At 43.9% G+C, this 144,179-nt stretch overlaps 1 protein-coding gene across 2 annotated transcripts; it reads right to left on the bottom strand.

Moving 5' to 3' along the window:
* Positions 1–26,635: 26,635 nt before the first annotated feature.
* Positions 26,636–138,497, bottom strand: HTR2C (5-hydroxytryptamine receptor 2C). Of its 2 annotated transcripts, XM_036739776.1 has the most exons (8): positions 138,441–138,497; positions 127,160–127,221; positions 82,033–82,075; positions 49,109–49,170; positions 40,497–40,608; positions 34,686–35,008; positions 32,939–33,139; positions 26,636–30,296 (listed from the first exon to the last, which is right to left on the bottom strand). In XM_036739776.1, exons 5-8 carry the CDS (start codon positions 40,532–40,534, stop codon positions 29,392–29,394), a joined length of 1,467 nt encoding a protein of 488 aa, XP_036595671.1. In that variant the 5' UTR covers positions 40,535–40,608; positions 49,109–49,170; positions 82,033–82,075; positions 127,160–127,221; positions 138,441–138,497; the 3' UTR covers positions 26,636–29,391. The 2 variants fall into 2 exon arrangements, with proteins under 2 accessions (XP_036595671.1, XP_036595672.1); XM_036739777.1 differs by lacking the exons at positions 82,033–82,075; positions 127,160–127,221; positions 138,441–138,497 and having other exon boundaries at positions 40,497–40,604; positions 49,109–49,153.
* Positions 138,498–144,179: the final 5,682 nt, after the last annotated feature.

Raw genomic sequence — 144,179 nt, 5'->3', positions numbered from 1 at the left:
AGTCATTCATTCTTGCATGTGAGGCACAGCCTTCGAATTGCTTTCTTTTTTGTTCTAGTTATTAGGTGAATTTTCTGTTACACATATGTCCTTGGTGTCGTCTTATTTTTTCCTTACCTTGGAAAAAAATCTAATTTTATAAAGAAAACTTATTTCTGTCTCCTGCTCTTAAATAGAGGATGCCCAAGGTCTTAGAGCACTTTTAAGCTTTAGCAGCACTAACATTTTGGGACATCAAATATGCATTGGGGAATAGTGTCATCTTTACAATATTAATGCGATCTGCCCTTCAATATTGAGTTTCTCCAGTTGTTTTGATCTTCCTTGATCATTATGCCTTTGTTCTTAATAGCTCTCCCATAGTTCTTGCATATTCTTAAGTGTGTTAAAACAGGTAACTGAGGATTTTTTTGGTTATAAATCAGGTTTTCCTTTTTTATGTGGTACTCATATCTATTACTAACACAAATGTGAAAATCTGGGTAAACCTTCTATTCTATGACTTTGATGGCCTCATGGCTTCCCTGAATCATTTTGAAAGACATAGTTGGCTTTTCAAGATATGTCAATGTCATCTACTTTGATTTTATTTGCTTGAATTCCTCTAGTATCTAGTCTTACTGAAATGACCAGAATTCTGATATTCTGAATAGGAATCCCTGATTTGAAAAACCAGAATTAGCTGTTTAGCAGAAATGCATTTGAGGATTTTCCCATCACTTTCCATGTTATACTATGTTGGCTCTTGGTTCCAGATAAATGTCCTTTGCTTATTTTTAGGGAAATCTCTTTGTTCATATTCTTCTTGTTATATTTATCAAGAATGAATGCTTAACACAAGGGCACCCCATCTTTCTTCTCCTCCAAAAAAAACAACCAGGAACATTTTTACTAAGAGCTCCGTAACAGACCAAAACAGCCCAACCTATCAACCAAAAACAAAACCAAAAGAACCCATGGAAAGGAGCTGGAAAGCCCTAAGACAAAGATCTTCTATGATAAATGGGGCTAAATATGAAGGAACATCAAGGGATTTAATAGTCCAAAGAATAGAAGTATAGCATTTAGCTTGTTAGCCTAAGAATTAGAGAAGATCAGGATAGACAACCCCAAGGAAAATATCAGCAATGGTCTTAATGGTCTAGTGATTCTATTGAACTTGCTGAGTAGATAAGAAACACAACCTGTGACTATGTTGCTTGTAGGAAACTTGTCTGTTGTAAAAAGAGGTGTACATCCATGTAAGCTTTTTTAAGCACTTGCTATGTGCCAAGCACTGTGTGCTAAGTATGGCAGGCTAAAACGTTCTGTAACTGCAACATCAAAAAAACGTAGGGACAGTGGTAATGAAAGAATTCAGAAAAGGAAAAAAAAATCAGTGATAAATGAGGGCAGCAGGTAATGGGGAAAGGAAAAGGAACAGATAGAAAACCTCAATGCATACATAGATGCCAAGCAGCTTGAAAGCAGAGAATTTTAACTGTAAATCCTTAATTCATATGGTCCAGGCATTTTGACCATTCAATGATACAATAAGAAACGTACAAAAGCATAATAGGAGACTTAAGTCTTACTTTAAAAGCATGTGACGAAGCAAATAAAATCTAATAATCATGTTTGAACTTTGCAGCTAATTGTTAATTAGATATATGGGAAGGAGTAAAGCGCAGAATAAGGGATAATATACAAGGAACACTTATACATTGGTCCCATATGATGTCACAGAGGAGCCCAATAAGAAAAAAGGTTCTAATTGTTAGACTATTACTCAGTAAAGCTGATGAACACAAGCCTTAGTTATGTCTACATGGGCATGGCAAAACATCACTCAATATCTTTTGGGGTAATTTTTTTTACCCAGTCTTAATTGATATCATAATCAATATTAGGCCCAGTTCATTGCCTCCCACCTCTGGAATGTGCTCCCTCCTCTTCCTGCCTCCTTTAGTCCCAGCTAAAATCCCACCTTCTACAGGAACCCTGCCCAAGCCCTCTTCATTCTAGGGCCTCCCCCCTGTTGATTTTTCCCTATTTATTCTGTATGTAGCTTGTTTGGACATAGTTGTTTGCATGTTATCTCCCCCATTTAGATTGTGAGCTCCTTGAGGGATCATGTTTGTACCTCTTTTTGCATCTCCAGTGCTTAGTACATAGCACTTAATACCTAGTACATAGCCACTTAATAAATGCTTGTTGACTGACTAACACTCAAAACTACAGACCTCTCTGGCTAATAGAGAAGCAAAAATTGGAAACAAAATATTAGCCGGTAGAATATCAGGGGGAGAGGGGGAAGGGGAGAGGGAAGGAGACAAAATTTCATGACCAAGTGGGTATTGTACCAGATGTGCAAGGCTGGTTCATCATCCACTGTCAACATAATGAAATGTATAAATGTATAAACTGTAAAACTCGCACCCCATCAAAGTCATGTGGTGATGTGCAGAAATATGTGAAAAGCTCTTAGGAAAAGTTAACATTAATTCATGAGAAAAACAATGATTTTTTTTGGGGGGGGAGTGTGTCTAATGTTGGTATGAGTGCCTCCTGCATTGAAACCCAATTCAGTGATGAAACCTAAGCAAACCTGGTAATTCCCTAGTTTGTTCTAATATTGTCTTTGGATCTTTAACTTCACAGTTCATCTTTTATTCTCATTTTCCCCACCCATGTCTCTGGGTAATCCTCTCTGGTCTTGCCAGACTATCAGAAACAGCAAAATCCCTCCTCTCCTTTCTTCCTGGCTCATTGCCTGCTTTTATTTTGGCTGTATTTTAGTTTGGGCTTTTTGGATCAGCCCTAGTGTGTTTCTGTTCCCTCACTGGCTTAGATGGTGGTTTCCAGTAGTTACCGGAATCCTCCCTCCTCCCTCCTCCCTCTCCCTACTTCCTCCTCCCTCCTCCTTCCTCCTTCCCTGTTTGTTAAATAGTAAGTCTTTACCCTAGTGGCTAGAGTTTTAGTGTTTATCAAACACTGTGCTACTGTATTCCTTTGCTTCTGAATGTCATATATCTAATTTTTTTCATTTTGAAGATCACTACTTTGTAGTACAGTTTGAGAGCTAGTACTGCCTGGTCTCCTTCCTTCGCACTTTTTTTTTATTATTTCCCTTAAGATTGTTGACCTTTTGTTGATCCACAAGAATTTTTATCCATTTATTTTTAGTTCTATAAAATAATCCTTTGGTAGTTGGGTTGCAATGTCACTGAATAAGTAAGTAAATTAAAGTAGTATTATCATTTTAATTATGTTGTCCAACCCTACACATAAACAGTTAACATTTCTCCACCTATTTATGTCTATCTTTATTTCCGCGAAGAATGTTTTGTAGTTGTATAAATATAATGCCTGGGCGTATCTTGGTAGATATATTTCCCAGGCATTTTGTATGTTCTATAATCATTTTGAATGACATTTCTCTTTGAAGCTCTTCCTGCTGAGTTTTAGTAATAAACAGAAATGAAAATGATTTCCACAGATTTATTTTGTATCTTGCAATTTTGTTAAATTGTTTCATTTAATTTTTTTACTTGTCTCCTTAGGATTCTCTAGATCAGGCCTGCACAACCTGCCCGTGGGCTGCTTGTAGCATGCCAAAGGATTTCGGGCCATCTGTGAAAAATGTAGAGGAAAACGTCCTCTACATTTTTCACAGGCCACAGGTTGTGCAGGCATGCTGTAGATAGAGCATGATATCTTCAAAAAGCAGTAGTTTTCCCCTCTTTTCCTCCATTTGTTCCTTCAGTTTATTTTTCTCATCTTATTTCTATAGCTAGCCTTTCTAACCCTATATTAAATAGTAGTGATAATAAGGGGCACCCTTGCTTTACTCCAGATATTATTGGAAAGGCCTCCAACCTTTCTCCAAATGTTTGCTCTTGGTTTTAGATAGATACAAAGATAGATGTTAGGGATCGGTGTTCTGTTTATTCTTAAGCTTTGTAGTTCTTTTAAATGACTTGGATTTTTGTAATAAAACTTTTCAACATCTATTGATATAGTCACTTTATCATTTTGTTTTTAATAACATCTGTGATGCTTATAGTTTTGTTTATATTGAGCAAACCCTAATGTCATACTGTGTAATCTTCTAAGAATATCATGGTAGCCTGTTTGCTAATATTATATTTAATATTTTTATTCAGTGCTCATTAGGGATATTGATGTATAGCTTTTTTCTCTGTTTTGTCTCTCCCTGGTTTAATTATCAACAGCATGTTTGAATCCTAGAACAGAGAAGGAGTGCCTTCTTTTGCTGTTTTTGTAGACAGTTAACATAATATTGGAATTAGCTGTATTTTTTGAATGTTAGCTAGAATTTACTTATTAATCTGTCTGGTCTTGGTTTTTTTTCTTTGGGCCATGATGGCTCATTGGAATTATGGCTGTTACATTTTTTTTCTGATTTGGGTTATTTAAAGAATAACCAAATGATGTAAAGAATTTAAAGAGCTCCTTGAATACAGGGGCTCTCTATTGCTTCTTCTGTTAATCCAGGTGTTCTGTACTTTTGCAAGCATGCATCCTTTTTCTCTAAGTTATTGGTTTTGTTGGCATGTATTCAGGGAAATTTATTCTTGCTTTCCTTTATTTCCTCTTAGTTTGTGAATTTTCCTTTAAAAATTTTGATATAAACAATTTGGTTTTTTTAAAAAAAATTAGACCAGCTCCAGGCTCTTATCTATTTTAGTTGCTCCCCACCAAAAGCCCCAACAACTAGCTCCTAGATTTTATTTCAACTAAGTAGTTTTTAATTTGAAAGTATTTGCTTTCAGTTTTATGAATAGCTTCTTTGCTTTTCAGAATGTCTACTTTGGCATTTAGATTGCATTTCAAAACTTTGTTGCTTTTCCATTTTTTAGTTATATACCTAATTCATTGATTTTTTCTTTTGTTAATGAAAAAATTGCAAGTATGAATTTCCCCCCAAGTATTGCTTTACCTACATCCCTTATGTTCTGCTGTGATGTTTCACTGTTATTTTCCTTAAGAACACATTCAAGAAGCAAATCGAAATTTCATCAGTTTCCTTTTGCTTCTTGAATGTGTCCTTTGACCCATTAATTCCTTAGGATCAAATTACTTAATTTCCACTTAATTTTTAATTCTTTCTCCAAAAGCTCTTTATAGGCAAAAACATGGAAATTGAAGGCATGCCTTTTGCTATTTTGAATACTCACTTGCTAAGCCATCCTTTCATTTTCTGTCCTTTTTGGTTAGAATTCCTTTACTCCTATTGATGACATATGGATTCTTTTGATTTTCTTCCCTAATTCTATTTTTAAATCTTTGTACTTCTTGCAGTAGGGTATTCAGACCATCTGATTTGTTGCTGTTTATTTTTGTTTTCAGTGAGACCAATTCCATTGGTTCTTTTAGTGTCACTTTCCATGTTAGGACATTGATTTGTTTATTGTATCATAACTTCGATAATTTTCCTACTCAATTTACTTGCATCTCGCACTGATTCTCCCCCCTGCCTGTTCTGTTTGGGCCATGGGGTTATTTCCAATCGATTCTCCAATTGTTTGATTGCCATCTGTCCTTTGTTTTCTATGCCAATTTTTTATTCTTTCTCTTGGCCCTCACTGGGGTAGTCTTCTCCCATGCAAATTTTCAAGGCTTCATGGTTCTAGATGCCATCTTGTGTTATAGGGGTATGGGTGCCTGCCAACTGTATGGAGTAATGACTAAAGTTGAGCTCATGTTTATCCCATGGGAGGTGTTGGCAGGGCTGGCGAAGTTAAAGACTTTCCCTGCTAAGTAGTGGAAGGGAGTTAGGCCAAAAGGTCAGTGAAAGTTCAGAATGGGCTTATGCCAAGAGTGGATTGGTAGGAATACTCATAGTTAAGGCTTGAAAATCAGGCCTGTTAAAGCTCATCATGCAGTGATGGGGTTTAATAAATCTTGTGGGGGGAAGAGCTTCCCATCTGTGCTTCTTGATGAAACGTTACTTGCTACATGTTTGGCAAAATATTTGTTGACCAGAAGTTGTTATACTGGGGAGTTAGCGTGAGCACCAGCTGACCCTACCATATTACAGGTTGCCTCTCTGTTCATGGTTTCTAAGCTCTCACAATTAACAATTCTCTAGGCTTCTTCTCTTAAATAGAAAAGACTCCTAAACTCCCAAGTACAAATAGTACCTTGGTCATCTGTTGGGGTCAGAACATGTTCTAGTCTAGTACAAAAAAGAAGGCATTTGGGCCAAAGATAAGTCCCAAGGCTTTTTTCTCACTCCCTTAAACAGGCCTATGGAACATACCTGCCCATAGCCGTGGGTACACAGCTCAGTTTCCTATGCTGTTTGGAGTCATCACCACCTGACATGTACCTACTCACATTGGGAAGTTTATTGATGACCTTTCCTAAATTTGGCATGGAAGACCTAGCTAATACATGGAAGCTACTGAAGGCTTTCCTTTGAGTTTTCTAATATTCCAAAGAAATGAGAATAGCATTGGCCTACCTCCCTTTCTGCTCTTCTGTATCCTTACTGTAGTATATACTATTTACATCAAATAAATCATTATGGGTTATATCTTCCATCAAATTGATACCTGCCATGTATCCTTTTGCTACCTTGTAGGTTGCCTGACAATTAGACTCTTGTAGTTGGAGTGTGTTCCATGATAACCAGTCATTCATTGTTGGTGTTAGTAAAGATGATGGCATTTGGTTCCTCCCCACCTTTGGTTGTGAATGTTTCTTATCTTTGATAGTGCTGTGGATTTCCCATGACACAATCCTGTCTTGTCTCTTCTTGTCTGATCTGGCGCCTTTCTCACTGTCGTTGGCCGGTGGTTTTTCTGAAGTCTGTAGTGTAGACTCATTCATAGGGCTATCATTCTAATTGTACATTAGAACATAGAAAACTAATGTTTCTTATCCTGATGTTATTTCCACTTCTGTATGAAGACCGTCCTAAGCTTGATGAGGCTTGTCAAGAGTTCGGCTGTCAAAGGATGGATTTGTTTTCTGCCTATGGTATTGCACGGTTGCCACATGCTAAGTTGTAGAGGGATCATAATCAGGATCAGAGAGTACCATTAGAATTAGCATCTTAAAGTATTATGTCTGTAAGTATATACTTGTATATACTTCTTATATACATCTTAAAGTATATACAGGATGCTGCACAATTCTTAGTGCAGTTTTAAGCTGTTAATAATTAGAAAATCATTAAACAAAAATTTTTTATTCTATCATTAACCTATACATGGGAGATGCCATATTGGAAGAGAACCTTTTAAAGCTGCTATTTTACTTTCTGGGGTCAAATGGTTTTTCCAGCTCATAAACAGTAGTTATAGTTGGGTTTTATTCTCAAACTAAGAGTCTGCTGTATGATCAAAGACATGGTCTGCCACAGAAAGCAATCCACAAAGTCATCCGACTTGGAATCAGACTCAATTGTTGCTGTTTTGGTTTTAGTTGCCTCTGTTTTTCAGTATATTCTTTAAGATCCAGTGACTTGTCTACCTTGTTGCTGGTCCTGATGGATTTAAAGTAGAATTCTATCAAATGTTTAAAGAAAAACCTATACGAATATTACACAGATTATTCCCTCAAATTGAGAAAGTACTCTACCAGACTTTTTTATGGGACAAATGATTTATAGTTCTAAAACCTAAACCAGAAAAAGGGAAATCAAAGAAAATGTATAGGGTGATATCATTAATAAATATTGATTAAAAATTTTAAATAAAACCCCATTAGCCTACAGCAATTTATTCAAGAAATAATCAGGACCAAGTTGGAGTTTTACTGGAGATGCAATGATGGTTCACTATCAGGAAAACAATCAACAAAATTAATCACTTCAAAATAAATATCTAAACTACACAATTTTATCGATAGATGCAAAAAAGCCTTTGACAATGTACATTTATTTAGATTAAAAACTGCATAAAATATAAGAATTAGAAAACCTTTTAAAATATTATCAAAGTATCTACATCCCCAAATTAACATCAAATGGAGTGAAGATACACTAGAAGACTTCCCAGTAAATGCAAGAGTAGAGGGAGGTGAGCTGGCTCTCTGCTATTATTTGAAATAGTTCCAGAGATGCTAACAACAGTAGTAAGGTAAGAGAAAGAAATTGAAAACTTGAAGTTGGACAAACATGAGGTAAAATTATTCCTATTTGTTGATGACATGATGGTTTACATAGAAATCCTAGAAAATCAGTAAAGAAACTGAGACAACGAATGGTTTCAGAAAAGTTGCAGTCTACAAAATAAACCCACAAAAGTCCGCAGTATTTCTTTATAATAACAAGGTACTCTTAAGACGTGATGATCCAGATATCCCATTAAAAATAACTGCAAAACATATAAAATATTTGGAAGTCAGTCTGCCAAAGCACCATAAATACTTAAATACATTCAATTATACGTTCTTCCCTAAAAGACAAAAAATAACTTAAGTCATGTAGAAATAGGAAGCTGGGCCATGCATATGTAACAAAATGGTAGTACTACTGATGATTCTATACCAATCAAACTACCAGAGGGATACCTTAATGTCAAATAAATTGCTGCCAAAGTTCATTTGATACACAGTGGATGTAGAACATGATGAAAAGAGGTAGGAATGATGGGAAATAGCACTTTGAAACCTCAAACTAATACTAGAAAACACTCATCAAAATTATTAAAAAATACAGAAGTAGATGCATGGAAAAACTTAGGCCAGAGAGTGTCAGAAAATAATGCAATTCAGCAACCTAAAAATGGGAGAGAGCGCATAAGGATCCCCATGGGCTGCACGTTGACTTAGCTTTAAAATGTAATGGTATGTGTTTCATTGTATTTTCATGTATTTTGTTAAATATTTTCCAATTACATTTTTTGGTATTTATTTAGTATTTTATTTTTCCCCAGTTACATGTAAAAACACTTTTTAACATTTATTTTTAAAACTTTGAGTTCCAAATTCTCTCCCTTCCTCCCTTCCCACCCCTCCAATTACATTTGAATTTGGTTTGGCCAGGAGCATTACATGTTTGACACCTCTGCTCTAAATTGATAAGAACTGCTGGGTAAATTGGAAAGCAGTCCGCCAGAAATTAGACTTTGACCAATACCACATTCCATGATAAATTCAATATGGGGATGTGACCTGAATATGAAAGATCATATCATAAAAATGAGAAGAGAAGCAAATTGTATGATTTTTACCATGGGTAGGAGATGAGTAGTTTCCCAAAGGATAGAGTCAATTGAAAAGATAAAATAGATCCTTTTTATGAAGTGAAATTGAAAATCTTTGCACAGCCATTTTAGTTCATCTAGTATAAGAAGGGAAGTGGTTGACTGGCGGAGAAAAGCAGCTCTGTACCAAATATTCTTGATACAGTTTTGGCATCCATGTTATAGATAACTAAGAGAAATATATCAGACCAAAACCCATTCCTGAATAGATAATTGGTCAAAGGAAATGAAAGAATACTCCAAGTCACTAATGACAAAAGAAATGTAAATGTAAAGCAACCCTGACTCAGAAATTTAGTAAGTGACAAAAGATGGGAATACTCCATGTTGGAGGGGTTAGGGAAAGGCAGGCACATGAATGAATTGTTAATGTTGAATTTATTATTTCAATTACTTTTGGTTAGCTCTTTAGGTTAATTGGAAGTGTCAGACATGTGGCCTACAGGCAGCATGTGGCCCACAAGACTCCCAAGTGTGGCTGAATCAGGTTAAAATGTAACTGAGAAATATTTAACAAAATAAAATATAAAACAGAGATAACATTAAATCTTAAACATAGCCCACAGGGATCCTTACGTATGGTTTTGTGGCTCTCATTTCTCTGAGCTTGACATCACTGCTGTCAATAGATAGTCATATCATCTGTAGAAGAAATAGTTTGTATAGTCTTCTTTGACTATATTTATTCCTCCAATTTATTTTTCTTATCTTATTGCTATAGTTTGTATTTCTAACACTGAGTAGTAGTGATCATAATGGACATCATTGCTCTAACCTGGCTGTGAATGGAAAGTTCTCCAATCATTATCTATTACAAGTAATAACAAAATATAATGCTTTCTCTATGTTTTAGAAAGCCATTTACCATGTTAAGGAAAAGGCCATTTATTCCTAAACTTTCTATTTTTTTAAAAAAGAGGAACAGATGCTGTGTTTTGCCAAAAGCCTTTTCAGTTCCTATTGATATAATCATGTACTTTTTGGCCGTTAATATTGTTTATTATGCAAGTTTCCTTACAGAAGGTATTTAAAAAGACTTAGTGCAGTTTTAAACTATTAAACCCTGGCTTTTTGTTTAAATTCAACCTGGTCATATGGTTTGATCTTTTTGTTATGTTTCTAGATTCCTTTTGCTGATGTTTTATTTAATACCTTTATGTCAATGTTCACAAAGGTTCTTGGTGGGAACATACTGCTGTCAGCTTCTACGGACTTGTGGGGGTCAATTGTTAAATTTTCGCTGTGAGGTCAATTGTAAAATTTTCACTGTGAGCTTTACACCTAGGAAATCAGTAAATGCTAGAAATCAGGACTTGATTTGTTGTTTTGTCGATTATCTAGACTCATTAAGGAAGTAATGAAGAAAATATTAATAATAAAGATTCAACTTAAAAATTTGTCATGTACACATTTTTTTGAAGAATCAGTGTTTAAACATTTACCAGTACACTCCTGGATAGTGGTCTATAGTTTTCTTTACTGGTGTTTTTCTTCTTCTTTAAGTATTAAGATTATACTTGTATCATAGGAAAAAATATGCAACGATCCCTTTAAATTTTTTTTTGAAAATAGGCTGTGTAATATTGTAATTGTTTGAAGGTCTGATAGAATTTACCTGCAAATATATCTAGTCCTAGAGTTTTTTCCCCTTTGGGAGTTTACTGATAGCTTGCTCAGTTTTTTCTCATACTGAGTTATTTACATAATCTCTTCATTTATTCTGGATATTTTATATTTTTGTAAATATTCATCCATTTCATCTGAGTTATTGTTTTTGTTGTCATATAAGTGGGCAAAATACTTTTTTGATTGCTTCCTATTCATCGGTTGTTGTGGCTTTTCCTCTTTTGTTTTTGATATGAACATTTTTATTTTAATCTTTTTAAAAATCATACTAGACAGCTATTTATTTTAAGATTTTTTCTTCTAATAACCAAATATTATTTTTAATTATCATTTCAGTAGGAGTTTTTTTCCTTTCCTTTTTGTTAACCTCTTCTTTTAGTTTCATAATTCCTACTTTGGCATTTATTTTGGAGGTGCATGATTTGTCGCTTTTCTAATTTTTAAAATTGCATTTCCAATTCATTTACTTATTTTTCTTTTGGTAATGTAAGCATTTAGAGACATAAAATTTCCCCTACAGAATACTTCACTTACATCTCATTATTTTTGTTATATTATCTCATTATTGGCATTTTTCCATCATGAAATTTTAATACTTGTTCTTTGGACCACTAATTCTTTAGGGAAGCTATTTAGATTCTTATTTTTAGTTTTGTAAAAGGATCCTTTAATATACTGCTTATTGCATTTTGCTCACTAAAGGTGTGTTTAGTGTTTCTGTTCTTTTACCCTTTAGGTTAGGTTTTTATGCACCTCCTATACATGCTTAAGTCTTATGAAGGTGCCATACCCAGATGAGAAATATCTAAACTCCTTTCTGTTCCCATTCTGTAATCACCAGAGAGCCATCGTCTCTAATTTTTAAAAGTTATATTCAGATCCTTAACTTCTTTCTTATCTTATTAGATTTCTCTTGACTTGAAAGAGTTATTTTTAGGTCTTCCATGTGTTGGTAAGCAAAATGGGCTCTTAGCATGCAGTTCAACCAAGTGCCCTTGAAGAGTTTGGCTTTTGTTTCCTTTGATTAATTCAGTTTGTTTCATTGAGTCTTACTAGGTGCTAAGCCCCAGGCCCAAACCCCTATTAGGTGCTAAGCCTATGTGGGTGTGAAGTTCCCAGGGTACTAAGGGGAGGTGCTAACTCAAGAGCCAATCATAGGAGCCTAAGTTCTGGTCATTCAGATGAGGTGACGTCTGAACCGAAGAAGAGAAGGCAGAGCTATTTGTACAGGGCTCTCATTCTTGGTGGTGTGGAGACTCTGGGCAGCTGTAGCTAAGAGCCCTCTAGCTCGTAAACCTGGATGCTGGGACTTTGTTAAACTCTGGTAACTATGTATTGGGATTTGAATCAGACAAGATCTGTCTGTCGATGTTTGTACTTTGTTTGTATTTTGCTCTGAAGTTCAGGGTGCTGATTTTTTCCCCTGAACTAAGTGAATGATATTTGTATGCTGAATTAAAGCAAGCTTGTCAACCCCTTGTAGTGTGCTTGTTGTTGGGCTTGTGTTGGTCTTTCACTCCCACAACAGCTGCTAGCCAGATTGTTGAAACACTCCATTTGTCTAGTTTTATTCTCTATTTCTGCCATTTGATCAACTTTTCCTTAAAGTATTTAAATACTACGCCTTTTGTTGCATATGTATTAAATATTGATATTAATTTGTTATTGAGGATACCTTTGATGTAGAGGGTACTTTTAATGTAGTTTCTATATTTTTTGAGGGGAAAAGGCAGGGCAATTGGCATAAAGTGACTTGCCCAGGTCACATAGCTATGTGTGTCATGTGCCTGAGGCCAGATTTGAATCTATATTTATTTTTACTGTAATTTTGTCAGAAATCACGGTTGCAACTCCTGATTTTTTACATTATCCCAAAGTGTAATAGCCCCTCATTTTAATACTTGTTAGATGTTTCAAGTGTGTTTCTTATAAAGGACCTTGTTGGATTTTGCTTTCTAATCCATTCTGCCATCCTCCGCCATTTTATGGCTTAGTTCATCTGTCCATATTCTTGGTTGTTGATGGGTATGATAGTTAATTTTGTGTTTCCATGCATTTTGTCCGCTCTCTGCCCTTTGCCCCCTTTCTGAAGAAGGTGGTAAAAGAGGAGTTTGCCTAACACTTCGATCCCTGAATGATTCAGTCTATTTCTACTTTGTTGTTTCTCTTTTTTTCTCCTTGCTTTATCCCTAATCCCTAATCCCTAAGTTTTTGTCCTTCATTGATTTCCATTTCATTTCTCTATCACGTTGCCCCCTCTGTTGTTGTACTTTGTTTTGCTAATTACTACAGCTTCATCTATCCTGCCCTCCCTCTTAAATCTCCTTCTTCTTATCTTCTGTCTCCCCCTCTTTCCCTAGTGGTTTTAATGTATTTCTGCACTGCATTGTGAACGTGTTTTCATCCTTCCTTTAGTGCACATGAAAGTACAGTTCCTGGGATGCCTGTTGCTTCCACTGTTTCTTATCTTTGTATACTCTTAAGCTCACTTAGGACTCTTAAGTGAAGTGGTGAATTCTTCATCTTTTGTCCCTTTTCTAATCCTGTGTCTTCCCATGTACATCTTTTTCTAAGAGCATTAAAACAGAATGAAACCACTCCTAGGCCCTCCGCTTGTTTTATTGAACATTATTAAACAATTTACATAAAGTACATTGAAAATCTTGGGCTTAGTAGAGTATACTTTTTTCTTTTTCCCATATTACCATCTAAAGACTCTCTCCCAGTTCATTAAATGTATGTACTTTTTCTACGTTCTCTTCTCTCATGTTTCCATCTCAAAGTGTCTACTCACTTTCAGTCTTTTCTTCAGGAATAGTTGGAAATCCTCTATTTCATTAAAAGCCTATTTTTCTCCTTTTTGGATTATACTCAGGATTGCTGGATATTTTATTCCTAATCTCTATCTTTTGCCTGTTATGATATCATATTTCATCATCCTTACCTCAACTCCCACTCTCAGATGAATCTTGGGTCCCTATGCTTCTGCCTCCAGATTCTCGCAATACTTCTGAGGAGGCCAAGGTTATTTCATAAAGCCCTCTGCTTGAAACCCCAGAGGTGTTCTTTACCCCAATATTATCAGTCGAGACTCACTATCATCGGTCATCCTTAAATAGCTTTTCCAAAGGGGTATTTACTAAGGCTGCACATGAAGAACTGTTGGTATAAAATTCCCCACCCCTGATTATCAGTAACATGTTCTCCTACATATAGTGTCCAGGGGAAAGTGGGCTCAATCTTAGTGAGCATATTCGATAAAGGGCTTCCTAGAAGTTCTTTTCTCCCATTTGTGCAGTTTCTTTAGAGCCTTGAGTCTAGTCTGTCTGGGGTCCTGACACAGACACTGATGCTAGTCTCTGTTGTCCCAGGGGGATGATGCTAGGATGCTGATAAGAAGATGGGAATCCACCATTCTCCAGACCGATCAAAGTTCTCTTCTGGCCAAAGAGGGGATGGAGCAGGGAAGGAGACCCAGTCAAGGCCAAAGCCAGTGTATTTACTCCATCCTCACCCAGGTAGTTCCTACTCAGGGATTTCAATGGAAAATTGTAGTTGCTCAGGAAGACCCCAGTTCTAATCCTACCTCGTATAGTTACTGAATGCAAATCACTTAATCTCTTTGTCAGTTTAAAGTCACTTTCCCTGCTTGTTAAATGTGGATGATGATAGCATCTACCTCACAAGGTTTTTTGAGAATCAAACGGGTCAGCTTTAGCATATGCTCTTTGAAAACCTTAAAGTGCTACCTGAATGCTAATATTGGGATGATGATAATGATGCCAGCGTCTCTTAGTGTTAATTCTCTGCAGACAATAATAGCAGCAGTTAGCATTTCCATCAAGGTTTAAGGTTTGACTTGCCCGGCTAGATCGGAAATAGACATGTAGGCTGGTAGAGTGGAGCCAGAGAAGCTCGGACCAAATCCCTTCTGTGCTTGAAACCTGTGTGACCTTGGGTGAGTCACTTAAAGTGCTTGGGACTCCATTCCCTTGTTAAGAGATTGGACCAGATGGCCTCTGCCTTTCCTTTCAGCTCTTGATGTAGGATCCCATGTACATAAATGGAAATGATAGTTCTATGATCCCAAGATCGGGAAACTGCAAATTCACCAAAAAGCAGTGGTGGGAGTAATTGTATCAGAAAGGGAAATTTGGCAGAGAAAAAGTAGCATTCTCTCATGGCAAAAGGAAAAATAAATTACCAACAGGGAACGATTCCTATTTTTTAGGCACAGAAACATTTGGCGGTTAAGATCATTGCATTAACCATGGTCCGAAAAGAAAAAGACGTAATAGTAGGTGAACGACACCCTCATCTGAAGGTGACAAATGAAATCCAAGGAGCTGTGTACATGAGACACAGATGAGAACCGACTATTAAACTGGAATAAGCAGATACATGGCGAGAATGAAATTGGAGACATGTAGAATGTACACTTGAAGGCCTTACGACAATTGTTCATATCCTCTGCCAGAAAAAAGCTCTATAGAAACTCCAGTTGGCAGAAAGCAACATCATACCAGAAGTTATGAAAAGCCACCGAAATGAAAGTCCACTCAACCATGAAATCAGCACATCTAAAAAGTATGTAAGAAAATGACAATAACACGTATTGAAAGCTCGTTATGGAAAGTCAATACAGTGATCTAGAGTTGAATGATTGACGAGCCAGTTTAAATGAAGGAGAGGAAATAAAAAATGTCAGCTGGGATATAAAGCCATTAGAAATGGAACAAAGCAACAGACCAAAGGAGAGCCCGAAATGGAACAGGTAATGGAAAACCAGGAGTCATTTCTCAAAGGAGATGAATCATTCAGGAGAGGGGAGGGGGAGAATAATGCAAATTGGCAAAGGCAGCAGTGGAAAATGAGAGGTTGTGACAAATACCAAGGAAAGAAAATATTAGTAGGGAATCTATTCTTTCTCTTGTCTGAGAAATGATGGGAAGATCATTGTCTATACAAGTATAAATTACTCGAACAGACATAACAGGAAAGTCGTAATTGCTTAGGCCTATCTCGGAGGAAGGAATAAGACAAGGAATGAAAGCATCGGGCTGCCAAAAAAACCTACATCGTCCAGATGGCCTCACAGCAAACCTTCCAAACTTGCCAAAATCAAGAAGCCTTATGTTTTTTTCTTTGCGTGTAGCAGCGATATACATTATAGTATCCATGAGCACCTATGAAGTGATTTGAAAACCAGAGGGTAATGGTCAATGATCCCACCTCTGAATCTCCCTTGTGTGATTTGAGACAACTTATGTCTCCTTCTTTTGCTTCAGTTTCCTTGGATGACCTCTGAGGTCCCTTCTGCTCTAGAGCTATGGTCCTAGGTCAGGATATGGATGTCCCAGCCCACAAGGGTGAGAACAACCTATGAACAACTTCCCATTTCATGGAACTTCCATCTATGGTCTCCCTTAGGTCCCCATTGTAAGTGGCAAATCCAATTCTTTTGCTTAAGCATTTCTAAGATATGCTTTACCCTGATTCTTCATAGTTCCTGATCTGCGCTATATCTCAGTTCTGCTCATTATGCACCTCTCTGTTGCTGTCTGAATGACACTCCACTTAAATCCATCATAGATTATAGTGTTCTGTGACTTACTACCAAACAAGTGGTTAAATAATGGTATTAACAAATAATGAGTATTCAGAGGATAGGAGCAGGGAGGGGCAGGAAATTTGAGGCACCATTAAAGGAGCTCTATAGCTTCTCTAGGCTATCCAGCCTACCCTGTCCTCCTTTGGGTTAACTTTGGGCCAAACCCATTATCCATTTTCAATTCATTAAACAAAATCAACAGCAGCATGGGATCCTGTATCCATAGCTTTTTGGGTCAACTGCATGATGGTAAGGATGTGGTCTAGTGTAGAATAGAAGGTAGGGAAGCCTCTCTTTCCCCTATGTAGGCCGTCAACTGACAGACCCTTGGTGTATGTGTATTTACTGATTGTAAGCATTTTGTAGATGAGGAAATTAGGCATATTGGTTGCTAGGTCCCTGTGTTTTTAGTATAGGGATTCCCAAGCTTGAGGACATATGCCCTTGGCGGGGGTGGGGGGATAAGAAACTTGACAAGGGGCTAACAGGGATATTTGACTCTCTTTTGAAATATTTAACAATTTTATAACACTAAAGTATTTTATGTAATGTTTGAAGATTTTTTTAAGGAAAAATTAATTTCTTATGTGTCAATTCATGGTAAACTCTGGAATGTATTTCTATTCATATTGAATAAAGTTCTTTTCACATTGAATAGAAAAGGCTAGGGAACCCTGTTCTGGTCATTGCCAATTTTTAAAAAATAAGTTTTTAATGACATTTTCTGTTTATTAGGTCATTATAGTTATCCCATGTGTCCCTCTTCTCTCCCTCCCAGATAGCCATCCAGTATGACAAATAGTATTTTATTAGAGAGGGGAAAAAAGTCAGAACAACTGATCCATACATTGATAAAGTCTGAAAACATGGGCAATATGTAATAGCTGTGGACTTCCTACCTTGGTGAAGGAGAGGTTGGGGGTATCTTCTCATATTCTTTCACTTGAGTCCTGTTTTATTTTTATAATTTGGTTACATTTAGTTTTGATCTTTTTGATGTGTCATTCGTTCCAGTTACTATATATATTATTTTCATGGCTCTGTATCAGTTCATGCTGCTCTTTCCACGCTTTTCTATATTCACCATAATATTTCTTATGGCACAGTGATATTCTGTTATATTCGTGTACCACAATTTGTTTAGCCATTCACCGATGGATGGGCATCTATTTTATTTCCAATTCTTAATGATCACAAGAAGTGCTGCTATAAATGTCCATAGTATATTGGGACTCTTTTTCTCTTGTTGACGTCTCTCTTAGAGTAGAAGCATTGTTGCTTCTTGTGTTTTCTTATTATTATATAGAGATTTGGTTGATTTTTGAGGATTTATTTTGAAGCCGGTGACTCTGCTAAAGCTATGGTTTCAATTAGTATCTTCGCTGATTCCTTAGAATTTCCCAAGTAAAATATTATAGGACCAGCAAACAGTTCAGTCATTTCAGTCATGTCCCATTTTTTGTGGCCCCATTTGGGGTTTTCTTGGTAAAGATACTGGAGTTGTTTGCCATCTCCTTTTCCAGCTCATTTTACGGATGAGAAACTGAGACATACAGGAGTAAGTGACTTGCTCAGAGTCATACGGCTGCTAAGCATCTGCGGCCAGATTTGAACTTGGGAAGATGAGTCTTCCTGACTTCAGGCCCGGCACTCTGTCCACTGCAGCATCACCTAGCACCACCCTCCTCTTTATCTTTATTCCTGTAATTCTTTTCTCTTGTCTTACTGCTATTGCTAGCATTTCCAGAACTAAATCAAATCATAGTGTGGAGAGTGGGCATCCTTTCTTCACTCCTCTATTCATTAGAAAAGCTTCTGGCATGTCTGATGCTTGCTTTTGGTTTTAGACAGGTGCTTTTTATGATACTCAAAAGGTCCCTCTCTGCCTATACTTTGGAGAGTTTTTAGGATAAAAGAGTGTTGTGTTTTGTCAAAGGCTTTTTACGCATCTATTGAGATGATCACGCGGTTTTGGTTTTTAAAATGTTGATTTATGTTGCTTGTTTTCTTAATGTTGTATCCTGATATAAATCCTATTTGATCATAATAAATGATTTCTTGGATAAAGTTCTGTAGTCTGATGGAATTTTATTTACAATTTTTGAGTCATTGTTCATTAACGATATGAGCGTTTAGTTTTCTTTCTGTGTTTTATCTTTCCCTGATAAGATTATATTTGTCTTATGAAAGGATTCTGGTTGGGTGTTTTCTTTCAGTTTTTGAGAATAATTTGTGAAGTCTGTGTGTGTGTGTGAGGCAATAGAGGTCAAGTGACTTGCATAGGGTCACACAGCTAGTAAGTATCATATGTCTGAGGCTAGATTTAAACTCCGGTCCTCCTGACTCCAGGGCCCGTGCTCTATCCACTGTGCCACCTAGTGGTCTCAGGTAGTAACTGTTGTAAAGTGTTTGAATTCTCCAGTGAATCAATGAGGTTTCTTTAGCAGATCTTGTACAGCTAGATTTATTTCTTTTTCTGAAATTGGGTTAAGATCTCTTTGCGGACTTCTGAGAGTTATATATTTCTAAAGATGTTTCTACGTGTGTGTGTGTGTGTGTGTGTGTGTGTGTGTGTTCTTGGTTTTGTTAGCATTTAACTGTGCAAAACATGTTTTCATTATTCTTTTTATTTTTTCTCATTTTGCTGAGATTTCACCTTGCTAATTTACTCTTTTATTGATTTGATTTTCTATTTTTTAAATGAGAATAGCTAAGGGTTTGTCACTTTTATCAGCTTTTTCAAAGAACCAGCTTTTAGTTTTATTTATCTTTTCTATGGTTTTGTTTCAAATGAACATTTTTCCTTGAATTTTTAACATCTCTTTTTGTTCTTATTTTAGTTTTATTTGTTGATTTTCTGATATTCAGTTAATTAATTCTCCCTTTTTATATTTTGTTAATATATGTAAATATATGACTTTTCTGAAGACTGCTTTAGCTGTATCACCTTTTTATGTATTGCTTCATTACTATCATTTTTCTTTTTCTATTCTAATCCCAAAGTTCTTTCTGTTGTTTTTGCCTAATTGAATTTAAGTGGCAGGGGGGATACTCTGGGTGTGCTTGATTGTCCCACTCCAATTTTGCATAGTAGTTGGTAATAAGCACTAAGGATTCACAATTCTGTCTGATCCTGTTTTTGGTGAAATGATGTCATAGTGACATACTGACCAAGGGGGCCCAGAGCTATATCATAACTATGGCTGACCCTATACCGGTATGATGAGTAATAATATGTATCACACATCACACAGATAGACATTTTTAATCCCAAGAGAGTAAGTGCACAATACAACTGAAGCTTGTGGAGTGATTTTGCCTGCTAAGTCATTGGACTGCTTAGTCTCATTGGTGCATGCCATAGCATAGTTAGCATATCATACAGCAAGAGCTTATTGTAAGGTATACGCTCCTGTGGTGGGATCTGGGACCAGTAGCCTTCAAGTTGTTGAGTCTGCTCTAGTTCTCTAGTTAACTTTAGTTTAACTCTAGTTAACTTTTAGTTAACTCTAGTTAACAATGGGAGAGCCATTGGTATTGGCTGTTCAGTCCCATCACTGGCAGTTGTGTCTGCTTCTAGCTACCTTCCGCATTTTTATGAAATATCAAAAGTTTAATTGGTATCTTGTCTAATTTATGCTATATGTTCTTATCAAATTCCCCCATGTGATAGAGAGATCTAAGGGAAGTTGAGTACAAAAGTATCCCTTTGGTTAATTTTCATTTGGTAGCAGATGGAAACGTCATCTCTTCTCTAGAATTATGATCATTCATAATCAATTAGAGGTCAATTGCCTTTTTGTTTTGTTTTCATTAACACTGGTGGTGTGTGTGTGTGTGTGTGTGCGCGCGCGCGTGCATGCGCGTGTGTGTGTGTATGTGTGTCTGTTTTCTTTCTATGGGTCTGCCTTACTTGGTTGCTATCCAGGCTTGTCCCATAATTCGCTTAATTTCTAATTTGTTGTGTTACATTTGTAGGAGGATTCCACATACCATACTGGTTGTTCAGTCTTCCCAAATACAAGGGCTTCTCTTTGGGTTCCCACTGTTTGTTACCACTGAGTATTCCTATGAACTACTAGTCAAAACTGTGACTATTCTGTCTGTGACTGCCCTTCTTGGGTTATGCTTTTAGAAGTGTGATTGCTGGGTGGTGGACAGGTTTGCAAAGACTAGTAGGTATTCAGACCTGAAACTGAAGTTTTATTAGCAAAGCAATAGGACAAATTCATGGTTCCACCAAGTAACAGTTGCATACCTCTTTCCCACAGTTCATTCTGTGACTTTAGTTTATCTCTCATCAATGCTATTATGTGTAGTAAGTAGTGAAATTTGGTTTAAGTTGGTTTGCTCACCTAATAATTAAGAATACTCTTTTCATATTATTGCCAATAGGTTGTAGTTGTTTCTTGTGAAACTTGTGTTTGGCTAGCACTAATGGGACAGTATAGAATCTATATGTGAACAAAGTGGAATGAAGTTGCTCTGGATCCCCTCTGGCTTAGCTATTAGGACTGTAATTGTGTAGGTAAAGGAGTCTGAGAGCGTGCTTTCTTTCTCAGTTTTTGAGAATAATTTTTCTCTAAAACTTTGCTACATTTCTCCTATGAAGCCATCAGGACCAGGAGTTTTTTCTTTGGTACTTCCTTGATAGTTCTATTTGCATTTCTAAGATTGCATATTTTGCAGTTAGACATCTTTGGCCTTCACTTAACATCTGTTTGCCTCTGTGTGAGGGCAGCTTGGTGGTTGTTCAATGGAGAGAGCCTTGGACCTGGAGTCAGGAAGATCTGAGCTCAAATCTGCCCTCAGATACCAGCTGTGTGATCCTGGGCAAGTCACATCCCCTCTCTTTGCCTTAATTCCCTGAAGAAGAAAATGGCAAACTCTCTTTGCTAAGAAAGCCTCATCCAGGGTCACAAAGAGTCAGACACAACTGAACAATCACAACACATTCAGGGTTTCCCACCACCTTCTTGAAGGTTTTTTCCTTGTTATTCTTGCTCCTTATGGATTCCATTTAAAATTTCTTGCTTAATTATTCCAAGTCATCTTACAGTCCTTTGGAACAGGACATTCTTTCCTCTGAGGCTTTTTTCTCTTCTCTTGGTATCAATACTATCTCCATTCTACAGATGAGAAAATTGCTGTAGACGGAGGTTAAGGAACTTGCTTAGGGTCACACAACTAATAAATGCCTGAGACAGGATTGGAACTCAGGTCTTTCTTATTCCAGTCCTAACACTCTATTCACTGTGGTGCCACCTAGCTGCCTAAGAAAAAGGCTTGCCTATGTGAAAGGAAGGCCCTTTATGCTCTGTTGGCACTGTCAGTGTCTCTAGGTCTGAGAGTCATCATACCCTCTCCTGAAGAGCAAACAGATTTGCATATGGAGTAAATTGGGTATCTCCCTGCATATCCCCAGGAATCCTTTCGATGCTCTGGTTATGTAAACCTCCTGTTGGCAACTGTTGAATGACTTAGAAATGACTTAGAGCCAAGCCAGCAGGCCTGATGCAGTCCTAGCCCATTACACCTGGAATGCATCCATTTTCATCATGGGAGAAAAGCTTCCAGTTATATTGTTGAACTCCCAGGCCTTAGAGAGATGAAGCCCAGCTTTTCCTTTAAGAACTGCTGTTTGATACCAACAGGAAGTCATATTATGTCACAGTCTGTGGTACTTCTAAGTAGCTCTGGGTCCTGAATTTCTATGGCTCTCTTACCTAGAGTTGTGAGAATACAGGCTTCATGGATGGGAACTCTTCTGAAAAGAGCTGATTGGTGGACTGTCTATATTCCCTTCTTAGCAGTGCTGGGGTCTTTTGTCTAACTCACAGCCATTATACATTCTTTCATGCCTCTCTGTGTTCTGGAGACAGTGCAGGGTTTTTGGAAAACAAAGAGCCTGTTCCCCCCTCTCTCAAAGTGGTTGAGTAGAATGAATGTGTGAATTACCCACCCTTGCTTTCTCCATCTCTGTCCTTCTTCCTTTGAGGGTACACCTTGTTGAAATAGCGATGGCCGTATGAGATTATCAAAGATGACATGTATTTGGTCTTGGGATGGAGCCCTGATTTATTGGCTTACATTTCAAGTCAGCAATCCTACCTTTAGCCCATGTGTCTTCTCCGTCTACCTATGCTCCATGCGTGATGCCTCTGTGTGGGAGTTAGGGAAGGCTCACAAGAAGCATGCGTCACCCTTGTCTGGAGGAGGTTTCCCTGCTTCCATGGAATATGCCTTGATGATCCAGAGGGCTTCTTTCACCTGATGGGGCCTGATTCTTTCTTCCTGGGTAGATTATTTCCACAGTGTCCAGGCAGGGTAAGAAATGGAAGGGAAAACTTCACATGCCAGGCATGGCTGTTCTATTTTTTCCCTAGCCTCTCATTGCCTAAAGAGGTGGCTTTCTTGACCCTGATGCCAAGAAATCCTGGGAAATGGTGTACCCTTTTGGGGCTGGTATCCCTCCTCTTTGGGCAGGTATCAGGACTAAGTCAAAATTCTCTAGGCTAAAGGACCTCAAAATCTCTGAGCTGGAGAGGACTTGTAGGCATCATTTAAAAGTAGTGGGACTTACATACTTAGAAAAGCGACGGGACAGGGTCTAGAATTGAATTTTTAACAATACTGTCCTACTGTGGCCTTCTTCTGTCCTTTTTGGCTATGCTACATAATGAGGCTTTTATTTCTTGGGGTTGGCAGTGCTGTTGAAGTGGGGCCACTTCATCAAAATGATGAGGCCATTAATGGTGTTGGGGAAAGAGGTGGCCTGGGAGGCTTCCTATCTCCCAACCTCCAAGCTCTGTCTGTTTAACTGAGGGTGAGTTCCTGAATGTCTCTGGACTCCTTTCTTGAGCTATTCTTATTCTTCCCCTGCCCATCCTGTGGTGGGTCTTCTATGTAGCCCAGCTCTACTTTCATAACCATGACCTTATTATTATGTCTTCTGAGGCAAGTAGTTGAAAGAGAGTATTGGAAGAGAGGTAGAGTCACTGACTTAATCTATTAATTTATACACTCTCCAAGGTGGCAGAGATTGACTTGTCCCCTCTCCTCTAGCCAGAAGTGGTCTCTACCATTGAGCTTCCTCATATGTTTTCTCTGATGTGCCCTTCCCCCTCCCCAGAATTCAGGCCTTCTCCTAAGGGTGCCTTAGTAAAGCGACTAGATTGAGGCCCAAAGTGGGATGATGCACAGTGCAGTCAATGCTTGTAAAGCTGTTTTGAATGGGTCCATGGTGTGCTTGCCTGTTGGCATATAATTGACATAAAGTGGGCTAGCCAGATGTGATATAAGAAGAGTAAGGCTTGAGCCTCTGCAGAAAGTAATATGGGCCCTTCCTATCTGGAATAGCATCTGTTCGTAGCTGTCACAGTCAGTTGTCAGCCAATATATGGGGACATAGGTAGCAACCATTGCCAATATGATTCTGACTACCTGTGAGCACCTTGGCAGGAGCCTATGTGGGATTTAGAGCACTGTGTAGGTAAAGAGACTTCTCTTGGGGGTGAGGCTTCTCAAAAGTCATGGAGAGTGTTTGCTTCTGCCTTTTGGGGATATGGGCAAAGGTAGCAGAAATTGGGGCCAAAGAATTCTGCTGGGGGCATAACTCTGTGGGAGACTCCAGGGAGGAGGGTGGAAGCCCAGAATACCAGGCAGTTTGCTGTTCTACTGTTGAGGCTAGTTGAGGCTGAGATGGGGGCCCATGATCTGGGTGGCTTGGTTAGCCCTTGCCTTGATGAAAAGGCAGCCCACTCTGTTGTCAAAGTTCAGGATGAGGCTGGCTTGCACTGTTGTGGAAACCTCCAGCCAAACCAAGGATATATCTGTCTAGGACAGAACAACTTGGGGGGGGGATATAAATGGAGTAAAGACGGTCCCTGAAGAGGCTTGAGGAGTGAGTCATTGGTCTAGTGAACTGTTTCCTAGAGTATAGAACACACATGATTCAAACGTGGGCCCTCCCTGGCTGTGGGACAGAATGGGGGCAGTTTCCTCTAAGGTCAAGTCAGATTGTGGCCAAGGCTCGTGGACTCCTTGAGTGGTCCCTCCATGGCACCTGTAAGAGGGAGCGAGGCATGGCAGGTTACCCTTTGCACCATTGGCTCCATCTGAATCTACCAGATTCAGGATCCAAGGCAATGCCTACTAGAACTCTTGTTCTCCGTGGCACTTTTACATTTCCCTCCCAACGCATGGAGAAATGCAGCACAGGCAGACCCATCTCCCCAAGTCTTTGGCTCTGGGCTACTGGGCTGGTGCTTCATACTGGAGACAAGCCCACTCACTGTTGAGGGGCTACAGTGGTAGCCCAGGAGTGCCCTTGCACTTTTCTTTCCACCTTTTTGTCTGAGGAATGATGGGGTTGTATGCTTCTACTCTGAAGATTGGCTACACCAAGGGCTTGGCTTTCTGTGGGGCTGGGTCCCTTCAGAGAGAGGCTGGTGAACAGGCATAGTGAATCTATAACTGGGCATTGACCACCCAAGGCATACACCAAATCTTCTTCCCTCTATTGGTAGCAATCATGTTTATCTTGGACTTCCATAGGGTGTAGCTCTGAAAGCTATTTCCAGTCTACAAAATAAACTCACATTTCCCTTAAAATGGACCAAGAAGACTCATCTGGAGATGAGGGGGTGTGTTTCCCCTTCCATAAGAGTATGTTTCTTCCCGTACCTGGGCCCAATCTATGGCCTTTACCTTAAAGTGAAGACATCTCCGATGTGCCATTGTGGGCTCAGGGCTTACAATCAGAGGACAGGTAGGAAAAGGTGAGAAGGGGCTCATCTCTCAGGTTCCCTTCTCCCCAATGTCCAAGCTGAGCCCCATGGCTGGTTAGCTCTTACTGGGCAGGACTAGCTGAATTTGTACCTCTGTGTCCCTAGTGCTTAGCACTGTGCTGGCCTATGGTTGGAGCTAAATCTATGGTTGTGGAATGGATGGTGGACTGGGAGGGCCAGGGGTTAGCCTATCTGCAGCCCATTGAATTTCACAGTCCTGAGCATCATGTGTCACACTGTGGGGCTTAGTTGAGAGAATGAAGCTGCCTGAGTTGCCCTGTAGTTTCGTGGGAATCCATTGGTCCAGCTTCCCTGGATACTTCTAGAGTGTAGCAGTCTGCAAGGGATAGGGATTCTACCTTCTTCCTAAGTGACTAAAAGCAAGTCTTAGGGGAGTGGGGCCCACTCAAGGGCCTCTTCTGGTAATAGCCCTTTTCCAGATATCCTCATGGTGCCACCTAATTTTCTTCTCATTGCCCCTGAGAGTTCACAGGTGTCAAAGGGTGGCATGGGCTGCTGTGGTCCTCAGATTCTAGTCATCCTCACTGAAAACCTAGAATGGTAACCAACACATTTCCTGGTGTTTGGGTCTCTGCTACTTTATGTTCGGACAAGATGGCTCATACTACCATATATTCCTTTTGGTTGGTGATAGGAGTTGTGAGAAAGGTCACTGAGCCTGATGGTAGGGATGCAACTGTGCCATTGGCAGAAGGACAGCTTTCTGAGGTGACAATCTGGAGCTATGGGTATCTAGTATAGGTAATTAAATTGTAGCAATAACGGTTGTTACCCAAGGAACTAGTGATGAAGATTATTTTGTTACAAGGTTCTGAGCTTATGCTTGGGGGCTGTTGTTAATACGAGGTATCCCAAAAGGCTTAGTGTAATTGAAATCTATTAAAGACTTTAGGACCCCCTGTACAACCAAGGAATACTTGGGGGGATACCCCCAGCCCTGGTCCCCTATATGGGATCTCTTCGGAGATCAGGTAGGGGAGTCTGGCCAAAGATGTACTAGGGAAGGCTTATGTCATTGTTCTGAATATAATAGACAGTCTGCTTTGATCAGGGCAAGTGGTGGTTGTTGGAGCCAATGAGAAGCTCACCAGTGTTTTCATGTTGTCCTTGCGTTTTAGTTAGGGGACCTGAGAGGGGCATTATGGGGACAACACTGTAATCTGCTGGGAATAGAGAGAGTGGGGCTGGGGCATTCTTTCTGGTAGCCTCTCACTGACCCTAAGTGTTCTCACTCCTTAGGTGTTGAGGTCTTTTCTTATTTTGTAAGGGCCAACCCCCTGGGGGCAAATTCTGCTCACTCCCCCCACAGTCTGCTTGGGCAAATGTTGGATGCATTCCGGTGTCGAAAGAATAGACTACAGAAGCCAGCGTGATTGAACACTTACTATTTAATAAATTAAGAGAGATCTCACAAAGATCTGGTGCAAGTGATATATCTAGGCACCAGGGATCTTGACAGCAAGCTACTTAGAGATCATTCACAAAAGATTACCTTCGGACAAGGGGTCAGGGAGAGAGGGGGCACACGAGGCAATCCTTAACTCTTATCCTTAATCTAGAGATTATAATCCTACATCAATATAGAGATTCCATTGAACATTAAGGTTGCAATTAATAATCTAACAGGCAAGATTTTTTTTTTGTTTTTAACATCCAGGATAGTTAATAGACATTAAGATAACTTGTAGATAATACTGAACACAGAAAATTGGTGATTGGCACAGGAGTTGGAGAACCATGACCATGTGAGATTTACTTGATGTTACTGTGTGACAATATGGAGACTGGCCACAAATGTGTTCTAAGCTAGTTATCGTTGGAGTTTATTGCTAGTGCAATTGAAAGTCTGTGGGTTTTTCAAAGGATCTCTGTTAGCATGTGCTAAGAGCTTGCCCTTTATATTTGACAGAAGAAATAAGATGTTTCCCATTTTCTCCGATGCTCACTACTTCAGATCTGAATGGGGGTGGGGTGGGGGGAGGGACGGGGGAACGTGGTCTTGAATCAGCTTGAGGGCTGCGAAAGGCGCTGTCCCTTGTAGTTTCAGCTACTCTGCGATACAGAAATACACAGAGATGGAATTGTGCGACACACGTGGTTCGCATGTGGGGTTTCTTTAGACGGTGTCATTTTGGGACGGACGAGCTGGATCTCGTCCGGCTGGTCGTAAGAACGCTTAGACGTGGTTCGACAGAGCAGACGGGCAAGTTGACTTGGACCTTCTTGTGACGCTTTTTTTTGGGGGGAGGGTAAAAGGAGAAATCCATGCTCGAAGAAATGACCGACACCTGGCAGTGTTGCGAAGCAGGTTGAGGCCACCCTGGTTTTGCCCAGAGTGGTGGCTCTCCCACCGCCCCTCGGTTTTCATCTTCTAACTAGCTAGGTGATATCACATTGGACTTTTCACGAGCACGGACTGCTGCTTGCGTCAAAGCTGGCCATCAAAGATTGGGGCCATGGGTGCTGGATATTCAGATTCTGCCACCTCCAGTTTCCAGAGTTTGGAACGTACACTCGGAGGCCTGCAAATAATGTCGGGCATAAGCTAGCATCATGGAATCCTCCGGGAAAGCCACAGATCTGTGTGAAATGGACACACGCACAGAAACACAATCACTGGGAACACTTGTCTACTCTGCACACAGCACAGACTGGATGACCAGACATGAGTAATTCTCAGGCCCCATTGATGGTGCTCTGAGTGAGGATGGTCATGGAACTGAAATGGAATCCTTAAGAGAGCGGCAGACCCGCGAAGAACACACAAATTAGAACACAACACAAATTTGTCACAAGGCTTAACTTCTTGTACATGATTGTAATATGATGACAAGCTTGCCACTTGCACAAATCAACTGCAGCCTTTGCTTGTACTAGCTAAATGTGACGAAGGATCCAAACAGGAGATAACTTTAGCTTTGAAAAATCCAATGGAAACTCTGTATTTCTTTTTATTCCCAGAGTCAGATAAGCATTTTGATAGATTGACATTCCAAGGGCCTACTTCTGTAGTACTGAATCAAGTTAAGACTTGTAAAGTCTCCTTCTCTTGACTCCCCAGGTGTTACCCTTTAAGCTCCACTATAAGCTTTGCTTGAGAAAGTACTACGGCAGTTTGCCCTAAAGAGGAGGTACTTGATTCTTTCTTTTAGTTTACTTTTTTGTCCTAAAATCTCTGTCCACATAAGGCTAGAAGGTATTATAAGTCTGCCTTTTGATTTTTTTGCTTGCTTGATTATTCTCTAAAGCAATTAGAAATTCTAGGATCAAGGGTTTGACCTCCCAGGGAATCTCAAATCCCAGAATGGGTAAATAGCTCCACCATGGGACTAGGTTTTTTGACCGAGGACCACTAAGAGAATGCTAATTTCCAATCATTTGGTGCCGAAATCCAAATTTGAAATGTGGTCCTCGGGAGGTGATAAACTAGTGGTGTATGTATCTCTTATTGTCCTTCCACTCCACAGTTCCGGTTACCTAGTTGCTATGGTAGCATATCACTATGTTTGGGGGATGGACATCATCGTCAAATGCCAATAAAATTAGCTCAAGCTTTCAGACAATGTCTTCCTTCACCCCAGCATCTAACAAGGCTTGATTCTACCCCAATGGAGAACCCCTCAGTAGCTGGATAGCACCGGTGAGTTTCCGAGGCCAGAACCCCATCTCATCATGATAATGTGTGTATATGAAGAGAGCAAGAATATAAAGCATATATTTACGTGCTTCCAAATTGGTAGATTTTAGAGTGGCCTGGGGCCATGGCTGCGTGCACCTTCTTGGGTTTCTAGGAAAGCGCCACCCAAGAGAGACAGCCCTTTTCTTCCTCCGATATTTAAAAAGAGGTTGCCTTTTTTAGTCCGCCAATAGAACAGATTCAGGTAATTGGTCTTTTAGAAATCTCTTGTGCACAGTAAATATAAAACTTTAAACCTCACTCATAGGCATGAATCAAAGTACAAGATTGCAAAGCCATACTCAAACACCTTTGCTCAGAATGTTGTATTTACAGGGATCTCTACACGGCACAGGAAATTCTTTCGAGTCAATCTCCTGTGCTAATTCACTCGACTGGATTTCCTATGCCGGATCTTCGTGGTGAGCCAAAGCTCGGGGCGAGACCTCCTTAAACAGAACTAACCTTCTCATTGACCATAGTACAGGTATCCTCAACTCTTGCTTCCACCGGCTGGGGAGAGCAAGGTTCCATCTCAATCACTACTTCAACTACCTCGGTGTTGGGTCTCTCCTCAAGGGGGACAATCTGGGGCACATCCTCATCGTGGCTGGGGCTGTATTCCCTTGGGACATATCCCCTTGGGGCAAAATCCCGGCCGGTATATTCCGGCCCAGTGTATTCCCTGGGGTACAGGTTAGTAGCACTGACTGGGATCTGCCTGGGAGGGCTCTTGGTTTTCCCCAACCATCCAAAGCTAAGGTACTTGAGGAAGGCCCGGCGGTAGGTCTTGTTGAAAAGGGTGTATACCAGGGGGTTGACGCCGGAGCACACATATCCAACCCAAACGAACACACTCAGGAGCTCATCAAGAGTTGACTTGCGACAAGACTGAGTGCAAATAACCGCCATGATATTAGTGATAAAGAATGGGCACCACATGAGCAGGAAGAGAAAGAAGACAATACCAAGCACCTTGGAGGCCCTACGCTCATTAGCAATGGCCTGCATGGTCCCCTTACGATAGCCCTCCCTATGGCCCGGAGAAATAAGACGAACTGGCCCCCCAGTAGTGGGATTGTGAATCACGGCGATGTTGTGGGCACTCCTCTCCCTCCGCAGGCAACCAAACTTGGAACGCCTCCTACGCCTCTCCCCAGGCCCAAACACATTGCTCTGGCCCTGCAAGACCTGAATGGTCAGGCAGTAAGTGATCACCATAATGAACAGAGGAATGAAAAACGCCACAAAGGAGCCAATGAGCACAAAGTTGGGTTCGTTCAGGCTGCAGCTTCCGTTCACAAAGACCTTGCTCTCATCCCTCAGGCCGATGATTGGGATGGGCACGGACACAGCTAGAGAAAAGACAACAAAAGGATTATTGTGAGTAGAGCCAAGAGCATATGCCATCTGGGCCACTGATGTACCAGCCCCAGTTGCTGTCACTGAAGATGATCCATCATGATCGTCCTTTGGAACTATGAGTGAGACTGATTCTGAACCTCAACAGTCGGAGCCTGGTGGGTGATAAATACCAGTTGGAAGTTGAGGAACTTTAGTTCCTCAAGGTAGTTTCAGGGGTAGGGTATGGGTCAAACTGGTTTGAGGAGTTATGGTCTTTCAACTGGCATAGTAGGGAAAAGACAGCCTGGATGTGTCTTCCATTTTGGAAAGAACCAATTTTGGGGTATATGGACTTTCCAGTCAGTTCCCATTTTCAAGACAAACAGCATTAGGTCAATCAACAGCCCAGTGCCTCACTGAAGCCTTGGGCCTGGTACCATGCTATTGTTATACCCTCAATGAGATATCAAGCACCCATGCCACAGATCTGTGAATCCAATATGGAAGGCATTTGGATTCCCTTCTTTCCTGATGCACCCATTCCCCTTTGCTTATGGTAGTGGATGGCAGTCAGGTTTCTGAATGCCGTTGGGGATTTCTGCTGTAGACTCTTGAGTAGACGCCTTGGGTCCCTATCAGACATGCTTGAATGTAGGTACTATTGATCTGTTAGCAATCTATAACTGGAGAATAGTTTGCTATGACCTATTATGAACTGTGATACCAGATGCAAGGTGATCCAGAGAAAGATAATACGTTGTTTCTGTTTGCCAACATTAGCTCTAAGGCCCAAACTGTTGCCTTGACGGCTGGGCTTCCTGTGAATCGTTGTCTATTACAGGGGAAGAGGATAAGCATTTCTATGGCACCTACTAAGTGCTTCACAATGATCTCCTTTGATCCTCCCAACAACTCGAGGAGGTAGTTCTCCAAGGGACTCACCTACCTAGTGTCACACAGCTAGGAACTGTCTGAGGTTGGATTTGAAGTGGTGCCCCTGTGAGTGTCATTCCAAAGGTGACAACTGGCCGGGTAGGGGAGCAGGAGGGTTCTCTGTATAGAACCAGATGTACCTAAGTGTTGTGCAGTCAAAGACTGATGGAGTTGGCCAGGGAAGATGGACTAAAGTATGCTCATGTAGAGTTTACATTATTCACTTACTTTTGTATTAGGGTTTTTAATATTCTCTGTATTAGAAAGTATGAAATGGGAAAGATAACCCCCTTATGTCTCCTCAGACAAGTCACTGGGGGCAGCAAGGTGGTACAGGAAGTCCAGAGTTAGGAAGACCTGAGTTCAAATGGGGATCATGAGATAAGGAGATAATCATGATACAGTGCTTAGCACGGTGCCTGGAGCATAGTAGGTGCTGAATAAAATCTTCACTGCATTGTGTCTGCACTATCCCTTATTAATGAGAGTACTGCGCTCTGAGTGGCTGAGGCTTGGCCCATGGTCCTGCCAGAGATATCTGAGGCTCAGCTGAATCAAGGTTTGGCATTCAGGGGGCCCTACTCACTGTACTCCGGCCAGGGACTGTGGGGTACTTCACTGAAGCACCAGGTAGGTGGTCCATAGAAGATGATCTATACTCACTTGGCCGATACATGGGGGGTGGACTAGCTGTCTTGTAGCCAGGGGGAGCAGATTAGATCTCAGAACTGTTCATGGTGAGAACTAGTTTGTATTTTGTATTCTCCTTGAAATCATCGTTGCCAAGTTGATTCTCTTTCTGAATATTCCAGCATAGGCTTCTGGGGAACCTAGTGGACTGCTAGTTACTGGGTGTCTTAGCTATAGCTGTCTCTTTTTCCCCTCTTTGATCTTTCTCAAGAAATCTAGTCTGCCCTATGAACTAATTAGGGGAAGGTCCCCAGAGGAAGTTATTATACTTGCCACCAGCTGGGGAGTGTTACTATCTTTTATATTTAACCCCTTCGTTGGACTGGTCACCCACCATTGTCGATTTCACGTATGGCATCTCTTGTATATATTAACTTCATGCTCTCTCTGCTCCTGTGCTTGGCACCACATGGTCTGTGCCACTGGCTAAAGTAGTATTCCTGATGACCTTGATCTGTGTCCCTTGACTACCTAGAAATCCTAATTGGCTCACTTCAAAACATAGACTATTGGTGGGATAGCCTAGCATAGAGGTTCCTATGTCTCCTTTGGATCTTTCTTCTTGATGTGTCCTCTATTCCTGTCCTGGCTGCCTGTGAGCGGTTTCCTACATGTGATGTACCATCTGCTATCCCCATGGGAGAGAAATTACCTGTGTGATCCTCTGGGATCCTATGACAGAGCCATCAATTTAATTAATCGGATGGTTGTGGACCCATGTGCAGTAGAAGAGGGTTGGGACTTAGGGCTATCTTTGAATATAGTTGTGCATTAGAGGCTAGGTTTGGGGTTGGACCTTTGGCCCAACCTCTTCCCTCTCCAACATCCCTTGACATTCTAGTCAGCAGGCAGAAGACAACTACACTAACACATAATCAGAAAGTTGTCATAGGATCTTACCTGTCCGCCCCCCCCACCCCCAATAGCTTTTTAGAGCTGGCGTGTGAACAAATGCTGGTCACTGCTTATGGGGTCCCTGTGACAGTTGGCAAGATGTAACCATTTTAGGGGCAAGGACAGACCAACTTACCCATCGAGATGGTCCAGACAATGGCAATTTTCAGAAGGGCCTTGGTGCGAGAGTTGAAGCGGCTGTGCTCAATTGGGTTCCGGATGGCAATGTAGCGATCCAGGGAGATAGCGCAGAGGTGCATGATGGACGCAGTTGAGAACAGCACATCGAGGGAGATCCACATCGGGCAGAGTTGTTTTGGAAGAGGCCAGGTGTATTCTGGGAAACCAAGGAAGATGAAAAAGAACAGGGTAAGTCGGAGTTGGAATAAGAAGCTACCTGAGCTGTCCAGAAGTGCAATCCCATTAGGTTTTAGGAAGGACAGACTCTTTGTCAGAGTGGATGAGCTAGCTTTTGGTGGGAAGTGATATATGTTGTCTCCAGGGGCATTGGCTACTGCAAGGTGGTGCTTGGATTGGCATCTGAGGCTTTAAGTCTGGGACTTCATAGAGTATGGATTCTTAACTTGGAGTCTGGGAAAATTTTAAAGAAAATATTTTGGTAACTATGTTTCAGTCTAGTTGGTTTCCCTTGTAATTCCACGTATTTTGTGTATCAAAAATACTATTCTGATCACGGGGCCATGCCACCAAAAACTGCTGAGCCCTTGTTTGAACTTATCCTGTTGTGTGTGGCAGGGAGAATCTAGTTCCAGGATGATCTTGAGGGGTCACAGACCCCTATCTTTGGTATGGGTTGGAAGTCTCAATCCAGTGTTGTGGCTATCAGACAAGGCAGTGCATCTCCCAAAGTGTCTCTTCCAGTATCTGGTTCTGGGTCTTCACTCAGGGATCCTGGAAAGAAGGCTTTGTTGTGATCCTGCTGGTTAATGTTTGGTCCAGTTTGGGAGCCTGGCTGGGGCAGGACGCCAGGTACTCTTCTTGAGGGCTTTATAGTCTGGCTCATCCTTTGGTGTTGGAAGGGCACAGTTTTGGGGGGCACTGACCTTACCGTTAATGGATAACTTCAAGGTTGGGGTGGAGGTTCAGACTTCCAGGCACACCTCTGGTGTCTTCTGTTCCAGGCTTCAGTCTTCCTCGGAGGACAGCTGGCAGTGAAGAGTGCAGCTAGGTAGATCCTTCCCTGGCATCAGACACACGGCCATTGGCATGGCTATGTTTCCAGTGGGCTCGTGGTGTCCAATCCAGGGCCAGATTCTGACTGGAGGATGTCTCTTTTTTGGGGGTGGTCCTAGGCCAGAGGGCTACCTGGAACTGTTGGCTTTCTTCTTCATTTCTGATTGCTTTTCAGGTTAGTCAGGTGACAATGTTGTCTAGGAAAGTTTCTTTGTGGGTATCCAGGTGAGTGTGTTAGGACCCAGGTGGCTCCAGAGCATAGTTCTTTGGACATGAGCCAGCATGTTTCCCTGAAGGCCTGGGAAATGTGGCCACTATGAGCTCAAGGTCACCCTGAAACCAGCTGAGGAGCTAGAGGGAGACTCCCCAGGAATGTTCCCTCCTGCATTCTCTGGAGACCTTGTAATCTCCAATGAACTGGACTCCTGCCAAGGAGCTTGGGGAGGAAAACTGAGGCACATTGACATGCATGACTTTTTCATTAAGGTGAGACATGGGCTTGGGGGCACCCACCCTGTGATTCTATTACTAAGAGGAAGGGAGTGCAGGACAGGAATATCCTATGGAAGGTAGCAGATGGCAGCCAAGTGATACTCTAGGGACATTTTAAGGCATGGCATCTCATTCCACCCATTTATTGATAGTAAGTAGCCTGCTTTGGGGTGGCCAGAGAACATCTTCAGACTCACCGTAGAGGATGGTGAGGACAGACACCGGCATCACTAATAACCCGACTAACATGTCCGCCACGGCCAGAGACATCAAGAAGAAGTTGGTTGCAGTCTGCAGTTTCTTCTCCAGTGCCACGGCCAGGATCACCAGGATATTCCCAGCGACAGTGATGATGATGACGATGAAGATCAGGAGGGCAGGCCAGTTCTTGCGGATGGGTCCGGGAGCCGAGGTCGGTGCCGGGGTGGTCGAATTGTCGGTGCCATTCACGTACTCATTCAGGCCAGTGTCGGTCAGGTTGCGGCTTAGTTGTAAAGCCATGATGCCGTTTTGTATGACACTAGAAAAGGGGACACCATAGAACAGTTAGCTTAGTCAGGGCTTCTTGCCATGAATCCAGGGGCTTGGGCTGGGTTTGGGGTTTGACATTTCAATCGAATCAGTTTCCTTTGTAATCCTTTGGATTTGAAAAAATGTATTCAACATTATTTTGAGAAGGGGCCCCTCGGCTTAGCCAGAATACCAATAGGGTCCTGATAACTGCTAGTTCACTGGGTTTGAGAGACTGCTACCCTGTCACCACTTCCTTAAGGTCAGAGCATGGTACGGGTTAAGGGATTTCCCAGGATCATCACTCGATCCCCCACAACCCTAGGTCTTAGGGGGAGGTATAGAGGCTGCTCCTCCGACTCAAGGCTAGGGCTCCTCCTTCTTTACAAGCCCTATTTGGCATTCAAAGCTTACAGGAAGACCCGGTGCCATGACCATCGCTGTGCTTGACATCTCAGGGGAAGAGGTTTTAAAGAAAGACCCTTCCTACTCCCCATGACACCCATGATCACAGACCACTTTGGGTTTTACTATCATCTATTCCTCAAAGCAACATACATCTGTCTTTTCTGCAATGAGCCTGGGATCCAGGTTATTTTCAGAACCTGGGACTTCTCTCAGGATTTGGGCCTTTTCTCTCTAGGGGTTCCAGGGTGTAGGATGAGCTTCCTTGGTCTGATTATAGTTGAATGCTCAAGGATGACAAGCTGGCCCCCAGGAAGGAAAGGACTTCCCTCCCCCATCCCCAGTCACTCAGGGAGGATGAGGCCAAGTCAGGACTTGGACCCAGTCCCTCTATTTCCTAATACTGTGCTTTCCCCACAGGGTGGGTTTAATTGTTCTTATGAGGAGTCTCCATACCCAGATGGTGGGCCATTAAAATGACTAATGGCAGGTTTGAGACCTCTCACCTGTGAGCTGAGAGAACCAGAGTCCTATTGTTCACCTGAGCCAGGGAGCTAGCAAGCTACCCTTCTGAGGACCTCTCTGTAACTGCCCTAGCATAGGGAGCATCCACACTTCCAGAATCTGGGATGCTGCCTCATCCAGGCTACCAAGAATTCTGGGGTCCATTGAGCTTTGTGGTCTGGGGAGACAGAGTGATAGGATTCCATTTCCCATTTCGATATCATCTCTAGTTAGTCTGATAAAATTTCCTTTGGGGGAATTGGTTATCTGCCAAATTGCCATAGTCCCAGGCCCTTGGCAATCTGAGATTGCTTTAGAGTCCTCAAGCCGACTTTTAGATTGGCACAGCTAGAGAGTTAAACAAGAGGAAACGGTTGACATCTCCTTTTGTTCTGCACAGGTGGAGGGCTGTTGGTGCATATTTCAAAGTGTTATCTCTCCTGGGCCATTACAGATTTTTTGGCCCATTGGGTCTAAAGCTTTAAAAGGACCTCAGAGGCCAGCCCCATCATTTGATGGGTGAGGAATCGGCCCCTCTAGACCACAAGCCAACCCCCAACTTGCCCAAATTTTCCACAGTGAGTGGCAAAGGCAGAATTGCAACCTCAGTTTAAGCCTCTGACTCCTAATGTAGTCAGAGTGCCTTTCTCCATACCAGCCCATCTAGAGGTGGAGGGGGCTGGTTTTTTTTTTTTAGAAATTCCCAATAAGGCTATCTGTCCTAGAGAATTCTATGGAGGCCTGATGCCAAGTCACCTTCTGGGCTGTTTGTTTCTTTTTCCAGAAAGCTCCCAAGACAAAATCTTGCCATGCATCTAGGTATCTTTAATCTTTTGTCTGCATTCGTTTGCAGGGATACCAGAAAACCTGGTGAGCAGGGACAGAGGCAGAGCTCACATTTGCCTTGGAAATCTCCCAAGCTGTTGTTGGCCATCTGCTCCCTGAGCCCAGGGATTCCTTGGGGGCAGTGCTTCTCCTGAGAGGTGAGTGCTAGCCTAACAACGAGCGCTAGCCCACGAGTCATCGGACGCACAGTGAGTACCCCAGGGGCTTGCTACTCTGTCATACTGGCTCCAGCTAGGGTTTGCCAAGCCCACTGCCATATTTCCCACTTCTGAGGCTGGCTCACTCACTTCAGGAGAAAACTCCTGTTTGCAGTGATGGAGACAGACTCATCAAAGATGACTGAACAGTGGTGACTGCATGGAGAAAGAGATTTTTGTGTTCTCCAGGAGGTTCTTCTCTCCTTGTGGGCTGGGAATCTGAACTGGGAGTGCCCAGGAGGGCATTGTCCCTGAATAATCTCAAAGTTCTGAGATACTAGTTCCAGCCCTGCTAGGTATTCTCCCAAGTGAAATAAGCATACCAGATTAGAGGACCCCTAGATACTTAAAAAAGAACTGAAATTCCAGTTTGAGGAATTGATGGGGTTGGTTACTTGACACCTTGGGTAGGCCAAAAGCCGTCCAAGAATTTGTGAGGGGCCACTGACTGCTCTCTCAGGCCAAGGTCATTTGGATGCCCCCTTCTGCTTATTACCTCCTGTTATCCTATAGAAGACACTTGTCGGGGGAGGGCTGCTCTTTGATCCTGACATTTGCCTTCCTTGGATATTTGTGTTCTGTTCAGCCCCTGAACTATCTCTAAGCACCCTGACTGTCTTACCAAAGACCACGGAGGCAGCACCTCTACGAAGAGGGAGAGGAGTCATTGTACCTCCCCAGGCATCAGCTAAGGGGGGGTGACCTCTGAGGCACCTTGCAGTGCTACAGCTGCAGTCCTCTTTGGGCAGGCTAGGTTTGATCTGGCTTATTCTACCCATAGAATGGGTATGAGACATCTGTGAGCAGAATCTGCCCAACTCAGCCATTTAGAACCACATTGGTGGAGGGAAAATGTAGGGTCTACCCAGACCCTACAAAGAAGGCAGCTACACCATTCCCACCAAGTAAGCAATGGGGCTGGTTCCTTGCATGGTGAAACAGGCAGGCCATCTTCCCTTCTGAAAGTAGCAGACAGGAAATGCTTCCAGGACCCTAGTGAGACTCTAGTGACATGGACCCCCAAGGGAAGCCTCTTCCACAGCCTCAACCTCCATCTATGATCTCTTACCTCTACTTTCTCAGGTTCAAATCACCACTGTGTCTTGTTCCTTCTCATTATACCAATGGAAACGCCAACAGAAATGCCTGAGGGACGATGCCCAGTGGGAAGGGATCCTGGTTGTTTCCTGCCACAGATCTCCAAGTTCTTCTGAGACAAGGGCCTTACTCTAACCCAGCCTCAAAGAGTCGCATTAAATATCCACCCCCATGGCCTTGGACAAAGGGCCAAGAGTTTCTGCATAGCTGCTATGCTTTTAATGAAAAGGGGATTAAAGGCTTTCAGAGTTACCTAGACCAAGCTCTCCTTGGGAGGGAGGACCAGACTGCCCGGGAGCCTCAGGTCAGGGTGCCAGTTACCTAGCCTTTGGCTAGGCCTGCTGGCTCATGTCTCCCACTGAACGACACTACCCCCTCACCTCCACCCCGTGCTCAGACATCACACAATCTGTCCAAAGGATGGATGGGCCTCAGGATTGGGCTCCTAAGTTTGGATGCTGAGCGTTCTCCTACCCTTTCTTTGTTGTAGGGCTTTGCTCTGGGACAGAGCAGTCTGGGCCTCCTGGTAGTAGCCTGCTACCAAATGTAAGACCCAGAGGAGATGCTTCTGGCCCACCAGGAGCCTGGCCATCACATCTATCCTTGGGCCTGGTCTTTCCTCTGATCTAAGTTAAATGATAGAGGAAGCAAAATATGCTAAGAAAAAAAGACACCTTTGTATGACAAGTTAGTTGGGGAAATGGTGATGTGCCCAAAACCTAGGAAAGAAACACATGGGATCCAAAGGCTGGGCTCATTCACACTCAAAGCTGTGTCTAAGTTCATGATGCAGTATAGCCTGGTCACTCTAGGGAGAGGGTCTTTGGAGATGCCGTGGGATGAACTTGGTAGTTTGGCATGAGAATCTGCTTTCCTTCAGAGTGCCTCTGAGACCCTGAAGGAACCCGTCTGATCACTTGGAATCCTATCCTGGGGCCACATTCCCTTTAGAGATTGACAGAGCTTCTCTCACCTGGCATGCTTATGATTCTACCCTCATGTAAAGAGATAGATACACTGAGGTACTGGGCTCAGAAGCCAGAAGTTTGGACACAAATGCCTCTCCTTTCTATATATCTTAAATGGGTACCCAGATGGAGTCCTTGTCACTACTGGGTTTTTCCCTGTCTCTCTCTCTCCAGCTATATGCCACAGATTGGTACTATGGGTGGAATAAGCCAGATCAAACCAAAGGCTTTCCATGCTGGGAACTGGGAGAAGACAGGTCATTCCCAGAGTGTGCTCATGTCCCGAAAACTGCTGAGGCAGCTCTGTTTTGCAGGCCATGAGGGCCTGTTGGAGATTTGTTCTGACATGTTGTAACACAAATCATTTGTGAATAAGTCTATTCATGATTATATGAGCTTTGTGCAAAAACTCGTTACTTTCTAATTGCGGGCGCTGTAGAACATCTGTTCAAGATCTGCAGTGCAGAATGACAATGCTTTTGCTGAATGAATGAACACACCCCTCCCCCATCAGGTGTTTTCCATGGTGACCTCAGTTAATGAATCGGCCCCATAAGGAGGCTGATGTAGTGTTTATCAATCTCTAAGTCTTTCCTTCAATCACCCCCCAAGAGACAAGGAAAAGCCCCTTTCACACTTTGTAGCCTATTTCTAAGTCATGATTTTCCACACTGCAGTCCTAGGATGTGAAAAACATTGTGGGCACAGAGGAGATTTTAATCACAAGTTTGCTCTTATACACATGATCTGGAAAGGGAGAAGAAACCAAGAGGAGGCTCATGCCCTCAGAGCAAACATCTTTAGGCAGGCCCACACTATGTTTTTCCATCTGGATTAGTGATGGGATGCCCCAAAGATGTTGGGCTGGTCCATTCACTTTGTGCCTTGGTGAGGCCTATGGGGACCATGGAGAAGAGTTGATAAGTGTCTCTCAGGTCAGCTGTTATGCACATGTCATCTGATTCTCACTATTCTAGCAGATGGAGAGAAGAAAAGTGTCATCGCCACCCTTTTGGGGTGCCATTCTTATCCTCTCGTTGACCATGAAAGGTAAGAGAGTGCTATGCTAACCTTGGCTACTATGTCATTCATTCTCTCTCTCCCACCTCCATCTCAATTTCCTTGTGGAGTCAGCCTGGATCCTGAAAGACATCTAGGCTGAAACTGGACTATTTTATTTTTTCTCTTCCCTCCCCACGGGGATCCTATTCCTGGGATAGCTAGCTTTCGCTCCTAGACAAAACAGACCACCAGGGAAAAGAAACCTATAATCTCCACAAAGATCGTATTTCATTGTTTGATTTCGGGATTTCAAAAATTAGGGAAAGGGTTGAGTGGCACTCCATTTCTTCAATGAGCACCATGGATCAATTTCTGTCTAGCAGCAGATGGTGCTTACCTAGGAGGGTTCACTTTGCTCTGAAGGTCTTTTCCACACTGGAAGGAAATAAGCATCAGACTGCCTCTTTGCTATTCTTACCTGGAGAGTGTCCTAAGTCTGGGCAACAAAGCACTCATGGTTGCACGGTGCTTCCACTCGGGCGCCTAGGGAACATTATCAGTTGGCTGTTCAGTTGAGAGTCCTGGTCTTCCTTGGAAGGGAAGAAAAAACCTGCCATGAGAAATTCCTGAAATTTATCTCAGCAGTTTAAATCCAGGTCAGATCAAATAAACCCCACATTTTTCCAAGTCTGTTGAGGAGAACATGAAAGGGTCACTGGACACCTTCAGAAAAGTGACTGAGCTATCTCTCCAAAATTCCCAGTGTCATTGACGCCCTCAGGGTCATGTTTTTACCTAATCTCATTCATTATACCTCCTTGTCCTTTTCCTTTCTTGGCTGGGGATTTCTTGGAAAAGGGGACAGATGCCTGGGTCATTTATCCAGGGCTTCTCAGAAACTCTTCCTCTTGTTTTGTCAACGCTATTTGGGGGTGGGAAGCTCATGGGTTTCTGATCTCATGAACTCTGGGCAGGAGGCCCATAGGCCAGGAAGAGATCAGAAATACTCAGAGTGGAGGTGGGGCTGTTGAGGATGGGCACCCCTCCCCAATCTCTAGCTGATCCTTCCCAAAGCCATGGACTCCTCATCCCCACACAAGGCTTTTACGCATCTCTAGTTCATTTTCTTCTCATAGGTCCTAAAGGACCTTGCCAAACAACTCAGCACTCATGGAGCTGAGGAGTGGAAGGAAGGAAATGCTGCTCCTGAGTTTGGGGAGGAAGCTTGCCTCACAGTAAGTTGCGCTCAAGCAAGTGCTAATGGTGTCTGAAGCTGGAAGACAAGTACAAGATGAGTTAGGATACAATTCTGAGCTGGCCAGTAGACCTCCAAGGAGGACTACCAATTGGCATACCTAGATCCCAGGTAGCATTTGGTTTGCTGAAAGCAAACCAAAGGAGATTATGACCACCATAAATGCCTTTGGCTAGGAATCACACTGAATGTTTAGACTGGTTCTGTGAGTAGGCTATGCTGGAGATCTGCCTAGTGGAGGCCAGACATATGGGGTGTCGTTTTTTAGTGAATCAACCACCTCCTCCTTTTTTGGGTCCCATAGTCTGTTCTCTAGAGCTATATCTTTGGAAGGGTCAAGCGAGCTGGAGGCATTCATCTCTGCTCACCCTGCTCGCCTGGGGTTCAAAATCGCCCAATGAGTATTTGCACTTTCCGTCATGGGTGAGTTCTGGAGAATCCCTGAGAAGGGGCTCATATTGGGTGAGGCCAAATCAATCTTGCATTTCCATGATGTTCCCTTTATCCCAGGAGGGAGTGGCTCAGACTCAGAGTAGGAGTCTTGTCAGTTTGCCAGGCAGGAAGAGGTACCAGCAGTGAGCTGATGCTAGAGATAGAAATTTGCTGAGAGTCTGGCCATTAAGAGAGCCCTCTTTTCTACCTGGAAAGGTCCCTCTGCCTGAAGCACTAATAAGAACCTCTGAATGAGAAGATAAAATAGACCCAAGTTGTAATGACAAGGCCTGGTCCTCCTCCCCTCTCCTGCTTCCAGGATCCATAAAGGGTAGGTATAGAACCTGGGAGCCCTCCCCACACCCATTCTTCTAGGAGATCTGAGAATCCAAGCACCCATACTTTAGGTCTGGAGGGCTTATACTTACCTGCACTTCCTTGTGAAGAGGAAAAATTCTACTCAGGGTTGGCTGAGATGGCTAGTCATTGTAAAGTGACAGGGATGTTGTTTTATTGTTGCTGTATTGTTCAAAGAATATAGGTTTGTCATCAAAATGTGGAGCCCTCAAAGGGTCCATTAACAGAATGGAAAAGGCCAGAGAAATTACATTCCTACAAGTGTAGATTTGGAATGTCCGTCCCCTACATAGGCAGAGACACATCTCACAACCACACCCACATGTGTACACAGTAAAACCATGAACTACAACCCTCAGAAGACGGGTTCCATGCCTGATTGAAATTCTAGGGAGCTACTCAGGGAGTGCCAGTTCTTCAGTCCCCCCTTCTCCCACAGAGAAACTGAGGTTAGGGGCCTGGTCCACACGGCTCCCTGGCCAGTATTCAGAATCAAGTGATGAAGTTCCAATTCTCAGTGGGAAATCTGATGGAACCTGCCCTCCATCTGGGGTTTTCACCTCCCTTGCCCAAATCCTCATGCCTCCACGGGACCAGGATCTATTGGCAAAGCCCTGTGCCATTGTTGTTTGGCTTAGTGATTTACTACCAGGTCCTTACCCTTTGGGGTTTCTGATGCCCAGAGGTCTTGGGCCCAAAGAGTTCTGGCCCATAGGCTGTTTATAGGCATATCACTGGGCAAAGGAGGCATATTCTGGAATTCAAACAGAGCCACATTTCTCTTGGCTAGAGGACTTTTTTCCCTTATGGTTAGACATCATTTCAGAGCTACACTTGCCCAGAGGACAATGTCTAAAGAAGACATCACCCGGCAGAAAGTCCAAATCCTTGTGAAATCACGTTTAGCAAAGACATTTCCAACACTCAAACATTGGTGGTAGCATGTGATAAGTCAAATAGGGCACCATACATACCAGGAACTGTGGTGATTGCCATGGAGATGCATGAAGGGAAGCCTCATCTTGAAAGGGCAGCACTCGGGGCTTTTTGGGAAAAAGAATCCTCTGTAAAGGGCTGAGGGAGTCCTTAGTGCGGAATCTCTCTCTTCCTAGCTCTGGGCAGATATCTTTACTGTCAGTGTAGGTATGCTGGCAGTAAAGGTGTGTGTAATATCTGCAAGTGAGAGCTGAAGGGAGGGGAGACTTTGGCAGAAGTCAGAGGTGGCCAATCTCAGGCTTTGAGGGGAGTACGGTCCAGCAAGAGCTGCAAGACAGACTTCTTGCAGTACCTGCTTTGATACAAATTCATGTCTCTGATTTCCTACCAGGCAGGTTTAGACAGCTGTTTGCTTTGTCTTCCATCCATCCCGTGGCTGGAGCGCACTGTGTCTCAGGGTTTGGTTGCCTGCTTAGTAGAACAGCAGGAGAAAAGGCAAGACAATGAAGGCAAGGCAAAGCAGAGGAAAGACAGACAGGACCCAAGCAAAAATGACAAGAAAGGAAAATCTGAATAGCATGATCCACAGAAGACAGCTTATTTTAGCAACATGGTGACTGAGAAGGAGCATTTACTCAAGCAACGTGGCAACGGCAAAGGCTGTTCATCTAATGAGTAAGCCGAGTCATAGGTTGCACCCCAGCTCCTGTGCCAAAACAAATTTGCAAAGCATAAGCGTACTGCAGAGGGCCAGCTTGGAAAGTGACTGACTTAGCTCTGGGGACCTGCAGGGGCCAGCTGCAAGGAAGCCAACGTGCCTGCCTACAGTGGGAGGACCCATTTCTTTCTCTCTCTCCATGGCCTCATGGATTCTGGGGGAACCAGGGATTGAAAAACTCTGGGCACAGAGGAGACAGCCAAGGCTTGTGAAGTTGCAGGGTCTGAAGGGTTAGTGGAAAATTCAGAGATGTCCTGCCCCTAGCTCAGCAGCACCCCAGTGTCCTAAGGCAGCATGTGGAGGTGGCAGACTTGGTCCTGATGAGTGTGAGGGGAGAAGTCTCAGGGGAAGCACGCAGGAGCAATGGCTTGCCTTCGCCTGACCTCACTGCTTGCAGGGTTGAGGAGAGGCCAATGGACTAACAGGCAACTTTTTATTTTGTCTTTTATGGAACATGAGAACCCTCAAAAGGCTTGTGGGCCCTTTATTAAAAAACCCCAAACACCTCTCACCCTGCATCCCATGGCTCAGACCTCTGTACAGAAAAGCTGAAGTCTTAGATAAGGTAACTTGGTCCCCAAGACCTCTGGAGCAGGGGGACTCCTCCATAGGGACACTCAGGATTGCCAAGTCCATGAGAGCCCAGATAACTGATCGACATGGAGAGGGGACTGGGCCTCAGGGCATTCAGGCCATCTCTGAATCAGTGGCAAAAGACTGCTTGCTTGACAGTAGTACGTTTAAGACATTGCCTCAGCCACTGAGGGGCGGGCAGCGCCATGCCACGGGCACACAGCTAGTGTGGTAGGGGCTGTACTTGACTTCTGAGTCCCCTTTCTCAAAATCCCTTGGGCTGCCTCTGTCCCCAGTGAAGGAGAGCACAGAGCAGGTTTGGAATGACAGGAATCTCTACTTTGTCACTTGCTACCTTTCAGATCTTGGATAAATCCCCTGTCTTTGAACCTCTGATCATCCTCTGTGAATGAAACAGCTAGACTAGACGATGTTCAGAGTTCTTTCCAGCTCCATCCACTTAGGGTTGTTTTTTCCCCCCAGGATTTGAACCCACCCCTACCCTGACTGGCATGATATCAATCATGTTCCTAAAATAATATCCCCTCCAAATTTGTGATGGGCCATGGAGAACACTCTCAGAAATTAGCAAATACTTCTACCTACATTTTACCTTATAGAGGCCTTAATTTGGGCATAGCAGGAAAACAGGAACGTTTGCAAGACAGAGTCAACTGCATTTCCATTGAAACAGAGAGGCAAGGTCAGGGACAGGCTACTCTAGGGGCTTCACAATGTGATGTGGACAGCCAGGGTCCACTGGTTTTATTAATACTGTTTGGGCACAGGCAGGAGTGGGGGCTCCATTGCCCTCGTGTATGAGGATGTGCAGCAGGATGGCTGGAAAGGATGCCCCATGAGCCTCTTCCTTTAGTGGCTCACAGCCACTGCCTATGTATCCCCAAAGTGGAACTAATTCACTAGCTTGTCCAGTGAGTTCTGAGTCACAATCTCTTAGGCTGTTTGCTTTGGCATTCCATGTTGTTTAAGGGATGGCCTGGGAGAATGGAATTCTATGGCAGGGATGCCCGGGTCTATATTCAGCGATGATGGCCATCTCCCAGATAGTAGTCACACAAGGCTTAAAGTGGAGGCAGATGTTCCATGATCCCGGAGGACCATGGGTATGGTGAGGACCCCACGAAGTAAGGGCTGAGGAGCACTCCCTGGCCCACATTCTGGCCTTTTATCTTAGCTTTACTAGGCTACTGTCATCTGAAACACACAAGGGTCACCGAAAGGGACAAAGGGAGCCATTGCCACATTTGGATCTCAGAGCAGTGGGGATTTGGGGTCTCCTGTTCCACCAAGGTCATGCCTATGCCTGTGTGTATGTTTGAGTTTCCCATGGGTCATCTTCTGAGGTGAAGCAGACACACAGAGAGTGGGTTCCTTGGCAAGGGCCCCAGGTAAGATGGCATCAGCTTTGTGTTGGAAGCTGCTGCTTGGATTCTGTGGCCTCTGGGAGCTACTAACCTTGGAACTAGAAGGAGCTAGAGAAGTCACCAATGGGACTCACCCAAGGTCACATGGGTAAGGAAAGGCAGGGCAGATACTGACCCAGTTTCTGACTCCAGGGACCACTGGATTATGGCTTTGAGGAATGCCAAAAGCAAAATCAGTCAGGGATCCTTGGGCTGCGCTTAGGGACGAACATCTGTTAGGGGCCAATTTTCTTGTCAACTCAGGTGTTTCCCCTTAAAAAAATCAGGTGACAAAGGTGAGGCCTGACAGCTAACCCAAAGGGAAAGAATCCTAAAGTCCCCCAGCACACCCATACCTGCTGCAGTCCTTCCATACAACTGAGGCAATCTGAGAGACTTACTTGTGGCATGTCAGCTCAGCAGGGTGTTGGGTATTCAAAGAAAAGAGCAGAAACAACCCAGAGTGAGTGAATTAGCAAAAGCATTTCATGAGCATAAGACACAAGAGCATCAGGGACCGGCTCATTCCCAGAGTGGGCACAATGGCATGCAGAATGAGAGGCCAGCCTCATCTCAGGCCTGTTGACACTTAAGCAGGCCCCAATTGCCCTTGCCAAGGAGAAGTGCGATTGGTCACAAGACAGACTTTTTTCTTTTTTTTGGGGGGGGGGGAATGACAGATTAGGAAGGATGAAGAAAATCTCAAGCCTATTAAGGTTGGGAGAAATAAAGTCCCACCTTAAAGGAGGACAGGCTAAGATCTTTTTCTGCATCAGGATTATGAGTTTTGGTTTCTATTTTTTTGGAGGGGTGAGGTGAGGGGGAGTGATACAAGAGCCTTCTTTTCAACCTAAGTCCAGGAAAGGGTCCCCATGCCCCCCGAGAGCCTTTATGATGGGGGCCCCCACTGAGAATGATAGCCCCAGCAGCCATGTGAAATAGGATGAATTGCCTGAAAATGAGGATGCACAGGAGGGAAGGGAGCATGGAGCAGCCCAGCTAGTGGTGAGAGTCTTTGATTTTGTCCGGGTGACTCCCACTTTCCCTGACACTGCATGGTGACAAAGGTGATGGCTGACCACCTATGCCCTCCAAAGTGAGTGGTGCTAGTGCCCGAGGAACATTCTCTGGATCTGATCTTTGGTGGCCACTCAGCTTCACATTATCCTGACCCTACTCCACCACTAGGGACTGTGTTGCAACTCAACAAATGGGATTCCCAAGTGACATGGGAACTGTGCTAAAAGGCTGACTTCTTGTCCTGCTCGAGGGGGACATGTCAGAGGGAGCAGGACTGAGGTTAACAGTGAGTCCCACGTAGTTTGGGGAGCAACAGTAGGGAGGCCAAGGAAATAAATATAATCCTAGAGTAAGGCAGTGGGAACCAGGCTCTGACCCATGGAATCACCTAAGGGCCACATGTAGAGGAAATGTAACCTATTATAAAGGAGTATGTGTAGGTGTGTGTGTGAGAGAGAGAGGGAAAGATAGACAGGGATAAAGGGGGAGAGAGAAAGACCGAGAAAAGAGGTATCAGGACAGAGTTTGGGGAGATAGTTATGGTTAGTAGGTATGATCTACTAGGAGGAGGGAGGAGAGGGTCTCTTTTCTTTGCGGTTAGAGGTATCCTGTCATCTCCCTTTCCTCTAAGAGAAGAGAGGGGAGAGGGAGGTGGGAAGGTCTCTTCTCTTATGGGTTAGAGGTCTCCTGTCATCTTTCTCTGGTCTCCTCTCAACTCTTCCTCCCTCTCTCCTTGAAGAGAAGACAAGACAGGGGAGAGACAGGAGAAAGAAGGAGAGAGAGAGAGAGGGAAGAGAGAAGAGGAGGGAGAGAGAGAGAGGAGAAAAAGGAGACAGAGAGGAGAAAGGAGAGAAGAGAGAAAGAAAAAGAGGGAGAAAGAGGAGAGTGAGAGACACACACAAAGAGATGAGAATGAGACTGGGATCTGAAAGGCCACACCTTCACTGCCAGGAGGTCTGAAGACTTACCCTCTGGGCTCCAGTCACCTGGCTCTGATATACAGAGAACTTTGGGACTTAGGATCTTTTGGATCTTCTTTCCCAAGGAGATTGCTCAAGCATTGATTATTTTACCCCACCACTACCTCATATTTGTGAAGATTTGGAGAAATGGCATTTAGCTATTTCAGCCAGCTGAGGATTTACTATGAGCTGGTGGCTGTTTGTTTAGAGGGAGGTGAACACTGGCCTCCACGTTCACCTTGTCTCCATGCACTCGGTGGGAGAGTTCACATGCTGCCAGCACCCAATATGCTACAAATCTGAAATCCGATAGAAATGCAGCCTAATAATGAGCCACAGTGGAGCTCAGTGCCCTGCTCTGCCATTTAATTAGAGCTTAAGATGGGATTGAACAAAGTTTCCAGTTTTCATTAGTGGCAAAAATTCTCTCCCCCACCCCTTGAGGCCCAGGAGTCAATCAGCCTGGAGAATGCCAGGGTGACACAGTCTCCATGGTCCTTCAAAGCACGATGATGTGCTGTGCTAACAGAGGCTGGATGGTCTGCTGGATCTGCCTCAGTACCCAGAGCTCCAACCAACTTTAAGCACTGAGGACAAAGAAAAATATCCCATCCTCAAAGGGGGACCTTGGGTTGGCTCAGCAGTCAGGGTTGGCTAGAACAGCAGCCTAGTTTACCTAGAGGCCACTAACCTACGGAGAGAGGCTTTGGGCCCGCCCAGTGCACTATACTCATTTCAGGAACTGTGAAGATGAGGGTGGGAGAATCAGAGAGGGAGAGCCAAGAGAATGGGGCAGAGATCTGAAGGAAGAAGAAAGAAAGTGACTGGGAGGGGAACAAGGGACAGTGAGCCTATGTATATGTGTTTGCTTTTTGAGTGTTTCTGGTCCTTGGACCCTTGTATTCTGCAGTGTTCATACTAGGTGCTTGCCCCCTTCAGAGAGCACTGCCGACTCTGTTCCTACAACACCCTATGCCAGGGGGCATAGGGAATAGGAGGTCGAGTGTAGAGAGACTAGGGCAGGGTGCCTTTTCTTGAAATGAAAAGGAAGAGCACAGTTGTGGGTAGGTAAGTGGGGTAGTGGTGCCAAGTTCCGACTTGCTTCTGAATATTAGGCTACTTACACAACTGTTAAGTCAGCCCTACTTCATCTGGCCTGCCCACCCACTCTTGGCTGGTAAGACTGGTTACATACCCTACCTATGATGCGACTGGCCAGGAGAATCTGGAAAAAATGAACAAAATTCATTCTAACAGGACTGATCCCTGGCCCACTAAGCCTGATGAAGGAGACCCTCAGACCTTTAGTGCATACATCTATCCCAGAAACAAAAGTCATCTTCATGTTATATCCATAATTGGATAGAACCAGAGCAGAAGAGAGAATTTCCAGAGAGAAAGCAAAGAACTTACCAGCAGGCGTTGAGTGGCAGGAAATTGTAGAATTTTCTTTCTCCAGACCAGGGTGAAGAAGTCTGGGGAGAAAACAAAGATACATATTTCTATATTATATACATATATATTTGTATATAAATATACATATTTTAATATTCAAAGATACACATTCAAATTATAATGGGGACCCAATCATTATATTAAACACAAGTACAATTGGCAGCTATATTGATCCCAATCTCTCACTCATTTCTTTAATATGCCATTCTACTATGTTTTTGGTGGGGGGTGAAAAGCAATTGGGGTTAAGCTACTTGCCCGGGGTCACACAGCTAGTAATTGTCTGAGGCCGGATTTGAACTTAGATCCTTCTGACTCCAGGGCTCCAGAGAGACCAAGGGGTCACAGAGACTCTTCAATCAATGCTTATCAGGGCTTAAAGGCCTATGGAAGTCACTGAATTCCAAACATGATACTGGCATTGATCACAGTTGGTGGAGAGAGCCCAAAACATGGTGGCCAATGCTTGCCTTTGTTGGTATAAGAATAGTGAGAAGCAAAAGCCAAGGAGTAAGGTAATTTGAGAATAACCTGCTGAGTCATTCCCCAGAATAAGAAGAGGTGAGGGCCCCTTGGATTAGGGATTCTTCTTGTTCTTCAAATAGGGGCTCAGGAAGGAAGCTTTGTCTATGCTGGAACAACATAAAGGGTGAATTGACTTGAAGACATTGACAAAGGGGGCCCAGTAGTATCAGGTCTGGTTCAAAAAGCCTGTTTTAAAAAGTCCCAAGACGTAGGATGCTACATTTTGCTAGAAAATGGTCCATATTTCTTAAAACCAAATCCAGAAGCATTGAAATACAACAATGGGGATGGCAAGTGTTAGCTTATTTTTTTCTAATTCCCAATTCTTAGGGTTGCTACCTCACAGCAACCTTCTGGACTAATTAATGCTAAGCTATCTCCACTCTCTCATTAGGAATAACATTTAAGCACCTCAGAGGCAGGCAGCTGTCATGGGGCTCGGATGACTGGTTCTGTGACCTCATGGGACCCTGCCTTGGTAGGGGGGGAGAGCAGACATGGAGAGCACTCCGTGTAACTGACCTTCACAATATCCTGTACAAACAAGACAGGGGGCAACACTAGCCTCCTCAGGATAAACACTCCTGGGACATGTCAATCTCATGTAATTTGTACTCTCTCCTGAGCAATCACTGATGACTCAGAGCAAAGCACTGGCCTCAGAGGACCAACTCTGAGCATTGGGCCAAGGCTTTAAAGCTCCTGCCAACTATTCATCCAGGACCTGCAGTCAGTAACCCCATGCAAATTCTGGTCCATTTCAAAAGCTTGAGGAAGGCAATGGAGCTCCTCGGTAATGATATTCCCAGTACATATAATCAGCATGTCTTCAGGGAAAAAGGGAAAGAAAGCACTCTCAGGTTAGTATGGGGGCCAGCTGGTCTGGGAAGAGCAGTTGCCCATCCACGGGCTATCCATGATAACACTAGAGAGGAAAAAGAAAAGCTGAGTATTTTTGTGTTTGCCTTGCAGCAATGGCTTCTGCTTTTCCCATACTCCAAGATACTGATACTTCTCCCCAATCCACAGCCTACATTTTCTGTCATGCTTTACAGGCTCCACCCTGAGAATGCCACCAAGGGAAGGGGCAGTAAGCTGGGGAGGAAGTTGGGTAGTTGGGTACTATTTTAAGTAATTATTTGGATGCCGATAGCACCCTCAAATTTTCACTGCCTTGAGAAAATGCCCTAGATGGCTTACCTCTTTTGGGGCTCTGCTCATTTTTCTGCACATAATTCAGGACTTTGCCGTTCTCCATAACTAGAGTCTTAATTAATTTGTGGTCACCAGGTCCATGAAGTGGATACAGAGCCTTCTGCACCCCCTTTCCAAATCCAACGTCACATTGTAAATTCAATTTAATGTCAGTATAACTTCAGAGCACCCTCCCCCTACACCCATCAAAGGCAGATGGCAAAACTTCAGCCTAGCTGATTTCTTTAGATCAATTTCCCCTAATATAGATCTAGGACCATGCTGAGCAATGAATAGTAAGTAAGGCCCAATTAATATGGTAACCATTCATCAAATCTGAGGTTGCCAGGGACGGTCTCATCTGGATTCTAACAGGATAATTTGGCACGAGAGGACATACAAGACAGGGTCCTTCCAACTTGGCTCATGATGAGGCCTTGGAAAATCTTTGGAGCCTGACTCTAAACTCTGGCCTGGCCTTCATTGGCGAGCTCGTGCCTGACATCTGGGAGTTGGAGGCTATTTTATCACCTTCGAGGGGTGGCTCTTCTGGCTCCTGACAGGACGAGTTCCACTATTTCACTTGTACTGTTTCAAGATCTGGCCTAGAATTCTTAGTGCAGTTAGAGCTCCCAGATGAAAAATGTCTACATGACCGCGGCTCCAATTGTAATGACAGAATCAGAAACTCTCAATGAATATTTACTGAGGGTTTGCCTTTTTGCTTGGAAAAACCAAGAAGGGATGGGATTTTGACTGGGCCTCATAAGTTGTCAGGAAACACATTATTATGTGTTGAGATAGTTCCATGTCCTACTGTTCTAGCGCATTAAGTAATGCTGGTTATCTTTACCATCTAATGCTCTGAGGACAAAGGTTCCCTGTGGTTCTATTGTTCTCCTGAGATCCTGAACCAAATGTCCTATTGGAAATACTTGTGATTCATGATGCCATGGAATTTTAAAAATGGCTTCATTTCATTCCTGTGCTTTCATCTTATAGTGATAAGTCGAAGTCCCTGACCTTGAGTGAAAACTCAGTGGGATAAAACTGAATAGATTCTATACAGATGTGAGAAAATTTTGATCTTTAAATTGGGCAAACTGTCTAGAACTCCATGACATGAGAATTCATCAAATCAAGTGGGTGCTGTGTGGTAGATAGAAGAAACATAAGAGGGGAGCACAATTCAAAATAATAGACTTTCGGCAGGAAGGAGTTTTGCCATGCAATAGACCGTTCAGGGGAAGTGGAGAGCAGATCGCTTCATGGCATGATAATAGTATAAAAACACCCCCTGTGCACCAAACATGTGTGGGCACCGAGCAGAAACTGGTGGCATTCACATAGCATTCTACTATCTTGCCTTAGTTCTGTAAACACTTGTTGACTGATCACCAGGAAGGAAGAATCTGTCCATCCAAATTATTCCTGGTCCTTGGGCTGCAGCCAGCCTGTGCCTTCATCTATTGTGGCCCATGGGGTAAGTATCAAGAACCTACTCTCACTTCTCTGTGCATGAGACTGTGCACTTCTCTTTGGGCAAGCTTGGTAGGGGCCAGACTTTGCCCTCTGGTCTATCGACCAAGTGAGATGATATTTGTAAAGCATTTAGAACTGTCTGGTGTGTAGTAGGTCCAACAGAAGTGCTTATTCCCTTCCTGTCCCCCATCCCCAATCTAGCAGTATGCCATGATGGCAAAAGATGGGCCAGATGTTAAAACTCTTGTTGGGTGGGCCTTTTTCCTTTCTAGGAGCTCCTGGGATGCCAAACGGAACCAGACTCAAGAATCTCTTCCTTTTTGGCCAAACCATGCTTGAGTTCTGCCCTTACTCCCCTTCAACCAGAGGGTTCACTCCTCAGAGTTCCTTCTCAGATCCATGAGGTGAAAGTCTAGAGATTAAATAGGGAGAATGGCTAGTCCAGAATGGGGAGCAGGGGTTCCCACATACTGTGGTAGCAGCAACTTGGGTAGGGCAGCTAAAAGAGGCAGATGCTAGGTAACATGAAGACAGCCTGCTATGGATAAGGCACTGGGCTGTGATCAGAAGCTGGCCATCAGCCATTATCTTGTATTCTGCTGCCCTCTTACTTTTGCTTGGCTAAGTGGGGGCTGCATTTGCTCCTGGGGATTCCTTCTATCACAGTCCATCCTCCCCACTTCCCCTCCTCTCCCCCCCCAGGGGAATGGTACCTTTTTGTTAAAATGAAGAGATCGTTTCCCTCTCTCTCTCCCCTCACCTCTCCCTGCTTCTGGTGTTGGGTCTCTTTGGATTGGGCAGGATTAAGTACCTTTCCCTAACTCTCCAGCTTAGCTCCAAAATGCCTGTCTGCCTGCTGTCCTGGGACAGTGAAGGTTACTAGCCTGCAAGTGTTGCAATGTAGAGGGGACTTGGATGCTTCCCCCCACCCCCCTTTAATCTCAGAAGGCCATCATTACAAACCCAGACCACTATAACACTGAACACCCTGAGGTAAATGGGCTGTCTGGCAATGAGGCAAACTCAGGGGTCAGAAGGGAAAGCTTTGGGCCAACAACTCTACCATTAGTCCGTGACGCACTGAATAGGCTTTCTCAGCAGTGGCCCGGCTGCACATCAGGCAATTTGTCTGCGGGGTTTCTATTTGACCCCCACACAGCACCCAGGGGAGACATCCTGCTTCATCGCCCAAACAATTTTCTGACATGGCTCCCTGTGTAATTAGCATGTGCTCTTATTAATGCCATTAGCACTATTAGTCTGAATTCTCACTGTGATTTCATTGCCTTCATTGGCCTGTCCTCAAAAGAGGAAAGGCTAATAATGTGCTTTTAAATTGGTCTTGCATGAAAAAGGGAATTCATTTCTGCCTCCTGGACCTGGCTAAGGATTTCTGAATCCAGTTTGTAATAGCTGCATTCTCCCTCCACCCTGCCCCCGCCCTTCACAAGAGGAGGCCCATCTCATTCCCACCCAGGAATCTAGTGAAGTGTTGGCCAAGTACTGCAGTTTCACCTCTGACCTTGGAATTCTGTAGGCGGAGAAATTTTACTCAGAGCGCTTGGAGATGAGATAAGAAGTGGGTTAAGGGTTGAGTTTCCAGACACCAAGCCCTGTGCCTTTTCAAGCTTCCCTTGATCACCATTTCCTTCTTGTAAGAAAACCAGAAGCACCCACAGAGTAGGAAAATACTGAGGTCGAACTGTGAAGTCGCCCCTTTGAAGACCTTGTCTACACTTGCACAGAAGACTGTCTGGCTGATGCCCTTTGAGCATGGGATGACCAAAATAACTCTTCACCCAGCCAACAGACTCTCCCCAAACAGTGACAGACACAACAGATGTGTCGATGGAGCATGAGAAGGTAAAGTGACAGCGTCGTTCTACCTCTCATTTGAATCAAAAGCTCCAGTGAGTCTCCAGAGCTGTCAAACAGAACCTTTTATAAGTATTGGCTTCATTTGCTTTTCACTTTTCAAGGGAGAAATGAGTTGCCCACAAGTGACAGACACAGCTTTCAGCAATAGCTGTTGCTGATTGCCATTAAAAAAAAGCCAAGTGCCATTTTCTTCATCTTCTCTGCACCATTTGACACTGTTGACCACCCCCTTCTTCTGAATATTATTTCCTCTCTAGGTTTTCACAGCACTCTTCTCTCCTGGTTCTCTTCTTCAATATCCCCTTACCTCATTCGTCATCCAGGTCCCACACACTAACCACAGGCATTCCAGAGGACTCTGTCCTGGGCCTGAATTTTCCCTCTATACTATCACCCAGTGAAGTCATGAGTTCTCAGTCATTTAATTCAGATCTAGGCAGATCATTTCCAGATCTATATATCTGGCCCTGACCTTTCTGCTTAGCTTTAGTCTGGAAGCACCAGATGCCTATTGGACATCTCAACATGTTCAAAATAGAACTCGGTATTTTCCCCCCACACTCCCCCTGAATTTCCCTATTCCTGTCAAAGGCAGCACCATCCGCCCAGTCTCCCAGGTTTGCAATCTGTGTCATCCTCATCCTTTGCTCTCCCTCCATAGATCCAATCTGCTGCCCAACCTTGTTATTTCTATCTTCGGTAACATGTCGCCTTATCTCCACTCACACAGCCACAGATCAGTCCCTCATCATTTCTCTTCTGGCCTATTGCAAATGGCCTCCTAGTTGCTCTCCCCACCTCCAGTATTTTCCCTCTCCAGTCCATCCTCCACTCGGCTGCCAAAGCATAGTCTGCTCGAGAACTGTTGGTACCTCCTGATTGCCTTGGGATGAATCTCGGATCCTCAGGGTGGTATTTAAACAAACACCATTACCATCTGGGACTAGCTGGCCTTTCCAAGTTTGTTCGCACACTCTGGAGATTCCTATCCTTTAACTACTGGTGGTATAGAATTACACCCCAGAAGGAATTCCCAAGCCTATTGCTTCAGTCTCATTTTAAGCACCTAATAGGGTGCTACTTTTAAAATGCTATTACACTGGGGTACCTGGCTTCCCTTTACTCCCAGTCCTCTCCCTGGATAGTCTGTGGGTCTGCATGGAAACAATTTCCCCCAGTTTTTGGATGCAGTGTCTACTTTCTGAAGAATAATGTGACTGAGAGATGGCATTCCTCACTTTGTGCCACTGAAGCCTATGAACATCTCACTGCAGGAGTTTAGTCTTCAGAGTTGAAGATCCTTGTAGGGACGACTAAACCCACTCTGGGGACAAAGGATTCAGAACTGACCTATTCCTAGTAGTCTTCACATTTTTATCCAAGAGTATTAGTTCTTTCCCCTTTACTCTGGGTTGTCCACTACTGGGAAACCTTCAGCATCAAAAAGCCCAGATGCAACACCACTCACTATGCATGTCAACACTCTCTGAAGCTCTTTGTTTACACAGCCCTTGCCAGTGATGAAGCTGACTGTTTTCTTCCACCACAGAGATTTGTTTACACATTGCATTTAATGAGGTAGTTTTCCTAGCCAGCTAGGTGTGACCTGCAGGCCTGTTACTGCTTCATGGAAGTGATGCTTTTCTCAGCTGTTATATATACATTGCATTTCCAGGTAGAGATAGCAGCTGGAATCATGTGCTCTTTAGAAAGCCAAGTGGGACTTAGTGGAATATTTGAGACTTGCTTAACACATGTATCTATCCCTATAGAGGCCTGTGCTAATAAAATCAGGACCTTATTACAGAAAGAGAAACTAGGGACTGGAAAAGCTGCTCAAGAAAAGAATTGCTCTCTTTAATTAAATAAATTAGAAGGTCAAGGCAACAGGGGCCCTGTTTTCCTGAATGTGTTAATTAAGAAGCCCTCTAAGGCAGCAATGCTCTGACACTAGCGATTCAGCAATTCATATCTGTCCAGTCATTTGGTGGCCAAAACCCCACTGTCCTTTCCCTACAGGATTTAATTTCCCTGAGCATCATAAAGGCACACAGAGCTCTGGCAGATCAGCGGATGACCACAGCAGGGAGCTGATATATTAGTTGAGAAGCTTAGCAGAGAATACAACTTTAATTGAACCATAGACAACCATCCTTGGGCAAGAAAAAGTGAAGTACAATTAGAAGGATAGGAGAATGGACGAGGAGAAATCAGGAGATTTCCTTGGTAAAGTCTGCAATGTGGGTTTCAATGAGCTTAGCATTTCCTGAGGTGGGAAAGGAAAAAAAGTGAAACACAACAAAAAACACCAAAACAATGAAGGGAAAAATCAAACCAGTCCAACCTTCTAGGGCACACATTCCTTGTCCAAGAAAAGAACGGCTCCCTAATACATGTGAGAACACCGGCACCACTCCTTCCCCGGGATTGGTGGAGAGAGAACCTAGCTGTTCCCCAGCTGCCTCTGACCAAGGTCCTGAAAGAGTACTGCTCTGCAGTCAGGCAGCCGCGCCGCCATTGGAAGAGTGTCACTCTCTTATGTGTTCCTAGGCTCTGCAGGGGAAGTGCCCAGGCTCTTCCATTTTTCCTTCCAGTGCCATCCTCAGTGACTGGACTATGCATCTGCATGGGGCTGGTACATTCTTGAGGGGAGACATGTCTTCCCTCTCCCTTGAAATGTCACTATAAGGTGTGGCTGAGAAACCTCCATGGAGCTTTGGGAGACTTAAGACTCTCTCTTGCCTTCACCCCATAAAGGGCAGAGACAAGTGGACTTGGAGCTAGGAAGTCCTGAGGTGGGCAGTGTGACCCTGGGCAAATAATGTCACTTTTCTGAGCCTCAGTTCCCTCATATGGAAAATGGGGATGATAATGACAATGAATGGAAGGATAAGATCAAATGTGATTATGGATGTAAAATGCTTTGCAATAGAAATTTTAGAAGTTATAATTATTATTGACAGAGAGATGGCAAGAAGCCTCATTATCTTTCAAAACCAGTGATTTCCAGTTCAATATGAATTGGTTAATTTCCCTCAAAGCATTTCTTTCTTAGGTTACAATCCTCTCTGATCTTGAAATTCTGTTTCATATGTAACAGTTCCTCAAAGTTTTCAGAATCTTGTTTCTTTCCCAGTATGACTTATATTTAATCTTAATTTTTATCTTTCCTAACACATGCTGAGTTAGTGGAACACATACTAATTATGCAAAGAAAGTTTGAAATTCCCAGTGGGAAGAGTTAGAGATGCTGTCAATTGTGGCTCTAATCCTCTAAACTCCCAAAAGTCTCATTGCATGAAATCCTGAGCTATGAATTCCACCAAGGCCCTGATTTTCAAATGTCTTTCTCTGACACAAGCATCAAGGTGCTTCAGGCAATCATTTTCTTAAGGCATGTGTCTCATGCACAAAACAAAGCCAGGACTGGCAAGATGATTGTCATCACAAAGAGACAGATGGATTTTTAGAGTCACCTTCCAAGAGCCTTAGCCCCTTCTCCAAAGAACTGGGTTTGGGATTCGAGTATGTTGCCTCATAAGTGTATGGGTTGGCTAGTACAAACTATAGAGATTAAGTCATAGGCCACCAATAATTTTCTAACCCATTGTCTCTTTTAACATCCAGTTCTTTACTTGGGAAAAGCAGCTTCTGTGAAGAGACATAGATAGCTTAATGGCATGGGACCAATGAAGTATTCTGAATATGCAAGAATAACTTTGGTAAGAGTTTCCCTAGGCAATCCGGTTTAGAAGATTCAACATCTTCAGACCTGCCCCAATGATTTTATTGTCACTTATGACCCAGGCATCCTCTGGCCTCCCTAACATGGCAAATGGAAGCACTGGCTGCCACTTGGAAATGACTGGATCTCTAAGAATCTGAAGAGGAAAAAGTCATTGATGGATTGCTTATAATGATAACCATATAACATTTTCTCAGGAAATGGCATTACAAAACAACTTTTGCCCATAGATGATTAATCAAATGACAAATTTAGAAAACATTAATAAAGGGCTAAATACCTGTCTCAAGCTAAGCAACCTTATTGCAGTTGCTTTTTAACTAGTCCACTAATCCGTGCTTAATTAATAAAAGCTTAATGCACATTATTTAATCTTTAAAATGAAATACCCTTCACCCAGGTCCAAGGCCACCTGATTGGAATATCTGTATCTTATGCAGTCAACCATTCCACAAACATGTTTTAAAGCACCAACTATCTAGAACTATTGAATGACCTTTGTGGACAAACATCAGGTTTGCTAAAAGTTATGGGATGAGGAATGGTATGGTGAATTTTCCCACATTCCTAGAAGGGGATTTAGACACTAGTTTAGAGCTAGAAGGGACCTCGGAAGTCCAACTTCCTTATTTTTCAGAGAAGAAAACTGAGGCCTAGAGGGTAGAACTGATGTTAACAAGGTTACCCAGCCAGGGAGAGGAGCCTGGGCTCCAAATACATGTCCTTTGGTCAAAGTTAGTGCCGATCTTTTTAGGTTCTTGGTGTTCTAGGCTGACACATATAACAATTCACTCACTTTTTGGATGTTAGATGAGGCCATCCGGTCGCTTCATTGATGTTTGACAAGTTGTGCTATTTTGAACTCAATTTTTAAAATAGCTAATTTATTTCTCTAAGGGTTATTTTTATAAAGGTAGCTGGCTTTGGTCCCTTTGTGGTACAAAGCCACATGTTCAAAGTACCATAGTGAAGACCAATACAATCTTCCCACTTCCATTCCAATTTTTGTAAATTTGGTATTTTTACAAAAATGCTGTAATACTTTATATACCAAAAAAGAATTCACACTTATTCTTGGGGTATTTTTAAATAGTCTGATGAAAGTAGAAATTATCTGCCTGTTTTTAAAGGGGAAAAAGCTCCCTCTTCCAAGAAATAACTGGTCTGAGAGAGAGAATATACTGCCAAATAAAATCATGGTTTTCAAATTTTCTTGAGGCAAACAAGTGAGGAGTCTCCTGCTAGCGTACACCTGGCTTCTAAATAAAAAATGGAAGCATATTCTAAAACCTAGCTTTCCTCTCAAATGGCCAATTTCATTTCAGGAGTCAAGTGGCACTTTGGTGAAAAGGATCATCTCAGCCCTCAATCTGCACCATGTCTGACTCCTGCCCTGAGGTTCTTAAAGAAATGGCTTGTGTCTAAGATCTGCAAATAACATCTGGTTTCTGCAATTGTTTGGCTTGTCTGAGGCAATCCTTCTACCGATGCTGTCATTCTGAGATGAAGGAGCTGTAGGCTTTGACAACAACAGATAGAGGCAGACCTGGTTTGCACAGGAATGCCCCTCGGAAATGGCAAATGGAGCCGTTTGGGTGTTTCTGTGTGGCCTCTGTGCTGAAGTGAGGTGTGTTAGACACTGGATTGGGAGTCAGGGGCCCCGGGTCAAAATGGCAATGGCTACTTATTCCCTGTATATGACTTTAGGTAAGTCATTTTCCTTCTCTGGGGCTCAGTTTTCTTCTCTAGAAAATGAAGGAGTGGTGTTACATAGTTTCCCTGTGCCTTCCATCTCTAAAGCTTCTGTCTGATGATCCTAATCTAATAGCATAGCCACTTCTCTCAACGCTAAGGAAGCCCTGAGTGGGTGGCTGGGCCCTTTGCCTGGGAGTGACTGAGCCACTGAGGAGGAGGACTCCAAGCAAGGGGAATAAGGGCCTCCTCTGTCAGATAGAAGACCCATCTGACCCTTCCTATTCCGGCTATTCAGTTTACTTAGTTTTTAGTCCCGTCTGACTCTTCATGACCCCATTTGGGCTTTTCTTGGCAAAGATGCTGGAGAGGTTTGTCATTTCCTTTTCCAGCTCGTTTTACTAATGAGGAAACTGAAGCAAACAGGGTTAAATGACTTGCCCAGGGTCACACAGCTAGTAAGTGTCTGAGACCAGATTTGAACTCATAATGATGAGCCTTCCTGACTCCAGGCCCAGTGCTCTATCCACTGTGCCACCTAGCTATCCTATGTATAGGCTATACACAACCCAAATCCACCTATTTTTAGATAGACAATTTTTTTTCTTAATAAGTAGGAAGATTGCTAAGACAAGAGTAGCAAAGACAATTCCGTCTACTTGTGAGATTCCCAAGCTTCCTAAAGGCTAGGGGTAGGTGGGTTGGTTCATTCCTTAATTCCTTCATCCTTCCTCCCTTTCTTCCTCTCCCCTCCCTCCCTCTCTCCCTCCCTTCCTTCCTCTCTTCTTCCTTCTTCCTTTGTCAGCTATATGCCTGCTGACAGGTCTCCTCTGGGGCCAGAAAAAACTTTGTTCAAAGAGAAAATTATAGGGCAGAAAAGCAGGTGGACTCCAGTTCTTCTCTGAGGTACTCCATCAGAGGCCCCACATAGATACTCATGCCATGGCCTTTGGCCAAAGCCAGTATGGCTCGAGTGGAGCCAGGACATTCATTGTCAAGTTTTTTGCAGATTCTGGCTGCCGACAGCAGCATAAACACTATGTGATTTGTCTTCTGAGAACCCAAGGTCTAGCTAACATTATCATAAGAGTAATGAGGAGAAAATAATGACCATCATAGACTACCTCTCTATCAAGATGTAGCTTTGAAAATTACCTCATTTCTCATGTTGATTTCTTCTGCTTTGGAGCTAATCTTAGCACAGACAGAGTACCAGGATAATGGGTACTACAAAACATACGAACAGGCGGACAGTCTGGCTAAGAGACGCTGTTGGTTGAGCTCAGTAGCATACAGATTCAGAAAAGGATGAAAGCAAAGACGAATCCAATACACAGGGGGCACTGTAGTACTTTGGCACAGAAGCATTCGTAAGAATCTTCAAGACTGGAACTGCAACATCCAAAGGAAGGATTCATTTTGCATTTTTTAGCATCCAGGGTTGTAAACCTTCCTATAGTTTCCTTTGGGAATAAACAGCTTTGTTACCTCCAGGATCCCTCCTTCTAGGCCTCCTTGACTCTCGAGGTTGAAGGCTCTGATAAAGACGGATGAGGGGGCTACCGGGACAGAATCTCTCATTTTCCCATGACAGCACTAGAACCTTACCGGGGACGCGTCTGGGGAAATGCTCCCCTCACCAAATGAGCGCCCTATCTGTTGAAAAGTACAATCACATTTTCCAACCAAATTGGAAGCTCAGTGGGTGAACAAGGAAAATTTCTCAGCTCAGTGAGTTTAGGTGCATGCATGGGTCTTTTAAGCTTCTGAGATTTCTGTCACTTGAATGGGGGTGATCAAACAACCCTAAGTGGTCAGAAAGGAGAGGGACCTATCCGTGGTGCTTGAAATGCCTATGGCTCCAAACTAACTGGTATTCCTGGAACAATACTGTCCTGCTCCATTATGGTGGCTAATGCTGCCTCAAATGGGCAAGCCCAGTCCCCTCCCTAGCCCTTGTGGTCATCCTCTCAGCCAGAATGGGCAGCAAGGTCACAGATCAACTACTGCAAATCAAACACAGTCAATGAAAAAAAACCACACCAAAATGTGATTCTTTGGAGGACTTGGCAGAAGTTGTATTTTCCCATTAAGTCCTAATATGTAAGCATTAAGTCAAAATTGCCAGTAATCAACTGTTTATTGGATGTAACTTAGAGAAAAGGGCTCTTCTAAGTATGTGCCTTAATCCAATGAACATTATGTGCTTGAGAAGACCCAACCTGATGCCATAATTACATTTCTCCTTCCATCTTGCCTGGTCAGTCCCATAGGTGCCCCCAAGCCTCTCTCTGCTGCTGCTTATTAACATTCAGTGAACATTCTGTAGAACCATAGGCTTAGAGATAGAAGGGAGCTCAGAGGCCATCTAGGCTACTCCAACATGGGAGAACGTTGAGACCTAAAGACTTGTCAAAGGCCACACAGGGAGTAAACAGCAAAGATAAAATTTGAGCCCAGAGCCTTTAGGGCTCTTTCCACTGGATCATGCTGTTTAGGCCAATGTAGTATTCTAACTGAAGGATTTGCCAGGAAACAGGATGTTACCAGGTCAATGAAAAGGAAACTTCTCTCCAGCTCGTAAAATCCATAAACTCAAAGAATACATGATGGGTCTGGAATTTCGTTCTTGTGGGGATTTTTCCTAAGGACAGAGCACCATCATCTAGTACTCACATTGTAGATGTTCAGGAGTTTCCCAAGGCCCATAGAAGTAAAGTTCCTTGCTCAGCCTCACACAGCCAATATCAGACCTTCCTGAGCCCACATTCATACTTCATTTACCGAGTCTCATGTTTGATTCTAAGTTAGAAACTTTGTGTAACAACTAGATGCATGTCACTACTTCTCCATGGCAATGTTCAGCTGAGATGTTTGAGAGACTGGGTCAAGCTTCCTCCCAGTAGGGGGCCAGGGCACTCACTGTAGGCCACTATGAGCTCTTCTATGCAGAAGGCACCAAACAGGCTGCTCTCTTCAGTTTCTCCCTTCATGGCATGCACTGATAGAACATGGCTCATGGGGAGCATGGTTGGCAGGCCCATACAAGAAGGGCTTGGGGGCCAACTGCTAAATCTAAGGATGGGGTTCATGTAATACCAGCAGATGCAGGGTTTTTGTTTTTTGAAATCATTATCCATAGTTGTTATAGCCTGAGATCCCTTTAACATATCTTTCTATGGAATATTGTGTTTTTGAATGCTCCTGGACAATTTGCATATATTACTTGCCTAATTAAGTGCTTTTAATCCCTACAGAATTTAGCCTACCAACTAATCTCATGCATAATTTTCTTTTGGTGATTATTCCTTTAGCTTTCATTCTTGGCACAATAATTAGGCAAGTACTTGGTTATTAGCAGTGGCTTTAGAACTAGTAATTAACCATTGCTTCCTCAAAGGGGACTGCAACCCTCTTCTTTGTCCATTGAGGCAGCTAATTCTATTTACCTTCTCCTTCAGCCCCAATTTACCAAACATTTTTCTCTACAACAAAAGCCCATGAGGCTGCTCTCATCGGTTCCCTCGGCCCCACGGTATGTCCCCACTGCTCCATATTTGAGTTCAATTCAATTATAATGGGCATTTCTCAAGTGGCTACTGTGTGCAGAGCACAGTACGAGGTGCTGGGGATTGAGAGACCCAAACTAACTGGGGCGCAGCAATTGTATTTGAGAGTCAAAGTGGTCTAGGAGAAAGACCATTGGACTTAGAGGCAGAAGATCCCTGCATCTGAATCCTGGCTCTCACACGTATTAGTAGTTTGGTCCTAGACACATTCTTTGCCTCTCTGAGCCATAGTTTCTTCATCCTTAAATAGGGTAAATAGTACCTGTAATACCTTTCTCATCAGATTGCTATGAGGGTCAAAGGAAATAGTGTACTTAAAGTGATTTGCAAACCTAAATATTGGCTCCTTGGGGGTTATCACGTTTTGTTAACTCAGAGATTCTCATCATAGAGACACTCGAGTATAATGGAAAATGCACAGTACCTACAATCAGAAGATGGATGTTCCAGACCCATTACTAACTCAACCCGTGAGACTGAACAAGCACTTCCTCACTGTGGGCCTTCACTTTCCCATTTGGAAAGCAAGGAAAAGGTTTTTTCCTTGTGTGTGGTCCATGACTGATTTCTCTTATACTAGTGGCCCTGGCAAGAGAACTTTGGGGAAAGGAAAGTTGGTTCTTACTCAATTTAGGTCCCTGAAATGCAACTCACTGTTAGAATTCTAGGAGTATGAAAATAAAATTATAAAGACTTGCTTTCTATGAGAGTTTGTTTACAAAGGTCCCTTTATAGTCATGACAAAATCCCAGAGGAGCAAACCTGACCAGACAGAGGAGGATTCTGGTTTACAAGGGGCTGTTTCCTTGGCACAGTTATTGCTCCAATCACAGCTCAAAGAGACATGAGAATAGGCTCTTAGTTTAGGTCCACAGAGTCTAAAGAGATTTGAAAGTTGGGGCAGATGTCTAGGTAACAAGGACATGTGTTTGGAGGCAGGGAGAAAGAGGGGCAGAGGTTGGTTTTGGTGTACTAAGATCATGCCAGTTGGCTGTCCACAGGAATCAAACTCGGTGTGCCCTTGGAAACATGGGTTTCAAGTTGGTAGGATGCCAAGATCTAATTAACAAAGCACTAATTGACAAGGTCTAATTCACAAGGTGCTGACTTGGGCTTCCACAGACCTAGACATCTCATCCCAGCTCTACTCTGTACTAGCTATGTGACCACTGACTGAGCACCTTTCTCATTTTGTATTTAATAACACTTGGACTACCTGCCTCACTGGAATTTCAGCAAGAAGCAAATGAAAATGTCCACATATTACTTTGCTAATCATAAGGCATTCTAGGAATACCCATTACTGTTACTTTTGCTGAAATATATCTCCTGCTTGTTGATGCAGAATGAATTTAACCACCTTTTTCTACATCTCTGTCTTCACTGCCCCAACTAAACAGCAATTGTTTGGAAGGCAGGGAACAGGTGCCTTTTATTTGTGTACACCCATAGAACCCAGCATTGTGTCCTACACTCAGGAAATGTCTATGGCTATGACCTTCTTGATCAAATACTAGTCCAAGCAAATAGTCAGTATTCAAATGGCTAGTTTAGCTGTTCATTTTGTCCCCATTTTTCTATTTCTCTGTTCTGTTGCCTCCTCTCCTCTTCCTCCCTTTTTTCTTGCTATATGAAAGCCTTATGGAAATCTCTAAGGACAGCTTGGTGTGGGTGGAAATCAGGCTTTCTATCTGTCAGCTTCCTTAGGCAGTGGGTTCTCTTCATTAGCAAAGTTCAGAACTTCTGTAATGCCAGTGCATTGTCTGGAGGTGAACATTTACTAAGTGGTCTGTGGGCAGCTGATGAGTTAAATTAGTCCAGGGCCAATGAGAAGTGACTCCTACACCTCTGGAGTTACAGTCGCTTGGGTCAGCTGACAGTTAAATGCAGTAAGTCATGTACGTTTATATGTCTGTGACTGGCTTGAGACCTAACTTGGCCCAAAGAAAAAAATAATCACATGTTGCATTCGTTCAAAGTAGGGCAAAGGCCAAGTGAAGGATGTAAATATGTTAATATATAATTAATTTAGAGGGACAGAGCATTTTCTGCAGCATAGGTCTGGTGCTTTGGAAGAAATTAGGCCAGACTGCAAAGAAAAGAGGCTGTGGGCGATTCAGTATTAATTAAACTTAAAAACACCTTCAAACTAATGTTTTGTCCAGGCTTCTGAGACACTGCCATAAGGCATGGGAGTTAAGTGTGAATCAAGACTGGTAGGTAAAAAAAATGCTGAAGTCTGAGGCTCCTGCAAGTGGTTTTTCTGCGGCTCACCTCCTAGCCCCACATTCCAAAGAGCTTTGTTCCACTCTTACTTATCTGAGACCACTTGCAGACAAGCATTGAGACATGGAGGTGAGTGGGCTTCCAAAGCTAGGCCAGTAGAGCCCAAGCTCTGATAAGTCCCACTGAAGCAGGAGAGAGGTTCTGAGCATGGGCCCAGTGAAAGGGGTGTGTTTGGCACATGGGCCAGCTTCACTAAGTTTGGGGGGATGTCATCAGTGTTCTCTTCTTCCTATTCCTCTTCCTTGCTTCTTTCTCCATCCAGCCTCAGGTCCCTTTAAAGGTTTTGGCCAACATTCCTCCCTACTTTTGGTCAAAGCTATGAGGATGTGAAGAAAACTTAAATAAGCTATTTGGTAATTATGAAACCTCAGTCAAGAGCCTCAGAGGTAAGCTAGTCTAATCCAAATCTGAGAACATCCTGCATGAGGAGGGGTCAGTCAAGTCCAGCTTGAAAGGCCTCCCTGGCCCACATCCTAACCCAGATCCTAAGTCCAGTGTCTTTCTACCCTTTCCACCCTTGCTGCAATGTGATGAAATGGCCTCTATGGTCTCATTCAGTTCTGACCTTATCAGAGACTATTGGGGACAGCAGAGGCCATCGAGACCAGTCAGCTCCTGATGAAGAGTCTTCTCTATAGCACAAGTGAGGAGGGGTTATGCATTTTTGGCCTGTCCTTGTTGGGGAGCTCAACCTGGCCACATTGATCTTGGTTCTGCCCTTTGGGGCTGAGCTCAGTGAGATCCCTTCTCCAAAGATACCCAAGAAATCTATTATCTAATACTCTTAAGTCTTCTCTTCTCCATACTAGGTATGCTCACTTCCTATTGCCTCAAGGGTCCCTTTCAGCTCTGAATCCATGATTCTATGAACCAATCTGCTGATGACTTAATCTTAAGACCCTTCAACATCCAGATCACCCTCCTTGTCAAATATGCTTCCTATTGCATGGAACCCACAGCCAACCACAATGTAGGGGACAAGGGTGGCCACTGGCCCAATATCTATTACCTCATGTTTCTATGGTGCTTTACATGGTACAGGCACAGCTAGGTGGCACCACAGTGCAGAGAGTGCTGGCCTGGAGTCAGGAAGACCAGTTCAAATCTGGCCTCAGACACTTAGCTGTGTGACCCTGGGCCAGTCACTTAATCCTGTTTGCCTCAGTTTCCTTTTTCTGTGAAATGATCTGGAGAAGGAAATGGCAAACCACTCCAGTATCTGTGCCAAGAAAACCTCAGATGTGGATGTGAGTGAAAAATGACCAAAAACAAATTACATGGTTCATTCCTCAACAGCCCTGGAAGGTGCAATAAATCTCCATTTGCCAGTTGGCAAACAGGCTCCCAGAGTGGAAGCAGTTTCATAAGAATCACCCAGTTGGTAAATGTTAGAGGCCTTCAGGCTCCCAGGCCAACATTTACTCTTTGCGCTGCCCCCTTCTGCCTCTCCACTAAAGGAAGTTTGGTTGAAAGAAAACCTTCATGTTAATAGTCATGGAGTTGTTTATGGAGTTGGCAAATGGACCTTGACTCTCTTAGGAGAGGGAGGACCCCAGGAGAGGCCTGACATACAAGTGGACATTGATCAAGCTGGGTTCCAGGGCTAGCTTTGCCTCCAATGACCTGCTTGACTTGAAGCAAGGCACCTCTCTGGGCTTCCATTTTCTCTTCTGTCACATGGGGCTAATAATGGCTAGCTAAAGCTAGCTCACAAAACTGTGATGAATGAGTGCTGCCAGGGGGAATGTCTGCTGGTAGTCGGGTGATCAAGTTCACTGTCACCCGGCTTGAGCCCACAGCCAAATGTCATTTGAATGCATTTAGACAAGCAATCGGTTAAGAGTTAAGGTATGAGGCCAGTCTTCAAAGGAAGACTTAGATCTCAATAAAATCCATAGCAGAATGCTGTCCTCCGAAGGGATGTTATAGCTCTCATTGTTTGGACTGCTTTGACAGTACAGCCTGTTCTGTAATAGGAAATGATAGAATTCCCAAGTACTAGGAAATGCCAACCCTTCCCCCACCTCCCCATTCCTATGGAAAGGGATCTTGTCATAAAATAGTATGTTAGGGAGTGTTCGAGCAGAGGAAAGGGCGGAGATGCCAGCTAGCTTTGCTTCCCAAACTTAAGATGCCTTGAGTATTCTTGGCCAAATTTCATTGGTTTAGACTAATTTAATACAAATCTAATTAACTTATCAACAGCCAGGTCCTCAAATCCATTAAAAAATCATAATGGGAATGCACAAATGTGAGTAAAGGTGAAAGTGTGAAGTGAATCATTTCAATAATTTAGCCGAATCAATCTCCTGCTTGTTAGTTTGTCTTTGAATTCATTATTCAGAGAGAGATTCTGTTTTCATCTTGCAAGCTACATGAACTGGGGCAGCAGGATGGCATTGCTCTGGCTCCCCGGATGCTCCTGGTGGCCAGCCAGGAGCCTTAATACAATGGGCCGATAGCACCAATTTCTACAGCCAGGTTGCAGCCTGCATCCCCAGGAGCTCTACTTTGCTTGCTTCCCCACAGCCTCCAGATGCACGATAAAGGCAGGAAGCGTGTGAAGAGCAGGGGCAGGTGAGCAGTAACTTGGGTGTACTTTTAGCCACGGGCTAATTACTGGAAGAGGGAGGCAACTTCGGTCAATGTCTTATTGACCAATGGTGGGAATGATGGCTGAGAGTAATCCTGGCACAAGCAAACTGATGGAGAATGGTCTGGCACATCTCTCTTGCACCTCTCCCCTTCCTCCCTTTAGCTGGACTACTGAGAAGATTAAAAGGTTTCCTTAAAGGATGCTTAAGGAGTGGATGGACTTAGAGCCAGGTTGGGGGAACCATGGAACCCACCTGGTCCAATCCCCTCTTCCTACAGAGGTGAAGACTGGGGAGGGACAGAAAATGGAAGGAGCATTCCCAAAGTATCAGGCTCATTTACTTCCAACTTGACACAAGTGCCTTATAAAGCTCTAACTGGGCCTGGCTTCTAGCACCGTCTCAAGGCTCAAGACAGTCCAGTCACCTGGTAGCAAGAGTGGCATTGCTTGCAGGCATGATCACCATCTTTGATCACTGTGCCTCAGATGCTCAATCTTCTTGCTGTTCCCCTTTGGTATTTGATCCCCTGCCACCATACCTTTATACAAGCTGTCTCTCCTGCCTGGAATGCCCTCCCTCCTCACCTCTATTTCTTGCAGTTTCTGCCTCCCTTTGAGGGTCAGTTAAGGTGCCCTCTCCTACACAAGGCCTTTCTTGATCTTCTCCCATGTCCCTTGTTTGAAATTACTCGATATTCCCCATTACATGTACCTCATGCACTTACCTATGTACCTATCCTTTCCCCTTTTGCCCCTACTCAATAGACTACAAACTTTTTGACAGCACAGACTGCTTTTCATTTCATCTTGGTACCCTCAGTGCTAAGAACAGAGTTTTACATTTAGTAGGTACATATCTGCCCCATCAGCAGCTAGGTGAGTCAGTGGATTAATCTTTGCCAAGAAAACCCCAAATGGAGTCACAAAGAGTTGGACATGACTTTACAACAACAAAAATCTGCGCAAATGGCCCAAGTGGAAGTGGGGTAAGGGGTGGAGGGGCAGGCCCAGGGTAGAAAGAAGCAATGAATGAACTGGAAATAAGGCTAGCCCAAGGCTAAGTCAGGAAGATGTACAAATAGGAAGCATGATTATGATCTCTCGAGGTCCCTTCTTTTGTCAACTGGTCTTTTTGCCTATAGACCTCAACACACACACACACACACACCAGCCCATTTTTAACTCAAAGACTCAATCACTGTAGTTTTGACTCATTGCTTGGAACTCAAAAGGTACATTTTATTTATCAACTTGTACTTTCTGAGCTCTGGGTCAAGTTTTCTCCCTCACTTAGCGCTTCTGCTTCCATAGCTGGGGGCCAAGGCCATTGGGAGCTAGTATGTACACAGTCACTTTCTGCCAAACATCGATTAAGCACCTGCTACCATCTGGGCACCAGGTCCAGGCTCTCTTTACAAAAAGCAATTGGCAAGGCTGTTCACCAGGCTATACAACACAATGGAGATTTTGGTTTCATCATGCCACTGGTAGGCAATGACAGCTTGCTCCCTGATCTCCATCATGATGTGGATTTTTCCATAGAAGAAGCTAAATATAATTGACCAACTTCCTCCACCCACCCTGGCCCTGGCTTCAATATTTCTCCCTTGGATCTAACAGGACCTGAAGTACTCTTCTGATTCATAGGCATATGAGTCAGTGGCAACCTTTTCATTCCAGGAGTTTTAAAAAGAAATGGGGATGAGATATGTTTGGGTGAGTTTCATTCTTCATTCAGCAGTCTCTCAGTGTCTGTCTCTCTCTCTCTCTTTCTCTCCCTCCCTCCCTCCCTTCCTCTCTCATTATTTCTCTAACCCTCTCCTTCCCTCTCCGTCTCTCTCCCCCTCTTTGTCTCTGTCTTTCCCTGTCTCCTCCTTCCTTTCTATCCTGTCTCTATCTCTTCCTCTCTCCCCTTTTCTCTCTGTCTCTCTCATCCTCTCCTCTCTCCCCCTCTCTGCTCTCCCTGTCTGTCCCCACCTCTTCTGTTTCTTTGTCTCTCTCTCCCCCTCCTTTCTCTGTTTTCCCCTCTCTCACTCCCCTTCCTTTCTCTGTCTTCCCCTCTCTCCCTCCCTCCCCTTCCTTTCTCTGTCTTCCCCTCTCTCCCTCCCTCTCTCTTTTCTCTGTCTGTCTCTCCCCTTCCTTTCTCTGTCTTCCCCTCTCTCCCTCCCTCCCCTCCTTTCTCTGTCTTCCCCTCTCTCCCTCCCTCCCCTCCTTTCTCTGTCTTCCCCTCTCTCCCTCTCTCTTTTCTCCATCTGTCTCTCTTCTCTTCCTCTCTCCCTGTTTTCCTATCCCTTCCCTTCCCTCTGATTGTCTTCTCTCTCCCTCTCTGTCTCTCAAATGTCTTCTGTCCACCACTATCCCCATTTGTAAAGAAGCAATGTTAACAGCCTCCAAGCACTTTATCTTGTTCTACCTAATGAAGTGACACCTCTGAGGAATGAGCATTTGGGAAGACACAATAGAGCACGTCAGTATCTTTAAAATACCATCACTCTCAGTGGTGACAACAGCCATAATACGGTCATTTCAAGGGTCAAGAACGCCGGCTGAAAGCCGTGTGGCATCTCAGACAGATTCATCAAGCACAGAGAGAGGCCAGCTGCACTTGTACCAACCTCATTAACATCCAAGCACAGAAGGCAGCCCCCTGCTGTCCTGTGAGCCAAACAGAACCGAGGAAAACTCCTTGTGTTTAGGGCTCAAATGCTCCAGCTGCTCTAAATCAGCAGGAAGTAAGTGAAGGCAGTGGAGAGAATGCTGGACTTCAAGAGTCAGCAAGAAGCAGGTTCAAATCCTGCCTTTGCTATTTCCTGGCTGGAATACTCTGGGCAGATCACCTCCCTTCTATAGGCCTGCCCAATTAACCTCTCTGAGCATCAGCTTCCTCATCTGTAAATAACTGTACCCACCTCAAAAGGGTTCCAATGAGGTTATGTTTATAGTGCTGTATGATTTCAAGGGGGCGATAATGGTTATTTGCTAAGTCCTGCTCGTGTTGGGACCTGGAGTCAGAGACCTTGGCCCTCTCTCACCGTAACCCTGGCCAGGTCCCTTACCCATTTGGGGCTTTCTCCTCTATAAAATCAGGGCACTGTACCTGATGACTCGTAAGGGTGCTTCCCGCACCAAGGGCTCCAGCCTAAAGCATCACTTCCTTCTGGTGCCTTTGCAAAGGGAGATACATTTTAGGCATTCATGTGTGAGGCTTCACCGCAGGACAGCCGTGAAGACAGTCCTCCTCACCTCCAGCAGCCTGATGTCATTTGGCTGAGCCTCAGAAACAACTGCTCTTGCCAGGAACATGATTCATAAAGTTGGAGCTCAAATGTTTCGCTTTTGCAAACACGATCTGGGCAGTTCATAGAACACTGTGGGGGGAATGACACTGAAGTCCAGTCCCCATACACTTGTGTCCCCCAAGGGACCAGAGAGCAAACGACCCAGGATGCTTTGCCAGCTGCAACAGCTTCGGCCCTTCTTTGCGAATCCCACTGTCAGATGCATTAAATGGGTCCCAGAAATTGGCTAAGTGGCCATGTTGTTTTGGGTACCTTCAGACCACCCAACCAGGGTCAGCATCACCCAGAAGTGTTTAGAAGCATTCCTAGTACTGGGATTGGGCTTTCCTACAGGGATGGAGGAGAACATGGGCAAGGTCTTCCATTCCTGCAACATCAGAGTCTTAGAGCTGTCAGGGAACTTGGAGGTCCTTGAGTCATTTTACAGAAGGGAAAATAGACACCTGGAGAGGGGATGGAATTTGCCCAAAGTCACACAGTCATTAACTGAAAGTGCCAGGATTCAAAATCAGGTTCTCTGGATCCAAACTCATTAACCTTCCCACCACAGCCTGTTACCACTCCTAAAGTCATCCTAAGAGTGAACGCAGATGGCAGCTCCTGCTGAACCTATGCTTTTGCTGGTGTGGAAATTGCCTCCACCAATGCAAATAGACAATTCATCTGTAATGGACAGTCTTAGCAAGTTCCCTAGGGATACCCAAGAGGTGAGGGGCCCTGCCCAGGGCCACCCTGCCAGGATGTATTCCTGTTTCCCTCTCCACTTTGCCAGGATGCTTTAGAGAGAGGCTGGAGCCAAGAGCAGCCTCTTCAAGTAGAGCCTTCACTATGTACTGGCTGGGGGCTCAAGCAAATTCCTGCCCCTCCCATTGTCTTAGAGTTAGCAGTCTGCATTAGACAAAGGGGCGTCCATACTGAGAAAGTTTCTCATGTTGATGAAATCACGAGTCCTGTGTGTATATGTGTGTAGGTGGGTGTGTAGATATACATATGTGTGTGTGTGTGTGTGTTTATATCCTTTTTCTGGCAGAAGAAAACAAAGATTTTGACCCTATAATAAATATAAGAAGGCACTTCTGTGCATGAAGCATGCAGTGAACCTCCACCTGTTGAAAGGATGGAATATACCACAGAAGCTATTGTTGCCAAGCAAGTTCAGGGGAAAAAAGAAAATCAAATCTTCCTTCTCTTCACATGCTTCACCGGCTCTCAATGTGGGTCAGAACTGCACTGCTTTTGGCCAAAGGCCTTTTGCAGGCAGATAGAAGAATGCCGAGAGTTAGTATAATGTGACTTTTAAAATGAGTTATTGAGCTGAGGACAAAATAAATTCCCATGGGCTTGAGAGGCGGATGCCATTTCGGAGTGAATTTCCTAACAGATGGGACATGCCCATTTTCTAGGCATGTAGGTTTGGAGCTGGGGAGAAAAGTTCTGGCTCCCTCATGAACCTCCATCTAGACAGACCAATGTATTGCTATGGTGCTTAATGTGGTGTGGGTGTTTCCAATCTGCCTGATCATCATTAGCCTAATTAACTGACAGAAAGGCTAATGTAGGGCTTGGGTATGAGACTGGCCATCTCTGGGAAATTGTGCTTTCTGCCCCTCTCCCCTGTGCTCTGATGAGGGAACTCTCCTACTCCAGCCAGGATGCCAGAGCTAAATGATAACATACATGCTCAGCAAAGGCCAATCTATTCTCTGCAAAGTAGATATAGGAGAATATTTGTTTTAAAATTGATTTTCAAGGTTGAAACTAGCACGTAATTACCCCCATCTCACTGTGGCTCAAGTAGGAAGCTAACTGCCTTTGTTCCCGCTTATCTTGCTAATCCAAGACGATGGTTTCCCAGGGTCCATTGCACTCTCACCACATCTGCTTGGCTCAGTTTGATAATAAAGCATCCTCGAACCCTGGGCCTCACTAACTTTCTTGTATCAGTCCCCAAGAACCTTCCTTCACTCTTATTTTGCTATTCTTTGAAGCAAGAGCAGCCCTGCTAGTCTAGCCTGACCTCCAATGGCCCACCACCCCACCTTTCCCCATTCGACCCTTCCCCATAACTGAATAGTGCTGGATAAATGGTCACAGTCATAGAAACCTTACTTAGCAGGCATGCCTTGGACTAGGTTGTCTGGTTTAGAGGGAGGGACTGAAAAGGGCCAATTTGGGGTCATGTAATTCTCCCTAAGTCTCCCCTAAAAAGTTGTCAAATCATGAATAATTTTCTTTGCAGATGAGTGTACCCTAACTTTCTGAGACCTGTTCTTCTTGAGACTCATAAATTCTCCGTGCTTTCCTCCACTTGGCCCAACTTAGAGCACACTGACAATGTTATAAATAAAGGAATAACCAACAGACCAACAATTGCAATTATCCGTAGGTCACAGAAAGTTCTGGTAGCCAAGGAAAGCATTTATCCATCTGTCTAGAACGGGTAGGAAACCGATATAATGCACGTTTTCTGTAAAGCAGCAAAGGCTCTTATTGATGTCACTACCATAGTTGCCTAGCAACATTGTATATTACAAAATAAAAGTTATGTAAGACGAGAAGGAATAGAGGGAACAATTCAGATGTTAACTGTGCTTTTTCTTTCTCTTGCTTTAGAATCGATTTGGCTTTAGGGAAACCTCTGTGTGCCTCCAAAACATTATAGACTCAATCTGACGTTTAAGGAGCAACAAAGCTTGGGGAATCGACAAAAATCACAAACCACTCTGTCATGATCAAACTTCCAAGACATTGGTTTCAACAGGAACCCAAATTTGGGAATCAATTCTTGGTTGAAGCAGCATTGCTCATGGAAGCCTGAAGATCCTCATACTTCATAACTTTCATCTTAACAGATGTCTTGATAAACCAAACAAAGTAGGGCCCAGCTAGGCACCATTCCTGTGATGTTAGCATTTAGAGACAGCTCTAGGATAATGGACAAAGAATTGGATTTGGGACCTGAAGCCCTATGTCTGGGCCCTACCTAGCACGTTCCAGACATTTAAAAACCAAATTGCTATTATTAGCTGAATGACTTTGGACAAGCCCCTGTATCCCTCTGGGCTCGAGTTCTCTTCTCTCTCTAGTTATCTGTAAAAGGAGGGGGAGATTCAGATGACTTCTAAATCTATGATCTTGTCCTTTGGGAAGACAGTATAGGTTGTATTTCCTAAGCCTTTTCATGGATAGATATTGTGATGAATTTGTCCCACTGGTCCCTCCTCCCCTGTTCTTTCCAGTGGGTTCACAATGACCTCCATCCTCTAGGGCCAGCTTGCTGGGACAAGCTGGGCAAAAAGAACTCTCGAGGTTCCCTGCTGCCAGGAAAGGCATTACTGTCACCACTCCTGATAAACAAGGGCCCCGAGTTGATGGGGCACTTCAGAATGATTTAAAAACATGCAGGTAAATGAAGTAGCTAAGCAGTAGTTGCTGCTTAGAAGGTGGATGTTGTGATTCCTCTGGAATGAAAATGAGCCTAACTCAGAGCAAGCTTTAGTGCTTTTTAGATAATTAGAAGAGTTTATGTTCACTTGGAGATCACACTTATTTCTTTGTTCCTGCCTGCATTCTCCTGTTGATTAAACCCTTTTCATCAACAGACAGTACTTAAAAATGGGGCAGAAAAAGAGGAATGAAGAGGTAAGCTGACAGAGGTGCCCTCCATGGTGTAGAGATAAAGATGATGGGGTTTGGAGTGGGAAGGGATGGCCCTTAGAGTTCATCTAATCCAACCTCCTCATTTTTTCAGAGGAAGAAACAGATCTAGACAGGGGAAGTGACTTGTCCAAGGTCATACAGCTTGGGAGCAGCAGATCTAGGAATAGGATCTGGCTTCTCTGACTCTTGCCCATCATGTATTCTTTCTCAGGTGTCACACTGCCTTTCCTTCAAACTCTATGATCATGGCTTCCTGGGGCCTCCCTACTCAACCCACTAAGACCATAATGCTCCTGTTTGGCAGGTTTTTTGTGAGTCGTTTTGTGGCCAACATTGTGATGAGCTTACTTGACCTCAGCTAGGCTAAGCTAGCCCTCAGATGAGGGACAACGCAATCTGTTCCCTGAAGAGAACTTCAGGCCTCTCCCCAAAGCCTTGCCAGCTCAGCAGATCCTGCTAGAGCTTGGATTTGAGGGGCAGAGCACCATGGGACTTCCCATTGACAGGGCTCTCCAGCTTAATCCCTTTGTCAGCCCAGTGGGACAAAGCCAGCACTTTGCTGGTCCATGATCCAGGCTTTCTCTACAGCAGAAAAGACATTTGACTATTTCCTTTAGCTGGATGCCCAGGCTAGGGTATGGTGGCACCTTAGGCCAAGCCAAGAAAGGCCAGGGAGCTTAAATCTAGGCCACTCACAGGCAGCTATTACTCCCAAGGTTCAAGCATACACAGAGGGAGATCGGGTCTGGGCAACATTAAATAGACCCTTTGGCAGTGGGCTCATACTTTGATGATCCAATAAATCAAGGTGCATATAGCACTGACTGGCCCACGTCTTCATCTTCTCATCCTGATTTTGTCTCCCCTGTGTGTCCTACTCTATTTGTTTGCCCCAAATGACAATTTCCATACCAGTAATGCCCTAGACTCTGTCTCCTTTTCTCTCCTTTTTTAAGAGCATGCTTAACTGTGATGCCTCTGTAGCATCGGTTTTTCAGGAAGACCTTTGAAATACTCTATTCCGCTTTAGCAACTGAGCCCTAGGATGAGAAATATGCAAACATCACCAGCATTAGGACCAAGCCACCTGAATGCTAATTGAGCAGCCAGTTCCACCTACCTTCAGTCCAAAGCAGAGAGATGGCTCTCCAAGGGTGCCTGCCGCTTGTCACTTTCAAATGAAGCGAACTTATTCAAAGAAAGCGATCCAGGCCAAAGTAGAGAAGGAAAAGAAGGAAAAGAAAATCTCCCCAACAGAAAAAAAAGCAGAACATGAATAAAAATAATAAAACGGGAGAAAGTAATGGAATCATTCTGGACAGGGTCCCACTGAGAAGACACAAACACAACACAATAGGCAGCTGTCAAATGGCTGGGAGAATCTCAAGTGTCAGATGGCGATGATTACAAGACTCAGAACTTGACTTGGAGAAACCAATGGCGTGAGCTTAAAAACACATGGCAGCTGGGCAGAAGCAGTGAAGAGAGCTGGGAACAGCAGCCATTTCAGGAACTCCACACAGTCCTCATTAAAGAAGGCATCTCTGCTACTACTCTCTTTCCTCCATGGGTTTTTTTTTTGCTCCCTGAATTAAACTTGGCCAAGGGGGAAAAATAAGGGTCCTCATAGCCCACTAGAATAAAATATTCAGATATTATACTACAACTCAAATACAGGTTTTCTGAAATTAGAACTAAGCAGCTGAATCAGAGAGAGAAGATTTGCATGGTAAAGCTCAGGGGCAGTCTTGTGTAGTGGTTAGAACACTTCCCTTGGTTTCAGAAGGGCCTGGGTTCAATTCCTACCCCTAGTACTAACCTCCCTCCATCTCAAATGCAAAACGATTTGCAGATGTCAAAGCATCCCATAGAAATAAATGCTAGTTATTCTCCCTTTTCGTGTACCTCTGTCTATAGAGGGTTCTTACTTCCTCCCCCCACACCCCCTTCCCGTATTCAATTTGAAGCCATTTTGATTAGAACTGTCAGGCAAATATGTTGTCTTGAGTCTGTGAGGCATGCTCCCTTCATAGCCAGGGGCCCATCATTTCTACATTTTAAATCATGGTTCAGAAATACCAACCTCACTCTCAAATTTCATTCTCTTGAACCAGCTGCTCACTTGACACATCCGTCTCTTTCTTCCCCTCCTCATTTTCCTCCTCCAGCTTGATTCTTCCTCTCCTTCTTCTCCTCCTCCAGCTTGTGTCTTCCTCTCCTCCTTCTCCTCGTCCAGCTTGAGCCTTCCCCTCCTCCTTCTCCTCCAGCTTGTGTTTTCCTCTCCTCCTTCTCCTCCTCCAGCTTGTGTTTTCCTCTCCTCCTTCTCCTCCTCCAGCTTGTGTTTTCCTCTCCTCCTTCTCCTCCTCCAGCTTGTGTCTTCCTCTCCTCCTTCTCCTCATCCAGCTTGTGTCTTCCTCTCCTCCTTCTCCTCATCCAGCTTGAGCCTTCCCCTCCTCCTTCTCCTCCAGCTTGTGTTTTCCTCTCCTCCTTCTCCTTATCCAGCTTCAGTCTTCCTCTCCTCCTTCTCCTCCAGCTTGAGTCTTCCCCTCCTCCTTCTCCTCCTCCAGCTTGAGCCTCCCTCTCCTCATCTTCCTCCTCCAGCTTGAGTGTTCCCCTCCTCTTCCTCTTTCAGTTTGTGTTCTTTTCCTTCTGGCTCACCTCTTTCAGTCAACTCATTGTCCTTCTTTGCTTTGTCTCCTTTCACTCCTCTTCACATCCTCCCAAACTTTCTCCCTCTGAATTCAATCTCTGGCTTTTTTTCCCAATTGCCAAACCCTCTGAGTCACTTTCTTTACAATATTTTGCCTTCAGCTTGAGGTTACCTTTTATTCCTTTTCCTACCAAAGCCAGAAGCAAAAACTCCTTATTCCAAAGCAATGAAATGTCAGACTCCATGGCCATCCAGCCGCAGCTCCACCTGAGCAGAAATCTCCTCCACAGCAGTCCTAGGCTCCAAAGGACTAACCTAACTCAGTTGCAGAACTTTGAATGCTGCTTCTGCTGATCCTGTCCCACAATGCAGACTTGGTTTTTGCCATCAATGCTTCCAAGCTATGGGTTCCAGGCTAATGACTTGGGCTCTCAGCCTTTCCCACCTCAATACCAATAGCTTTCAGCTTTCTAGGCAAATTAGATTCTGGAATTGAGGCCTTTCATTAAAACTAAACTACAGTTTTCTAGACCCAGTTACAGGCCTTGTGCAATAAATTTCAGCTCTAAGGGATAGAGACCATTACACATTATTAACCAAAATACGCCTCAAGTTCTGAAGTGAAAAGTGAGTATTTCATTCCCTGACACATCCAACTTAAGATGACACCCTTGAACTGTGTGGTGAGGTTCCCTAAAGCACGCAAGACCAAAGAGCCATCTTTTTCTTTTGATATCAGACAAGAGACAGTACCTGTGATTAGAGAAAATGAATTGACTCCTGAGTTATGGAATTAGCATTCCTTGATCAGTAATACTCGACAGAAAGTCCTTCTAATGGAGAACCTGATACCTGGAGATTTTGAAAGAAGCTGCCCTGGCCTGTGATGAAGATAGGCCTGGCTTCCACAGTGCCTCCTTGGTGGAAATTTGCATTCCAAAGACAAGCCTGAAATTGTTTTTAAAATAAAACTTAACATGTAATTACTACACATTTCTAAAAAATTCATTCTAAAGTTATAAGAATAATATTATGTCATTATAGACATAATTGATAGCATGCTGGAGCTGGAGTTAGGAAGACCTAAGTTCAAACCCTGCCTGATGCTAGCTGGATGACCATAGATGGATGACTTAAATTCTTGAAGCTTTAGTTTTCTCATCTATAAAGTGAGGGAACTGTATTCGATGATCAAAGGGCCCTTCCAGATTTGAAACCTATGATCCTAAAGATTTCAAAATCACAAAGCCTAACTTTAAATGACTAATGCTTTCCTTCCTCATAGCATACTAGAACTCCTGATTTCTCACTCAAGTTTGAGGTCAGGTATATTCAGAAACCAAAATTAAGGCTCAAACCTTCCTTGTCATTGCTTTCTGCCCCTCTTCTTGGTTGGCAGCATACACTAGAGACATGCATCTGGCCAAAAGAAGCCTGCTGGGAGCAAGATTAGCTATCCTGGAATGTATCACAAAAGGCAAGTTCAACACCATGTGAAGAATGAGGGCATTTAGTCACTTTTTTTCTTTCCCAACCTCCAAATGCCTGGTGAGAAGAGAGCAGAAAAGAGAGAATCTGCCTGGTTTGGGTTTTAAGGCTGAATTTGGAAGGAGTTTGCTTGGAGGTGAGGTGACAATAGAAGCAGCAGATCTGGGCATCCTCTCTCCACCTGGGAGGTGGGTACCTGAACTGCCTCCACCTTTTTCTCCCCAGTTGGGGAGGTGGCAGCAGCAGCAGCCCCTGAAAGGAAAGGTTGCTGGAGGCCGGACAGGGAGCAAGTGGAGTTGCTCAGTCATTGAATTTGTTTTCATTTTGCCCTAAGCTTTTCTCAAGGTTACAATCCTATCACTACAGCAAACTACCCTAGAAGCTTTAAAGCAACCAGGAATGTTTTAACGACATTAAAAATTTCCAAATTTTTCCCATTTTCCCATCAATTAAACATGGGAGTTGGGAAAATTGCAATGTAGGGAAACCTGAAGCAAGCTGAGGAATGAGTTCTGCCAGTGAAAGGGCCTACATCCATGGCATATAGAGTGTTGGGCTGGCGTGAATGACAAAAATGATCCTGGGAACTGGAGATCCAAAACCTCTGAAAAAAGCCAACACCATCCCCACCATTTTTACCTGGGGCTCGATAGTGCAAACTTAAGCACCAATTTCTCTTCTTTAGAAATGAGTCTGTGTCCTGGCTCTTTTTTTCTGTTAAAACTCATTTGGGGGAATAAGAATCAGGATGCAGGAAAGAAGCTGCAATGCTCTTTCTTCAGCTTTGTAGACCCTAACTCCAAAAGTGCCATTAGGGTTGATGGTGACGGATCAAGAGGAAAAGTTGGCATGAGTTGGTTTCTGTAAAGGAACATGCTGAAGGACAAATGAATTTAACGAATTACTAGTGCAAATAGTTCCCAAAATGATGCCCCTCACTTAGTATTAGTTATAGCTACTGACAGGCCACTTAGAGTTTATTCAGCTAAGAAGGAAGAAGACATGAACTTCAAGGTGGTGGATTTCAGCTGCCATGACATCTTAGGATGTCAGTCCCATATAGGCCTGGCCCTACAATCCCTTGACAATAGTCAAAGGTACATCCTCTTGGCCTGGAAAGAATTCTCTTTTTTAATAAAACTGGTTCTGGAGCTCATAATTATGCTCATCTTGAGACCAAGTTATCATTCTTTTTAATGCTTCAGGGGCCTGCCTATGTATGTGTCCAGAGTCCAAACTATATAAACTAATCATCGTGAAATATCTCAAGGGCACTTAGTCTGCAAGGGGCTATTATAACAAAACCTCTTACTCTTTTTAAAGGACTTGTTCATCTTAAGACTAATTTCTTTGCAGTTCTCCCCCAAGGAGATATTTTTTCTCTGTTATTATATAAGCAGCATGATGCAGTGGATGAAACCAGGAAGACAAGGGTTGAGGCCTGTCCTTATACATATTGGCTGGGTGACCTAAAGCCAGTCAGCCCACTCATCAGTGCTCTAGATGACTAAAGATTTGAAGTCGAAGAGAAGGGAACAACCTGCATTGGTAGGAGGAATTTCCTCACCTGGGAGTTCCCTAAAGCAATGACATTGCAAGTCCAATCTCTACCTCACCCCGATCTTATGTCATCATGGTAAGGTAATTGAATAGTATGACAATATATGCGTGTGAAAGGCAAGATAGAGGGAACCTGACTCCACCTCAATATGGCACTCAGCCAAGAAAATAGTTATTTGACTTTCTCTAGCTTTTTGATTCATCAATATAGAAAATGCCAGTGTGGAAACTCCTTCCACTGATGTGAAGTACTCCTCCGTAACTTGTCGCCTTGGAGATTTGGCTGGGGACACTGAGATTTGGTGATTTCCTAGATTGAGAAGTGGAAGGAACCTCGGGGACCATCTAGTCCAATTCTTTCATGGTACAGGGGAGGAAATGGATACACATGGAGGTGAAGTGCCTTACCCTAGGCCGCAAAGGTGAGAAGCATCAGAGGTGAGATCTGAGGCCAGTTCTGTGACTTCAGGGCCAGTGTTCCCTCGCCTGTGCTGTCCCCTCACCCATGGGACCTCATTTCCGGCCATGCCTTCAGGTTGCTCAACAGACATAAAGCCCAACCCATTTGCATAACATAAGTCATACCTTTTCTCCTCTACACAACAGGAGAACAAGTTCCTGATGTGTACATTGGGAAAGTAGCTTACGTCTAATCGTGAGTGACCAACTAAACAAGCCTCAAGTATACAAAACGGTCCCTACCTTGCCATGATTCCTCTATGTGTTGTCACTGATAGGAGTGGCGTTTTCTTCCTCATTCATGTCTATCTAAATGTCTTTATCTAAGTTCTTGCCCCTAAACCTTTTTGTTGTCATGTGGCTTCTATGACATTTGAGTCTTCCTTTAAAAACATGTTTTTTGAGTCATCCATTTAGTGATCGCCATGACTCCATGAACAAAAACCTCAACCAAATCCCTCAGTCCTTGTGCCCAAATTCTGTAACCTTCTGCTTGATTTAGCTGTTGAATTCATCTTAAGGTAAGAAGAAATCCTCACCAGCGTGGACATACTGATCCCAAAATGAAGTGAGTGCATTTGGCAGACATTTTTGAGCAAACTGTCTACATTAAAAGGTCTCTTAGTTTTTTAGAATACTGGAAAAAAATTTAGTTTTCAACCTTTCCCCTCCTATTGGCTGCATCGTATTACTAGATTTTAGTCTCATTATTTCGCACTTCTGAAATGGGGAGGGGGATATGTTTACAAATGGACATGGAGGTGGTTGATGACAATATCAATAAAGTCAAATGACATACCTTCGAGTTCTTCAGAAAAGGTTCGGGCGCACGCACGATCAACCTGTGAAAAAGGCAAGGTATTACTCCAATTTTTTTATGTAAATGAATTTTTATTGATGTCTTTTGCTTTTGCATCCCACATTTCAGAATATATTCTTGCCCCCCCACGCCAATTTCAACTTTACAGGAACGGGAGCTCGTGTACAAGGAATTTAGGTCATCCCAGGTGTTGCTAAGCTGGGGCTCCACTTACAAATTCAGCACTCTATCCATTAGCTTACATGTCCTCCTGGTTGTGCACAATGGGCTAGGAATTTCTAACTTAATACAGAATTAAATGATATTGGGTATTAGTGAATCTTTATCTTTTTTATACCTGTTTGGCAAATTTGAGAGGCAGCATGATGTAGTGGATAGAGGACTGGCCTTGGAGTTGGGATGACATGAGTTCCAGCCTTGCCTCTTTCACAGCCCAGCTGTGTGATGATGGGTAAGACTCAGAACCTCTTGGTGTCCCCAGGCACTAAGAGGTTCTAATGCTTTAAAATTCTAGAGAGTTCTCATCTGCACCAGTGGAGGGAGTTTCCATACTGGAAGCTCCTTATGCTGATACAGTCACAGATTTGGATTCCTGCTCTTCCCCCCACCCCCATCAACAAACGTTTGAAAACTTACTGAAGGTAGACATTTTAAGAGAAATTACTAAAGAGAGATACGCATTTATCACCATACACCAAGCTGTATGTTCACTAGATTTTGGAAATGTCGCAGTGCTAATTTGCTGGACTGGGATATCTCCTAAGGGGCTATAGTGCATATCCAGTTCCATGGAAGATGCCCCACTCCAGTCAATCAGTAGCACCCTGATCACTTCTGCTACATAACAAAATTCTGATGAGAATTATTAGTGAGTTTCAGAAATAAAGCAGACATTTTTCTGACAGTAAATCTAAAAGGTAAAAGGTGAGAGCACAGACCGTAGGTATTCCGGAGTGGTGGCAAAAGCGGAGGCTGAGTCAGATGACGCTAACTCATGCTTGGGCAACGCCACTTCCCTTCTTTAGCCTTCAATTTAAGGATAATGAAAGAAGGGAGTTGGCATTACCCAAAGTCAAAAGAGGCCGAAGCTTAAGTGGGGTTCTTTGCAGGGGACTGAAAGGCTGGCTTGGCGTGAGCTTGGCACCGTGCCTGAAATCCCCACCACCAGAATCACTCATCGTAGACATGGCTGATTGCCTGGCACATGGTCCAGTGTGATCTGAATTGGGATAATGAACACACTAGCAGTGATCAGCTTCTCAGCTCATCTTCTAGCTGAGAACCGGACTGGGCCAGTCTGGATTTACTATGAGAGGGCTGGAAGTTGTGACATGGTGGGCCACCCAGCTAGGACAAGGGAATATTGACCATCAAAAGAGCAGTGAGCAAGATAACCTTTGCCTATATTCCAAGAAGTCCTGCTAAATGGCCACTCTGACCCAGTCTGGACCTCCCATCAGCTACCTGTCATGTCAACTCTAACAAGAAGAGTTAATTGCATAATTACATTTTTGCAAAAAAAATGCCAACTAGTGATTTTGGCTGTGATTCGAGGATTAGGAAAATGGCTTTTCTTTGTTGCTAAGGTAGCCCATGTCCTTGATGGAGTCTCATGCTGGGCACCTGGGAAGACTGGTGGGGGCATGCAGCCCTGCTGGGATAAAGCCTGCTGAGTTTACAGTCAGGTTTAATACATAAGAACTATTCTATGAATCTCTAATCCAGGCATTGTATAATTGAAATCTCTCTAGGCAGGCTTCTGGTGTGGACTGAACACACCACCCTCACATAACTGAACTTCTTTTGGCTACTAATTAAGGATGGTGCTGATTTTAGAAACCCTTTTATCCAAAGACCCCACAAAACAGAAAGTATATTTACATTGAAGTAAGAGTAGAATTATAGCAAAACCAAATGTCATATACACACAGACAGTGCTCTCTGGTCTCAATATTACTTGGAAAATAGGCAGGCCCCCAAACGTTGAAAACCCCATCCAGAAATGAAGAAGCTTTCTACTTTTCATGAAAATTTGACATGAAACTTGAGCATGTTGTCTCTAGTCATTTACCTGGTTCAAGAAACAAAGACTTCCTAGGTACAGTTGGGTTAATCTAGCTTTTGAAACAAGTGACTCCATACAACATCCTGCTTTAGCAGGAAACCTTTGGCCAAAAAACCTGGTTCTTCACCTTAAGCTTACTAGCGGCTGCCTCAAAAGTCCATTAAAGCTTAAAATTGCATTAAGATTTTTGAGACATTCTGTAGCATCATTCTGCAATCAAAAGTGCATGTTCTCCAGAATTTGGTTTAGTTTAGTTCCTCCCTCCTGGAGTTTTTGCCACCAGTCACCAAACAATGCAGCTACATCCCTCAGGTTCAGACCCAGTGTTGAGAGCAATCAATCAACCAACAGTTTTCAGTTACCCACTCAATGCCCAGCCCCAGAATAGGCCACGGTCCCTACTCACAAGGAACTTAGAAACTAGTTGGGCGGACATACTGACAACAATAATGATCGTAACAATGGCTAACATTTATCTAGTGCTTTCAGGTGTGTAAGGCCCTTTATGACGATGATCCCGTTCAATCCTCCATTTTACTAATGGGGAAACTGAGGCTAAGAGAGGCTGAGTCCCCATGGTCCCACAGTGACACCCAACCACCTAAAGGAGCTTCTCTTGAGGTGCCCAAGTTAGGGGGAGGGGGAGGGAGAGGGATGCGACCCTCCTGTTTCATGGCTAACACCTGCCAATGAGAGTGCTCTGGTTGCCCTCATCACTTTCACAACTTCATGCTTTAGAAATTGCAAGGCCATCTTTACCACTTTTCTGAATGCATAGTCATTTAGAAACTCAAAAGTTCTCTTTGCAATTTCCAGAGAAGCAAAGTCAAGTCATTCCAAATCCATCCTAATGGCTCTCATGGAGTCTATTGAGCTTTGAAATATCATAAAAATATTTTAATGGCCATAAAATTAAGATGTATTTGCATACATAGAATGAAAGGAGGGATTGGAAAGTCACCAAAAGAATACAGGCCTAGTGGCAGTTTCTTAGGCCATTTTCCAGGGTTACCTTCAGGCCAAGTGGTCCTACTTTTTCTAGACATCACAGTTTCCTTGAAAGAAAGAGTTTCTCTGTGTTCTGATCAGTTAAATAAAGGTCAGCCCAGAGGAAACCAAAAATTGGCCTTATGTCTGAGAACATTAAAGAACCACTTTGTACACAGGCTAATTGATTTCTAGCAGAGCAAACATGGGCTGATTTCGTTCTGCTTGGCATAGGAACTTGGCTTTTTAAAAGTCCTGCTTCTTAAAAAAACATGAATCCAGTAATGAAATGGGAGGGGGAAATTCACTTTAGACCTTGAAAGTACACTTTGATACCAGTTAGAATAACCCTTGAGCGGAATGATAGAGAACCTTATCAGGGATCTAGGCCTTGTAAAGATACTTTCTGGCATATGGAGTGGGAAGTTATTATTCAAGGCCAGTGACGGCATCTCAATTTCAGGGTGTCTCTGAAAGAGCCAGTATCGACCAAGGCAAATTGATGGGCCTGGTGGTGCCCTTGGCAAACCCAAGGCAGTTCAGGAATCTGGGTGGGGCAATGTGCTGTGGGGTAAGAGCCCCCATTTGTGGATCCAAAGACTACAGAAAGTCCTTGAGCATAGGATCACAGAATGATTGAATTGGAAGGAGATATCTCCTTTTATAAAGTGGCAGAGGAGGAACTGAACCCCAGGGAAGGCAAAAGACTGGTCATCCCACAGTCATATTGCCTTGGCCTACTTCTCTGAGGCAGATGACACCAGTGGAAAGAGGCATGCTGTTACATACAGTGCCTCCCAGAGTCTTAACAATGGAAGAAACAGTGGTAGAGGGGCCCATTCACTCTCCCAATGCCTAAGTCTGAAGTTCCTAGCCAGTGATGCATAGAATTGGGGAAATGGCAGAGACATCGTTAAGAAAAACCCAAGTGCAAATCTGATCAAAGCCTTTAAATGGGATGATTGGAAGCTTTTGTCTGATAAGCATGAGGCCTGGAGATGAGCAGAAGGAAGATTGATGTAGAATGCAGAAGCCAAATGTGGACCTGTCTTGCATGCATATAAATCAGGGAGCAGGGAAGCTACAAGTCCAAGCTCTCCAGAAGCCCAGGCTCCCAGTAAGTGGACAAGATGCTTTTATCCTTTTTCCATCTTGGGCTCTGTGATGCTCTTACTCACAAGAGGCTAAGAGAGAGCTTAGTGGACTTTGGAAGAGATTCTTTAAAATCTTAACCAAGACCCCAAGAAAAGGTAATTTTCCATCTCCCTGATGGGTAGAGGACCCTTTCGCTTTGTTTTTCCCCTCCCCAAAACCCTGCCTCACACTGAGAACCAAAAGAAACCCAACTTTGGAGCAGCTGCTTAGAGAAAATACCCCATTTCCCAGAGGACTTGCGTTGGCCAATACAAAGAGAATATGGGAGAAAAGGAACTTTCATGGCTAATTCTGCAGGGTGTTTGGGGAATCAAGTGGGAATTGATCAAAAAGAGACTGCAATCTGTTAGCCAACAAAGGAGCTGTTGTGGGGTGTGTGTGTGTGTGTGTGTGTGTGTGTGTGTGTGTGTGATTTAAGGGGAGAGAGATCTTTCAGAGATGGGCCAAGCTCTCTAGAGGCAGAAACTTATCCTAAATGACCTTTCCATTTTTCCTTCCAACTCCATTATCCCACCTAGCAGAGGAAAAACTGCTTAGATGAGCCCCCTTCACAACCTCCAAAATAACTTCTTGGTAAATGGAGCATCTAGGAAAGCTTTCCTGAATGGAGGAGTCACACAACCATGCAGTTAATTTATTGCTACAGTGACTGAAGTTCCTCTCTCCTCAGCGATGACCAATGCGATATCATTTCTTCAAGAACTGATTTTCAGTTACAAATATTTGCCGAGTATCTCCCCTGCAGGTCATGCTAAAAGAACGGGCAGGTGGCTGCATGTTGTTCTTTACTCATTCAGCAGACACAAGGATGGCACCGTGTGAGATACAAAGTCAGAGGAAACACACGAGGCCTGCCCTCACGAGTTTACAATCTACTAAAGATGGTCAGGCACACCGAAAATGATCTGAGTGATTTCTTGTGGTGGGAGGATGGAAAGAGGGGGATTGGGGTCTGAGCTAGAACTTCAGGGATGGAGGGATGCTGGCCAAAGGGCGCTGCTGAAGCATCAGTGGGAATACTAGACAACTCCCAGAGGGCAAGGACTGAGTTACTTCTCTCCCCCAGTAACAAGTACACGGGCCTATCACAATGGGAGGGGCTTAATGAACATTCATTGAATTTTGCTGAGAAGTGAGAAGCCTTCACAGTGGGTTCAATAAGCGACCCACTCACCCAGTCACTACCTGACCCTACTCTACTGATCAGACATGAGGACAGACAGTCTGTAATGAAAGGGTGAATCTCTGCCTCTGCTGGTCCAGTGTCACAACACGGATTTGGTTTTGGCCATCAATTCTTCCAAGCCATGGCTTCTGGCCTACTCATTAGGGCTCTTAGCCTTTCCCACCTCAATACCTCTCTGGAGGTATCTGGAGGAGCAAGCTGAGTCCTTGGGGCTGTGCAGAGGATTCACAGTTTCTCTTAGCTGAAGGCACTAATCATTCACCTGAGGGAATAAATGAATGGCAGGGTTTTAACAAAGGTTGGCTCCAGTAAAGGGCTCCCAACCTTATTAGACAAGCAGCTGATTAAATTAAATAAATCAAAAGTAAGCACATAAAGCTGAAAATCAGTTTCTGAGAGTGCCCTGGGCAGGGAAATTAAAAGAATGAGCAGGTATGTGTGATCTCAACAGAGCCCCTTTTCTAATTTCTGATGACCAGACCAAGTCAAGGGGAGTCATTCCAGCTAGCTTTCTGCCAGGTGCATTCCCACCCCCCAGTCTCTTGCTGCCACCCTCCCAGCCTGCTTGCCTTGCTGCTTTCTGCTCAGCCAAGTGGCGCCAAATTGAAACTGGACTTTCCCCAAACTTCCTGCCCCTCCTCAAGGGTGTCCTACAAATCAGCTCTCCCAGGAATTCCCAGCCCATGCAGGTCAGTGTCCTGGGGCTGCACTGTATTTGAATAGGACTGAAAGGAAAGAAAAATGAGGAAATGATGGCAAAATCTAGATGCTTCCAGCTCAAAGCAGTGCTGCCCAAGGGCTAGGCTGGCATACCTATGCTCTGCCCTTCCCATAAGTGTCTTGGGATTGGCTCTCAGAATGACTTTTTGCCTCAGCGGTTTTCTCTTTCTAACCCTATTGTGAGAGAAGCCTTGTAGAGAGAATGATGTTTCTGGGTTTCAAGGGATATGACAGCTCTCAATGATTACAGAAAGGATGACAGAGGGTATTAGGATTTGGATCAGATAAGAAGAATTCATTACATATTCCAGGTGTAAATAGAGACCTGCCCAAAGAATGATATCTCACTTTTTATTCAAAATTGGATTCTTTTCAGGGTAATAAAGGTGAACATTTTTCTGAAAAATTTATCAGATCCATAAATGCTGATAAATCAGAAGAATAATCACCATGAAGTGGCTCCGTAGACTTCCTTTGGTCTCAGAAAAATTATATTCATCAAAGAGTGGGGAGTCTTTTTATATTCCTCCTCGATTATTAAAGCACAGAAGAGGAAGGTATCACAGCTGAAATTTGCTGTATTTTATTTTCTAAACTTCACAGTTAACTGATTTACTTTGGATCCCCACCCTGAAACCCCAATCTCCATACTTAAAATATATTTTTTCAGGTAATACTTAATTTGGGAGAAATAATAAGTTTTCCCTAAGAAGAATTATGTCATTTCTTGCTAGAAATAGACCAGAAAATCATCTCTAAGGTCATTCTAGGCATGTAGTTGGGGGCAGGGGGACCACCCTGAACAAAGGTTCTATCCCAGTCTCTTTTCTTTGGTGACCTCTTTCTCTTTCTCTCTCTCTCTCTCTCTCTCTCTCTCTCTCTCTCTCTCTCTCTCTCTCTCTCTCTCTCTCTCTCTCTCTCTCTCATATTCCATTTTCACTTCTCCAATTTGAAAATTTCAAAGCAAAACTAACCATTCCTTTACTGTTCCAAATCTCAAATCTCAATCCTTCCCCAGATGGTGCACCACCATTCTTCTTGTCCCCCAGGCCCCAAACCTGAAAGTTCTCTTTGACCCTTCCTCTCTGTCACCTTCCCAATCCTCTCACAGCTGAGCCTTTACCATTTCGAATCTGACATCTCTCAGGCTGTTCTGATGTCACCACTCACACTCCCAAGCCTCACTTTCATAGCTCCCCTCATTCAGTGTCTGGACAGTTATAACAGAATTTCCGCTGGCCTCTCCTCTTCCTGGGTATCCCTATGACTTGTCAGGCATGTGATAGTTATCATTTGGACTAGATGGCCTCTACCCAGCTGGAGAGGTAGGGGGCTACTTGGGCAGGGCTTTCGGATCAACTTTTTTTCCCCTCCTGGTTTTTTGTGCCCCCCACACAGTGAGCTTATGCCCAGGTTGGGGATTACTGGTTCAGTCCGTTTTTAGGACATTCCAACAAAGGAAAAGCCTCCACTAATTGAAAATGTGTGATAATTCCTATATATGAATAAAGTGTTTTTTTCAGAAAAATAACTAGGCAGAATTGGAGGGGGGAGAAAGCTTAAACAGTGGAAAGGACAAACTTTTTGCGAGTTTAAGTTTATATAGAAACAATGGCTCTGCTCCTTCATAGCCCACCTGATCATTCTGTAGTGTATTCCATAATTCACAGCCCCCACTCTCATATTCTCTCCTTTGGGAATTCCAGAAACCTCTTTAGGGGACTCTGGAAAAATGTGCGAACCGAAGAAACTGCTAGAACAGTTTACCCTGTAGGACACATCCCAAAAAATCTATTTTATGGTATGTCACAGCATTTGGTTCAATGAAAAATTTCATTCAATTTCTTTCCTGTGCACTGTAAAATTGGATAACATCTGAGTTTGCCAGGAGATAATTGGATTTTAAAATCCTATACTGGGTTTACTGGGAAGAATCATGGGTAAGCTCTGTTGGGTAAAAAGTCAATGTGTGTATGTGTGTGTGTGTGTGTGTGTTTTGGGGTAAGAGAATTCTGTATGTAGCCATGTAGCCATAAGGTATCCTCCCCAATGCAGGCAACTTGATAAAGACTAAAGAAACATGCTACCTGAGGAATTGTGAATGCTTAACGATTTAGAATTGAGTTAGGATTTCATGGAATCACTGAATTTACAATGAGAAGAGGCTTCAGAGCACAGCTTGTCTAATCCCACCCCAAATCATAAATGTCATCTACAACATCGCTCTGAATGAGCAGTTGGCCTCCACTTCCATTCCCATCCTGGCTGCTCCAACATGCCAATGTCTTTTCTAAAATGCAGCATCTAGAACTGAACAGGACCCTTCAGACAGAGTCAAACTTGTCCCTTACTTTGAGTTGGAGCCCATCCTCATATTCAGAGCTGGACACTAGCCCGCCCCTCTGGCTTTAACCCATGGCACTTGACTCAATATATTGTTTCCCTCAACACACCCAGTGCTCTCTTGTCCCCATGACTTTGCTCCCTGACACCCTAACTTCCCCTTTTCATCTAGCACATTTCTAACAATCCTTTGAAATCAAACTTTAATGCAGTTTCCTTCCCCGATCTCTTTTTCTCAGTCTTAGTCTTCCTCTTTTGCCCTGAGAAGGTCCTTTATTTGTCAATTCTCTCAGCAATGATCACATCCCATTTTGTATTTGAGTTATTGGCAGGGGGGGCAAGGAGAATGGGGAGTTTGTCTATGACACTGCAGACCCTATGTGCACAGGGACCATTGCTCATCTCATCTTTTCATCACCCCCAATGACTAGTACAAGGGCATTGTGTTGAGTTAATTTGCTGAATGAATTAACAACCCCCAGGACAGGCTAGGTGGCATGGCAATAATTCCATGGTTATTATGCGTCTTTAAGCCTGTCCCAGGCTCACTCAGACCTCAAGGAGCCTGGCTACCACTCAAATCCTTTGCAAAGTCTTTTTCTTTGTGGCCCCCACATGAAGGAAAGTGTTCCCTCACTAGAATCATTTATTATATTATGGAATTCGGCCACATTTGTTGTCCACACACTCAGCCAAAGTAAAAACTACAATATGGCAGATGATACTAGTGTCGGCTTTTCCATAAAGACATCCATGGGCCCCTATGGCAGGCATAGTTAGAAAAGGGACAATCTGGCCTGTTTGGTTTGTTGATTTCTGAATGGGAGATGGTTAATGCCATCTGCGTGAAAGAGAGCAGAGCTCATTAGATATTCAGGGTGAAAGGCAAATAGAAACTGGGTACATAAATGGGATGTCAGAAATGATCAGATCCCTGACAATATCAAATATTTGTGCATGGAACAAACATAGAAAACAAATGACATCTATTAGCTAGAAAGAATTGCAAGGCACTGATGGTGAAGGACAAATAGGAAGATGAAGTACATCCAGAGAAAACGGTTTCTGTTTACAGAAATCACACAAAGTGAAGAGGGCATGCATGCTAGGAAGGCAGCTTCCAAAGACTGAGCACTTCCATTTTAATACTAGATGGACTGAATCTTCACTTCATGGCACACTGCCCTTAACACCATCAATATACTTGAATTCTGCTGATAAGAATTCATTATATATTGATGAATCTATAGAAGGCTTTAACAGAGCAGACCGATGGGCTTAATGTCCAGGAGCCCCCAGTGACGGCGTCTAGGTGTCTGATTATACGTGGCCACTTGCAAACCCCTTTTGAAAATCATCAGACTCTCACTTCCCCAATTTAATTCCCAGAGGACTCTATTGAGGTGGGCTGGGAAGCAAAGGAATAATTCCATGTTAGCTCAGGAGTGATCATGCCTCCAAGGAAGTGAATTGCCAAAGTCTTGCCATTAAAAAAAAAACCAAAACCCCAACTACCCTCCTTCCATCCATTTCAAATGGGTTGCTTCTTAATTTCACTAAGTGCTTTCTATATGTGGAGTAGAAAAATGCACTATTTTAGGAAATGGCTCAAATCAAATATGAATTATTTATAAAGTGACAAATTGCTATTACTTAACCTTATAATTAAAGGCTATAAGCATGCAGTAGCCCAGCACTGCCAGCAAGCATTCATCCCAGGGCACCATTCCAAAGGTCACCTGACAAAGGTCATCTGAGTAAACCCCCTTGGACTTTGGCAATAACCTTTTAAAACACAAGCTGTCGGATGGCTGGGGAGGTTTGGGGACTGTCCATTTCATTGGATTCTATTTTGGTCCTTGTCACAAAGTCCAATCTCACTGATAGCACAATGAACAAGTATTCATCATTTGAAGCTCTTCTTGAGAAACCGAGTTATGTGGAAAGGTAGAGGTGCTATGGCCATTTCAACTTAATCAATTTAATAATGCTCAAGAAAGGACAAAAACCACATCCCGTCCCCCTATGTCATGGCTCTGAGATGTACAACTGCACCTTCACAATTCACGGGGCTGTAGATGTGTGTTTGTGAAGACTTTTGTACAGCTCAGGTCTTTATAAATCATGTTAGATGGCATTGCATTGGCCATTGCAAAGGGTCAGCAAATTTGCTGGGTTTCATTCTTCCTTTCTGTAGAAAAAATTATTCTTCCCCTTTATCTCTCCACTGAGTTACAGAGCAGGCCACAAACGGGAGATGTGGGACACAGCAGTGGGAACGTTTGTGGCAGTAGTACTCGTTCTCCAGTCACTGTTTGCCAGATCAAGCTATCTTCTGGTCAAAATGGAATACTGTGAATCTACTTTCCAAGATAATTCCAAAAATTCAGCTGTGAAACCAAACTCTCAGCATACTACTTTTCAAGCAAATCAGATTAATGCAACGTCTTCCTTGACAAAGATTTGATCCACTGGGCAAGGTCTTAGAAAAAGGGTGATAAATCTTCCAAGAGTGCCTTTTGGGCATGTGGGATGATACTCTAGGCAGGGAGACTTTCCATTCCAGAGTGGAATCAAATGGAAATCTGTCATAAAAGGCAAATTACCCAAGAGAAGTCAGGCCTTTCTAACTGGTACTGAATTCTTTGGCTCGATTTCCTCTTTCCCACCCCCTTCCAAAAGGGAAAAAAAACCTTTCCCCATTTTTAATATTGTTTGTCCTCAGATAATTAAAGGCAAAACAACACGGGAAACTGTATGTGGCTTGTTGACAGCCAATCAGTCAGGCTGTAGAGCACGTTGGTTTGAGACAAACCTATGGCTATGGTATTTCCCCTTCCTGCCAAGTTCTGCCAGCTGCCACCATGTTTACTAAATAACGGTTGTCATCTCCCCTCATTTTAGAGACCCAACAATTGAGCAAGCAATTAGAATACTTTGAAATTCACAGCATCTGCACCTATGAGCCCAGGACCCATAAGAATGGATTTGAATGGAGGTGAAAAAATAATTTATGAGGAATTCAGTGTGTATATGAACAGAAAAAAGAAAAATGAGGATGTGCACAAAGTGATTGCATCACTTCCTTTCTTACTTTGCCTTTCCCTCATTGAGAAAAACATGCACACCATCACCCCACACCCACTGAGATCAACAAATGATGTGGAAAACAATGGGCAAAGAAGACCCAAAGAATGTAGCAGCAAGCTCAGAGAATATCTGGGAAGGCAGACAATGTAGCAAAACAAAAACCAATTGAGCAGATGAAATGATAAACTAATTCATTTCCTCGTACATAGTGACCCTCCATGAAGATCAGTTGGCTCCAAGAACATGCAGACAAAAATTAAATGCTTAGTGGAAATGACAGTGAAAAATACAAAGGCCAGCATGGGAACAATCCAAATAAATACTTCCTGACTCAGCAAGAGCTTGTACAACTTTCTTAAGCTCAACAGTCCAAATGTCCACCCTTGTATATAATGAAAATTGGGAAAATTTGATCTAATTAATACAAAATGTTAAAAACCAACAACAACCTGAAACTGCAGCCCATGACAGCAGGGAAACAATATCAGGCTGCATCTTGTCTGTGATCCAGGCAAGGTGAATTCCTGGTTGAGACTAAAGAACGGGTACTGGTAGCCCCTAGTTTGAGGTGGAGGACTCCAAGTTAAAACCTTCTCAATATTTTGTCAGATACCAGATCACAGTCATTTTGCCAATTCTTAATTTCCATGATTTACATTAAACATCAAATCCTGAATCTCATACCTTTTCTAACTCACCAGAATCTCTTAGGCTTCAATTCCAGCCTTGCCTCTATTTTCTGGGACAAATTTTGTAGCATCCTTCACTTACTATGGGAACTCAATAGGTTTTCAACATAGTCTCTCACTGATCCTGCTCAAGGACTCCACATGACTTATCCTTTGCTTGAAAAAGGCTACGTATAGATAGCCAGGTTTTCTTGAGCAATGGAAAATAATTTCTCCCTCAATGGACCAATGATCTGATTCTGGCATATGGTAGTGCATATTGGCACCACCCAACTAGGTTTTGAATGAGTAAGGTCACTGAACTGCAAATCTTCACAGATGGGGACAGTATCGAAACAGGCCAAACCCTGCAGCTGTAGCCCAACACAGATACCATAAATGTTCTCTGCTCAGGCCTCACAATGGTCTGATGACATTTTAAGCAGCATCTGAAGATGAGGTTGCCTGGCTGGGCAAGGCCCATGATCAGAAACCAAGAAGCTTTTCAGGATGGCAGCAAATCCCATCTGTTCCATCAGGCACTCATCCAATGCCTGCCTCCAAGGATGGGTTACCGACCAGACTGCAGCATCTGGTATAGCTTCATTACTGCATTTATTGTGTCCACGAAGCCAGAGACCTCTCACAGAGAACAGAGAAGGAATGAGTGATTGCTTTGGTACTGTTTTTAACAATCAGTTAAGCCTCAGAAGAGAAGCGTTCTCCCACTATTTTACTCCATGCTCCTCACAGGAAGCTCTGTTGCAAATCTTACATATATATGTATGTATGCATATATACATATATTTATTTATTCACACAGCACAAATAACAAGGGAAAAAACTCAGCTCAGATGAGAACCCATATTGTGATGCTGGAAACATGTCTCCATTTCCACTATTTTCAATTTCAATATCCAGAGCATTTCCTTAAGCAAACAGAAATTAAAATGCTTCTGCGTAATGAATTTTAATTAAAACGTAAGTTACATTCTCTTACTCTGTCTGGTGAATAGCTGTGAGTGGTTTAAAAAACTGGAGGGAAAAGTGAATATAGAAGGAGAGGAAAGAAATGTGCCGCTCTGTCCCATTGCCATGGGCCTTTCTTTGTCTGAGCCATGTCAGCAGTTGCACTTGGGCCCAGACACTTCAGCAAGAGCGGAATATGTAAAGGATCCTGGCCACACAGCCTGGTGCACAGCTGACGGTCTCAAGGATTCGATTTCTGGTATTACTACTGAATGCCTTTGATCACAAGCCTGAGTACCACAGGTATCCAAAGTTTGTGTCTACCCCATCAGACTGCGATGCGCTTGAGAGCAGAAGCTGTATTTTACCTTAGTCCTATCCTTAGTCCTAGCACAGTGCCTGGCACATAGTAGGTGCTAAACAAGAAATACTTGCTGACTTAATGTCTGTTGTACCTGTTTTGTAAGCAGATCAGATCTGAGCAGGCAACAGGGATTTCAACCAATTTAGGGAATAAAGAACCAGAGCCCTCTATCTTTAGGTTTTCATAAACATTGGGGGGAAACCCCCAAATCCCCAAGCACAACATATGATACAATATCCCATGTATAGGGAGAAACAAATTCAGGACACTTGAGAGTAAGAATAAGCATTTGAGTTCTAAGTGACAGAGGAGAAACCATAAATTCAATCCTACCACCATGTATTACGGACTTTTAGGGACTAGGAACTGTGCTAGGTGCTCAGGAGATGGAGACACAGAGTGGCACAGACAAGAAAAACCAGCCTGCCCCTAAGGAACTTGGATTCCATTGAATTTTCTCAAGTATGTTTCATCTCTGCCATGAGGCTTCTGAAGTGCCTTTGGTCTCCTGTTCGAATTGTGGACTTGATTTCCCCACATTTCCCAGCCCATTTCTCCCTGCTCTGCCATAGGGACAAATGGAGGCCCCAGGGCTCTGCTCTGTTGTATTTTTCCATCTGCTCCCCAGAGAGCCCTCCTTCTGGCCAGGAGCCTCTTGGCACTTGGCTTGGCTGCTGTTGGATAGAGCACACAGCCTGTTGCCCCAGAGCCGCTTACAAAGGCATTTCCAGCATGCCAGGACCTGCAGCGATTCTACTTTGAGACCCCAGGCTCACCTCTAAGCCACAATAAGTCCTAAGAGGCCTCTTTTGTTAGAAGGCATTGAATGTGGACAACACCCTCATTTTTTTGGTCATAAGTGACTTATTTTCCTTGATAGGTAGTTCAATACACTTCAATAGAGAGATAATTATTTGGGGGAAAGCTGCAATGGGGTGGTATCATCTCTTGAGCTGTGCAAAATTTTAGAGAGTAAATTTTCTGAGACTAATCTTTGCAAAATGGACAAGCCATTCCCAAATACTTTGAATCTGTTTTAATCTCTCGATCAATCCCCCAAATAATGTGGGAAAAATAGTGTGATACACTCATTAAAAACACAAACAGAGCAAATTAGTGTAGCTAGAGGGAAATCTCATCAAACAGGACCATTTGGGACATGTTTACTTTTTCTATCTAGCCTTTCTCACCATCAGTACTTTGTATTTAAGCGTATTGAACCACTTCTCAAGGAAAAAATCGTTGATGACAGAAAAAATCAGGAGGGGTGTGCTTTTTTTTTAAATGAGGAATTTTTCTGTAGAGGGGATCATTTGAAATGAGGACACTGGAAATGGAGAGATCAAAGCAATTTATGGTCTACTGGATGCCATCAGAGAATCAGATAAGGAGAAGAAAAAAAGATGGGCCAACTATAATGAAAGAGAAGGGTAACCTATGACCAAGTGGGGTTTGGTCCCTTGGAATCTATATGTCAAGAGATCTAGGGTGAGGAACACATCACCCTGTGTGAAACTTGTGGCATATGTATGAAAAAACATGGACAAGGATCTCACGGGACAGGCAGGTGTGGATGGCTGCAATCAGCATAGAGTAATTACTTCTCCTAATGTTGAGGATCCCTGCCACCTGAGAGGAGTAATTGCCTTCTTGGGACCCCATCTGCCACTGTGACAGCAAGTTGTGAGAGTACCACAGAACCACAAACAGAAGAGAAAATGGACGCTAAGAGCCAAGAAAAGGCTTACCTATGGACCCCTGGCAGGATTTGAACCCAGGTCCTCCTGACTCCCAACACAGTGATTTTTCCACCACCTCTAGGCAAGCATGTCGCAAACCAACTAAAAGGCGCTTTGAAGGCATTTTACATGTGCAACACCTTAGGCAAGAGTCCGGCTAACTTGGAATGCATGTCTCCACACAAGGCCACCAGAAGGCATAGACAGATGTGTCAGGAATGAATGATTTCCAGGAATGAGGCTGGCTGGGAGCTCCTGTTTGCTTTCATGCATCAATTTCCTGTGGCATTCCATTTGTAGCTGTTACTGCCTAATGACATAATGCTGGGATCATGGGTCCTGTCCAGGCCACCTCCAGCATCTGCAGGGGGTTCTTTAGCAGCAGTCTGTGCTGAATAATTAAACAGCAAGGCCAGTTCCCTATGCGAAAGAAGCGACTTCTTGGACTCAGCAGAGCTGCTGTCTGAAGGAGTGTCTCTACACCATCAAAGCATCCAGATTTTTCAATTATATCTGGATGTATGGGTGATATAGAGAAACTACCTCAAGGCATATCTGTGAGGATTTCTCAATAAATTCCAATTCAAGACAATGCAGTGATGAAGAAGAGTTTGTAATAGGAGACAGTTAATATTAATATTGCTTTGCGGAATTGTTACAATAAATTCTCTAGTGACTAAACCTGTGGAAGAAATGCTCTCTCTGCCCCCTGTCCCATGTAGCTAATACAAGGATGCTCTCTCTAAAGAAAATCCCAGCGTCCCCTTTGTATGGCAGGCAGGGAGACAAAAAGCAAGGCTGACATTGAAGAGATCTCTCCACCAGTCTTACTTAATCACCAGCTTTTGGTCATCCCTACCTACTTCCAAGAGCTGCCACCATTCTAATCTATATTCAAGTTTAAACATTATTGTAAGATCATGGGTTTAAGTGTCATAGGGATCTTGGAAATCATCCAGTCTGATCCAATCCTTTCATTCAACAGATGAAGAAACTGAGGCCCAGACAGAGGTTGTGTCTTGCCCAACTCACGTGAGTAGTAAGTGGCAGACCCGGGATTCCAACCAAGCGTCGTTGGCTTTCAAGTCACCAGCTTTTGGTAAGTACGGAAATCTCTGCTTTAAACTGGAATGGTCACATTTTAAGTATCCTGCTGAAAAGCCACTCCCGCACAACTGTCCACCATCCTCCGTGCCAGCCTGGAGGTCTATAACACCCACTTATCTGAGGCCGTGGCTTGCCGTCTTTGCTAGAGAGCTTACATTCAATGTGAAAGTGGCACATTAAGTGTGACTGACTCATTAAGCATTTATTAAGCATCGACTGTGTGTCAGGCATACAAGGAGATAAAGGATGTCTTCAAGGCAAAATATAAGTGCAAAGAAGAGGACTGGTTATGTGGCGAGGGATGGGGGATAGCCCATGTGCTCACTTGATGTCCTCTCTATACCAAGAGAAAGTGAGGAAGCAAGACAGCACATGGGGAAGACCCCAGAGTGAATGTACAGCAGGCTTTTGGCCAAGAGTCCCACAGGATGGATGGGCAGGCATGGAGGGGTTGTGGGCTGCAGCACTGTCCCATCATTGCAGTATACTTCCACCTCCATGATTTCCCAGGCCTATTTATGTCCCAGAAACAGTCCCTGTCCAGCAGAGATTCACACTTTCTTTCCTCTTGCTGCTTTTTTCGTGGCCCATAAAGCTTTGAGCACCGTCTTTGAGCAGGCTACACACAACTTTGGAATTTTCATGTCATTCCAAACTGTCCAAGTTTGGCTTTTGGTTCCTGCTGTAAGCAACTGGAAGTTAAACAGGAATGCAAAAACAATTTCCTGGTGACAAGGACTTGGTTTCTGATTTGGAGCACCGACATCCGAAAACTCTAATTTTTACAAAGGTTATGCCCCTTACAAACAAAACCAATTCTCCCTAATGCTCCTGAAAAAATAGCTTTTTGGTTCCAACAGTGGCAGTTTTATGATCTATTCTACAGCTAGAAATATCACAAGATGAATGTGATGGTAGATACTTCATGATGAAAAACATAAAGTAGAGATAAATGGTACTCATCAATGGGGTCTAAAATACCTTCAGAATGGCCCCTTGACAGGTGGTAAGTAGGTATAGGAATGAGAACCAGGCAGGAAACTAATCACAAGATAACATTCCAGTAGAGGTTTCCAAGTAGGAAAAGCAAGCATCAGGACAAAATATCACACATGGCATTAAAGTGGATTTCTGAATGATGAGAAAGCTGAATAACTCTCACTTCCCATCTTCTTCTTTGTTTAGTTTTCCTAAATGCTATTAGCAAAGGCTAATGCTGATTTTATCCAGGAACCTATGAGTGAAATCTTAACAGACTTTCAATGGAAATGAAAATGAACCTAAATAAAACCTATTAGGGCAACAGGAGAGAGAGGCACATGTTTAAATTGGGACTTGAAAATCTCATTTGGGGAATGGAAAAAATTAAGTTTGTGGCACAGTCTGCTGTCAAAACCAAGTCTAGTGATGAGTCCAAAATGTGACAGTAATGAAGCACTTCACCTTAAAATAATGACTCTTTGATTACTTCCCTTGGATTTTAATCTTCATTCCAGTCTCTATAACTGTGCTGTGCATGTGAATGAGTACAAGGGAACACGAAGCTCACCAGGGACATAGCTGTCCAAAGTCACGGCAAATTCTGAAAGAATGTTTCCTCTAAGCTATAAATGAAAGGGGAGCTTGGTAACTGGCCTGAAAATTGGCCGAAAGCTCATGGTAACAGGGCCAAAAGTGGCCAATATAGAAGGTAGTCATCCACTGCTAAAGTAACCAAAGTGTGTGTGTGTGTGTGTTTGTGTGTTTGTGTGTGTGTGTGTGTGTATGCTCGTGAGTGTGTTTTACAGCTCATGTAAATTCATCCTCTAGCACATCTAGCTTCCTTCTTTTCCCTCTAGCATCAGAGGAAGTGAAGAACAGCTGCATCAAAGCCTACACCCAGCGTGCTGATTCCCTTTCCTTTAGCTATTCAAAGCTATTTGGCAGTCTCCTTCAGGCAGCAGGAAGCCCGGTTCTTCCCTCCTTTCCTCAGAGGGCTTATTTTCAAATCCTTTCATCAGCTTTGTGACTCTTCTCACAACTTTCTCTATGTCCCTGAAATCTCCCTTCAGTTGAGGAGCCCCAAGCTGGACACAATGCTTCACTAAAGGCTCTGGCTTGGACAGTGCAGAATGGAAACACTCCTCCCCCCCCGCCCCTGCCCTTTGTCAAGCTACTATTAAGGGCCATTAATCATATTTGTTTTTAAAATCTCACCATGTCATGCCAATGGTGATGCTGTCATTTGGACTTTTGAATGCCATTGTGCCATCTTCATGCTAAACTAGGTGCTCTCAAATTGGAATTTGTTTTTAAAAAGGAGCAAGTAGGCTGCACAAGCAGAGAGAATGACTCCCTGGGGACTCTGACTTAGCAACTTCCACTGGAAATCAATACACTGGCTCATTACCAAGGTCCACAATGCCTTCCTTGGAGTGGTGGTAATGGGGGACTCAAGGTAGTTAACCCAGGCTCCAATGACACCCTTGAGATTTAATTCCTTCATCCTCAGTTATATCTGGTAGCTAAAGTATGTCGGATAGGCTCCCATCCAGCATACCTGACTGCTCTGAGTACCATTAATAGAGTAGGACGCTCCATAGAAAGGCTCTTAAGTTAGATTTCAGCTTAACCTACAGGAAGCATTTGCATGTTGGACACTGTCCAATATAGTCACAAAGCATATTTGAGTTGCTTGACATTGTGTCTCCCCATTTCCCTGAATACTGGGGAAACTCTTTGTTAGAAAGTTTCCTTTAAACCAGTTTCCCTGTGATGGTTCTGGGATCATGGGGATGTTGGTCTTTCACCTACACCCAGTAGGCATCAGAGTCTCTTGTTCATGTCTTCCTGAAAGTCTACCATTGAAGGTGGTATGAGAGGCTTTCCTCTACATTGTGTAGCTATGACTGATGCACATAGGCCATCTCTCTAAATCAGGGCTGTCCAAAGTGCGGCCTATGGGCTGCATGCGGCCCACAGTGCAATTTTATGCAGCCTGCCTGTGTTGACTACAGGTGTGGAAACTGACATAAATGCTTTGACTAAAGAATTTGTGTCAATTTCTGTGCTTGTGGTGGACACAGGCAGGCCGAATGGGGGCACACGGCCTGTGCTCTAAATCAGGCACACAGGTCATCCCTCTTTCCGCTTCTGTGACTGGCTCGCCTTTTTTCTGGCCATACACCTTGCTGATGGCATCCTTTACACAGTGTCCCCTAAACGATTCCTTGCTTATCCCATGTGATCACCTGTTCAACCTCACCATACATCAGTACATATATACAATGGAGATACTGCCCTTTGGAAGACCATCAACCTGAATTCTTCAGGGAATGGGGTCTCCTCTAACCTGTTGGTCTCTAGATATGTATAAACTGGGTCTGCCATGTATTGCAGTCACACTTATTAAAAATGTCAGGAATCTGGCAGCTTTGGGATTTTTTCTCCTACCATTTGTGCCCAGTCCCTTCCAATAGAACCATGACCAGCACTGCAACCTGGCTGTTGCAACCAGTTCTATGATGAATCTTTGAGGCTGCCAAACTGACCTGCGATCTTCACCCTCCCGACCCCATCATCGGCTTCCCAGTCGCCAAATTGGCATCATAAGGAAGCCTTTTGGGGTTGGAGTTCTCTACATTCATCCTTCTCAGACCCAAGGAGGTGGAGTCAGAGGACTCTGCATTGGGCTAAGTCACTATGGGTATTCTCAAGGGACTCAAGCCCACCACTCTGTTGCCAACCTCTTCCCCCTCTTCTCCAGGGAAAACCAATCCTTTCTGGGAAAAATACAATTTGGAGCAAGATAAACACAAGGCTTCTCTGCACCAAAATAAAGTCTGCTGTCTCATACTGTCAGGAATTGTTTAAATGGATTTAACACTGCAGGGAGGGGGATGGAGAGGGGAACTATACCGCTGGCATTGTTGGGCCCAGCCCAAGGATGACAAAGTACATTACCAACTGTTCAGATTTTCTGCATACATTTAAATATTTTTGAGAAATTCAATGCATGGATGGAAGCAGTCTTTTCCAAGTTGCTTGAAAACTGTGTGATCAGACAACATCTCTCTCTGATCTCACCAGCTGATTCACTTCCTCCCCTCTACCCTGTCTTCCTTCAAAGTACCTCCTAAGGGAGACCTTCCCTGATCCATCTAAAAGTAGAATGCTAGTGTCCTCTCCCCTCAAATACTCTGGATTTATGTGGTATATATTTTGTATTTACTTATCTTTGTGATCCTCTTCCCTCCTGGCTTTTGAATGTGAATTCCTTGAGGCCAGGGACTATATTTACTTTGCATCCCAGTGCCAATAAACAGGAGTCCCTTAATACATAATGAATTAATACATCCAATACTGAATTGGATCCAAATGATGAAAGATTAAACAATTTAGGGGACAGAGCACTGGTCTTGGAATGTGGAAGATCTGGGTTTTAAATCCACCTCTGAAACATAGTAGGTGTCTGATCATGGACAAGCCGCTTAACTGAGTCTCAGTTTCCTTCTTTGCAAATGCGGTTAATGAGAGCTCCTACTTTACAAGGTATTCCTGAGGTTTAAATGAGAGAAGGCACATAAAACACTTTGTAAACCTTAAATGTTAGTTATAAGTCAAGTGCTGTAATTCAATCAATTTATTTTTAATTATTTCTTGAACTTTCTGGTGGTAGTTTTGTTTAATAATAGGATAATGTAAGCAGTAAAGTCATAAACAGAAGCATCCAGAGACAAATCCCCATCAGTATGCAAAATCACAAGGATTTTAGATATGGGGGACTTCCACACATTGGTCGTCTCTGTGAATGATGGAGAGAAAAATACCTACTGATATTTCTATCCTCATCCTAGGACTAATTCTGAGGAACTTATTCCTTGATACACAGAATGGACAGAATGTGAACTCTGAGGACCTCAGTTTAAATCCCAGCTCTGTCCCTTTCCCTGTGTGACCTTGGGTAAGTCACTTCCTTTCTGTGGGCCTCAGTTTCCACCACTGTAAAATGGAGGTAGAACTAGATGACCTTCAAGGTCCTTTTCAACTTGAAATCTATGAACCAATGATCCAAAGTTTGGGTTTCATGAGGTAAGGAAAGACAAAACAAACACAGACTTTCAAATCATAATGGGTAGGCTGCCAATCATTTGGGCACACTGGTGCCAATCACAGTTTTTTTAAGTAATTGTTCCCAAAGCTCTCGAGCCTCTGCTGAGAATAGTACTCATGCTTGAGAAAACTGTTGCTTTTACTGGGCCACAGAGAAAGACCGTGAGGCAGTAATGTTATTTTAGCAATTTTTTATGAGCTGGAAAGTAAAGATGAAGAATACCAAAGTCAATTGAAAGTCATTTCTTTGCAATAGGATAGAAATCTGACAACTTGAGCTTCCCTACAATTTAACCTTCATTAGCCAATCTCTGTTTAGTGTGCACTAAAAATAAATGCCTAGCCATATGGGCTCATCGCAGATTCCCTGATAAATATTGCACTAGAAGTTCAGGCACATTTAATCATCATTTTTACCAATAAAATCAATTTAAAGAATACCCAACAACTTGAGGAAAATTAATCTGGCTTTTCAAGTATTCCTGTGGCTCTTCCCAATAGATACAAGTATTTACCCAAGACATAATACTAATCTGAAGATGATCCAGGAGAGTCTTTGAAGCAGGCTTCCTCTAGTATGTGGGCTCCTCTCTGTTGGAAGTGAGGCCAATGTTACTCTTCTCTACCAGAGGTGCCCTAGTAGGCAGATAGCATTAAGATTCATTTCCGTCACTAGTCTGACAGTATCTTGGGATGTTCTGGAGAAAATTGTCATACAAACAGCTCCAATTTCTAGAGGGCTTACAGACTGATAAAGTCCTTCCCTCACTGTGAGCCAGATTGCATTCATGATATCTCCATCTTACAGGCAAGGAAACTGAAGCTTGGGATCCAGACATGGGATTTACAGCCAGACTGCATGGTTTCCATCTGCAAGATGAGGCAGTGGACTGAATGATTTCTAAGTTCACAGGGTTGGATTGGGAGCTCTCCAAGGTACTACCAAGCTCTAAAATTCTATGACTGTCTTAATTTGACAAGGAAGAAGAAATAGAAATTAGATTGAATAGAGTATTTTTATAAATTTCCAGGAAGTATTCCAACAAAATTAACTTTTAAAAAAACACCTAGAGGGAACTTAAGCAATCCAATAAAATAATATTCAATGAGAAAAGTTCAATGTCTCACCTAACTTTACAGTTATGGCAGAGCTGAGCTAATAGCCCACTTCACTCTCCCAGTCACACCTTCCTCACCAGTCTAGTAGTCCACTCCCTCATCTTTCTACTTTACTTTTGTGACCCTTTTAAAATTGCTTTTGAACAGCTTCCTTTTGAACTAATTTGAATTGCAGTCCAGAGGCATATATGGCTATAAATTACCTGAACCAGTAAGTTAATGACAATGTGATGATATTGGTTTCTAGGTCTGCCCCTATATACAGTTATTGATATTAAGACAGGATCTTGGATTATTGTGACAAATCCTCCTAGATTTTACTATTTTCCCCCAAATGGGTTGGGTATGAGAAGAGTTTCTGTTCAGAACAGACATGAGCAACAATCACTACCTATTCTCAACTGAATTTTGCCCTAGTCCCATAAAAAAGGGCTTATTCCTTGCTGCTTCTCCATCCCCTACTGAGCTGAGCCTATCCTACTGTGACTACAGAGACTTCTAGAGGAAAGTCGAAAATTACACCCTTCACAAAACAGCCTCAGATTAGAGCTGCCTGAGTAGCACAAGACTATACCCTTCAAGACACCAATGTTCTGTGAAATTGAAACTCATTAAAACATGGAATTAACATTATCAGTCTTATTAAGTAGACTGACTGTCTGCACAGTCTGCTAAACCAGCACATGCTCCAGGAATTTAGCCCTAGAAAAGAAATAAGATTCAGGAGGCTAATTCCCCTTCGTGTGAAAGGGACCTCTAGGAGTCCCCCATATTTGGCACGGATTTGCCCCTTCTCAGAACTTCTGGGGATACTTAGCATCAACACCAAAGTGCTTTAGCATCCATCAGCCACCATCTTGTCTTGTTTGCTAAATATTTCCCATTTTGATCTAGCCTTCCCACCTAAACCAGAAGCTCCCTGAGAGCTTGGATTGAATTTTTAATATTTTACATCTTCCATGGTGCCTAGAAACAGGGCTGAGCACATAGTAGGTACTCAGTAAATTCTTGCTGACTGATAGATCTAGAGATTTCATAGGGTGGAAGGAAATCAATAATAGAGAGAGACAATGAAAGAATGGAGAAATAGGATAGGCCAGAGGAAGAGAGGGGTTGAGAACATGACATTGGTGAAATGGGGCCACTGTGGGACTGGAGAAAATGAATACACCAAATGCGTCTGCATCCAAGGAATAACCCATTAGTAATCACGTGTTCTACTCATTACATTTCTTCAGAATAAACTCCACATTCTTCTCTGTATTTCTTGGCCAGCAAACTCCCCACCCTTCATATAGACTCTTAATGTGATACTCACTGCAATCTAGTTAGGTTAAAAACTCAGGACAGAGATAAGGAGTAAGTAAAGGCTAGAAACAAACACCCATGCAATTCAATATCTGTTTTGCATCTTATCTTTTCCAAGTTTCTTGGCTTCTTCCTTACATGTCAGGCTGACAGAGGACAAATAAAGTAGAGGGGACTTAGAAAAGTGTTGACCCAAGGCAGTGTATTGGATCACCTTGGAACAAATTTCCCTGACCATTTTCCAGACTCAGGTCAGGGCATTCACAATGATATTCTGTCTGATTCCTGGCTCTATCTTCTACGTTTACATAGGAGAGAAATGAAATGGACATACTGAAATGCCCAGCACCCAAATGAGCAAAGTGGGGGAGCCTCGGTCACCTGGCAATTGTACAGGGGATCACTCTAGACTAAGTGGGCTGACCACTGCACCACTCAAAGACCAGAGACTAACGTCTGTCTATGAAGGATGCCAACTTTTAGCTACCAATCTCCTTCCAGGGAGAGGCTAAAAATGTTGGCTAATTGGTAGGAGTTTACTTTCTGGAAGGGCTTTTAACTACTGAGGGAATTTGGCTGGAGAGCCTGAAGAGGATAGTCCAAGTTTCTCCAGCACATTACTTATAAATGAGGTGATCGATTTTGACACTGCTATGATGAGGATCAGAGTAGATCAAGATTAATCCCAAGAAATGTTTTTCAAATGAGTTGATAGGATTTTCTTTATTTGTTAAACCATGAAACTGCAGAATCCTGTCTCATATATTCGGTCCTAAAATATCAAGGTCACTGAAGTAAAACCTTCACAAAACCCTTTGTAAGTTTGTAAACCATGAGCGCTTTAAGGGCAAAGATGATTTTGTTTTTGTTTCCCCACAACACCTCTAGCAGTCCCCTGGCATATAGGATGCCCACAATGACTTGTGGGTTCAAGTAGACAAAGAGAAAAGGGGACCCAGAGCAAATAGACCATGAACTTTTTTTTTTTGTTCTATGCTTTTAAGGGAAAGGTAAACAATCAAGAACATCTCATGTAGTTTTACTTGGGGCTTAATTCCATATTCTGCTCATTTCTACTGATTGAAAGGATTCTATATCTAATAAAAAGTTATTTCACTAAAAAGAAGAAGCAATTCCAGCATTTCAACTCATATGTGTGAACTCAAATCCATATCCACCTGTACCCTGACCCACTGGAATTTGCAGTAAGTCACTTCCCGTTTCCATTTTGGGAGCTAACAATGAATATTATTCCTCATCGTCCTGCAAATTGCAAAGCTTTTGGATTCTAAGGCAAATCCCTATGTTTTCGTTCAGGGGAATTCACCAAATACAGGCAATAGGTCAATGAGAAAAGTCACTGGCCTCCTTCCTCTTGGCCAGCGAAAATTTTGACAATCAGGTACTTTCTGCTTAGGGCTTCTGTTTTAGCATTGGGGATTTGGAGCTGTTATCTGGAGTGGCCATTTTTCCACGAGTTGTTGAAGCTGTCTTTTCTCCCCAGAAGGCAGCTTGACCATTTCCCCAACATAATTGTGTTCAGACAAAACAAGCTTATTTGTTCTAGGACAAGTGCTGATTGTATTGTATTTACCCAAACCAACAACAAAGGAGCAAAAACCACCCCAAGCAACTCCAAGCAGCCATGCTCATATTCTTTCTCTCCCTTCACCCCTTTGAAGCCTCTCAACTTCATCTCATGTATACCTCCATGGATCAGGACTGAAGATACACATCTCACTTTCTGTTCAAAGTATGCGGCCTACTGAGGGGGGCCAGGGAGCTGCCCCCAGACCTGACCAACTTTCCAAGATTTGTGATTTGTTTCCACAACAGAACAGGAAGTTGGATTCTTTTGGAAACCCTCCATTTTTCTTCTATAATCCAATAGGAAAGCATCTCAAATTGAGCCTATGTAGCCAAGTTGTCAGATGCTGGAATGATTTTTCTGTGTGCTGCAGTGTGTTAATATCAAATATCACATGCGGACTTTATAAAAATGGAACTAGACACTTAGAGCATGTAACAAAAGGCCACTGAACACTCCTGATCTGAGATGGACTTAGATGATTTATGAAGAACTTGAGGGAAATCCAGAAAGAAGAAATTGGTGTTTAATCGATACTTCATCTTCTACAAAGAGGCAGTGGGACATAATGAAGAGAGGTCTGGCCTCCAAGCCAAGAAGATCTGGGTCCAAGTCCTTACTCTGACATACACTGACTGTGTGACCCTGCGTAAGTCACTTAACTCTCAGTTTTCTGGGCAATTCTCTAAGACTAGAGGGTACAGAGAAGAAGCCAAATTTCAAGCTTTAGTGTTTCTGAAATTAGCATTATATGCCCATGTATGCTTTTGTGCTCAGCTTCAGTTCCCCAACCTTCTTTCTATCTCTAATATATACAAAAATGTGTGTATACGTATACACACACACACACACACACACGTGTGTCTTTATGCATGTACGTATTTAAAAATCTACGTAGATCAATTTCTTCCCTGGCCAACCACTCTGGATCCTTGAGACCCATTCTGTACTGAGCAGCATCCTTTGCATTGCTAAGATTTCTTTCCTGAGGGCATTCTATCACTCTTGAGCCAAGTTGCAGTCTTCTGCCTAGAGCTCTCCCCCACATAGTCTCCGCCTGCCTTTCACTTTTCTATTCCTTATCTAGAAGCCTTCACCCTTTGCTCAGTGTCACCATCTCCAGTTGCCTCCACTGCTGCTCCCCAGACAGCATGGGTTTGAGGCCCATCCCCCTTCCTGTTTGCCATCCCTATGCTTGGGGCCCAGAAATGAACATTTACCCTCTGCCAGACCTCTAGAACTTATCACCCAGACACAGCGAGCTTTCAAAAATTGCAAATGAATACAACTGGAATGGGAAATCTTTGATTTCAGGCTGAATCGCCTTCGAGGTAACAAGTAGGAAAGTACATAATTAATAACTGTCAACTTCAACAACTCACTGACTCTTAATTAACTGACCCTTTTCCACCCAGAGCTCTTTGCCCTGTTAAGTTAAAAAGAATTCATTTCTGGGATATACAGTGAAAGTCCAGAGTTCCAGGTTTCATTCCTGCTTTGACCAAATGATCCAACTTCAAAATTAGTATGTAAAGATGAATACATGAGAATTTAAACATTGTTGGCATAAAGCAATAACAGAAATAAATAGATGAAGGTACATAAATTAGAGAGACAATATCAATTATTTGATCAAGTCTGCTACAAGAAGTAATTGCTTCATCTATATTGCCAAGGAGTGACCCAGCAGCACTTCATCTGTTAGGAAGCCATTGATTCAGCAACCTCCCCTACCTGGACCACAGTTGAGAGCTAAGAAAGAGGTGGGGGTATGGGGGTGTGGGGGCAGAAAGGCCTTAAAGCAATCTGAATGGATGTAGATATGAGCCTGTACATTAAAGCCCATGCTCAGGCTCAAGCTCACCTAGTTCTTAGTTAGACCAAGTTTTTGGTCATTTTAACAAGTTTGGTTATCTGGGCTCCCAAATGCAAAGAAGCAATCTGCATTGGGGAAGGGGGAGTGCCCTCCTTAGAGGCAGGTGCCCAGAGAGTAGCAGACTCGTAGGGTCCTTGGTGGCTGCACAGTCAGAGCCCCACATCAAAGCAATCTCTGCTATCACACAAAGGACAAGCACTCACCTAGCCATTTGACTAGAATTATCCAGCCAGAGCATGACAGTGGGCTCAGTACCTCCCAAAGCACAGCAGCAAACAGCCTTTGTCTGGGATGGTGTCTGCTTGTCTCCCCCTCTGTTGGTATCTCTATCTCTCTGCATCTTTCAGCCTGAGTACCTTGAGGTCAAGGCACAGACAGGTGTGGGCTCCTAATCTAATTCCATTTTCTTTAACTTTGAGCCAGTATGCAGACTTTTATCCTCCATCTCTAGAGGTCACTGTTGATAGATCTGTATACCAGTTTTCAACTAGGATTTTTCTTCCAAGCTGATGTGCTCACATTTCCTCTTGTCCCTTTCATCCATGACAAATTGTTCCTGTTCACTGAATAGGGCATATTCTATTGCAGCTAGAGTGAGCACATTCCAGGCATAAGAGAAGCGCCCTGGCCAAAGCACCAGAGGTACACAAGGTCACCTCAAGGAGATGGGGGAGGGAGCCTGGGATGCACTGGGATGTACTTCCTGCCTTGCTTTCAAGTTCCTGCTGACCCTGGCCTTACCCTTACACTGCTCTGCATGCAGGAGACACAACAACCCAACTGGAGCTCAGAAGAAAGATTCACTAACCTGCCCGTGGATCTTGGCATGAAGCTAGTGGGTGCACTTTCCGGGAAAGTATTACTACCAGATTGGGGACCAATTTCCAACGAAGTCTTTTGCTGTTTGCTATTACTAGTCATTTTTGCAGCTTCTGTAGTATATATGTCAATATGCATAATATTATAATTTGCAAAAGCAATACATAGTTTCAATTTCTCACTACAGCCCAGAGGAAAAGGGATAGGAGTCAGGCATTTTGTGTTTGTATCGCCTTCGAATTTCCTTGATGCTCAATGTGCCAAGCTAGAACTTGGGGCATTTTGCAGAGTGCTGTTCAGTGTTTAATGGTATAACAATAATGGCAGCAGCAATAAGAATACTGCAAAATGCTTTCTGTCCATTATTTGAGTCTCACCACAGCCCTATAAGAGGTCTCATTAGCTCCATTTTACAGATGAAGAAATAGAGAGGTTAAGGCCAGGATCACAAAGCTGGTAAGGGACAGACATACTTCACAGTGTAAGTACATCCCTTTCATCAGCCTTTGGACTTTGGGTGGCCCTTTGTGTACCCCCATTCTTGTCTAGCTTGGCAGTCCAGCTACCAGCTGAGCTCATATCTTCAATGAAGGGCGATGTGACTTGCCAGTATTTTCTCTAGTCTACGAGAAGGCCTGGGCAATGCATTTATTCTCTGTCTGGTCCAGACGTTTTTGAAACAAAATGCAAGGCATTCCCCAAGTCAACATTGCCAATGGCAGTTACAATTGTATACATCTTAGAGTCAAGATGGTTGCCTCAGTGTCACCTTGGCACATGCCTCATTTCTCCTAACACTCCATGTTGAGATCTATAGTCTCACATAACATTACTTTAGCATAATTCTAAGATGAATGCCATATAGTGTCTATTCCAACCTCTGAATGAATGGAGCCCAACTGCAAGGGAAGCTGGGCCTTTGAAATTTGGCCTTTGCTTTACACGTGGAACACTCAAGTCCCAGATTTAGCTGCAGTCTTAATATTTCAGCATATTGTCAAGTGATTCCATATGCCTTTATGTCTCTCTCATCCTTTTCTTCTTCCAGGCTGAATGTTTAAAAGCCTGAGTGCTTTATAAATTGAGGGGATAAAATCATACCATTTTACCGGCAGAATAACACAGAGGTTGATTTATAATTCATGTGTGTATTTAAAGAGATGGAATCTCAACAATTTACTTGTAATTCAACTTTGTTTCCAGCTACTGCTAACTGGGTTTTCAGCTGTTCATAAGCATCAATGGTTAAGGTTCACCTCAAGCTATATGCACCCCCTCTACAAGATACACTCTGCTGATTTCTGGGGAAAAAAGGTATGCCCTAAAGCAGAATACTTGGCCGGTATGGAAATCCAGCAATGGTGCCTTGGTGCTTAAGATTAAATGTTTAATCAATGAGATCACAAGAGTGGTCTAGAGACCAATGTAGTACTTATGAAAAGTTACTGACTGCCCCCAACACTCCTATTCATACATGGAACCACCATGCCACCCATGAGAAAACCACTGTGGAGCCATTTGAAAAATGGTCTGTGATGTTCAACCTGTTTTTTTACAATGATCAGGAAAGAAATGGCAAAGCCCTATTAAGAAACAGATTTAAAAAGGCTCTGGGAGAGGTGGAGCTAAGATGGTGGAATAAAGGCAGAGACTTGCCTGAGCTCTCCCCACAAACCCTTCAAATACCTTTAAATAATGATTCTAAACAAATTCCAGAGTGGCAGAACCCACAAAAAGACGGAGTGAAATAATTTTCCAGCCTAAGATAATTTAAAAGGTCAGCCCTTAGAAGGGGGTCTGGCTGCACAAGAGGGCCATTCTATGTAGCCCTGAGATTGCCAGAATGAATTCTTTATCTTTATCTCTCTGCTGGATACAGAGGAGATGAATGGTTCTCCCTAGAAAGAATTGTACTAAAACTCTAGGTCCCCTGGACAAAAAGTCACACTAGAGAAATTGGAGTAGTTAAAGACATTGGATTCCTCAAGCCAGATGTGTGTGTGTGTGTGGGGGGGGAAGTGAAGGAGATAAGTATAAGGAAAAAGGAAAGAAGACCAAAGACTACTAAAGCAGCAGTCATCCATGCCACGTTCCAAAGCTCACATTTCTGAAGGCAGCCAGAGTAAAACTCAAGCAGGAAGCCATATGGAAAGTATGGACAGGCAACATTTAGGAGCATTTGTTAAAGTTTTTCCCAAAAGCAAAAATTGACACCAGATACACTAAATAATGATAAGAGCTGGAGTCAAATGCAATTGGATATATAATGTACCCAGATATTTTTATTTCTTTAAACCTTGCTCTATATTTTGACCATTTAATTCATATGTTCTTAATAATGCTTAAACAACCTATTCTGTTAAAATGTTTTAGCTAGCTCAACTGTTTGCCCAAGTAGCCACTGGGTCTCTGAACTCATTACCAGGTGACACCTGGTGGCAAATGACTGAGTTGCAGGTACAGAGCCTAGAAGTTCATAATTTAAAAAAATACCTATTGTGTTCCCATTACCTTACTGTAGAGATGGCACAGTCTCTAGAGGGCATTTCCATACCTTTCCAAGTGATGTCATGGCATACAATTGAAGTAATGAGGTATCTGTAGGCCTCCTTCCTGGCTAATGGAAAAGCCTTTTAAGCAGAAAGGTCCAAACAGTTTCTAGACTTCATAGTTATAGGACTCACTGCCACTCCTCTGCTCCATGTACATATTGTCTTCACATCACACTCAATTTATCCTTTGAGGTCTGTTCAATTACTGGCATCAGCGATAGGAACAGTGACTGACATCTTAATTTGTACTGAGATTGTCTGATTTGTGGAAGGAAAAGTCTTTATCGCCATTTTACAAGGAACGAAATTGAGAGATAGAGAAGTAATTTTGCATAAGGTCATTCTATGCAGAAATGGCAAATCAAAAGGGAATCTGGGAAGGCAACTCATCTCATCAACCTTCCAATCACCCAAATGGGCCACACATAGGTCAGAGGCAAGGCAAACCACAAACATAAAACCCAAATCACGCAGACATTGGGGCAGGGAAGGGGGTGGGGGCACATCAACACATACAGGTGCATATTTGTTCATGTGATTGAGGAGTTCCATCAAAGCTTTAGGCAAACCAAATTTTTGTGGATGGACTTCCATATCTAAATGCACAGGAGACCTTGTTATTTACAGGAATCCTTTAGGAAGGTAAAAATCATGCTCTAATTTGTCCACTGGGCAACGCATTTTGATTCCTACTTCTGCCACTTACAAACTGGGTGACCCTGGGCAAGTCCCTTAACCAGTAAGAGCCTCTGTTTCAGTAAGACTAACAGTAAGAGATTGGCTCCACACTAAGCAAGGATGCTTTCTCAAACAGGAACTCTATGCCTCACTTTGCAACCATTATCACCTTAAGTCTCTCCTGGAACAAAAGAATCGAGTTTGTGCCTCTTGAAGGTCCCTTAAGCTCCCTTGAGTGCATTTAGGCTAACAAGAAATAGATACAGAACAGTTTGAGTTAAACTACCAAGAGAAAACCTAGGTTAAGCTGACAATGGTGCCCCTTAAGAGTCAGGAAGAAAAACTTCTGTGACTTTATCAGCAAAGGGCTGGGTCAAGTTTGCTTCTCCACTGACATGGCTCCCAGTGGGAGCCTTCCCAGTGGGCTGAAGCTCCTTTTGCTCTAGTTCCATGCTGCGGCACAGACTGTGCACCATTTTCCAGGTCTAAGTGAAGTAGACAGACCCAGGCTGCTACTCCCTGTCTTGAGGGCTCTGTGTCCATTTTCTCTCTCTTTCCTTGTGTGGCTTCAGGTGGCTCCTGCCCCTAGGCACATGTTTCCTGGTAAAGGCCCCAAGGATACACAGGCCTCTTGTTGGGTCTGTCTGCAGCCCTGTTCTTCCTCCAGAAGGCTCAGACCCAAATGTACAAGCATTGACTACATACTCAGTAAGTGGCAGTCACTTGATCTAACTCTTCAGAGTAATTCTGTCAGAGAGACGTCAAGTCCCCTGGAGGGCTCAGAAGCGCTGGTGAGTCCTACAAACGACATCCATCTCCGGTCATTCCTGCTACCAGAGGCGATGAAGGATGAGCATTCCGCTGTACTGGGTTAGGTCACTTCGTTACTCCTAAACAGGGGAACATTCTATGAGGAGTAAAGCTGGGACCTAAACCAGCTGCGAATTCAGAAGGGCAGGCCCTGGAGACATCTTTCTGGGTGAACAGACTAGCCTCTGGCAGCCTTGAGGTGAATAGAAGTGCTGATCTGTCTCTGCTTCTGGAGAGGGGGACCTGTGGAAAGAAGTGACTGCAGACCCCAGGTGGCGAGGGGCCCAAGTCCTCACTTTATCACACAGTGGCATGGCACTTGTTGGCCAAAGAGGAACCTCAAGGAGTGGAGTCTCCTTATTTCTCTTGTCAGTTCCTCCTGCCCCATACCTGGTTGCCAGTAGAGAATGGAACCTTTTGTCAGTTGTCAAGCAAAAGATATTCCTGAGCAATGGGTCACTGCATCTCCACTGACTGATACATTAGCAAGTGCCTGAGTCCAAATTTGAACTCAAGTCTTTCCTGACTTTGGGGGGGTGGCAGGGCAGAGCTATATCTTCTGTGCCATCAGCTGCCTGGTGACCAGCTCCAAAGCCTGATGGAGTGTAACAAAGAATTTTTCTTTTTGGAGACAGTTATGCACTCCTCCCTAAACCCCCTCAAAATTACCCTAAATTTGAGAATTCTGGCTGGCTTTTGAATTTTTCATTTTAAAAAGATTATTTGGAAAATATCAGGGTACAGCACAGTGCTTTTTAAAATTTCTGAGAAATTCTTGGGGAATTAGCAAAGGGGCAATTAAAGCCCACAGCTAGTTCCCACCCAGCTAATGTGTGATGGCCATTGTGTAGTGTGTTTCTACCAGCTAGCTCATTATTGACGCTGCTGGAGAAGGCAGACACAACTGGCATCACAGTGCAAAAGCTCGGCTGATGGCTTTCAAATGAGAAGACACCTGACAGAAAATATGGGGGATACTGGGAATTGAAATGTTTATGGCATGAATCTAAAGACCCCAGACATACAAAGTTCCCCACTGGGCCATTATACTACACAAAGTCCCAGGCGGAAGAAATCAGGATATAGCAGAACGAGCAATCTTGATAACCATGACAATAGAAACTACCAAAACCAACCAAAGAAGAAACTCTCCAGCTTTACTGAGGAAGGACTGGAATGATAACCGAAATGGTTTCTCCAAGACTGAGGAGAAGGACTGGATAGTCCTGGAGTTACTGAGTAGCGTGTCTTGTGGGATGGGAATATAACGAGTGAGCTAGAGGGGTGGCGCCCTCTCCTGCCCAAAGAGATAGAATATTGAGCACAATTCAGTGTTAAGCTGTCATGTTTCTGCTGTGTTTTTATAAGCATGGCAACTTCGTAGGGGGCCCCTCTCAAAGTATACTTCTGCACTCCAGCCCCAACTAAGCTAACCAAATAATGCCTGCATCATCCCAGATGGGCAGTTAGTTATCTTCCAGGAATCTAAGGAAACATGCTTCTCCTACCCAAGAACCAAATTAAAATAAAGCACAAACATCAGGGGGAGGAAGCAGGAATAATCCAGAGTGAAGCACACAACAGCCCATGCCCTCAGGGTAAATGCTAGGAAGAGACAGGATGCTGGCGAATTCTCACCTACCCACATGGACCTCCAAGATAAAATGAGATTATTTTAAGAAACTTAAAGTTAGAAAATAACTATTTCAAAGACTAGCTTTTGACATCTTGTCATTTATCAGTAGATTTTCTGGGGGTGGGGCTGTGAGGGTATCTTCAAATACCATTTATTAGATGTTAGCTCAACAAAAGAAACCTTTGCTTCCACAAGCCATCTTTCTCTGAAGGACTGCTTTCCATATTCCAGATGAAAGAGATGGGAATGAGACAGACATTCCAAGATGGCAAGAGGTGAGGGGATTTTCCCCCAAATCACATATCCCATCTCAATTCTACTCCATTCTCTTTTCTAACACCCAACACAGTTCCCCTTCAAATTCATTTTATTTCTCAGGCCAACTAAGAGACTCAAAGGGACTTGGGAAACTCAGTCAGAATCATCCTTTCTAGTTTGTCTTTGCCTGATGTCACTAAGAAGAGTTTCATAAAAAATGACTCTCATCTCTTTCTGCTGAAAGGGATTCTGGGCCATCATGCAAAACCATCACTCCCTTAGAGATCATGTAGGTGCTCAGCCTCTCGATCACTGACTGCAGGATCCCACCTCAGCTTCACTTTCTGATAGGAAATACAAAACACCACAAGAGGAAAAAAACTCTTACACTTTCTCTCTGCTTTTCTGAAGCTCATTTAATTAGGGCATTGACTGAGGCCAAAGAGTCACAGAATTCTAGCTGAAAGGGACCTTAAAGGTCATCTAAGCCTTTTACTTGACAGATGAAGATCATGAGGGCCATCGAGGACACTCACTTGCCCATGGTCAAAGTATTAATCGAGCCATGTTCTGTACTCAGACTGTCTGCCTCCATATACTCTTCCCTTTGCTGCAAGCGGCATCATCTGAGGATCATTCCATAGCTATCCTCTTCTCCTGCAGCAAAACACACTGAGGAGCGTATATGTATATGTCACTGTCCCTTGTTAGGAAGCTCTGGTGGGCATCATGAACTTTTACCAAGGCTTGATTATTGCAGATGCTTCTGCAAGCAAAAGCAAAAGGTAGCACCCTTCATATCTACCGCTCCAAAAGGAAACAAGTTTAGTTTGGCCTGACCTATAGTATGTAAGCTTGTCCAGTTGACTGGAGGACTCCTGAGGTCAGCTGCTGTTAATTTTTGCCCATAAATCTTGAGTGCCCAACACAATGCCTGGCACAAAGTAAGTGCTTACCAAATGCTGGCTGATTGACTGATGAAGTCCTATGGGCTTCCAGTGTTCGCATCCTACTTCCTGTTCTAGAGGGTCACTAAGTACTTGGGGGGGGGGCAAAGAGAAAACCTTCATTGGACAATGGTGTCCTATGTCAAGCAAAACTTTGACATTTAAGAATGAACTGTCAACAAGGTTCTACCCTGCAGATTGGGCATAATTGCTGAAGGCTAGGCAGGCACCTGGAGCTCAAACACTAGGTCCCATGATTGCTCTCTTCCCTCCTCCGTAATCTTACACACATGCATAAATAATGTTTCAGTATCGCAAATAGCTATATTTAGGCACTCCAGGAACTGCGAGAGCTGACAATATGTCCTCAGTTGGAAAGAATATCTTTCAAATGCATTAACATCTGAAAAGACCAAACCATAGGGGAAAAGCCTAAGTCTTAATGCCACACAGACCCATTTCCTTTGACTTTTCTTAGCAAGATAATCAATCCCATTGTCATCACATCAAAAGAAAAAAAACAACCTTATTTCTACTGTCCCAGAGAACAGGAATGCTCACTTCATTTTAAGAGAGGAGGCAGGAAATTTTTCCAATGAATTTGGTGTAGTTTCCTGAGGAAGCCATCTTTTCCCAAGGGATTCTGAGTCAGTGACAGAAGCCATGAACCACACAGATGGTTCACTTGATTTGTCTTTTCTTCTACACTGGGAACAGGTAGAGAGAGGGTTTCTAGGTAGTCCATCTTGGGCATCCAAGAGGGCCATCGCCAATGGAATTAACTACATCCCTTAAGAAACAGAATTTCTTCTATTCTGCTTCAAATCATCCCAATCGTCCTTTTGTCCAGCTTTCCATTGCCTGATCAAGCACCAAGTGGCCAAAACCCCTTCTAAATTGAGCAGAAATGGCAGGGACAGACTGTCACATCTCAGAGTCATAGTGTTAAGATAGATGGGGCCTCAGGTGCGATGTAGTCTGACCTTCTCATTTTTTATCTAATCTCTTTCTGCTGGAAAGCAATCATAGCATGGGGGCGGGACTCCAAGCCAGGAAGACCATGCCAATTCCCACCTTGGACACATACTGGCAGTGCGACAATGAGCCAAAACTTCCTCCTCTGTAATATGAGGGGGTTAAATCTAATGAAATCTAAGGCCCCTCCTGTCTTATCCTGCCTTCACTCCATTCAAGGCTGCTAGTCTAATCTCTCTGTCATGATGATGTACTCTTTGAGGGAAGAGGTCATGATTACCAAGCCTCTCTCGAGAATCCTTCCAAATGAAAAATACCACTGGAGGCTATATACAGTGTAAGTGCTCAAGAGCTAATCTGCTGACAGATTGAACTGTCAATTACCTTTTTTTACCCTTCACTTTTTTATGGCCTGCAAGATTCCCATAAGAGCAAAGGGAAGAAAGGAAAAAAGAACGAAACAATTCACCACCCGGCATTTGTTCAGGATTCTTCCAATAGCCAGATGGTTACACTGAGTTGTTGGGAAATGTTTCCAAGTTATTTAAAGCAAAATAGAATCACAGAATGTCAAAGTTCACCTAGTCCAACTCCCTTCATTTGACAGTGGGGGAAACTGAGGCCCAGAGAAGGAAAGAGCCTAATTCATCTAATATTTTTGCCACTAACTAGTGTAGCAAAGGGCTTTCCATCTCTTAATTAATTTGAACCCAACAAGTAAATGAGGCAGTCATCCCCAAGTGTTATCACTTCCACTGTAAGGATGAAGGCCAGAGGCATGAACCTCTCATAGGGGCAAGATTCCAACTCAAGCCTCTCTAAAGTCCAAGGTCAGTTTTTGTCCTCCTGTACCTTCTTGCTTCCCTTTATAGTGCTGGGCCATCTCCCTCCCTCCTCCTCCACAGTAGGAGCATTTCTTCAGCATGCCAAGCACAGGCTGCTTGTTAAGAATATTAATAGTTCACATTTGTATAGTGTTTTCCCAGGAAGCACTGCGGTGCAATGCTGGCCAGGCTCCCTTCCAAGGCTTAGCTCAGGGGCCCCTCCTACAAGAGGTACTGACCAACTTCCCTGACCTCCAGCATTTCTCTTAGATATACTTTGCATTTCCTCCCTGGGTCCAAAGTTTCTCATGGTAGAATGTAAACTGCCTGAGGGGCTAAAATGGAGGCCACCTTAGCACATACCTCACTGGGTGGCTGTGAAGATTGAAGGGAACCTTAAAGCACTGTGGTTTTGCTGTTAGTCTCCTCAGCACCTAGGCCAGCGCCAGGCTCATAGCAGATGCTTAAGAAATGCCTAGGGCTGATCCATTTGACTTTGTCATGGGTGTCTGCCTCTCACTAGCCATGGGCCCTTGAGCCTCAATTTCCTGGTCTGTAAAATGAGGGTGTTGTCCCTTCTAGCTTAAAACCTTGAGGCCTAATCTATTTCTGATAATACGTGTGTGATAGAAGTGTTAACGGAAAGTTAGGTGGCACAGTAGATAGAGTGCTGGGCCTGGAATCAGGAAGACTCATCTTCATGAGTTCAAATCTAGCCTCAGACACTCCCTAGCAATGTGACTCTGAGCAAGTCATTTCACCCTGTTTGCCTCAGTTTCCTCATTTGTCAAATGAGCTGGAGAAGGAAATTACAACCCCCCCATCTTTGCCAAGAAAACTCAAATGGGGTCACAGAGAGTCAGACAAGGCTGAACAGCAACGAAAGAAGTGAACAGGGCCCAGTTAGCATCATTTATCCATTCTCCAAATTGGGGTTTTGCTCATCAAAAAAAGAGAGAAAGAAATCCAGTTCAAGCTAATTTCCCACCAGATTAACCCAAAGTATTATTTTCTTTGCACAATTCCTGATATGAAAAGGGGTCTTCTCTGGAGGCAGAGCATCCCCTAACAGCTGCCTGGGCTAAGGCTAATTCTGCCACCAGGTATCCCCAGGGCAGGGCTATCCTCAAGGCAGCCAGGAGAAGCCTTGGGGGCCTTGGCTACCTTATACTGCCCTTCCTCTAGTTCCCTGGGTTCATCTATTTATCCAGTAGCACATATAGGGTTGGGAAAGGAACCCAACTAGCTCATGGCTGATGGTTGCTTGGTCCTGCATAAATGGAGCTAAGCGGCAGAAAGGGTGACCTTTGTTTTACTCGTGGATCATACTTTTCCCTTCCCCAAAAGATCAAAATCTGTTTATAAACTGGAAACTTGACTTATCTTTCCAAGAACTCCTGAAAAGCAGTAGAAGCAGCATTGTCATCACTACTAGCATTTTAAAAGTACTTTAAGTTTTGCAGCTGGGGGCTCTACAGTGGATACAGTTCCAGGCCTGGAGTTGGGAAAACTTTATCCTCATGTCCTCAGACAATTACTAGCTGTGTGACCCTGGGCAAGTCACTTCATCCTGTTTGCTTCAGTTTCCTCATCTGGAAAATGAACTGGAGAAGGAAAGGGCAAAGCACTCTAGTATCTTTGCTAAGAAAACCCCAAGGAGGGTCTTGAAGGGCTGGATCTGACTGAAAAATGACTGAACCACAGCAATAAAAAGGTTTGCAAAACACTTTCCATATGTTAACTCATTCTTCTCCTGCAGTAAGTGTCCAAGAGCCAATGGCCATCTTTAAAACTGTCAATATAGCCAGTCTTGACATTACTTTTGACCAGAGGAGAATCAAGTAGAGTCCAGGATCCTTTCAATTTTTAATCTCCAAGACTTGTCAAAAGGCCTCCTGGGAGGATGGGATTGGCCCAGGCCCTGGCAATGTATGTTCCTTACAAGAATGATTGTTGGGCAATTAATACCCCTGAGTGGCCTATATCTGAAGTCTTTCCCCTTGGGGAGGACTCGGCCTGAGCTCATACTCTACTGGCATCGCCTTTCAGAACCCGATCAATCAGCAACCAACATTTATTAAGCAAAAACTTCATGCCAGACACTGTGCAAGGGACTGAGGAGACTGACAATAACAATGAGGATGAGGATGGTAGTGCTTGAAGGCTTGCAAAATACTTTCCATGTTATCTTGTGTGATCCTCACAACTCCCCTGGGAGGTACTTTCATTAGCCTCATTTTACAGTTGAAGAAACTGAGGCTGAGAAGTCAAGAGACTTGCCCAGGACCACCTAATTACTAAGCATCTGAGGTAGGAGTCCCACTTAGGTATTCCTGGTTCCAGGTCTGACATGCTATCCATTGCACCCCCAGTTGCCCTAACCAAAACACAACCACCCCTGCTCTCAAGGGGCTTATATACTATTGGATAGGAATGCCAACAATTACACAAATAGAATACAAAGTCATTTTAGTCGGGCATTAGCAACTGGCTTTCTATAGTAGTTGACACCTGAGCTCAGTTTTGAAGAGAGCTAGGGATTCTGGGAGTCAGGGTGGGAAGAGAATGCATCCCAGGCCTAGGTGATAGCCTGGGCAAAGATGCCAAGACAGGAGTGTCATCTAGAAGTGGTCTGAAGTACAGAGTTGGGGAGAAGAGGGAGCTTGAATGATGGCTAGCTCTGATCTTTTCCACTTAGGGAGGAAACGTTGTCCTCTGTGCAAAGGTAAGGGGGGAGGAGGTGCTTAAAAAGACAAGAGCAAATTGGAAAGAGCCTAAAGGAAATGGGAGACAGTCAATGAAGGAAGAGTGCCAAGATTAGTAGGCAGTAGGGAGGGTCCAGTGAGGATGTCAGAACATAAGTTAGCCTGGATCCAATCAACATTCCCACATGAGATATTTATCCCTTGAGATGGTCACAGCCTGACAAACCAACCGTCAGAAGACAGGCTCTCTGGCCATTTACTGAAAAAGCATGGGTTGGGCCCCTACTAGGTGCCAGGCACTGAGAAGACAAATGTCTGACAAAAACAGAAGAGGGGGAGAGGGGGAAATGGCATATGTACAATATTGACAAAGTATCTACCAAGTACTTTTTGAGGGGGGGGGGAGTGAAATGAGTGAGGAGGAAGATCACACTAGCAAATAAGGGGATAGGAAAGACCTTGAATTGAGCTAGGAAGGAAGCTCAGTGTTCTTTCTTGGTGCCTTCATGGAAGCAGACACATTTGGGCCTACCCAAGGCTTGGAAAGAATGGGTAGGTGCATAGGGCCATTATCTTTCTTAGTTTCTCTCCAAGTGTTTGTTATTTTCTATCTGACCCCTATTTTATAAGATCTCAATCACACAAAGGTTCCACAGTTTTATTTCCCTAGTGGCCCAAAACAAATGAGTTTACAACTTCAATATCTCTCTGCTGAGATGAGCATTTTCATCCCTACAAAGCATCTTTGGAGGGTACTTTTTGTACTCCCTTCAATGACAAAGGAGCAATTCACTGCTGTCACCCCGCCAAGATTCCTGCCCCCAGGTTTACTGGATATAGAGTGCCCCCCTCCCTAGTGATTGGGTGGTACGTACTCACATGATGCAAGTTTGGCTTTCAGTTACATTCAGTTCTGAGCTCCTGTTTATCAGTTGGGGTGCTATGTAACTAGCCATTTATTTGTTCAAGGTAAGGGGGTAGGAGTTAGTTCCCAGTGGCAGAAGACCCAGGACCCCACGCAACAGGGGATAAGGGGAAGGGGGACAATTCATAAATCTATAATCTTAAACACTCTTTGTATTCCCAGAGACCAGGCAAGACCTGCACTGACATGGAGATCATAAGATGGGGTACCCTACTGGAAGGCCTTGGGGTGGGCCATGCTGCAAACTAAACATCCATCTCCTCAATCATGAAAGAGGGCTTTTTCTGTTGGGAGAGCAATGGAGAAGGAAGAGGAAGACACTGCTGGAACATACTACGGTTTTGTGTTATACTTTACTATTCCTTTTATAGGATGAATCACTAAAAGTGGCTCATCATTCATTTCTCAATCTATGTTAATGTCTGCTTCCCAAGTCTCCATGATAGTAACCTCAGTAACAATTAGGCCTAATTTGGGCAATTTTGTATTTATTATAATCAGTGGGCAGCTAAAACCAATGGCCAATTAGGAAACCACATGCTAGAGAGAGCTCGGATACTAGTCCAAGTGGAAAAGACACAGCAAGAGGCAAAGGGTGGAGCAGTGGAGAGCTCCCATCGTCTAGTATTTCCCTAGACTGGCTGGCTCCATGGAGGTGTGGGATGCTGGATTAGAGGGCAAATATGGGAATGACTGACTGCTGAAAATGATGTGAAGCAGCTGCACACCTTGCCATTCCATTTGTCTCATGGGCCTTCTGAGTCCTGCTGGCTCAGCAGCAGCGCTCCCTGGGGCCTCACTTTCCACAGCAGATGTGTGCCTGAAAACTTGCCTCTAAAGTACATTTCCAGCAATCCAATAATGGTTTTCCCCCTGGTTCACATTATGGAGGTAAAGAAAGTGGGCCTTTAGGAAAAGAGCTGTCACCTGAGGAGTCACAAGGTCACCCTCAGAATGCTGGGAAACTTGCTTTTGCCATCATCTGTCTAAAGAAGGGCCTGCAGCATTCATGCTCCTCCTCAAAACAGGCCAATAAATCCAAATACTGCTTCCCAACTGAAGCTGCTCTCAAGGACAGTTGGGAAAAATGAGAAATTCGGTTTGATTTTATCAGGGTAACTTCAACACCAGGGCAAAGGTCTCTGGAGTTTTCAGTTTCACTTTGGAAGAGTCTTCTAACCTGGCACAGTAACAAAGGAGAAGTTTCTATCAATTAAGACCTTTGCAGCTGAGGGCTTAATTGCAGCTTGTAGAGTGTCTCAGAATCTCCTATTTGTCCCTTCCTGATGAAGCATTGGATTGTTGGTCGAGCCCTGGTGCTTCTCTTGGAATGTCACTAAAACTTGGCTCTCTGTCTTCCTCAGCAATCTCCCTCCTTATGGAGTCTAATTGGAAGTGGCTGCTTTCTAATAGGGAGATTAGTGGAGTTCAGCCTGCAGAGATTGAGGATCCCAGGGCAACTCTTAAAAGTCATCCTGAAACTCTACACATGAAAAGGCATTTGCTTCACTGATGGGTGAACAGGAGATAAACTATGCTACTGAGGGGCAAGAGAATAGGACTGTGCTCTAAGAAGTACTGAATATGATGAAGACAGAGAAGTCTGGGGCGACTTCTCTGCACTGCTTCCTAGTGATAGGAGCAGAACCAGGAAAACAATGCTTATAATCGGAATGAAGTAAATGAAACAAAGCTAGGAGACTAGAATCACTAAGTTCAGGGCCAAAGAAGAGGTAGAGAAGGCACCACTTTGCCATGGTGGGCACTTAATACCTGTCTGCTGAGCTGAATGGGAGAACTAAGGCAGAATTCCAAAGTTGGAAGGGACCTTGGGGAGTTGGTCCACTTAGTCCAATTTTACAAATGGAGAAACTGAAGCAGAAAACAAGGTGAGATGACTTGGCCCAGGCAGGTGCATTTCCTACTACAAGGGCACCTCTTACAACAAGTCAACTGTTTGTATTGTTGAGATCAGAGTGAAAGAACTAAACAAACCATTGGTGGAATGCCATTCACCATGCCCAGATTGGCTTGCCCAGACTTCTCAAGATTTTCTTTACGTTTTCTTTTCTCCACTTTCTGCACTGGTACTGAAGTTTCGACATTCATCAACACATGACAACAGGCACAGCCTCTATTTCCTAAAAATACCATTGTTCTTAATGAGACAAACCCTTCAAACAAACTCTCCTCCACTAGGCCTTCCTTTACGTGTTGCAGCTGCGACAGTGCCCCCGAAATGTTATCTTGAAGAAGATGTGTATATATTGAATACCTATAATTTAAAAGTCCCTCCCCATTTTGGGGGAAATGTATCTCTTACTTAGACAGTGGGTGTGTTAAGTAACATCAAACACCACAAATAGAACTTTTGCCCAGGGTTGCGGTGGAATGAATCTAGACTTAGCCCTTCAAATATCAGCTTAAATCTCAGCTTACCTTCTCTTCTGCGTGGTCTGGACCTTCGACTTCATCCAAGTAGGGAACTTCCAGTGTGGAGAATGGTCTCTACGGATGCCTATCACCCATGACTTAGTCTTAGAGAGTATAAGACTTTACCTTTAAGCCTTTAAATAACCAAATCATTTCCTTTGCATTTTTGTCAAGGCTAAAATGTCCTAAAAGGGGGTCATCAGGGCGCAGTGGGAAGGGCCATGGATATGGACTAGGAAGTCTTGGGTTCAAATCCTGGTTCTGCCATTTATCACCTGTATGAGCTTGGCAAGTCTGATACTGTTTTCTCTCCTATAAGGTGGGGATGGATGAGAAAAGTTCCCTTCAGGTTGGACATTTTAGAGGCAGTGATTCTCATCACAGAATGCTCTGTTGGGGAGAGGGTGTACTGACTTCTCTGTCTGCTCAGAGTCTGGACAAGAGTGGCCACATTTAGCATCATCCAAGGCTTCTGTCTAGAAGCCAGCAATACACACGGATGAGCAAGCATTCACACAATAGGAGACCAAGGATGGGGATTCAAATTGAGCCCTGACTGGCCTCAAAATGTGAGATCATGTTGTGCGCAACTGGCAAGCCATTAAAAAAGTAGAAACCACATGAGTGTATCAGCTGCCTAGCAAGGGCACCCTGGAAACAGCTGCAATCCTTTAGCCACTCAAGTCACTTCCCCAAATTCACTGGGCACCTAGCTCTGTGCAGGGGCCCATGGGCACTCCTTCACTGCAGACATGCCTTCCGGATATAACACAGAATAGCTTTACTTGTACATTTGGGGTTCTGCTATTCTGCTACTGGTCTGGTAACTGTTTCTCACAATCTTACTAGATGTATTTTGCTTTGGGTAAATTGACATGGCCTGTGGATACCTATAAGCTTCATTTACCCAAAGGAAAATGGGGACTTGGGGTACTGTATCAAAGCCAGGTACTTAAAAGTCTCTACATCAAACACATCTCATCCTATTGGTCAAGAGGGGACAAACATAGGTGCTAATTCCAAACATGTGCCCTTGGGGGCAACCATTCACCTCTGTGGGTTTCAATTTCTTCATCCCAAAAAAATAGATTGGGCCTCTGTGTAACTAAATTTCAAAGTTAAAAATTAACCAAGTTTCTAGGGGGGCAAATTTGGATTTCCCTAAAAATCAAATGTCATCTGTTGTCATGGACTGGGATTTCTAAACCTTTTTCTCACCCATCTGGAACTTTGACAAATCTCCCTCCTCCCCAACCCTGGGGGGCTCAGTTACTGTTAGAGGTGATACACAGTAGGTATCCCTAAGGATTACACAGACCATGCTATATATCAATGGTGCAGGAAGGGGGAAGGGAGGCCAAGTGAGCCTTTGATAGAACAGAAGCTCCCAGTAAAGACTGTTCACTTCCTACCCACTCTGTTCCAGCTCTGGATCTGTGGAGCTAACTTCAAAGCACACAAGAGCTTGTCTTCAATACTGCTCTCAGAGTTCATTTGGTTGGATTACCTACTAGCTGGCTTTGCCTTGTTAAAAAACCCAGGGGACATCACTAAGTCCCATGGGTTGGGATCTACAATGGCACTTTGTTTTGAGGGAGCCAGATTAAGTCCCATTGATTGTAATCCAGCAACATTGATTTTTTTCAAGGGGTGGGGTGTCAGATGTGTGAATTTACTGATGTACAGAACTTCTGGTGTGGAGACCCCCTACCTCAATGCAGCTCAGGAACTTTTCTGCAACTTATAATTTTAGAAGGTGGCACAAGATACTGAGAGGTTAAGTGACTCATCCCCAGGGCAGTTAGTACAAGACAGAAGCAGGATTTGAACCAGGTCTTCCTGACCCCAAGGCCATCCCTCTACCCATTACGCTATGCTACCCTTTGGCTTCAACTCATGACATCCCAAATCAACAAAATCATTTCATTAGATCATGCAACATTCAAGGCTTAGGTCTGTGTCCTCTGTTTAAATGGAAGATACTTACATGATTCTCTCCTTTAGTAATAGAGGAATCCTTAAAGACATACTTCTACTCATTATGAGATAGAGCAAAGTGAACAAAATAAAGGCAATTTCCTCTTAGGTATTTAAGATGATGAACACGACCCAAGAACTTCAAGCCCTCACTTGAGTTTCTCTCTTGCATGCAGGCATGCATGTACTTACTTTGTGGAAGTGGACAGGGTAAAGAAATCAGTCTTTTAGTCACTGAAGATATCAGCTTTCCCCTGAAAAGGAAGATTAGAAAACCAAGGTTAATGACACATGAAGGTACATCCAAAGGCACTAATTCTACTAAACTTAAGAAAGATGATGAATGGAGCCCCATGAAGACAAAGCAATCTTCGTACTTTCCAAATACACTGAATCCAAATGAAGAGCAGTTATTATAGAGTTATTATAGGTGGTCCAGGGCAATTTCTGTCCTAGAATTAGGGTAGAAATGAAATAGCACGCAGGTCTTAGAAATGAAGGTCCACCTTTCCAAGAAATTCACTTATTCAAGAGCTGACTTAATAGGAAAGAGGGTTCGGGCAGGAGTGGTTACTCTGTCTTAGCACAATGCTGCCAAGGAGCTAAACCAATAGTCGCATTTCGGCTATGATTGTATTCATATGTGAAAATGACTGGTACAGCCTGGACCATTTGGAAGCTACTTGTTATTTTAAGGACCCAACATCCTTTGAACAAGAAAATAACAGTTTTCCACATTCCTACGGCAGGATGATGGGAACTGTATAATGACATTGCTACTTAATATATTCTAAGTATCACAGCCTTGGCAAGATTCAGAGGAAAAAACAAGAGAGACAGCGTTAGATGCAAAGACTTTATTTATTTTTTGGAAACACATAGCACTCCTCTCATCATTTACATTCCTCTTAGAACATTAGGAACGTGGCAGATACATAGGAAATAGTAGAGACAACACAGAACGAAAGACCAAGGTTCTACTTTTGTTCTGGATATCACTCAGTAAGTACTAAGTGCCTACTGTGTGTAAAACACAGATACCTACTATGTGACCTGGGTTTAACCTCTCAGTGGCACAGGCAAATCCCTAGGATTTATCTATTAAGTGATTCAGGAGTTGCATTATGTTTAAAAACCACATGTCTGCTCCCTTCCCCACAGCAGCAACAACAAAAAAGACCTTTATGACTGTGTTTAGAGATGGTAACATTACCAAAAGGCATGTTTACAATGGGCTAGGACTGGATTCACTCTTCACTCCTCAATACACAGCTAGAAGCCTCAGTTTCTAGGCACATACAGACTCAATCCCAAACTGAATCTCGTCCTACACTTCGGTTTGCTTGGATATACTTGGTCAAGAATGATCTCCTTCGATATACTTTCCCATAGAAAAACAGATGGTCTAGAAATATTGCTACTCTAGCTTATCTGTGAGAACCTTGAAGAATGGGAAACTAGATTAAAGTGGAACTGTTCATATGATTTTCAGAGGAGATTGATCCCGAAAGAAATTTCCGGGAACATAACTAGATATTTTTTAAAGTCATGATTGGTTTTTCTTACCTGGCGAATGTTAGTCATAGGAACTTTAGTTAGTACACTTGACCTTGCTGGGTCTGCCTCACTATTCTTCATTTCTTCTATTTTCTCATGTCATTTTGTTTCATATCACCCTTTTGTTTTTCTCTGATTGCTTATTTTGAAAGGCTATTTCTTCTCCTGAATGCAGTGCCAGTATATAGAAAATCCATAGCTATAGGGATCTATAACCCAGACCTACCAAGCCACATGCCACTACTAGTTAGGAATCAGGCTTTGGCTCTCCAGGGACACTTATTAACCTTTCTGGAAGGAGGGAGGGAGGGATGGAAGAGAGAGAGAGGGAGGAGAAGAGAAAGGGAGGCAAGGAGAGGGGGGAGGGAGGGAGAGAGAGGGGAGAGAGGGAAGAGAGAGGAAGAGAGAGAGGAGAGAGAGGGGTGAGGGAGAGAGAGATAAGGAAAGAGAGAGAGAAGAGAGAGGTGAGGATGTGTGTGTGTGAGAGAGAGAGAGAGAGAGAGAGAGAGGGAGAGAAGGTGAAGGAGAGAAGGAGGAGAAGGGGGGAGGATTGTAAACTTTAATGTTCTATATTAATGTTAGCTGAGTGCTTCATTGAGAGCCATAAAGTGGCAAAAGACATTCTGGGGTGGGGGGGTGTTATCTAATTGAATGTGCTGTCAGATTCTTTGGTTGTTATCTGTCCCATTTTTTGAGGGGATCTCTCATTTACATGCCTGCAATTTTATAGACAAGTTGATTGGTTTTGGTGGGGAGGCAAACTGTTTATAGCTTGAAGTTTGGGCTTTAGGAATTGTGTCAAACTGTAGAGCTTCACTTCGATGCTTAGTATGAAACCTATGCTTTGTCTCAGATCTTGATTACCCTGCCCTGCCCCTCAGTTTCCCCATCTGTAAAATGAGGGAGTAGATTAGACAATCTCAGAGGTTTTCCCCAGATCTATGGCAGTTGTGCTTTATCAGGGCAAGACCTGCATCCAGATCTTTGCAAAAGGCCCAAGTTAAAATCCTGACCACTGGTTGTGTGATCTTAGGTGTCACTACCCTTTTCTGAGCTTCAATTTCCAATCATGTAAAATAAGGGGGTTGGACTCGGTGATCTCTGGGGTCCCTCCCAATCTAAGCCTATCTAGGCTTTGGTTTTCGACCTTACAAGGTTGTTGTGAGAATCAAATGAGTTACCTCAGCCATTGAGCGTGATGCAAATGTCAGCTCCAGAGATGATCATCATTATAGTGTTTCACTGGGGAAACTCTGCAAGTACATTACCGATTTAATCATCATACTTTTGTTCTATCACTTAGGGATTCCCACGTTCAGTACTTAATGTCTTGAGGCTCACAAGCTGTTAATGTGGGTACTTAAACATTCTAAAGTACTTAGCCTGGGAAGTTGGCTCTCTCCTCCCTCCCTCTCACCCCACCCCTCATAAAAAAGAGCCAGAAATCCAAGCTATTCCAATCAATGGCTTGGTCTGGCCACCTAATAGGGCAGCTCCTGTGCTTTTGGGGACCAATGACTTTGGCTACAACTTTAGGAATTGTGGGCTCTAAGTCAAGAGCTCATTGGTGACTTATGTAAAAAATGATGTTACTGAACTTTGGATATCTAAGAGAAGAGATAACTGCCCCTGCCCTGGAGCCTTGGCCATCTTGTACCCATTTGGGGCTAGCAAGCTCAGCTGAACTGGCTCCTTCCTAGTTGTCAAATACCCGACATCTCCAATGGGCCTGTAGCTCTACTTCCTTGATGAATGCTAATCACCTGGCTGACTACTATCTCCGTTTCCAATTATTTTCTGATCTCAGTTTAGTGGAAACCTTTGGGGATTCTTGGAACCATCCCTAGCCCAGTATATCCCAGTGGCTAGCACAGATTTATTAACAATTGATATTGGCAGAATTCAGTGGGATTAGTCACATGGCTCAGGAGTGGGCCTGGATCATAGACCAAGATGTGACTGATGGATTTGAAAAAGATGATAATGAGAACATATATTATTTTTATCTCAGTAAGAAGAAAAATAAATCAAAATTGATTTATTGGCCAACGAGTGATTTGTGGTCAAAAGGCCACCAGTAGACCATGCTAGATTGATTTGTACTCCTGCATAGTTCCAACGTTGGCTGGATGTTTAAGGCCATTTCCAATAGCTAAATAATAAACAGCATTATTACCTCTCTCACCTTTCCTGATCTCCCCCCTGCCCTTCATTTTCAATTTCTGGGCATCTACTAAAAACTTTGAGCACAAACATCTTTGAAGCCCAAAGATGGTAATGAATCTGTGGCGTTTCACCTTTCAGGGAGACCAGCAAATGCCCACTGCCAGCTGTCCCACAATGCTTTCCAGCCCAAACTGGCTGATGAGGCTCTGCTGCTGTGTCTTTTTGTGCTCTGGGGAGCTCTTTTTAGGATCTAATCGAAGAGCTATCATTTATAATTTAACAGTTTCTCAAATGAAGTTGGATCACATCTCTCTAGCCAGTCTTTAACAATACTCTTCAGAGGCTATCACTGCACAAAAGTTTAAATAGAAGTCACCTAGAAAAGGTTATGAGTAATTTGTTATTGATGGCCCACATCCCTGGAATTCACTTAACTACTCTATGCTGAAAAAGAAAGCTATTTCTCTCCCCTATTATATATCTTCCTCCTCCCACCAATCCAATAGGATGCTTTTCAAGTTATGGCCATGGAAATTTCTTGGACCCAGAGGTATTTTCTTACACCCAGTGGCAGATGGCCCCTTGTTTGCTTAATAAACATGCCATAGTTTAAGATTCATAGTCATCGTTACCTGGGATTCCAAACCCAGCTTCTCTAACTGGGATTCCTAGAGTAGGTTTGGACAACTGTAAAACTGATGATCATATTAGGATCTCAGCTTACAGATGCTAGGCAGTCTGAGTCTTGATAACCAGCCCAAGACCATACAGGTAGTTAGCGGTAGAGCTAGGACCAAGAGCCTAGTATCTGAGGCCTCCTCCCCTGACATCAGGCTGTCTTCCAACTCCACTTTCTATTCACTCAAATAGTGTGCATTGTCTTTAGACACATTGCATATTCCAATAGGTTCTACTATCATCTCTGTGTAAAAGATTCCCATATATTTCTGGCCTTAATTTCTTTTCTGAGCTCTGGCCCCTATCTCCATCTGCCTTCTGGAACTCTTTCCTTGGATAGCCCACTTTCACATGAGGCATTCAGTATGGCTCCAGAAGGCAGAAACAGATCGATGAGTAAAAATTAAACAAAACAGATTGGATAACCATGTGCAGCTTCCTAATAATTTGAGCTGCCCCCAAATGGAATTGGCTGCCTCCTTAGGTAGTGAGCTCTCCATCACTGGAGATATTCAAGCTGAAGCTGGATTGCTATTTCTAGTGGATGGGGAAGAGCACTCGGTTATGCTAGATGACCTCAAAGGTCCCTTCCAACTCTAGGATGATCAAGTTCTAAAACTGAATTCATCTTATCCCTTCTTCCCTTAGGCCCCCTCACAAAAACAAATCCAAACACTTCCCCCTCTCACTCTCTTTCCTATTTTGGTTAACAGAAGCCAAGCTGGAGTTGCCCGATCCTAGCTGTCTCTTCTATTTCTCTTGCAAAGTCTAGGCTTTTGTGTCATACCAAGCACTGTAATGCTTTAAGGTGTTGTCTTCTCCTATACCTAGATAGAGCCTGCATCTATCATTTCCTCATTGGAAGGAACTCTTAGAATGGCAAATCTGATCATTGACCTATCCTGAGTTTGCTAGAGCTACCTGAAGTGTATGGGGCTAAGTGGTTTTTCTAGGGTCATATAACTACTACATTCCAGATGCTGAACCTGAACCCAGGTCTTTGGCATTTAGGTCCAACATCTGACAATAAGTCTCCCTCTGGGTCTTCCAAACCCTGAGTTTCACAGATGAGGAGGAAAGCGAGGCCAGAATAAGTGAAGTGAAGATCTTCCCATTGCATAGTAAGTGGCCAGGAGGAGAAGAGGAGCTGGCCTTAGCTAGTGGACCCCAGATGGTAGCTAGGGCTTAAAGGGCACTTTGGGGTCAGGGTCCAAAGTGGAGACAAAGAGAGGCAAGGCAAGTGACCCAGGGACACTGAGACAGGTAAGCGTCAGAGCTGAGGTTCCACTCCATGCCTCTGACTCCTGCGTTGGCCTCCAAATGGGAAGGGCCTCAGCGGTGAGTGACATTCTCAAGGCTGGAGAATGCTGGCAGTACTGAAGCAGGGAGGAGGCTTTCATGGTGACTCCACCTATGTTTGTTTGACACTTGTGTAAAGAAAGCCCCAAAGTGTCTCAGTTTACAGAGATGTCTTTAGTATTGTGTTACAGAAATAAATGAATTGACTTCGTCTTGTTGCTCTATCCGAGTCGAGAGACTCAATATTCCTTAGGGCTGTATCAAGTCTCTAATTAAAGAATTCGGCAGAGCCCCTGCAAATGATATTTTCTTAAAGTAAAATATAAAGCTTAGTAACAAAGAGGAAACCAATTTGCTCCAGTGACAACATTTCTTCACTTGTCATTCTGTCTCTACATTATTTCTTGCCTTCTCTGCCTACTCTCTGTCTGATCGCAACATTTTTAACCCTAAGTTCTTAATTTCAGAAAAAAAGTCTAAGAGGCTAGAAAAGAATCTTCAGAACGAGTGTTAAGATGAAGTCCTCATTGGCATCCAGAAGCCTGAAGATTGAGGACAAAGCCTTAGGAAAGGCTTTCGATGCTAACTGGATCCAAAGTTTGGATCTCCTAGAAGAATATAACTCACATCAGATCCCAGTGGAGTCCAGTTCAAACTTAAGGAAGAATATCAAGATTGATTTCTGATCAAGAAGTTTGAGAATGGTACTAATTGAAGCTGCTTAAACTAATATTTAAAATCACTCATGGAACCACAGAGATGTGGTTCGCCCCTTCTCAACATTTTTTTAAAGTATTGATTCCACACAACCCCCACAAGCACACAGGCTCATCCCTGAACACTCATCTTCCCACCTAAACTAATTAATTGCCTTCTGAAGGCCCCCATTTCCCCACCCACTCTCCTTCCTGGCCAGGCTCTGCCAGCAGCCTGGTCCAATCCTCCAAGTCTGCCACATCCTAAAAGGCAACTAACAGCCCACTCTGCCTCACCCTCCCTCCTCCGCCTCATCTACTGCCCACTCTCTCTGCTAGTAAGTATCCAGAGATGCAGGTATTAACCTCAGCAATGTCCTAACAAGAGCATGCCACCCAAAGGCTGCAAGGCCACCCTTCCACAGTTCTCAGCCTGAGACTGGCACTTTGATTAGAGCTCCACATCCTGAAACAGCAGCCCTGGAAAAAATAGAAGCAGTGACAGCAGGGCTTGGAGATAAGAGGGACCAAATATATTTCATTGCCAAACTCACTCTGCTTTTGCAGCGATTGTCACATTCAAAGTCCAAATTGTACCTCCATCTCTTGACAGTGGGGAGCATGAGTCAAGCAGCCTTGGCTGGCATGTCTTGGCATGGGATAAGGCTGAATGGCACTCCTAGAGGACACCAAGTCCAATGTGCCCAAGGAGGATGAAAGAGGATGAGATCTAAACACCTGGCTCAAATCAAATATCTGGTCTTCAATCCCACACCTCTTCCAACTAGCAGAGGGTGCTGAGTCCTGGGCAAGGAGAGCCACACTTGGCAAAAGAGGGGAGAAGGGGGAGTTTTGCTTTCAGCATGCCACTTCTTTCAAATCCCACAAACAGGTGTTCAGCTGGAGGCCTACTACATGCTAGGGAATCAGGAGAGTACATCACATGGTGTATGTTGGAGTATATGGCATGCAAACAAATGAGAATGTAAGGTTGGCTGAGGGTGGAGAAAACAGGGACCCAGCCGTGAGAATGAGAGAAGGCTCAGAAGAGAAGGGGGCAGGAGAGCTGAGTCTTGAAAGAAGAAATGGACTCCGAGGGACAGAGAAGAAGAAGGAGGAGGAGAGTCTGTGGACAAGTGACAAAAGCAATGTTTGATTCAGGGAACTGACTCTGGGCTACCTGCAACAGAGTCTGCATGTGGAGGGTCATGCTAACGGACATTGGAGCAAGACTGTAGCAGGCTGAGGAATTTGGATCTTACCCTAGTGCCTCAAGGCAGGAAGACACTGAAGGTCTGGGAGATGTGGGACCTGAGACAAGCCTCCACTTTAAGAAGACTATTCTGGTGTCTGTTTGGAGGATGGATTGAAAAGGGAGCCCAATCAGGAGGCCAGTTCAAGAGATCAGGCAAGAAGTGCTGAGGGTCTGACAGGGGTGTCGGGGGGGGGGGGGGGGGGGGGGAGGCGGCGCGTGGGCTGTGGGAGTGGAGAGGAGACAGATGAGAGATACTGGGGAGGTAAAATCAATAGGACTTGGCCACTGAAGGGGAAGGAGGAAAGAATGACTTTGAGAATCTCAGAGGTGAAGGGGCCTCAGAAGACATCCAACTTCAACCTGTTTCTGACCAAGAACTGCCCTATATAATGTTCCCAACAAAGAGAAAACAGCTTCATGGGACTGCCGCTAGAGATCTTGGTACCAGGTCATCCTTAAAGTACTTTGGGGTCTGGTCATTTGAACCGCTACAAATCACCAAACTGTCCTTTCATCTAGCTTACATCTCTCTATTTCCTCCCATAGAGCAACATAAGAGGCCTTTTCCCAATCATTTGTGAAAATCTAGGCAAAGCATGTCTCCAGCCTTCTCTGGCCCACAGATAATAATAGCAGCCAGCACTTACGTAGTGCTCTATGGTTAGCACAATGCTTTGATATGTTACATATTTCATCTGATCCTTACAATAACCCTGGGAGCCTGGAGAAGGCTGATCTAAGCCTAGGAAAACTGACAGAAAAGAAACTAAGGGGAGTCTGGGATGGCCTGTTTTGATAAGCTCATGTCAACTCTTTCCTTTTTTAGATGTTCACTAACAGGCCCTTTAATTATGTATTATAGAATCTTGCCAGGAATCAAAGTCAAGATCCCTGCCCTAAAAGTTTGCAGACTCTGCTGTCTGCTCTCTTTCGATGACTGGGGGCTTACTGCCCATCTTAAGCCCTGCCACACCTTTCCTGGTGGAGGTAAAGGCAGATATGTCTGACAGAACAATCACATCTACATGGTATTTCACTCCCCTTGGATAAAGGTTATCTGGCCTGAGTGACTTCAACTCATCAAGGGCCATACAGGTTATCTTCCTACCTCCCTACTTTTCTTGTGTTACTATATAAAGTTACTATTGGTTGAGGGACAAGCCATGGTTGAGGATTAGTAGAACAGGACAGTGTATGAAAAATGAATGGACAAGGGAAGGGAGTGTAGCAAGTGTGGAAAGCAGTGCCCAGCTGAAAAAGTTAATTATGGGAACAAAACTGTGAAGGAAGGAAGAAACAGGACCAGACAGGAGACTATGGTCAGATGAGGGAATTCCAGAGGGCAGGGTCATGGAAGTGGGACCATTTGGAGTGATGGTAAGGCCAAAGATGTGACTACCCCTAAGAGCAGCTGAAGAGAGATGGAAGCCAAGTAGGTTGAAGAGGGTAGGGTGCTCCAAGGGACATCACCATAAATAGTGAAGCTGCCCAGAAGGTTGGGTGGATCCCTTGCAGTAAATCTATGAGAGGTCACAGACAAAAGATACACAGGACAAGCAGGTAGGGATCTGGAGTGTAAATATCAACACTGGAGTATCCTCAGCAACTAGCAGTGTCTTTGTACATAATAGGTACCTACTACATATTTTGAATTCTAGAAACAGATACAAAAATAGTGGAGCAAAATAGATCTGACCAGCAGTTCTGACTGCTACAACTAATATCCTCAGCTGTTTTCCAGCTAAATGCTGAACTGTCCATGGTGATTAATCAACAGACTTTCCGAGGAGAGAACCAAGTAAATAAAGCTAAGAATATTCCTTTTTCAGTTTCTCAGCAAAGAGTTCTTAGCCTCCTAACCTGCCACAGGTGAATGGGTCATGCATTCCTGCCCCCCAACAGTAAATAGTGTCTCTGAGGCAGCTGAATTTTTGAGAGACTTTTCATTCTCAAAGACTAAATGTGCTTTACCTGTCCTCTTAGCTTCAAAAGACAGCGAGCAATGGAAAGCAGATTTCCAAACATAACCATTTCCAAAGATTCCCAAAGAGAAATGCAACCGGACAATGTCTCTCCATGTTGATCTCAGATAGATTCCTACTGTTTGTGCAAACAGAAGAAGGTGGGATTCCCCCCTCCCCCATAGCAGCAGCAGCAGCAGGAACAGTTTTTAAACACCCCTAACCCCCTGAACGACTGATCCAGATGGGGAACAGTCACCAGAATGAGGCAAATACAATGTTAAAAAATTCCTACCTTAGGACTGCCCCAACTAGTCTTAGATAGCCCTTAGAGGTTCAGGACTGCTCCTGTTCACTGGAGAAATTGCAAGAAGGAAAACAAAGCCCTCACACTTCTCCTCAAAATGGGGGAGTGAGAAGGGGGAGGGAGCTATGCATGGGAGGGAGCCCTACAATTCACTCTGTTCTACCAACCCCAAGAAGGATTCTTAAGAAGAAAGGGGAAAAAAATCATGATTTCCACATCAGGTTATCACGGAAGTTTTTTTTAAATTTAAATTTTATTTTAAACACTCCCAAAGAAAAGCAAAACTCAAGCTGGATAGACTGTTCTACGGACTGCCGGAATAGGTGCCTCCCCTGGTTCTGAAGACATGTCACCTGCTACAGGGGCAGCCCATTCCTACTAATGTCGGGTATGGGGGGCCGCTGTCAGACCTTGACCCAGTATCTCAACCCCAAGGACTAAACTCCTCTTCACCTTGGCTAAGGTCTGTCTGTCAGTGTCCAATCGGTACTAGTAATGGTTATATGTATCATTCTACCCCCACCCCCCACGAGCCCAGCCCTAGGGCAGCTGAGTTCCTATTAAGGAGGCAGGGACCCTTCCTCATCAGCACACCCTGCATTTAAGGCACCTGCCTCCAGCCCGCCACCCCCCACCTGCCTCAGTGCCACAGGGCGAGGACAGAGTCCTACGCACTTCTCAGCTCCGCATCCCAACACTGGCTTTGATGGGGCTGGCTCCCATAAATGTTAATGAATGACTCCTCCAGCTTTGGCTCAGAATGCGGACAGCACAGAACAGCCTGTAAAAGCGGGCTAGCAGGAGAGCTGGCACCAGCTGAGGCTGCCCCTCCCCCAAAGCAGCTCCTGGTCTGAGCTCCCCCCTTCCCGCGCTCCTAGGGCCATTCTCAACGTTACCCAAGCCAGGCACAAGGGCCACAGGCAAGCACACCCTCCAAGGCTTTCTGCAACCCATTGAACTTGCCAGCCTGGGCTCCTAGTCAGCCATTCTCAGGTACCACTCTGAGCGCAAGGATGCGCTTCAAGTGAAATAAATATACAAATAAATAGAGAAAGGGGAATGGGGTGGGGCAGGGATGAAGGGACCTGGAATTAGAAGCACAAGAACCTTCTCAGACCAACGGGTGGCAGATGGCCTCAATGCCAGGCTACTAGGCTGGACCTTTAGGAAAGGATGAAGTTAGGAGCTGCCATTGGGGCGCACTGGGCCTGGCGTTGACCCGGCGCCCCTCAGTCCTGGACCAAGTGCGCAGGGCTGGCCTGGGGCAGGAAGGTACGCATGGCAAGTGCGCACACACGGATAACTCTAGCCTGGGAGCCTAAATAGGTGGGGACAGACAGTCTGTCTGCAGGGGCAGCTTTAAGAGGCAAAACCCTGCTGCCATCAGGGCACTCTGGCCAGAGGGGGTCAAGCCAAGCCTAGCCAAACCAAACCCGGCCCAGCCCAGGAGGATGGGAGGGCAGTCCGGTGGACAGCACGTGCTTGGGCTGGTGCGTGGTGTGTGCGGGGCATCTGTGTGTGCTGTGGGTGGGGGTAAGGGGGGTGTCAAACTTACCGCGGGCTCCGGCAGGAGGGCGTCCTAGGCAGCGGCGGGAGCACGCATGGGGTCCCCCCGGAGCTGCCTGCGCCTGCGGAGCGGAGCTTGGACGGACAGTGGAGAAGGCTGGGCGGGAGTCCAGGCAGGAGCGCACACTGCCTATGCGCTCACCTCACCTCCCGCATAAACGCAGAGGCTGCCAGGCCGAGAGAACGCTGGGCTCAGATTGGGGATAGGAGGAGGAAGGGGGATAAAAGGAGCAGTGAAAAAGCACTCTTCGGGCGGATGACAGGCTGCCTGGGGAAGGAGAGGAGGGGACCCAGGGAGGTGCCTCGCTGCGCTCCTGTGATGAATTGCCCACCACCGTGCACTACATTGGGGAGGGGGGCACTGCGGAAGGTAAGGGAGTCACAGACAAACTGGGTCCCGGTCACCAAGGGCTGGGCTCACTTCCTCTCTGCATGGCACCAGCAAGGACTTGATCTGGGAAGCTATGCCCTCCGCCAAACTAACTTTCCTGGGGGCTCTGGGGAGCCAGGCAGCCCCTGCCTCAATGTGGGAGGAGAGGCGGGGCAATATGCAGCCAATCACCCCTTGCCACCGAACCCCGCTTTCCCCTTCAGGCTGCCTCACTGCCCGCTAGTGAGCTCAGAACATTTCGGGGGCTAGAAGCATCAGAGTGGAATGAGTCATGGGCGGGAAGCTGGGGACGGGAGGGTGGCAGGCAGCCGGGCAGGAGAGGCTGAGCCCCTTCTAGGCACATGTCCTTAACTATGTGCTCGGAGAGAGGGAGCGGGCCCAAACCCTCTAAGCTTCGCCCCCCGAGGTTCCCCAATACTCTTATCTACCAGCAGGAGGCACCCTGTACTACCCCATGTGGGCACGGGGAGAACTCATTTCAGTAGCCTTTCAGAACCCTTTCCAACCATCTACCCCCTTGATAGAGGAGAGAACAGCAGCATGTGGTGGTCTCCGTCTTTCCTGAAGTCCCCCTCACCAAGGGAGAGTATCTCCTGGGAATAAAAGCCCTTTTTAGCTCCTTTCGTATCCCAACCCTGCTCTGCTTTAGAAGGGAGCAGTCCGTTACGTGGCTCACGGGCCTGTGCGGGGCTCCTACCCTGGCTCTGGCAGGGACTTTCATCTTTCTCCCTCGGCTGGGGGCGCTCTGCCAGAGCAGCAAAGCTGCCTGTTTGTAACTCGAAAGATTCTGCTCTTCTGAGGACACTTAGCTCCAAAGCCTCATGTCAAGTCAGGGCAATCCCAGCCTAGCTGCACTGGCCAGTTGGGCTTGGGCAGGGGAGAAAAGTGTCGCTCTGGGCACAGCTGGCAAAGGCTGATGGCATCTTGACTCTGAACCTTCTACTGTTGGAGTCCCACTCAGCACTAGCTGAGGGGAACAGGGCAGGGGACAAATAAGAAGGGGGAGAGGAGGTTCTGTGTCTTTAGCGTGGGGGGGGGGGCAGAATAGTTAGAACCTATCCTACCAGCTTTGGAACCCGAGACTCCTCTCCTATTTCAGGTATCCTTGCCATTGCCACGGATCTGAAAGGGGGCGTGGGAATGGCACCTGCAGCTGAACCTGGGAGGGCAGCTCTCCTTGGCTGGGTTTAAATGAGGAAACATTGAGATATTGGAGCTGTCTTGACGCATCTGTTGAATGCAATAAACCCAGGCACAGCAGCCTGACAAGGCAGCATGGGGTTTTTCCACCATGTCTTTCCTATCTCAGACTTTGACTAAATCATAGTGAGGGCACAATACCTTGACGTTGAAATGTCAGGTGGCACCCAGATAAAAACCAATGCACAAATGGTCCTGAAAGTCCACTTGCTATGCCCCCTCCTACTACTGTCCCCTTCCTGAAGGTGCCAGCACGTGTGTATTTCTTTGTCAGTGCAGTTAGAAAAGACTACACTGTGTTAGCTCCAGGGCGACTGGACATGGAGCACCTCACGGGGGTCTTCCTCAGTCCTGGGGGGCCACCCAAACCCAACTAAGAGTGGAGCTCATCTCCAGCCCCAACCCCACCCACAGTTGTCCTTTCCAAAGGGCGATGATCAGCTTACAGCATCCTGCAGGAGAGGAAGGGCAGTGGGGGGGGGACAGAGAGGAAGAGAAGGGGAACAGCATCCCCTCTGGTTGGGCCAGCTGGCCAGACTGTAGGGCTGCATGCTGCCACTTTCTTTTCTTCCTGTCCTAGAAGATCCAAAGATCCTCATTTTTCCAGAAAGAGGACTCCTGTTCACCCAGATTTCTACCCTTCTTCTCTAAGGAGGCCTGGGCGCAAGGGTCCCCACTGCCTGCTACTGGGCTAACACCTTGCTTGGCCCAGATGCCCTTTGTATCAGGCCACCTCTCCCCCCACTTAAAGAATTACTTTTTCAGCTCAACTGGATTAAAACATTTAAGGTGGGGTGGGAAAAGGGTAGCAACTACCCTTGGATAAGATATAGCAAAAGAGACAGCATCCTGGGAGGGAGGCTTAGCTTTGCCAGCTTCCTCCCAGGAGGAAGGAGCCACAGAAGCTTGCAGTCTACTCCCCTGCCTTTCCATTCTGTTTTCCCCATTTTGTTCTTTCCCCTTCCAGGAACTCAGGTACCTGCTAAGGGCCTTTCCAGCCCAGCCCAGCCCAGGGTTTGATGCTGGTATCAATGTCTCTTAGAGTACCAGCTGCACTCCTCCCTCCCTGTCCCTTCCCAACACACAGTGAGCTAGATGTCTCCAAAGGTAACTCCTGCCACCCCAAACCACCTGCTGAAAAGCTCCTGAGCCCAGATGGTGTCCTCGATATTTATCATCTCCCCACTAACTCTACCCCTCTTCAGCTCCAATCCCCTTCTAACAAAAGCTCCGCCCTTCCTCCAATGGCCTGCTGTAGTAGTGATAGCTAGCATTGGGGAGTCATTTAAGGGTCCAGGGCACCGGCCCAGGGGGAGCGATGCTATTATTTCTGCTTTATGCAGACAAGGAAACTTATTCAACAATTCACATTTCTGCATAATGGGCACATATTCTAAGTATACTTTTCGTCAAAACAATCCGAAGCTTTTCCAGTCATTACTATAGCAAATCTGTCAACTATGAGGCTGCTGAAGCTGCAGCCATAAATATGTATAGTTGCCAATCCCTACAGCCCATCACAGTGCTAAAAATTCTCTGTTTGCACAAATAAGGAAAATTAGTTGTTGAACTCTATTTGCTATATTGCAGAAGCTTCTAGGAGACTGAGATAAGGGGAAGGGTAGGAAGGCATAGTCCTTGATTTGGCCCATCTCCAGCCACAGCTGCAAATTATTTGTGGAAAGGCCCCCAGGTCTAGGGAACAGGATGCTGGTCCCCAAACTGGGCTGCCCACTAATGTGAGGCAGGAGACAGCAGGGTGGGAGCAGAGAGGTGATACCCTTCAAGGACCTCCTGCCCCTACTACTTGCCGCTACTTGGTTCAGGATTGAGCTCTGCATCATGGAAAAGAGAGAGATTCTACCAAGTTCCAAATGGCCTTTTGGAGAGCTCTTCAGCATAGTATGCTCATATGCTTCTGACTTCAATGCCAGCCCATGCACAGCTAGGTTATCTTCCTAAGAATGGTTGGCAGGCTCCCCTTGCACCTTGTAAGGTTTCCTAATGGGCTATGACATATGACACGCTGAAGAGAAGAGAGAGCCCAGATAGGACCCAGGCTTGCTCTAGAGTGTAGCATTGGTGGAAAGTGACAGTGAAATTTCAATCTGCGTAAATAACGGTCATTGAATAGATGAGGCGAGGACTTTAGCCTTGCCATCCTTAGTTCCCAGTGCACACTTTCCAACTTTTCTGATAAAAAATCAGTGATTTCCATTTCTTTAGCACTTTCAGGTTTATGGATCCTTTCCTCACACCCTCCCCATGAGGAAGCATGCTCAATTTCACTGCTCCTCTTTGTAGCGAGGGGAACTGAAGTTCAGGGTGCTGAAATAACTGACCCAGGGTCACCCAGGCAGGAAGTATCAGGGCAGCATTCACACCCAGGGCCCCTGGCACCCTTTGCACTGTGTACACAGCCTCTCTAGGATACTTTCCATCTTTTTATGAAGACTGGGGACAGGAAACACACAATGACCTACTTCTCTGGCCATTTGGAGTCTAGCTCTGGAACATTTTCTAGATGACTAACAAAATTGTCTTAATGTAGATACATGGCAAGATGGGCCAAATAAGGACACCAATCTGCCATGCCACAAATTCTGTCCAGGCATTGCTTTACGGCAGACTTGACATGATGCACCAGGAGAAGATAAAGTGGTTGAAATATTGGCCCTCCAAGCCTGCTTGGCAACACATTTTGGGAAGTTTTGAAAAATCCACTTTTCTATGTTGTTGTTATCATCAAATAATTGAGTGGCTTCCCTTTATTGAGTTGGCATCAGTCTCCCTTGTCTTTCCCCATGAGTTGTTGTTAAGGATTAATTGTGTGCCACCAGACTTATAAAAAGAGAGGATTTAAAAGAAACTTTGCAAATATTTCCTGGTACTCAGTAAATAGTTTGATCTCCCTACAAGCTACATCCCAAGGAAAGCCACCTGTTTTACCCCAATGAAAAGTGGAGCCATGGGTCATATTGGGGCTGGGGCTGTTCTCCTGGCTTCACTGAGACACAAATCCCTTCTACCTCTGGATATAGCAGGTCAGGTTCCTTTTGTGGACTTCAGTTTGCTCATCTGTATGATGACATGTAGAATTCCCCAAGAGTGGATATTGACTATCGACACACACTCAGTTCTGATCCCATATTGGCCATCTCTTTTCATGATAATAAGTCTCCTTTCCATGATGCTTTGAAATTTACAACTCAGTGGGGGTGGGTCATGTGAACAGTTGATAGACTTCTTTCCTTTTATCTGTTTCTTTGTTCTTTCATTTATTTATTTATTTATTGGAAGAAGCCAAGTTGAAAAAGTTCATACCACACCAATGATTCTGGAAGACAGGCAAAGACTCCTCACTGGATAACTAAGTAACAAGACAGGAGAGGCACCAGTCCAACACTCAGTTTATGGACATTTCATCAACTTTACTGAATAGAATTGACTTCCACTTCAATTACTAACCATTCTTCCATCATGATTGTGTGCTTATGCAGGGATGGTAGGCTTTTACATATCAGTGATCCAGAGAAACAATACTTGTTAGAAACTGGACTCCTGGGAAGAGAAACTGAGCTAGAGTAGGAGAGCAGGCTCAAAGGTCTTATCTTATAGGCCCATAAGATCATAGCTGTAGAACTGGAAGGGACCTTAAAGGTCCCAGATTCCAACCACTCTCTCCCCACCCCACCCCCATTTTGTAGATGAAGAAACTGAGGTCCCAGTGAGTTAAGTGACTTGGTCACAGAGCTAAGTGTCTGATGTTGGATTTGAACCCATTCAGGTCTTTCTGACTCCATGTTCAGTGCCCTATCCACTATTTTCCTTCCTCATACCTTTTGTCGTCTAGTCAGGCTATGTGGCCAAAGCTAATTGACTTTGCCAGGTGTGCTCTGCTCTCAGCTCAGCTACAACAGTCTCTAGTAGACTCTAGAGTGTCTGGCAGTGGGAGGGGGGTTGGTGGTGGTAGAAGTTCTTTTGCTTTGGTGTGGATCTGGAGCAATGGCCTGAAGGGCTGGTTGGCCACTCGTGCTTTATGTAATGAAGATGAAAATGGACCTGGGGGAAAATGGGCTTGGGAAAAAGCAGAATGACAAAGTCCTGATCCTGATATTGACCAAAGAAAATGCTGGA

This window comes from Trichosurus vulpecula, chromosome X, assembly GCF_011100635.1.
Source record: "Trichosurus vulpecula isolate mTriVul1 chromosome X, mTriVul1.pri, whole genome shotgun sequence".
Taxonomy (NCBI): Eukaryota; Metazoa; Chordata; class Mammalia; order Diprotodontia; family Phalangeridae; genus Trichosurus; species Trichosurus vulpecula.
The sequence above is the reverse complement of the archived record's forward strand: the minus strand, read 5'-3'. Positions and strand labels throughout refer to the sequence as shown.

Bases quoted from the DNA above. Each gene is read 5' to 3' on its own strand.
- HTR2C (XM_036739776.1), bottom strand. From the start codon at position 40,534: ATGAGTGCTTTGTTGCCCAGACTTAGGACACTCTCCAG. The intron at 35,009-40,496 runs GTAAGAATAGCA...CCCCTTTTCTAG, and splicing joins AGACTTAGGACACTCTCCAG to TGTCATACAAAACGGCATCA. The intron at 30,297-32,938 runs GTAAGTTGGTCT...TCTTTTCTCTAG, and splicing joins TGTCTGGACCATCTCGATGG to CTGTGTCCGTGCCCATCCCA.